Below are 144,179 nucleotides of genomic sequence, written 5' to 3' on the forward strand. Positions count from 1 at the left end.
ACTGATAAAAGGGCACCACTCACTTGAGAACTCCTCCAACCTACTGCACTGTAGGTATGAACTCAAATGCTTCAGATGGAGGGCCACCACGCACTATGAGCACCATCTATGAGGTCAAGATCTTCCAGCACTCACACAGTGCTGCTACGTGAGATTAGCGCATTGACATTCACTCAGAGGGTTCTACTCACTCTGAAAGAGAGATTTTCTTTCCTCAGTCACGGGGAATAAAAGTGGCAGGTGTGGATTGTGTTTCCTTCAAATTAACAATACCGAAAACAGTACAGTATAAACTAAACAAACATCAGACACACATTTTGACTGGGGTGTGGCTTGTCTAGGGTCCCTGAGAATGACATCAAGATGTCAGCGTCCCCACCCCATCCTACAAAATGAATTGAAAGAAGCTAATTGTTAGATGTGGTTACCCCCATACTGAACACAACCCTCCACGGCTTTGTCCTCGGTAACAGAGCACACTGTAGTCCTATAAAAGTGTTTCATTTGACAGTCGATGAAATATCACAGCAATTGAGGTAAAGGAAGCACAGGCACATAAACAAACAGATTTATTGAAAATGTAAATATCTGGCGGCTGTTGTTTTCTTAGTTCTGAAATATTAATTCGGGTGGTCTGAAGATAACATGGCCTTGAAATAAGTCTCTGACACTACTATAATACAATGTAGAACATTGTTTACAAAGTAAACTGCTCTGTAAGTGGGCGGGAGATGCATTGGCAGAATTCAAATGGGTGTGTCCTCTCAGCTTATGCCATGGAGGTCCATAAAAACAGAAACAGATTTTAATAACCTACATCCTCTGACATGGAGTCAATAGCTGAAGAAATGTAACAAGTATGTGTGACCAGCAATCCACTTATCTGTCTGTAAATCGCATAGTCATTTAATTGTTCCAACCATCTAGCGTCCCTTTGAACTGTCAGCAGACCACTGAACCCTCCACACATCGGCCAGCCTTCCTTTGCTGCTCTGACGTTGTTCTCCAGAGGGTCTGCTCGGTTTTCCCTCAACAATTATTGTTGCTCTGTTGAATGATTTGGAAACTAAGACGAGTTCTATTATCATTGTAAGCATATTCATACAAAACAGTACAACTGTAGAAATGGTATAGTTCATTTCTATTTGATTACCAAACATTAATGCCATGTGATTTGTGATATTTCACCTTTTGCTATTTAACATTACATAACTTAATGGCCACTGTTTGAAATGCACCTAATTTTTAATGCTTTTAATGCTTGAGTGTGTCTGGTCATTCTCCCTCATGAGACTAATAGGATTTCAGGCATAATATGACAGCAGCTTTCATTTCAGTCAGGACTCAGACCTCAAACCAAAGAGCAGCCATTATTGTGTTTATTATACGATCCTAGCAATGCCTCTCCAGCTGGCACCACATTCTCTTCAATAAAGACCACCTACATGATGCTAACACAAAGCTGAGCTTCATTCTTATTGTACAATTGTATTAAAATGACTAGCACTGAGATTAAATCACATGAGCAATAACAATCCCTGGAAAAAAAACATTATTCAATAAATGATTCTGTGGCAGGGCCCATCTTTTTGAGTGGCTGCAGAGTGCGGGTCTATGAGTGTTGCAATTACCTCAAGTGCCTGAGTCAGGCAGACTGTGGCCTTTTTTCCAAGGTATTGTTCCCATCATGGATAGCGTTGGCATGCTATGAGGATTCAATAGTCATGAGGCTAGGGCAATTTGGGTGGCCAGGGACCCCAAACCCCAATCATTCTACAAGCAGTGGAAAGGAGGGGCGATGATTAATCGAGTTTCAAAACGAGACTGGGCGAAAAGCATCCTCATGTAACAAGTTACTTCTGTAACTCAATTGGTGGAGGAAAGTGCTAACCACACACATGTGCTTGATTGAGTTCTGAAACCAGGTGGAGAGGTTTAACCCGCTCACTCAGTTGTCTCTCTTTAAATGTAATGTGATTCTAAACGATTTCTAACCTTTTTGTCACATTCAGTGGATATCTCCTCACAATCCGCTAGCCATCCATTCTCTGAGTACACTGTGACTGTGCCCAGACTCTGTGAACTGAAACAAACAAGGTGAAGTAAGCCTGTCCCCCAAACCATAGCAAAACACTGCATGGGGTTTCTCAGGGAGCACTGAAGGGACGAAAAAGCGTCTGCTAAGAAACATCCATATATGCAAATATCCATCAACAAAGGCAATGTCTTCCAGCATCGCTTGCAGCTGAAGCATTGTTTGAATAAGCAGCTGAGGACAAGTCATGTCCTACTGTCTTATTCCTGTAACTTTCTACATTCTGTTTTTCAATTAGATAACCAATTAAGAGCTGCTACCATTGGAAATTCCACTTTCAAAAAAAGAAAAAAGTTAAATGGCCTTGTTTTTAGATGGACCACATTTTGATAATTGACTTAGGTAATGCTTCAAGTGGGATAATCTCTTCTCAGAAAACAAAAGCACATTACTGCAGTGTGTTGGCCACAATTCACAGAGGAAATCGAGGTTAACGGACAGTGCAAAGTAGGCAGCACTGATCACGTGGATGTAAACTATTGATCCATTAGTGGCCTTTGGATTGGGGAAGGAGACTTTTCTTGTCTAGTAAGATGGCAGTGAGATATGCAGTCAACACACTGATTGTACACAATTTGTTCTGCCCATAATTCACAGGACCATAACATATATAATTTCACATAACCAAATAAAAGAAATTAATATATAACGAAGTAAGAAATTATAAAAATGTCATCAGTATATGATATCACCACTAATGTGACAGTTTATCTAATGAGCGTTGCATGTACACAATAGGTGCTGTCCATGGTCCTGAAGCAGGAGGCGTCTGCTGCTGCTGAGCTCATAAACAGGATTCAGGAAAGTGCTCTTTACCACATTAAACATCAGCGCCTCCGGAACAATTCGCCAACCTCTGACAATTTCTCTTCTCGATCAGCCGCTGCTCTCCCGAGGCGTTCACAGCATTCTCCTCCCCACCTGGTCGGCGGGGCTCCCGGCACTGGCAGCTTTGACAGAGCAGAACGACACTCCGGCGTGCACTGAATTAAAATGTGATCTTGGACACTTTGAAATGAAAAAGCTGGCAGGGCATCCGCTTCACATCGCCATTCTCCAGGTGCCACTATTTAGAATGACCTGCCAAATAAGGGGGAGAAGCTCTATCCATGTCTCCTTGCGTGTCCACCTCCACCTCCACCCAGCTGGGTTTGCTCTCTGGAACTTTTGAAACCACAGCTGCCAGAGCCAGACCTGGAAGGAGCTCGACAGTGAATGTGGTCAGAAGCCCATGCAATAAAAATGGTGTCACAGAGCTTTTCAAGAATGTATCATGAGTGTATTTTTAACAGGTTTTAAAAGATGTAACATTATTGGCACTACCTAGTTTCTCACATGAATACTGGCATGTATAATTAGCCCAACACAGGGAGGGACACTAATATCTGCTCAGCCTCTTATGTGCTGCTGTCTGCTCAGTAGAAGGTGTGTGTAGTTGCACAACAGTTGACAATTCTGTTGTGAGTTGTAAGTAGGCTAGCTGTGGTTGCCTGGCCTATTATGTGAGTCTTGTGGCTGCAGTTGTGTTGCAGTCTGAATTAGCGGTAGCTGTTTAGGTGAGCTTTCTCAGCTGTGCTGTGGGTGGCTTGTGTTTTCAGCAGCTGACTCCCACTCAGTGTGGGGGTGGCCGACTGTGTCTCTTCAGCTGTAGCATCAGAGGGGTTTTGAGGTGGTGGGTGGATGGATGCACGTCTTGAGAACCCAAGGGCATGGGCTCAGATTCACAATGTCTCAGCGTGTGCTACATTGGAGATGGAGTTGGCTTTCATCAGCATCCTCCCATAAGACACCAGCATTTCATGTACTACTGATTCCCATATCCCCATCGATTCAATTTGCTGCCACATTCTTTCTCCTGTTTTTGTTCTTCAAAGGCATTGCTCAACAAAGAGAATTCTGTACCCTTTAGTCCATTCAAAATGAAGTGTGTGTAAATCAAATGGCATGCTGAATTAATGCAGTCATTAGATGGAATTGATTTTTGGAGTATGACATTTTGCAAGTTACAGAGCAGTTTTGGTAGATAAACCAAGCCAGAATATCCCAAAAAAGAACAGAACAATGTCCCATGTCATACTAAACCTTAGCTAATGACCAGAGCATCTTGACCGTCCACTCTATGCGTGGGTTCTATCAAGAGTGAATGAATTTTCGTCTCTGGTCTGTATGTTCTGCTCTGGAGACCCCACTTTACGCTGAGAGAAGTCAGCCTGTTCTGGTCAAGCTGTGCTAAGTTTAACATCGGAAATCGTCTGATGAATTACGAATGAATCACAGGAAGTTTTTTTAGGCATTCCAAACAAAACTGCTATCTAGATGTTGCCGAGTCATTTTCCCACTCGTCATTCTCCCACTGCTCAGGGCATACTTATCACATCTGCTGTTTGAGACACACGCTATGACAATTTGGAGATACAGAGAAAACCATGACATCAATCTTGTGGATACGCTATTCTTAATGAAAACATTGAAGTCAGACTGTGGCCGTGTTTGTAGAATGTAACCCTCACATTGTATGTCTTTGGATGTGCCTCTGCTGGCAAGGGATACAAATCGTTCAGCTCAAATGGAAAAAAAGAAGTCATAAAGTGAAACAACAAATAATGATGCACCATGGCTCAGAATTCTTTCCAGGCTGTTTCCATAGCTACTTCCGTGTCATACTGCTGAAACACATCTTGACATTTTCTTATAGCCCACAGACTCTTCCTCAATGGCCACTTTTAGATTTGAGGGGATCTTCCTGGATCAATATCCTCTTGGCCATGTGAAGGTGCTCACATTTGTTTGTCTCAGCCCTAATTTTCCAGTGCCATGGATCTTGACTCCCTTTTGCTCTCCCTCTCTTCACCCCACGGTCCCCAGGAAACGTCCCTCTCAGTCACCACGGAGACACATCATCTGCTCTCCTTCCCCTGGACACAGAACAATTATCTGCTCTGTCCCCCCAACCCTGCGGAGACATTGCAGTTCTAGCATGACATTGAGTCTTTTTTCAGCATGTTGAAGGCAAGCTCTGAAACTTCACTCTGTCTTGTCAGACGGTCAGGATGTGGCCAGCGCCACAGGAAGGATGCTGGACACTGTGGTCAGATGTCATTTGCTCCAGGTTGAGATTGGAAGGCATCTGTCTCAGCAGCAGTAGCACACATCAGAGAACCATTAGTGGACACTATTAGTATAGAACCGTTCACTGAACGCATCTGTCTTTTTGCTCACTGGTCTGGAGGTCGTTTGCGTTTTATTTTGGACAGTAATGGAATGGCATGGTTTATCAACCACCCGTACGGAAACTGTGAAGTGAATCTGAACGTATTCAGAGACTCTGCCTGCCAAAACGGAACCCAGACATTTGTTTTTTTCTGTCTCACGTATTAACTTTTAACTGCCTTTACAACATATCAAATTCCCCCTTCATAATACTGACCTGCTATTTGGATCACTTGAACCAGTATGCGTGGTGATCCAAACACACTCATCCCCCTCATCCCCACTCCTTAGTGGTCATTACAATATCCTCTCCTCTGGCAGGGAGCAGGCGGGTTGTGTGTGTTGTTTGTTTGTGGCCAGATGCTGTTGAGGGCATCCATCAGCACAGCTGCAATGAACACACAGAGAGAGAGAGAGAGAGAGAGAGAGAGAGAGAGAGAGAGAGGGGCTTATTGGACACCCAGGTCCATTCACACCCCTCCCTGCCCCTGGACCCCTCCAGTCAGAGGGGTCAATCACAGGTAACGGGGGACCAGAAGTGTTTACTGATGGAGTGAACATCGCAGAGACAAGGATCAAATTGCCCCCTCAGGATTCATGGATCAAATTGCCCCCTCAGGATTCGGGGCGATTTCAAATGTAAGCCTACCGGCTTTTTTAGCTGGTCAGCAGGCTTTGAGCTAGGTTACATTATGAAGGGTGGTGGGTGAGTTTCTGTAGCTGAGAAACAAACAGAATTTATTTTGCCAAAACAGAGAATCTCTCATGCATGCAGGCGAATGGAATATGACATGTGGGTCAACAACACATAACTTTCTTATAGACTCTTTAATACTCAAGCGCAGATTAATCTCATTTGAAAGTCACTTTTCATTCAGAAGAGCATAATTTCCATAATCCCCACTTTAAAACAAGATTTGGCTCTTTTGGACAATTAAAGAGCACATCGAACACAATCCTCTCTTTTGAAGAGCACATCGCACACATTAAAGAGCACATCGAACAATCCAAAAGTACATTTCCGTTGCCTCTGAACTACGAACACACTAACACAACACCAAGGAAGGACCTAGGGAGGATAACAACCTGCCATTAAGAGAGCCCGCTCTTCAAAAGAAGTGTAATAAACTTCTAATAACGGAAGTGCAAATTGGACACTCATTTGTTAATCAGAGAACACAATTTTTTCTTGTGTTCTGCCTTCATGCTAATCAGGTGCCTGTTTGTTTGGGTCGTTGGTGGGGGGTGGAGAGAGACAGTAACTGCACCCGTGACAGAGGCCTGTTTTATGAGAGCTGTTTATGACTGAGTGTCTATCCTAATGACTTTATTACTGCGAGATCATCAATATGCAGGGTGGGAATGCAAACAGTGGCTGAGACGAGAAGACAGCAATGGCGCAGTACTGAGCAGTGAAAGGGACATTTCTCATCACCTGCTCCTGTCTCCATGAGCCGTCTCCATCTGAAATTCATACAATTTAGATATACATATTTACTAGCAAGACAAGACCACATAATGGTGATAGCCTACATAATATCTTCACAATCTCATACCAGAGAGGGTTAAAGTGGAGTAATCAAGGATCTTTGCTACTGTTTTTTGTCCACAAAACTGTGAGGGGATTTTGAGGTGATGCAGTTTTACAAAAATAGTAATTTCTTAGTGACTCATTGTCATTTCATGTGAAAAGCGATGGCAACAGCATGGGCAGGGTCTGTATGCATGACTGGCATTCTCCTATCTGCCAGACGTTCACATCTCAGCACTGAGGTGCCCAGGGAATGAAGTTCTGGTGCTACTCTAATGGGCTCCAATAAGCGGCTTGCAAGCCTGATGCAATTACGAATCAATCCTCTCTTTTGCATGGAGCTGCACAACTTACATGCAAGCTGTATTGAACTTGTGGAAGAGGGGTTGCTCATACAGTTGACTGCTTGCAAATATTAGCCTGCAGCTTTGGTTGTACCCCTACTTATTGTGTCTCGGATCTGGTGTATAGTGCTCGGGGACATGAAAATGAACAATAACATTTAGCTGAACTCTAATTATGTAGGGCAATCTCATAAAGGATGTAAGAGGAACAATTATGACAAAAAATTTCCCGGGAGGGGACGCTTGGTTCAAACAGCAAGGGCTTGAAGAGTTCGAGGACTTTTTAATAAGACTGGTGACATCAGCACTGTTCTGAGGCAGCGTGCAGTTGATGGATGCTAATGCTACGGTGGCCCCCCTGCTTACAGCATTTGTGCTGCCATTAGAACCACTCAAGCAGTTATAAGTCACTTTGTCACTCACGTCTGGGATGTGGACGGATAAAAATACAAGGGTCAATGTGCTGCCATTCAGCAAAAACGTCCGCTGTGCTACCTTATGTTCAATTTACTGGAACTAGCAGTTTCTCTTATTAGCCATTTTTTCTATATGAGGTGGAGTTGTCTCCTTTTTATGACCGCCGCTAGCGAAGCGGTCATATAGGGATTGTCAAAAAAAAAAATTTCCACCGGGGCACATGAAATTTGGTGGGTATGTAGGCCCACTAGACTTTTACGGAAAAATTTAGTTTCGTCCCCGGGGGCCACTCCCCCCCGTGCTGGGCCCCCCGAACCGCAAAAAAAGCAGTTTTTTCTAAATAACTACCTGAACCGTGGCACTGAGGATGAAGAATCTTTTATGGTATGTTGGTCTCAAGGGCCCACATCCACCTGGCCCATAATCACTCATCTGTGATTTGCACCCCCCCGGTAAAAAATGAAAATGCAATATTATTCTGCTTTAATCGCCCCTATCTTCAGTTAAGATGTTCAGAACTGCACCAAATTTTATGTGTATGATTGACCTGGCATTCTCTGGGGGTATCCATGCGGGGTGGGTCTAAAAAAAATTAGGTTATGTGTACATTTAGTGACTGTACACTCATTGGCCTGTAGATGGCGGTGCACACATATACACATGCACACACACAGGCACCCACATACTATCAGTATTAGAATGGCAGATACATAATTACAAATTCAGTAGGATTAAAAGAAAGCCAAAATAAATATTCATCATCATCATCATGGCTGCATTTCCAGTATTGGCGATAAGTAGTCGTTTGTCCACTAGATGGCGCATCGTTTCAGTGAGACGTAATTTTGTTGGAATTTAAAAGTAGGTTGGAAAACCAATGGACGCTTCCTACAAGGACTGTAGTTTACCGCAGAGAACGTCTAATAAGGATAGGATGATGTTCACATGAAATGTAATTCCCATTTCTTCTTGAAGCCGAAATAAATCTGAGGATCTTTATCGGACATGCTTGGTTTTTACTGCAGGTACGTTAATCTTATAATATCAATAAGGACCTAGGTAATGTTGCCGTTAGCGTTGGTTGAGTGATGGAGGCCAATTTGATTGATTGCATTTGTAGAAAACTATAAATGCGGTTATACCAAGCAAATTGATAGCAGCAATGTCGACTCTTATTTGTTGCACGTGCTACAAAAATCATTCTGTGCAATGGAAGATTTACCAACGTTACACCGGTCTGATACAGTTTTGCCTATACATGCGTGAGACTGAGACGCCTGTTTATTTTGTTTTAAGTGCGTGCAGGGTGTGAGAGGGGAATCGATGTGCTTTGATTCCAGCTTGGTAGTTGTAGTCTGTGAAATTAAAAAGCACGTGTGTGTGAAGTATCCAAATAATGACACCTTCATTTCATTATGGCTGCTTTAGCAACACACTTTAAGCTACTGTGTAGTGGGTCCCATATAGAAGTGGCTACTTCATTCGCGCTTTCCTTGACTCATGGAGCTGCGTGAATTTTATGACAACTTTTCGCCACGATATGGCAGTTTAAGTCCGCTTGATACTGTAAGGCGTGAGTCATTGATTTCCAAAGGAGATTTTATTTTTGTCGCCAGCATAGCCTATTGACAATTTATGTTGTAAATAGGCCTACCTTATAAGCCTACCTGTAGCTTAGGGAAGCTAACAGCTTTCTATTAGGATCTAGTTTGTTAGTTACCGTTTTGTCATAACTCCCTGATGCATTTTTGCATTTAGAATAGCCAGAGCGTGGATATCTCAATCGGAAAACTAGAGAATGTAATTCCTGGGAATTACGAGTGCATGAAAATGGAAAAATGGCTGCTGAATAAAATATTGTTCAATATTGTTTAAAATCTAATTCAAGTAAAAAGATGGAGGTCAGATAGAGAAAAAAGTTTGGTTGGGAGTTGTAGTTGATGACAACTGACAGTTGGAATAGTTGAACATTTAAAAAATTGGATAGTTTAAATGGTTAAATTATTTAATAGGGAATTATTGTATTGAGGACTTATTTTGAAGTTGAGGACAGAGGGAACAGTTGGCGGGAGTTGTAGTTGATGACGACTGACAGTTGGAATGGCTGAACAGTTAAATAGTTGGATAGTGAAAATGGTTAGGTTATTTAATAGGGAATTATTGTAGTGAGTACTTTTATTTTGAAACAGTTGTGGGCAGAGGAAACAGTTGGCGGGAGTCATAGTTGATGACAACTGACAGTTTGAAAGGCTGAACAGTTTTAGTTGGATAGTTAAAATGGTAAAAGATTTTAATATAGAATTATTGTAGTGATGACTTTTATTTTGAAACAGTTGTGGGCAGAGGAAACAGTTGGCAGGAGTCATAGTTGATGACAACTGACAGTTTGAAAGGCTGAACAATAGTTGGATAGTTAAAATGGTTAAATTATTTAAAATGGAATTATTGTAGTGAGGAGTTTTATTTTGAAACAGTTGTGGGCAGAGGAAACAGTTGACGGGAGTCAAAGTGGATGACAACTGACTGTTGCTAGAGTAGTAGAGTAGTATGGTGGTTGCTATGCTGGTTGCTAGGTTTTAACTGTGAATGTGGTTGCTAGGCTGTTGCTAGGGTACTTGAAGTCGTTGCTAGGTTGTTGCTAGGGTGTCCATGGTGGCTACTATCAGAAATAAAGGAGTTACTACAGTGGTTTGCTAGTATAATCATGTTGGTTGCTATGGAAACTGACATAGATGTTTAATTTCAATGGTTGCTAAACTGGTTGCTAGGTAGGTGGTGGTTTAATATAGTACTGTAGGCTAGAGGCATAGTTGATGATAACTGACAGTTGGAATAGTTGAACAGTTAAATAGTTGGATAGTTTAAATGGTTAAATTATTTAATAGGGAATTATTGTAGTGGAGACTTTTATTTTGAAACAGTTTTGGGCAGAGGAAACAGTTGAACAGGATTTGTAGTCTTAAGAGGGCCAGATTGTATGCTTAAAGCCTGAGACAGACAGTTGCTGGAGGTGGCCCGAACCATATGGCTCTGGCCGGAACACTTGGCATAGGATTCCAAGTGCCCTATTGTGATGCCATAATCGGCAATGTTAAGTCTATGGGGAAATTTTCAGTAGTTTGTAATTAATAGTTCAAAAAGTATAAAAGTTATGTTAAAATATGAAAAATACATTCCACACCTGTCCTAAGTAAGACCTACGTAACACAGTTTGAATGAAGTTTCTACGTTAAACGGTTGAAGCCGCATTAGACGCGGAAAAAGCGTTAGAAGAAGAAGAAGAAGAAGAGGAAATCGGATAACAGTAGATTGCATTTTCATGCACTCTAATTAAACAATATCGGGTGCCTATGGACTAGGCTGGGTGAACCCAGCCTGATCTGCCCGCTATTTATTTTTTGATTTCTTAAAAGATTGAGCTTGGTCTGGTGAAAGCCAGACTAGCCATGGACCTCAGTTACACAATGCAAGGGAACATGAATCAGCCTATATTTGCACGAACATTAACGGACAACATGCAGCTCTTCAACTTTGGCCCGTTAAAATGTCTATGAACAGTCTAGCGACGCATTTCATCAAGGCCCATTTGGACATGTCAGTTATTTGCACCACTGGTTAGATGTAAAACAGCATTTCGTTTCAGACTACTGTTACTTAATTTGTGCATTAACAATAACGTTTCAGACTACTGTTACTTAATTTGTGCATTGACAATAAAGTATCACATAAACTAAAGATGACTAAAATCTTATGTAGAAGAAGAAACATTCACAAAAAATCCATCCATCCAAAAATGACCTTTGTTTTTGATAGCTGTTGAAAACAGCATGGAACTGCTGTTTTTGTTCATATATAAATAAATAAATACATAAATAAATAAATAAATAAATAAATAAATAAATAACATTATGCTGATACCTTTTGCTTTTCCCAAATACAATGTAGCCTACAGGTGTAAGTGACCTTTCATCAATCCAGTTGCAATGGATGAACTGTGATGAACTGCCCTACTTGTGATTGTTTAGAGATTTTAAAGGTTTTATAACAATGCTACATCTTCTTTGGCTATTCTACAATCTATTCACCTTTTCAGCACCAGTAGGCTACTTTCTGTGCAGCCGCACACACACACTCAGGCATGCCAAACAAGCATACACAAAAGTTTCAAGAGTGGGGGATGGAGTAAAATATGGAGACAAATTGAAGTGTGATTTCTTTTCGCGGAACGGATGTACAGGACTGAGCGGCGGTCATATTTTGTACCGCTATGCGGTACATCTAGTTGTAATTCTAGTCCCACAAGTGGTTGACAATTCATTCGAGGCCAGTGGAGTTTGATATGGTTGTATGAAAATATAAAAACATCACATAAAGCCATGTTGCCTCTCACAGAAATGCGTCACAGTGAATCAGGTAAGCTTTCAGCCAGGGCAGCAATAAGGCAGCATCACAGACATACAAATGTCAAAGTGTCTGATGCAATAACAGGCATTTCTTAGAGCAGTGCCATCTTCTGTGGTATGATATGGCACATGTCATCTGACCTTATTCATGATCCCTGAAAACAAAACATGATCTCCTCTCACCATAAGTCATTCACTCTCTGGACCCCCACTATGACTATCTGTAGTGGATCACATGGGACACGTTCAAAAGTATGGATTTCCATTTGTAGTCCATTAGCAAAAAATAGTTTTGTTTTTAATATATTTTATTTACACCTTTAATTTAAAGGGTCAGCACAAATAGTCCTGTGAGGATAGGTGGACCGGAAATTGATCAACGATTGATGTGCTGTTCATTGTATTTGTCATCACTCATATTATAATTGCAGACCTTTGACATGACCTATCTACGTTGGGAACATGTACACATCCCTGTAATCTTAATGTTCCACGTCTGCTTCAAGATTTATGAGCTTTGGACCCCAGACCTGCCCCGATAAGGGTGCTTGTGTACAATGTCATTAAGCATTCTGTTAGGAAGCAATTAGTTTTATGATCATGTGGAAGAATGGCCTCACAGGGAGCAATCAATACAACAAATGTCTTTATTACAAGGATCAAGATGAGGCCATTTGTTAAAATATTGGCAGCTTTGATAAGGGGTGTCCATTACACACTGTAGGAGAAAAGCATGATAAGCATGAGGATGTATGTAAAGTGATATCTCAAATGTCAGATATGATTAGCTCGGCATGAAGCCTGTAGCCCTCATTAGCTAAGTCTCTGACTTAGCACATTCTGAATTATGCCTAGATAGATAGCAGATAGACAGAGAGATAGAGAGATAGCAGGATGCATGGTCAGAGCAGAACATATTCTGCATCTTGAGGTCCCTCTACTAACTGCACAGCTGATTACTGTTCTGTTTGCAGCTATGAGACAGAAATGCCCTGGTATTCCAAAATGTTGCATATTTAATATTTGTCATGTAGCAAAAGTGGACTATGTTTGGCTCAGAATGTGTTTGAAGAAGATTTTGAACACTGCTGTCTTTCTTCCTGCACCTGTGACGCTGTGCTGCTGTCTCTCGTTTGTCCCTTTGTCCCTTTCCAGCGTGTCCAGCGGTATCTTCATGTCACTTGTGCACTAGATGGGCTATTCATGGATCTGTGATGTCAGAGAACACGTCAGACAAATATTCACACTTCTGACGACTACCAAGTACATCTTATGTGTGGTACTATCAGACATTCTAGAAAGGTTTTCTTGTGACCAAAGTGATTTCAGAAACCTTTATGTATGAGTGTTCAAGATCCTAGTTAATGGAAAAGTATCAATCATTGCAAGCATATGTTTGTGTGTGTGTGTGTGTGTGTGTGTGTGTGTGTGTGTGCCGGAGTCTGTGTTGCAATCATTCCAAACACAAAGATCATACACACTCAATCAAACAGGGTGATTAACACAGTCGTCTGTCACCCCATTACTTGGGTGGCTAGGAAGTCCAAAGTTTCATTTCAAATCTGCAGTTAGCACTGACTATGGCTCTCTGATTACTGGAGAGTATTGCTGTTCTGTGGCACGTGTAATGATATCTTGTCCTCTGGGTCATCTTCTGTGAAGTGTCCATGCTGAGAGGAGAAATCAGTCACCGCCCGGCTCCTGACTCTCAGTTCTCAGCACCGAGGGCTTTGGTCACTTCCGTCCTCTCAACACTCTCTCAACAATACATAAGGACAAAGTGGATGATTCGAGGAGACGCTCGATGTTGTGTCCTTTGTTACCATACCCTGAGTTCACACAGAGAGCAACAACGGTCTATTGCCTGCATGCTATGAAATATAGCAACACAATATACAGGGTTTAAGGAAATTAAAAGATATTGTAATAGCCACAATGATTTAATGGTATGCACCAGCAAACATATTAAACAAAAGTGAGAGTGAAAAACAGTGACACATGAGAATCTGTTCAAATCCGCTTTTTTTTTTTGGCAAATGACGTGTATGCAAAACAAATATAATTTAAGGCCACTGTATGCGTTCTTCCCCGCATTTAGTTAAGAAGACTTTGTGTTTTTACATGGAGTTTGGCCATTGAACTATCAATTACTGCATTCTGAATTTTTCAGAAGTATTTTTCTAAAGCCTTGCTTTGAATGGATTGGGCAAATTGGTCAGAGATGCATCCGCCTGGCGCTTTACGCTTCATGTGTTTGCTTGCAGGATCTGTGTGTCAGCCTAATTGGACTGCCGATTACAGAGATTTGTCACATCAGCTGCTCACAAGCGACTCACAAATGGCAGTGCTGCATTCAGCTCAACACGTCTGGGTCTCATCTACACCACTGCATGGGTGAGCACAAGGTATGGGAGCTCACTTTCATATCGCAAATATCAACATTTGGGGATTCAGGGGAATTTCAAAGCTCACCACAGTATCTAAATTAAAAAAATGTTGTTAAAGTGGCTTTTCTCTGTTGATTGGATCGTGTTCCCATAATATCACTCATGGCTATTCATGTTCCTCGACAGTTAGAGGGATACACAATTAATATTCTAAAAATAGTTTGATGTAGCACAGTATTTGAACATGACTCAAGTAAAGCGCATCTACACTGATATGTGTGCTACCATATTAATACTCATAACATTTATTTTAATCCCATTTCATTTAGGTTATGAAATAAGGCATATTCATTTGAGAGCCATTTTAATTTTTAGCCTAACTCTGAAACAAGTTATTGAGTGAGGTGACGCATAATGACATTCTCCTGCTGGCCACAATCTCACAAAGACATTAATAGAAACTGATGTTGGATATTGTGGCATATTCGCTTGTCTCCCCTGTCTCCATTCATTCAAACAAATTGGAATGTTCCAGTAAAACACAAACTGAAATGCTAATAGACATATAGCTTTAAGCAACCACTGGGTGATGTTCCAGATCTCTCCAATCAAAACAAATTGTATTTAGCTTTCAGATAATGGCAAAAAGTCAACAATTTTTATTGCTTGGTGTCAGAGAACACTTCTGACATACACACACGCACACACACACACACACACACACACACACACACACACACACACACACACACACATACACACACATACACACACACACACACAGCATTACCTATTCAAATGTGCATGTGTCTGATACAGGCTGGTGTATCATAGCATTTCTGTGCAGGTCAAACCCATCACAAACACATTAATATAGACTGATTCTGGATATTACATTATGAACTTTGCTCTGCAGTTCCTTATTACTATGCTAATTAGAAGGTCTAGGATGATACAATAAGTGAAATATTATCAGAATGGGGGTCTGTCAGCACAACAATGCTGAGGTTCTTGCCACTCAGACACAGGGGCGTCGGACTGGGGATAAAACCACTAATTATACTGATTGATTATACAGACTGATTATAGGGGCCCAAGTGGAGAGAGGGCCCTAGAAAAGTCTGGAATACATTTTATTTTACCTGGGTTGAGGAACATGGGGGCCCATCAGGACTGCCTATGCAGGGGCCCAGGATCTTGTGCTACGCCCCTGCTCAGACAACAAAGCAAAGACTTTAAGAGAGCCACTTTATCAAACTCACAGAGGTCATATTCCAAGATCAGTGTCATTGCATGTCAAATGTTTCAAACAAGTTTGTCTCAAAGTGTAATACACACATGTATGAATTTGCTGTTTTATTTTTTCACTGGTTATAAACTGGTTATTTATTAAAAATCATAACACAAATGTGAAATTTAGACCCTGTAAAAATCTTTAATAAAACATTAAAATATGGGTACATTAATAAGCCATAATCTATTAATAATATCTAGCCTCCTGTCATCATAATATCAGATTTTATGTGTAGTATTTCTTGTTGATGTTCTGCCTAATACTGATCACATGCGCTACAATCTAAGTCTATGGTCTTATGCATGCTCACACTAGTATGAATGATACTAATGATGCTTGAAAAATTGATTCAGCATCTTCAGACTTTTTCTAAAATGCTCAGACACAATTAATGGGAAACCAACCCCAATATCAGACAGGTGATTAAATTATGTGAACAAAACGGCCATTAAATAGACATTGAAGGGATATGTAACTGTCAGTGATAATTTAGCAAAACATCTTTGAAATCAAGCATCTCAAAATAATGTAAGTAATGCACAAACAATGTCATGTCATTTTATTTTTAAGAAATACACCCAAAATCTTCTAATTTACTAGTAGCTATGAGCTTTCAATTGCATGCATTTCCTTTGAATCCACATAATATAATGATATCCCTTCGAGTAGGCTACTGGCAGTGATAGATATTTATTGTAGATTAAATTGCATTTGTGGCCTGTCAGCTCATAACAATCAAGTTTCATATTTAGCCTTAACCTGCCTGTCTGTTTTACCTGGTATTTTTGATGCTTGATGGACTATTCTCTATCACTAAGGAGTATTAACTTCTTTGAAATGATATGTCTCAAATAACATTGTGATGACAATGGCTCCACACTGCTGCTTGGTTGTGCATATACACATTGAGACTAGAGATCATCCGTTACATGGTTACTGGGTGATGTCCAGGTGAATGCTGACCTCACCATGATTCATGGCTAAATCAGAATAAATAAAACTCATTGTCTACGGTACACCACAGTCATGTGACACAGGGTGCAGATAGCGCAACTCATCATCCTTTGAATGTATGTGTCACCACAGGCTCCACTGAGCTCCAGCAAATGTTTGACGTTCAACCACCCACAGTTTCCAGAGCTACGTTGTTTTAACATTTATAAAAGGGACTGACAACTATTGTTAAATACTGTTGATATAAAACATACAGATTCTTCAAGTATATGTGACATTGTGCAGCAACAGCAGAGACAGATTTCAAACACTCTCTGTCAGGTAACACTCTGTTTTTATTGCAGGGAAACAATTTCATGGCAAAATATTTTGGAATCTTTCAGCATTTTGTGAACTTGTGATTCCGCGATATGTCCATTCTGTGCGCACAAAATGAAACAAAGCATGACAACACAAAACCCCTGTCACTGATAGACAAACTCTAACACCCCTCGTGTCTGTATATATTTGGTGGTATGTGTAGGTGCTCGTCCCTGTGCAATGTCAGATATGTACTTTATTTTCAATCAACCAGACGTGTTGCATTGCCAAGAGGAGTGTGAGGGGGAAATGTCTCTGTGGTACTAGTAGCACTCTGCCTGGCCGTGCTCACAAAGCATATACTCTTTAGAAGGCCTTAATTGCCAGGCTGTGGTCACACATTCGCAGAGTCAGATTTTCATTGTAGTTTAGCGTTATATACATATGGCTCAGTTTTAGAGAGCTGTTGGGTATTTACATGCATGATTATTTTTCTAGGTAAAGGTGACTGTGAACAATGTTGGACCAGAAACCTATACTTGGGGCATTTCTTAATATTGTTTTCTAGTTGGCCTGTCTCTTCAAAAGGTTGGATTCTATACAAGGGCTTTGAAAATGCATTTATTTCAGGGAGCAATTATTCTCTTACTGCAGGCAGATAATTACCACCCTTATCAAATCAGCAGATACAAACTAAAATGGAATTGCAGTGCTTAATGACTACAGGTTACTAAGATTGGGTGTGGTTGTGAAATTGCAGAGTTTACTAATTCAATCATGCTTATATTGGGGAGCATCAGATTATAACTTTAACTGTTGTTAAACCAAGAATTAATCATGTATGGATTTAAGCATGATAGGACCTCACTCACTTATCCTGTTTGACTGCTATTCCGTTTTGTTAACAAACAGTAAATGTCAAATACAGACGGAGCATGGGGTGTATCTGACAGAGCTGACGCTGTGCTCGCTGGGAGGGCAACGATAATGAAGACAGCCCAGCCCCCCCCCCCCCCCCCCCCCCCCCCGCCCAACTCTAAAGGCGCCCCCTCCTCCCCAGATGATTGTGGAAACCACAGCCCTCTTCAGGCTACCCACCAGATAAGTGTTCAACCACAGGGCTCTGTAGAGTGCACATTAGACTGGAGTGGAACCAGCACTACTACAACAACAAGATTTTCACAAGGAAATGGCAGCAGTTTCAAAAAATCCTTGTGCATCTCACATATCCATACATCGAGGGGATGATTTCTAGAGAAATTGCGAGTGAAGTTAAAGAGATCTTTTGTGTAGTGTCTTCTGTTTTCATCACTCACAAAACCATTGAATGCACATCTTCAGAAAATTGCAGGCTTCCTCAGAAAGCGGACACAACTAGTGGAAGATGAAAACTGAACGTTCCACCTTTTCCTCATCGGTTTCCCAGTGTCTTGCTGAGACTGTCTGAGTGATATGAGCATGCCAAAACACTCTCCGTGCTCAGGGCAGAGGAAGCCAATCAATAAGGTGGCCAGGGTCAGTGCAGAAACATGCTCTTGCAACACTAATAATTGTGCTATTGATTGAGTGTTTGCCACAAACTGTTACCGCAGCAGATATCACTATACATTAGTACAATATTAATATAATATATATATATTAAAAAAATATTTTTTTTTATTTTTAATGCCAATTGCCAGTTGCCAAATCATAGAATTTCACAAAACCATGTTTCATATACTTTAGAACTTTGTGTTATGGTTTAATCCTAGTTTTGTTATTATACTACTAGACAGTACTAAGTTATAGGAAAATAACTTACACATTCCCAAGCACACAATCTGTGGCTATTTTACAGACACGGTGTTTTTTATCTTAACGTGTGAGTCTTGGAGTCCTCTTATTATCAGCTGCTTATTGTTATCTATCTACCCCCAACACATGCTGTGCGCTTTCATTTTGCGAGATAGGAGACCTGTGCATCCATATGACCACCTCAGTCATCAAGAGCTGTGTCTCTGAGTCGAGACTCATGGAGACATGAGGGAAGCATTTGTGAGAGGAGTGACAAAGAATCAGTGAGCTCATATCCTGAAGTGACAAGCGTTTCAAGAGTCCGTCTGATCCCAGGGGAACATCCACGAGGGGAATAGCTGGATGCAGCATATGATTAAAGGAGATGCTCAGGAGACTTCCTGTGTCTGGGTCACTTATGGCTGTGGAGAGTGCTTCAAGACCCAAATGTACTCACATTCAACCATGTTTTTCAAGAAAGTACAACTCAAGGCTGTAAACCTTTCACTGTGCCTCTGATATTTGTTGTGAAAATTTTGTTGGTGAAACAAGCATACTGACAAAGTTTCTCTGGATGTCTCAAAATATTTTGTTTCTTTTTTCTCTCTTTGCAAGGCAACTGTCTTAACATGTACTCTACAGCAAGTTGCAAAATGTGAGCATTATTATTATTGTCACTCACCTGTAGTGAAGTCTTCGTCTGGGAATGGGAAGGGGAGATATATATTGGCAGCTGGGGAAATTACAGAAATTTCTTTCTTATTTAGCCATTCTGACTCAATGTCTGAAGTGACTTTGCAACAACCTTTGAATTGACAAATGCATTCTGAATGAGAGTGGAAACCAGCTCCCAGACCTCTTACTGCCAGACCGAGCTCTCCTGTGGAATCAAGTGGTGATCGCCTGCTGCTTTAAATGAGCTGGCTACACGGCCCACTGATTCAGGGAACAAGCAGAAAACTAGGTGTGCACAGACTGAGAATAACATTCATACATAACTGGGCATCTACAGTACTTGATTGATATTTAATTCATTGATATCTTTGGCATCTTAGATTAAATTACTTTCTTTTTCTGCAGCTATTGTTGCTAGTAATGTTTTGTTGCAATGCAAACTATGTCTTTGTGTGGAAACAGGTGTTTCTATAACTATATTTTTGTTTCATTTGTAGCAATAATGCTACAATCAATGATTTGACTGTCCTTTTTTAAAGTTGGTATATGACAAACTGCAGTTTTTCTTTCGTTTTAGAGAAACAAGAGGCATTTTGTGCATTTTAGTGAGGATGAGATGGTAATGTATGATAAGTTAAATGCGAAAGACAATCAATAATGCTTTAAAATGCAGGGATGGGGACTGGTTGGGATGAGGAAGTGGTTGAAGAGGAGCCTGCTTTGATGAGTTTCTGAGGCTCCACTAGCAGGTCTCCAGAGGAAACTGTTTCATAAAACAGGGAACTGGAGGCCTGGCCCCAGAATCCCTCAGGACCTCGCCGAGTCAACTCTACTGAGAGCTGCCAGCATCCTGTCTTCCCTCCCCCTCTGCCATCTTGATCCTCCCCTTTTCTAAATCAGTTCATTCCTCTCATCTTTCTCCATTCAGTGGGCCAACTTATGATGGCTGCCATCTCCATGCAGACAAACCTAACACAAACCTTCATAAATGAATTGTGAATTCAATGACTATGCTGTGCAATGACTATGCTGAACCCTCTCAGTCACTGGAAGAGCAGCTAGAAGCAGCATGGAAGGACCCGCCTTACGCAGAATAATACAATCCTCAAGGCATCCCGTTTCAGTTTGAAGCATTTTCAAGTTGTTGACGTTCTACACTGGATTTCGGGTGAATAATAATCAAACATGCAGTCTTTTCTACAGCCTTGTTACTATAGTACTTTCTACAGTATTAGCAATACTTTGACACAAAAAACTCACAGTAATTTATTTTCCTTGTGCATTAACATTGTCCTGATCTCTGTATTGTACAGTAAAAATAAAAGGCGTCAATTTTCTATTTTCTGATTTCTTCTACTCTTCTACTCCTACTATATTTTTTATAGGACTACGAGACACTGAGAGCATTGTTCTTGTCCCTTCAGCCAACTGCAAAGGGAGGAGGTTTTACTTTTGGTTAGGGGGACTGATTTGTATCCTAATTTAGACTAATGAGCAAGAGTATGAGGCCAATAAGGTGTGAGGAGTGACTGAGACCTGCTTTACAGGCACAGCTGGTTTGCTGAATCCGCTGATCAATTCAACCTGAAAAAAAGATAATATATTTAAAACTTGTTCATGGGTAAGTCTTTATGCAAAGCCTGTTGTTGTCAGACCACACAAAGTGTTAAGTTCGTCTAGGGAAAAAAATATATAGTATGCTGATTTGACATCATTGTAAGCTGGCTCATTTTTAAGCATACTGGGGTATGCCTCTAACCTCGCACATCTAATTATAATAATCATTATGTCTGGTAATGTCATCCTGTTTAATGTCAAGTTATCTTAACTAGATGTACCGCATAGCGGAACAAAATATGATCGCCCCTCAGTCCTGTTCATCCTCTCCCGCTTGTCACGCTTGTCAATTTGTCTCCATCTCCTACTCCAACCCCTACTCTTGCAACTTTTGTGTATGCTTGTATGTGCATGCCTGTGTGTGTGTCTAATTGTGTGGATGTGATGTTTGGTGTGTGTATGTCAATTTGATGCATCCCCTCTATTGAAATCCGGGGACTTCTTATTGTTATTTTTCTTTTTACCTTTTTGTGTGCGCTATTCAGCTCAAACCGCTTAACGTACAAATTTGGTTGAAACACCGTTTCGTAGATCTTCCAAGGCTTTACCGTCCTATCCGTTTTTCATTTTTGAGAAGTTTATACTTTTTGAGATATTTGTAATTAAATGTGTATTTTTCCCCCATAGACTTGAATGGGGGCTGTGATGTCAGAGCCAGCTGCGCTCGTTAAGTAGTTCTCAGAGCAGTTCCCAGGCTAATCAGAACACTGGCACAGGTGTCACCTGTGATGACTCCAACTGTCTCAGCTTCTAAGCATACAATCTAGCTCTACCTGAACTACACATCCTGTTAAAGTGTTTCCTGTGTGTCAAAATAAAAGTCCCAGCCATATCTCATGCATTCAGCATTATATCTCCAGAACGGCTTGACGTACATGCTTCAAAATTGGTACGAGGGTTTTTATGGACTTAAAGATGAAGTGAGTTGATATTGGAGGTTGAAGGTCAAATGTCAAGGTCAAAAACACCTTGAGTGTGATATCTCAGGAATGCCATGTCACACAAGATTCAAATTTGGTTACTCCAAAAGCACCTTTGCAGGTATCACAATTACCCTACCAACCAGCTAGCATCAAGCTTAACAGCCCCACCAACACCCTAACCAGCAGATTGCATCCCCTTGTGTAATTCCTCGGAATTGCATTTCTAGTTCAAAAACTGATAACCGATATATTGGCCGATAGTCATTTTTAATAAAAATTTTAAACTTGTAAAAACATGTAAAAATGTTCTCCCATAACATGGTTCTAAAGGGGCAGCCGTGGCCTACTGGTTAGCAGTTTGGACTTGTAACCGGAGGGTTGCCGGTTCGAACCCCGACCAGTAGGCACGGCTGAAGTGCCCTTGAGCAAGGCACCCAACCCCTCACTGCTCCCCGAGCGCCGCTGTTGTTGCAGGCAGCTCACTGCGCCGGGATTAAACGTCCCACATACTCGACGCACCCGACCTGTAGAGCGACAATGTGACGTCACAGAAGCGCCGTAACCATTTAAACGTTCCACATACTCGACGCACCCGACCGGTAGCGCGACAATGTGACGTCACAGAAGCGCCGTAACCATTTATACTCGCGCGTCGTGGTCACGACACTAGTTGCAATATTCTCCTGAACAGAGGTGTCGCTGTTGTGAAAAGATTAACGCTAACTACGTTACACAGCAGAACACTGCATTAAGAAACACTAGTAGCAGATAATGTAAACGGGCTCTGCTATTATCTAGCCTCTGTGATGGTACTTCAGACTTTGGTTGCTACTATTCACAACTACCACCATCATTATCATCTAGTTTCCAAGGTGTGCGCACAGGTAGATAGATAGATGGATATATAGATAGATACTTTAGTCATCCTGAGGGAAATTTTAATAATTTAAACAGTTTAGTTAGCTGGCTAGCTAGCTAACAGCTGGCTGAGTTTGTGTAATTTCCTGAAGTGGAAAGAGATTTTGTTCAGGCCTTAATAGATATCCTTTGTTTGAAAATAAATCGTTTCTATTCTTTCCTCTTAATTCCATGTGTTGCAACTCTCGCTGGTAACTTTGTTAACTTATCCAGCAAACTATTAAAAATTCACGACTGTAACAAAACACTGCAACTCTCGCTTGCCTTCGAACTAGTCCATCTTCCTGTTTCCGCTTTGTCGCGCTCGTCTGAAAAAAAATGAGTGGTGCGCTACCTCGCGCTACCTGGCTAAAATCCTGGCGCGCCAGCAAGATCAACGTCATTTTGACGTCACGGTGTCGCGCTACCGGTCGGGTGCGTCCATAGATATATATACTGACTAGATGTCGCCTTGACTACTGCTGTTCATTGGAATGTATGCGTCAATCGAGACGCCATCTTGCCGCGGTGATCCACTCGTCTATAATGCATTAACGTCAATCTGAGCAAAGATCTAACGTAAATAAAATCACCATAAATCGTCAAAATCTCCAGCAATTATCTAGTTTTTTGGGTTGCTCCAACTGACAGGCATGTATTTATGGTCGAGTCTAGAGAAAACCAAGCTTTTGACGATAACAAAGATACATTTTACCCGTCTAGCCCCATAGACTCCCATTCATTCTGCACTAGCTAGCGGCGGCCCCTAGAGGAACAATGAGTGAAAGTTCGATACAATGAAAGTAAACAGGCTCTCCGTAGACAGGCACTGGTTGAGGCCACATACCTCTCGTCTTGTTTACTCGTACGAGTTGTAATCTTACCAGAAGTTGCTGTAGATCTGTAGAACATTTACTTCCGTGCTTTAACGTAGTCTGCTACTTCATACGCCAGTCGTTACTTTTTTAAATCATGGGCCAGTGCTATGGGCAAACGAGATGTAGCTTAATTCACAAATGACAAAGCCATGAAAAAAGTGATTTTCTTACGTTTCAACAACAACGAAACCGAGTTTGCCATCATTGTGAGAAGTTCACAAATTTGTCGCTAATCGCTAAAAAGGTTTTCTGTCGCTGGGGATGGCCAAACGTCGCTAAATAGGTAACACTGACAATACGGGAGAACTAGTTTGCTTCAGATCCCCGCTACAAGATGGCGGCGGTGTTGACGCATGCTGAGAAGCCGAAGGCGACATCTAGTCAGTATATCTATGGGGTGCGTCGAGTATGTAGAAGCCCTTATACCAGAGAGGGTTAAAGCGGAGCGAGAGGCGCAAACGTTCGACAATTTCCGCGTTCGATTATTGGAAGGGGGGGGGGGGGGGGGGAATCCCCCTTTATGCAGACCAGAGTAAACCCTCGCTGCACTAATGTCAATGAAGACTTGTGGAATTTTACCAATAAATTGGTCATTATGCCTTTCTGGATTTGTTGAGGGTTTTTTGGAAAATTTTGTCATAATCTGTAAGTGTTTGGGATCATTTCAAGCCTAAAAGTGTAATTTTTTAGCGTTCGGATTTGTAATAAAATAACTTAATATCAGACCATGCTGCTGCCAGTTACTGTCCGGTTGTTTGCATGCTAGCTATCCTCTTAGCTAAGGTAACATTTTAAACGGAGAAGTGTAATTTCTTTGAAATGACAACTAGCTCAATAACATTACTTACATTAGTTAAAGTGGACAGTTTATACTCAATTGAATTTGCAACAGTATATTAAATTTAAGCAAAGTCCTTCAACTACTAGTCACTTGTTAGCGCATAGCTGTATTGCCATAGCTACTTCCATCCACTTGTATAGCATTTTAAGCTAGCGTTAGCTAGCTAGCTAGCTCGGTTCACATGACTAATTAAATTATTCAGATCATGTCCTAAAGAATGATTCATTGGTATCATACATGATTATAGACAATAATACTGTGAACACAATTCTGTTCTTATTGCTTATTAAGAGAGAACGTTTATTTAGTGACGTAGGGTGACATCCCACTTATGCAGACCGGAACTGTCCCTGTCCCCCAAAGATCCTTGATTACTAGCAAGATCATAGACAGTAAAAGAAATGGACCAACAGACTCCGTCGTTTTCAATGGGAGGGCACTGAGTCAAATAGAACGATTTTTCAGTTGGTCCCCCCAGTACTGCGCAGACTCACACTTAACTTCGTGACGTTAGCCATCGAACTGAATCTTGTAACTCATATGATAGATACACAGAAATTCTTCTCACACTTCCTTCGCCTTCAAAGTCATCAAAGTTAAACATTTATTTATGTATTATCATTCTCACCAAGTCGTGTTAATGTTGAAGCTACCATACATGATCATCTTCAAAAACAGTCATGCTAAAACAAAACAAAAAAGTTATAGCCTTGAAGCTAATCTTCTTTCCACTTTTCCGACCTACGGTCAATCCATCGAAAACCTCTGAAATGATTAGTGCCGTTTTTAAAAAAAAATTAGGTTTACTTTTTTTATTATTATTAGGTTGCCTCTGTGTAATGCTTTACTTTAACATACGGTCGTGTATGCTAGGTTTTGCTCATAGATATATCTATGGGTTTTGCTTATGAGTTACCGTCATAGACAGTAAGGTGGACTGAGCTTCTTATCCAAACAATACGGTTATCTCCCTACGGCGCGAAAGAGAGATTACGTCAAAGCTAGCTTCCCTCCAACCGAACAAGCTAACTATTCTTCTTACGGATAACCAACGTTACGGACGAGGTAATGGAGTCTGTTTTGCCTTTGTAGTGTTTATGTAGATTACACAGAAGCTACAATATCGGCACAGGATATATGTTATATGAAGTTATGGTATTTCAAAAAAATCCTAGAATGAATGGACTTCTATGGGAGTTAGCAGAGAGGTGGTCCCTCCAGCCTACGTCGATTCTTCTACTTCCGGGAATTCGCCTGCCCCCTTGAGCAAGATAGAGCAACGTAATTCGTTACTATGGGAGCAAAATGGGTCAGTTCCGGTCTGCATAAGTGGGAGTGTCACCTTACGTCACTAAATAAACTTTCTCTCTTAATAAGCAATAATAACGGTACCGATCCACTGCACGACACTTCATTTTGTCGTGCCGCATTTCACTCATAGACAGTAAAAGAAATGGACGAACAGACTCCGTCGTTTTCAATGGGAGGGCACTGAGTCAAATAGAACGATTTTTCAGTTGGTCCCCCCAGTACTGCGCAGACTCACACTTAACTTCGTGACGTTAGCCATCGAACTGAATCTTGTAACCCATATGATAGATACACAGAAATTCGTCTCACACTTCCTTCGCCTTCAAAGTCATCAAAGTTAAACATTTATTTATGTATTATTATTAATATCATTCTCACCAAGTCGTGTTAATGTTGAAGCTACCATACATGATCATCTTCAAAAACAGTCATGCTAAAACAAAACAAAAAAGTTATAGCCTTGAAGCTAATCTTCTTTCCACTTTTCCGACCTACGGTCAATCCATCGAAAACCTCTGAAATGATTAGTGCCGTTTTTAAAAAAAAATAGGTTTACTTTTTTGTATTATTATTAGGTTGCCTCTGTGTAATGCTTTACCTTAACATACGGTCGTGTATGCTAGGTTTTGCTCATAGATATATCTATGGGTTTTGCTTATGAGTTACCGTCATAGACAGTAAGGTGGACTGAGCTTCTTATCCAAACAATACGGTTATCTCCCTACGGCGCGAAAGAGAGATTACGTCAAAGCTAGCTTCCCTCCAACCGAACAAGCTAACTATTCTTCTTACGGGTAACCAACGTTACAGGCGAGGTAATGGAGTCTGTTTTGCCTTTGTAGTGTTTATGTAGATTACACAGAAGCTACAATATCGGCACAGGATATATGTTATATGAAGTTATGGTATTTAAAAAAAATCCTAGAATGAATGGACTTCTATGGGAGTTAGCAGAGAGGTGGTCCCTCCAGCCTACGTCGATTCTTCTACTTCCGGGAATTCGCCTGCCCCCTTGATTTCACTCTAGTCCTATGGGTGACGTCAAGCGACTTTAACGCGCCCGCAAAGCATTCCGGGAAGGCAGCACTGCATTTGAAAATATGTCGCGCGTCAAAAAGCTGGGCGAAGCCCATCTTTATGCAAATGAATCCGTTGAACGCGAGGCGACTCTCCAATGAAAGGACGAGGTTGTAGGTCCTTTGTTCTACCACAACTGTGCCTGTGAAACTTTGGTTCCGCTTACAAGACAAATAATGTTTTAACGATCTCTTCCACGACCACCTAGTAGTCCATAAAACAAACGAAACTAGGATTTGGATGAATATATTGACTGTTGGTGTTTCTGGTGAGGATTTGAGATTGCATTGAGTAGTTTAAATAAAACAAGATTTCCAAATGGCTTGCATAGTTTGTTTAGGCTATTAATGTGTTGTATACTGTTAAGTACATGCCTAAAATTGTGGTCCATTTGTGGAAAAAAAACTGAGTATGAGCTAAACAAAACGCCCACACACGACTGAACGTGGGGAGGCAGCGCGACATCTATGCGATACGACAAAATGAAGTGTCGTGCAAGTCAAGCACTTGCACGACACTTCATTTTGTCTTGTCGCATAGATGTCGCTATTGTCGTGTCGCATAGATGTTATTTCAGTTAGCCTATTAGCTGGTTTGATTTGCATTGAGCTCAATGAGCATCAAACCAGCTAATAGGCTAACTGAAATAACACCCATGCCGATCTCTAGGTATGGTGAAGGGTATGTGATGATGTGGGGCTATTTTAATTCCAAAGGCCAAGGTAACTTTATCAGGATGCACAGTATTCTGGATCCATGAAATAACTGGCCTTTAAAAATAAAAATCTGCCTGTCTCTATGAGAATTTAACATAGGGGTGCCAATACTTATGACCCCTGTATTTTAAGGAAGAACATTTATTTATTTATGATACATTATTCATTCACTAAGAAAATTGGTGTCCTTAAAGGTTAGATATTTCCTCATTTTTCACTTAAGGCATTAAGATCAATTTCCAAAAGATGATTTTATATTCCTCTTTTCAGTCAACTTTAGCATGGGTGCCAATACTTTTGGCCAGCACTGTATATATATATATATCAAGGTGGGGCATTATGTATTTGAATAGGCCTAACTAGATTCCTACTGAAAGGATCTTCATATACAGTAATTTATTTAAGAAATAAAATAGAAAGAATAAGAATAAAATAGGTCTTTGTTCTGTGATAACCACATTGCCATAAACTACATTGTGAGAAGTTTATACTTGCAGTGCCCGTTCAAACATGCTATTCCTGTAGAAAACCCATAGCCTGTAAGCAGGCATGCTTTAAAAATAAGATGATCTATTAATTTATTATCATAAAATGATTTAGGTGTCATCCTAATACACAAACATGCCTACATATAGTTGAGGTATACACAACCCGGCAAAGAAAACATCCAGTCTGCTCCAATAAATGTATGGTCAGCATGCTGTGCTGACTGAATTGTTTAATAATCCAGTAACCAGCTTGTCTGTGTATATGTGGCAACTTGTGTGTGGTGAAGACACGTAAAACGTAATGTAAAACCACGTCTGCACCAATGTGTTTTTTTATTCATATAACGCACACCAAATTATGATGATGTTTACAATCCCAAAGGCAACACATGCATTCAAGCCAAGTCAGATTTAACAAATGTATCACTAACAGTGATAAATAACCACTGATGTGGTCCGATGGTCTGACCACAAGGAAGACCATTATATAAGAAACAAAACATATCTAAAATGTTAAATTGTTTACAATGTGCTGCACAAGTGATGTGGTCTTGAGCTCTCTACACAGAGCATGTTAAGAAAATCTCTTAACATGCTCTGTGTAGAGAGCTCATTGGAAGCTCTAAATGAGCTAATGTAGTCCTGTTTCCTACTGTGGCTGTGTCTCAATGTCTCTATAAAACTGCTAGCTGCGGTGGCTCTCCTTCTCTGAGGGACCAAGCCTGACCATGTGTTTCCAGGCAGCCACTGAACTGGAAATGGACCACTTTATCCTAAAGGCTAGTGTACCGCTCTACCCTCATTTATTTCTGCAAGGCCCAGAAGTGCCTAGTAAAAGTATCTGTGTGTCTGTGTTGTGTGTGTGAGCGAGAGAGATAAAGAGAGAGGGTGTGTGTGTGTGTGTGCGTGTGGATGAGTCAGTAAGTGTATGTGTGCGTGTAAACCCATTAAATCTTTTGCTCCAGATCCAAGACGATTGGTTCATCTATGTCGAATGACTGCAATTTAACCCAATTGCCTGGATTAAAAATGGTAACTGGACTGTTAGTGCACTTAAACAGGGTGAAAAGGGAAGAGATAAGGACATCCTCCACTCCTTACCTGTATTTTGGCATTTATACAAAAATACAGGAAGGTTACAATAATACAAAGATTACAATAGATGTGTGTAGTGGTGTGTGGATTACAAATCAATGTGTTTTACTGTTGCCAACACCCATTAGGAAATGTTTACCTCTTTAATATAAATAATTTTTCATTTTCATTTGTCTATTTTGCTTGGATTCCCAACCAGCTCTGTGTAGACTTGAGGGCACTTAACCGAACATTAAACTAAAACGGACTTCTTGAAAGGCTGATTAAAAATCCATAATTAAAATCATTGAAGCAGGTAATCACTGCAGCCTGGTGGAAGTGAGTTCATAGCTGGAAATGGGATCTGACATCTAAACGTCAAATATCAAGTACTTTGACTTCAAAAACCTGTGACATTGTGACTATAGCAAGGGTTATGATGTAGCCATTGGCTTGATCTTGTTCCTGGATATTTCTTTCTTACCAGGATTGTGCCTGCGTAGCCACCTCTAATTCACTTTCAGCACCTTCTGCTCTATTCAGACTTTGACCAATAGCCTAGACTCCCATTAGTCTCAGTGTAACACGTTATTAAAGCACCCAGAGGGGACATCACCAGACATAAACCGAACTCTCCGTTAACATCAACCAGGGCTTGAGGCAACCAAGAAAGCCTCCCATTCGCAAAATGCATTTCTACGGCATGCCCTCTTTATTTTCTTAGCAGAACTGATCATGCTGTAATTATGAGTCAGACTGCTGGAATGTTTCAATTTCCCCTGAGCCTGAAGAGACATATCAGTCATAGTTACAGATCCTCAGAATAGTCCCGTGTCCAACGGCAATCAATCAGCCATTCTGCCATCTTAAAGTGCGTCTGCTCTCTGTCTCTCTGTCAATTACGGCTCTCTCTTAGTCTCTTTCCCCTCTCACTCCTGCTCACACTTCCAACTCTTGTCTGGTGATTTCAAGGCATTTATGAACTGAATTTTGAAAGAATGACTGAAATTAAGAACCCTGATTGTAATTCTTGTCTGATCATAGGCGCTCCTTATAGTATTGCACACTGAACCTTTGATTTCAGCGAGACAGAAATATCCATGCATTTATGCCTATAGAGACATCTGACCAGAATTGTCTGCAAAAGTATGTCCATTGAATTGTTTAAAATAATTCATTAAAGTAAATAAGTTATCCCACAGCCTCTCAGAACATATTCATGATTTAGTGTTCATATTGGAATCATCTAAAAGTGACTGTAATGCAATGACATAGGCCTACGTACAGACTGACTAATGACATTTGAAAAACAAATCATGTGGCATAAGATCAGTGTTCATCTTGAGCTGCCTTGCATGCCCCATACCATTATCTTGCAATATCGATTCTTTCAAAGAATTCTTATTCCAAACAAGTCATCTGTCTTCTTGAAGGCAGCCCTAAAGCTCAGATGATTAATCCTCAGACTTACCTGGGGAAGACAAGTGTCTACCTAAGGCACATGATTTGCCTGAATAGAGAAATCCACACAGATAGTGGAAGGCATTGGCAGCAGTAACGTCACAGCAGCCGCTAAACCTCAGTAACCCGAGGGCTAGAGAGGCATTCCAGAGCTTGTGTCATTTTCTGAGTGTTAGGGAAGTCTGCGCCTCTTACGTCAGCTTGAATTGAAATGCGCAGATGCTTCACAATGCTTTCATCATTCCTCTCTTCTGAGTTGGCCTCTGACAAATGCCCCCCTCGGTGTGTCGGATCTATATTCTGCACAAAGTATTCTCATTAAGGGAGAGTATTTCCTTGCTGTGATCCTCATGTGCTGAGGTTTTAAGCCTCTGCCTCTGTAAGACATCAGGCAATGTACAGTGTTGATGTTGGAGAAATAAAAGTGAACACTCAACAGAAGAAACTCAACTGAAACTTGAAACTAAACTTTTTTTATTTTTATATCTCACATTCATTTTATAGCTACATGCAACAGAAATGGATTATTTAGTTCATAAAGCTACTCAGAATTCCTGTTTTAATGACCAATAGCAATAGATTACTGACAATTAAATCTCAATCTCAAAGATTATTGCTGTTGGTTGAAAGTTGATTCTATGCTCAATAAGACTCCTTCCTCTGCCTCCTCATTGAACTGAGCACTAACAAGCATTTAACTTAGTCTATAATCTGGCCTCAGAGCTATCCATTAGCAAAGCAGCAATAATGATGTTTGACTTCAGGTAGGCTATTGCTATTAGCTACTGCTTAGCCTACTAAGAAGGATCACCTACTGTCTACATAGTCATGTAAAATACAGTGCCTATAAAAAAAATATTCACCCCCTTGGATATTTCCATTTTTATATTGCCCTTTTTACAATAATTTACAGAAATCTCCTCTTTAATGTTAAAATAAAAACAGATTTTTACAAAGTAATGATGCACCTGTGGCCGCAATTAAAGCATGAAGCCTGCGTGGCATTGCACTTCTTGATACTGCAATTTTACATCATTTTTCTTTGCAAACTCAAGCTCTGTCAGGTTGGAAAGTGATAAGGTACAGTCCTTTTCAAGTCCAGCCACAGAATTTCAATAGGATTAAAGGTACACTATACAAGATTTTCACCTTTATGAAGCCAGTTTGATGGTAAATTAACTTGTAATAGACGAATCGTTCACCTAGCATAGCTATACAGCATAGATGTAACGACTCACTACCGAGAAAACCAGACATGCAATTTCAAGAACAGCTGCCCGACAAATGTCACGATAATCATGAAACATTACCTTGTCTGTAGATATAGCTCTTTGGAGATAGTTTTTGCCTGTTATTAATCCTTCACCTCCATAGAAAAAGCATTTTCATGTACAGGGGGGATAAGTCACAAGATGTTTGCCATTTACAACAGCAGAGTAAAATATAAATATATCGCAACTCTAGAGGGAGCTCTACAGTTGCCAAAAATACCTAAACCTGCATAGTGTACCTTTAAGGTCTGGGATTTGACTCGGCCTCTCCAGAACGTTCACCTTGTTGTCTTTAAACCATTGTGTAGTTTTCGCTGTATGCTTCAGTTCATTGTCGTGCTGGAATATAAATCTTCTCCCAAGTCGTAGTTCTCTTGCAGACTGAATCAGATTGTCCTCCAGGATTTTCATGTATTTTGCTGAATTCATTTCACTTTTAAATTTACAAGCCTTCCAGAGCCTGCTGTCAAAAAGTATCCCCACAGCAACATGTTACCACCACCATGCTTAACATTAGGGATGGTGCATTTTTGGTGATGTAAAGTGGGGATATGTCCACCAAAAAATAGCATCTAGTCTGATGGCCAAAAAACTAATTTTTGGTCTCATCAGACCAACAAACCTTCTTCCATTTGACCTTGGAGTCTCCCACATGTCTTGGATGAACTTTAGTCGAGAATAAGAGCTTTGCCACTGGTGAAGAACTCGGCCAAAAGTTGTTGTATGCATAGTTTCTCACATCTCAGCTGCTGAAGCTTTTAACTTCTTCAGAGTTGTCATAGTGCTTGGTGGCCTCCCCCACCATTATTCTTCTTGAACGGTCCCTCAGTTTGTGGTGACGGCCTGTTCTAGGAAGATTTGCACACTTGTCATATTCCTTACATTCCTTAATGATGGATTTCACTGAACTCCAGGGGATGTTCAGTGACTTGAATTTAATTTTTTTGTATCCATCCCCTCACTTATGCCTTTCAATAACCTTTTCTTTTGAGTTGTTTGGAGTGTTCTTTTGTCTTCCTGGTGGAATTATAGCCAGGAATACTGATTGACCAGTGACTTGACCTTCCAGGCGCAGGTGTCTTATATTAGCCTACTATAGGCTACTATACACATTCACTGCACTTAGGTGATCTCCATTTCACTAATTGTGAGACTATAAGCACCAATTGGCTTGACCGCTGTTGATTTAGGTCAGTCACTTTAAGGGGGTGAATATGCAATTTGCTTATTTTGCATTATATATTTTTAATTAATTCACATTACTTTACAGAAATTTGCTTTCACTTTAAACTTTAATTAGCTTTCACCGACATTAAAGAGGGGATTTTTTTCAATTAAATTGTAAAAAAAGGCAAAATGGGAAATATCCAAGGGGGTGAATACTTTTTATAGGCACTGTATGACCATGTAGCCTATGACTAGCCTACCCTATGCATATACAGCACCTTGAAAAAATCTACCCCGACTGAGCTTCAGTGCCTCTCCGTAGAAAAGATATGCACTTGATCAAGCATCCATTAATCTAAGACCTATTTTAGGATAAACAATAACAACAACAACAAAAGAAATACTCCTTGAACATACTGGAATTTTTGTTACACAACACAGCCCTGATTACTCACCATATGGCTGGAGGCAAGAAGGAGATGACCCATGACTCTTTCTTGTTGTTTACATGACTGTGTGGCACATCCTGAATTGCCTGTATGAAGTGAGTCTGATTTTAATTTTGGGAGTGAGGGACAGGAGATTAAGTTTATGTGAAAATCATGTAGTAGGCTATGTCCCCACATAAGACACCAAAATAGGCTTATGTTCATTCACAACAATTGTTTGATGAATGAAAACTGATGGGACATGAAACACAGAAACTTCAGAGGCACAGGACTTGCTGGATCTCACTGACACCTAGGGGCTTTTGTAGAAATTTCATTTGAATGGTAATCCACATACTCTGTTTAGAAAAAGGATATATACCTAGCCCTAGGACATAAATAAAGACGTATGCATACTAATACATTTGTGGCATCTGTTCTGCATGGTTGATATATCCAAAGATCCTTAATATGCTTTATCAACCGTCTCTGATATATCTATGAAGCTGCCATGACATTTTTTTTTAAAGACCCTTTCAAGAGAGTTCCATTATCAGCATCATAGTTGGCCCCACAAGACTTCCTTTTTAACATTCCATATGTTATCTTAATGCAGAGGAAGTAGATTGGGAACCAAATAGAACGTTCATGCATTGTTTTTATTGTTGAAAGGGCCTAGGCTAGTGGTAGACTACCCTAGGGAGTAAAGGGGATTAAGCTTACTTTACGTTTTGAACAAATTATAATAGATAGATAGATAGATAGATAGATAGATAGATACTTTATTGATCCCCAGGGGAAATTCAAGGTCTCAGTAGCATACAGACAACACATTCACTAACAGCAGAAAAAGTAATTAAAAGTATATAAAAACACAACTAAGCAATAAGGACAGTAGAAGATAAATAATATACTAAAATACAAATTATACTAACTAACACTTAATCTAAATCAATTCTAAAAACAGTATCCACATAGTGGTGATTAATCAATCAAGAGGCGCTTGCAATGACTGAGGCAGGGACTGAGCCTGTGATTCTCTGTGCATAGTAAGGTAGGCCTAAGGTAAGGTCCTCTGCGTGAGTGAGTGTCATGGTGATAGTGCAATGGTGATAGTGCAAATGAGTAAGTCCAACAGTGCAAGAATAAAGTCTATATATCTATAACTATTTTAAGAAAAGGTATAAGTGTGGCCACAGTTCGGCTGTGGCATGGAGGGAGCTCGCATATGTGCTAATGTGCTAATATAGCACGCAAACAGTGAGGCAGAAAGACAGTGGTAAAAAGTGGCTAGTGGACAGACAGTAGATGCTATCCAAACATGGAGGGGGTGAAGATGCAGACAGACTATGCAAAGAAGTCTATCTTTCCTCTTCCCTTAATTATGTCAGCTGAAGACCTGTAATAACATACACATTTTTACAATACATCAGGAGTTAACATGAAAAACCTTGCTCCTCTCAAAGGCTGTCACTTGCATGTTATGTCTAGTTATCTTGCAGTTCCTCTCCATGACAGCAGGCGTTAGCCTACTTCTTCTCTATGCGGACGCCAGCTGTGCTAACGTTAGTGTTTGCAGTCAGTGTCATTCTGGGTAATATTCATGGCGGAACTCTGAGGAAGGCATTAGCCAACCCAACCGTCTGAATTGTAGTGGTGAATGTTTAATACGTAAAGCTAGTTTGTTAATTTAGGTTCTCACCACTATTTTCTGTACTTTGAAGTGTGTGACACCAAATCAAATAGTAGACATGGCAGAAAGCAACGCAGGTGAGTATATAGCTGGCTAACATTTCTGGTTGGCTAACTTAGCTAGCAGCTAGATGGAAACATTGCAGTCTTACATGATTAGCTGGCTAGCAGACGTGTAGCTGGCCACAGTCATTGCTTTAACAGTTTTCTTTATTTTGCCGAGTCTGTGTTGGATTGTGAAGTCAGTTTTAGCGGAATATTTAACCACTAACCACACAGTATTTAGTTATCAGACTGCAGAACTTAACGTTAGCGTTACCTCAATGGCTGACGCATCAACGTTAGCTTGATATCTAAAAGGATTGTGGCCTCAATTCCGCTATTTAACAAGTAATCTACTATAAACATCCTGCTGAATAGATATCTGTGCCTATAACTGCCTTATGCAGCTGGTCGTATAGGGCAGCAACTGGTCTTGTGAGATTTAGATTGTGCCGAGGGAATTGTACCCAGCGTCATGTACCTACTTTTGGGTTAACGTTACTAGCCAGTTCTGATGCGATGCCTAGTAGTAGCTAGCTAGCTAGTAAAGGAACTTTTTTGTGTGATTGACACGCCCACCCACACCCAGTCTCATAGTTTATCTATTCTTATTTATTTATTTATTTATTTATTTATTTATTTTTATTTCAGAGCAGAACACTGACACAAAACATGACAACGTTTCCTCTCCTGGTATTTCAGATCAAGAAAAAGAAATGGCTTCAAATGCTCATGAAGCATTCACGGTACTGAAATAATCCCCAGATGTTGACTGCTAAGTGTAACTTAAAAATGAGAACTACTTTGGCCAGAATGTCACATTTTTACTTTATCATATGTTAGTCTTCCTGACGGTTGTTTTTTTCAGTAAATGTACTAGTGCCTCCTGAAAAACATATTTTGTAATGAAGAGTATACTCGTTAAATTAAATTGAACACATATGTCTCCCATATGTAAATTCCAAATGACTAACTGTAATCCAGGCTGTTTCTGGTTAAATGACTGGTTGTTTGTTTACTAGGCTGGAAAATATGATGAGTGCCTGATGCATCTTGAAAGTCTTCAGGATCTGAACAAGGAAGACTATAAGATCTCGATGAATAAGGCCATTGCAGAGTTCTATAAAAGTGGCCAAACCACAACTGGAACCTTAAAGCAGACTTTGATGACACTGAAAAGCCAGGTATAAAGCATTGTGTTCCATATCTCCAGAACTAGATGGGGGAAAATCATGAAAGGTGTTGCAACAGTTGTTTTTCTATTTTCTTCTGGAAGGTTCACACAGCTGTGGAAGATATTGATGGTTTAGATGATGTGGAGAACAGCATAATGTACTACAATCAAGCTATCATCCACTACCACATGAGGCAGTACTCTGAAGCTATTGCAATTGGAGAAAAACTCTACCAATTTCTGGAACCCTTTGGTATGGTTCAAGTTTATTCACAGGATTACTTGTAAAATGGGATTATTAGTGTCTTTTTAGTGTGTGTTATGTGCCTACCTTGTGTATCTTTAAAACACCATTTGTAATCTGTGTTGTTCCTTCTTGCTGTATTCCAGCATAACACCTCTCCCAGTGTAGTGAAGGAATACAGTAAGCTAGTTTGGCATGTTGGCTTGATGATGCGCTTTGTCCTAGAAGAGAAGTTTGCTCAGGCCGTGTGCTTCCTGTTGGTGGACTTGTACCTGCTCACCTTCCAGCCGGAGAAAGCCCTTCACTTGCTCGCCGTGCTGGAGAAGCTCACAGTCCAGGGCAATAGCAAGAACGGCAAAGGAGAGGTGGGACCTTTTCTATTGCCAGCTCTTGTGATTCTTCTTCTATGTAGCATGTGACTAACAGTGACAAGGTCAAGAGTTTCGGTTCAACACTACAACGCTCCAAAACCACACCACAACATTCAACGCTCTGAGAAATTTTGTGTAGTCCTATTAGCAAAAGTGCTTTGAGTAACCAAATTTTTGTGGCAATGTACTGGTGAGTTATTATAGTTGTCCTGAGGGAACTATCTGAGATGAGTGGGTAGTGCTATAATAAGCTGAAGCATTGCCTATGTGGTTCGCGTTGTGAGTAGGGATACAAAAACTGGAATGTTGAGCCATTCTCTATGCACGCTGTTAAGGCATTCCTCTACCCTTGTAATAAGCTAGTTGGCCATTACTCTACATCGAGAACTTTTCCTGATGGTTTTACATGAATTATTTGCATGAATCAAACGGTCTTCGATAAGTGTGTGCTACAGCTGTGGTTCAGGTATTATTCTGCAATGAAGCTCTCCTGGTAGAAAGGAAAAGGCACCCAAAAGTATGCCCTATACTATCGGAACATGTGTGCTGGTGCATTTGACCAAATATTGCTACTTTTCTGGTGAAAAGGTGAGCAAAGTACTGATCGTTTACACCGTGGCTGCTTTCTGAGAAGAAAAATCGCATAATAAATCACCATGTGTGTTGTTGTAAACTGGGATCAGCTAGCCAGGAGCAGGTGCACACTCTTCAAAAATAATCTTTCGCCGCATTCCCATCCAAAACACTCCATTAGCTGCAGGGGTAGAGAATAGGAGACTTAATTAAAATTCAATGTTTTTGATGGTAAAACAAATAGATGGGCTGGTGCATGCATTCAAAGTGTTCATTTGGCTTTGTTTCTGTAATCAGAATCATTCTCTGTCCTGTGGTAAAAATTGTGAGAAGGTTCCAAGATCCAGTAAGCCATCTTTGCCTATAGTTACCCAACAGCTTTCTGAGCCACCTCCCATGAGATTGTGTTCACCAACCAATACCATAAGATATGTTCCATGTCCTCTACTTTTACTAAAATGTCTGTGTAATGTGTGTAATCTGTGCCCTGTGCATTTCTTGTGTGCCACACTCAGACTCAGGGTGCCTGTTCTGTGCTCACCCACCCTACAGGTGGCATGTCGTCCCACATGCAAGTTCTACATTCACAGGGATGCAGTAACAGAGGCAGCAGACCAGATACAGAATAGGAGCAGAGAGCTTACGGCAGGACAGGTCACTGAGGCAGACTACAGCAGATCACTCACTCACTTACTCACTGCTGTGTTAGTTTTTCAACCATGAACCACGTGGATCCAGTTTATGTAGCAAGAACAGAGTGCAGCACCTACAAGCTCAGTTTGAGTCTGATTGAGTTAACTTCTCTTCACTCTTTTATTTCATGATTAAGAAGTGAATTTGAATGTTCAGTTAACAAGTGGAGTCTGTCCTTTTAATGGTTTGAATTGTAATGGGCTTAATTGGAACAGTTTGAAGTGTGACCTGCTGCTTTCTGCTGCTTCTTGTTTCAGAATGCAAGCACAGGTAAAGACAACGCCACTCAGAAAGCTGAGTTCACCGCCATGATTGAGGCAGCCAAATCAAAGATGCATCAGGTGAGGCCCACTTTATTCAGTACTCAAACTTCTGTCAGTCGCTCAAACATCTGCCGGTCAAACACAGACCTTTAGGTAGATAACAGTAATAAAGCTCCCAGAATGTGCAATGAACAATTTTCTGATGAACACTTGTCTTTCCTCCTGTAGTATAAAGTGCGAGCCTACATTCAAATGAAGTCCCTCAAGGCCTGTAAGAGGGAAATCAAGTCTGTCATGAACACAGCAGGCAATGTGAGTACTTGAAGTGACTTCTCTCTCTGAGCCTCCTAACCTGTGTGAGTTCCTCTCTGACTTAAAGACCCTGTAAGCCACAGAGATTTGTTTAGAAATTGGTTGTGTCTAGGTTAAAAAACTATTCCAGCGCCCCACAGGGATACAGGTTCAAACCCAACCCTTGGTCATCTCTCTCTCCCACTTGATTCCTGTCTCTCTTCATTGTCCCATCTAAATAACTGCAGTCATTGTACCTGCCCACAGCATTTGAGAGCAGAATATACCAGTCATTTGTTTCATGATTTTGAAACCTAATTATATATATATTAAGCAATATTTTCAACCAAACTAACCAAAGTAATTGAAGTGAAATTAACATGGAAAAAGGTTAGCCCTTCCATGTTCATGACCTAACTAGCTTCTGCATTCTCTCTTGACCTACAGTCTGCCCCCTCCCTGTTCTTGAAAAGCAACTTTGAATATCTAAGAGGAAACTACCGGAAAGCCATCAAGCTCCTTAATTCGTCGAATATTGCAGAGCACCCTGGTCCCCTGAAAACAGGTATTCATTCAATTTGGCTCTCAAGAGCTGAATCTGAGTATTTTTCACGCTTGTTGACGCTGAGTGTTTTGCGCTGAGTGACCGGCCTCCTTTGTCCCCAAGGAGAGTGTGTGCGCTGCATGTTCTGGAACAACCTGGGCTGCATCCACTTTGCTATGGGGAAGCACAATCTGGGCATCTTCTACTTCAAGAAAGCCCTGCAGGAGAACGACCACACCTGCGCCCAGCTGGGCGATGGCAGCAATGGACAGAGTGAGTGACCTGCACATCTGTAAAGGGGAACAAACTGCTTACTAAACTATGAGTAATGACTTCTTTTGTAAAGAATATGGGTTTGTGATTGTGTGTAACTGAAATGCCTGTGAGGCTGTATTGGGCTGTTTGCAAGCATCTGCATATCACTTATGTGACGTTCTCGCTTTAACAGGTTTGTTGTAGCGTTATTTCATGATGTGCTGCAAACGGCAATGTTGTGTTTTGGACATTGTCAAGGTTTTGCTGTGATATATCAGTGCTTTAGTAAGCATAACTGCATTGTGCACGTCTTTGCTATGCAATATTTTCTTGGCTCAAGGGCAGGAGATGTAGCCTGACGAGCCAGACCCACATTAAAATGTAGGGTCTGGGCACTCACCGTTCGCAGTGCTCAGTCTGAGGGGCGGGATAATCGGTTGTCTTTCAAATTCCCTCTGCACGCAATAGGACAGTGCTATGAGTCCCATGCGTTTTCCCACCAGCGGAGCTGGCTAGTTCAAACTTTTGCCAACTTAAAAAAAGCTTAACTCATGTCGCACTGTTCGCCAACAGCAACATCCATTTTCTTTGTTTTCAAGTAGCAGGGAATTCAAGCCAAACCGTTGCAACTCTGCCATCAATCATTATGTTAAGCCTGCCTAACGACTCTATACACGATTTGATTGGCCTGATAGAAGTTTAATTTTTCGAGCTCACAAGCCAACGGAGAGTTGCTAGACTAGCCCTGGCAGCAACTGTAATTAGGGTGCGTCTAGATTTCAAGGCTACAGGAGATGTGGAACGGTCTGGAATGTTTTGGTGCAATTATGGAGGTCCTTCAAAGCAGCTGGTGCCTATCTGGCTGTCCTTCAGCTGTGCACTAAGTTTAATGTACCTGTTAGGGATGTGTCTTATTTGAGCTGCAAACTGCTTTGTCCATTTGAAATAAGAGAATAATTGCTTAATGCCAATGTGTAGAGAAGGGATGGTGAATAGTAAAACCCCCAAACGGGAGCTGACTTGCACCCTGTGTTCTCCTCTCTACACCCTGTGTTCTTTTCTCTACACCCTGTGTTCTCCTCTCTCCTCTCTGCACCCTGTGTTCTCCTCTCTGCACTCTGTGTTCTCCTCTCTGCCCTCTGTGTTCTCCTCTCTGCACCCTGTGTTCTTTTCTCTACACCCTGTGTTCTCCTCTCTCCTCTCTGCACCCTGTGTTCTCCTCTCTGCACCCTGTGTTCTTTTCTCTACACCCTGTGTTCTCCTCTCTCCTCTCTGCACCCTGTGTTCTCCTCTCTGCACTCTGTGTTCTCCTCTCTGCCCTCTGTGTTCTTTTCTCTACACCCTGTGTTCTCCTCTCTCCTCTCTGCACCCTGTGTTCTCCTCTCTGCCCTCTGTGTTCTCCTCTCTGCCCTCTGTGTTCTCCTCTCTGCCCTCTGTGTTCTCCTCTCTGCACCCTGTGTTCTCCTCTCTCCTCTCTGCCCTCTGTGTTCTCCTCTCTGCACCCTGTGTTCTCCTCTCTGCACCCTGTGTTCTCCTCTCTGCCCTCTGTGTTCTCCTCTCTGCACCCTGTGTTCTCCTCTCTGCACCCTGTGTTCTCCTCTCTGCACCCTGTGTTCTCCTCTCCTCTCTGCCCTCTGTGTTCTCCTCTCTGCACCCTGTGTTCTCCTCTCTCCTCTCTGCAGGTAAGAAGTTCACAGGCATCCCCATGTGTGCCCTCCTAGCTAACAAGCGCCATGAGCTGCTCTACAACTGTGGCATTCAGCTGCTGCACCTGGGCCGGCCGCTGGCTGCCTTTGAGTGCCTGATGGAGGCGGTGCAAGTGTACCATGCCAACCCACGCCTTTGGCTGCGCCTGGCAGAGTGCTGCATTGCTGCCAACAAAGGGGTACGTAGCGCTGTTACATATGCATCCTCCGCCAAGGACGGCACGTTAGCAGCGTGTTAACTGTATAGTGTCTGTGGTGACTGAAAGTCTTCTTGTCTAAGTCTGGTCTATAAAGACTGAGAGATACATAAAAATGATTGCCCTTGTTGTATAAAAGACAGATATGTGCCCACAGGTCAGGTTGGAATAACGGAAACACGACTGTCTTTGGCCTTTCTAAAACCGCCACAGTGCCTAGCAGTATTCCATTTCAGATTCAAGTTTCATACTCTACCCTGGTTCATAGTCCACCTCTGCAGCCAGAAAGGCTGCATTGTGACTCCACACTGCTGTGGTGGTAATGCTATCCCTCCTGTTTGGTTTTCTCAGAGCTCTGAACAGGAGAACAAGGGCCTGCCCAGCAAGAAGGGGATTGTCCAGTCCATTGTGGGCCAGGGCTACCACCGTAAGATAGTACTGGCCTCCCAGTCCACACAGAACACAGTCTACAGGTTCGTAAAGAGAACCCCTCCACCAGTGGGGTATACTACGAATCTCGATTAGTGGGTTAGCGAGGTATGTTAGGCTCAAAGCCAGGGTATGCTGTGACACGAAAGTGGATGGTATCTTATGCTGTCAACCAAACCTGGTCGGGAGGAGGTTATGTGCTCAAGTTATAGCTCAAATCGTGTAATCTACTGCCCACTGACCAATCAATTGTCTTAAACAAAGTTATCTCACCTGTAGGATTCTGTCATATATCTTACAGGTGGAGGTCCGCCTCTACTAACATTTTGCATCTCGAATGCGCTTTAATAGTGCTGTGCGTGCAAATATCCCACTATGGATGTGCATACCATACAACAATTGATGACAGTTGATTTATTTGATGTTATAGGTTAGACACAAAAAATGACCACAGTGTAGATTAAGCTATCGCTCATGAATGTGGAAGTAATTGTTTTTAAATATAGGCGGTCTTGTGCGTCTCCACGTTTCACGATTGGCCAACGTCATCCCAACACCGAGAACGCGCACAGATCTGAGCTGAAACCCTAGTTTGACAAATATATCACATAACTGCTATCGTAGTATAACTTAATGTATACCCCTGAGTCAAGGCTTTGTCAAGCCTCGATATGTCTACATAGCCTAGATATGTCTAACGTGCTTCGTAGTATACCCCACTGGTCCACCTGACAGTGGCTGTTTTTAAATTGTAGTGGGCTGTTGTCTCAGTGTCTGCTAGTTCCATCATCCATCATTGACATTGACCAGCAGATGGCGTCAGAGTAACTTCTGTGAAACATGAGCTTGTATTATCTATTTGGAATTGGTGCTTTAAACCATCCATTGTGTGTGTGTGTGTGTGCACGCACGCATGTGCGTGTATGTGTGTGTGTGTGTGTGCGTGTGCGTGTGTGTGCATGCTTTTGTCTTATTTTTGTGTGTGCGCGTGTGTACGTGTGTGTATGTATGTGCATTCAGTGAGGGTCAGTCAGCAGCCATCCCTGTGGCCAGTATGGAGTTTGCAGCCATCTGTCTACGCAACGCTCTCCTGCTGCTGCCAGAGACCCAGCTGCCCGAGGCCAGAGAGCAGCCGCCCAGTACAGAGAGCAGCGCCGAGGGCACTGATGCAGCAAGGTAAACACACACACACACACACACACACACACACACACACACACACACACAAAGAGCAGCCGTAAGGGCGCTGATGCAGCAAGGTACATGCACACACAAACAAACACACACAAAGAGCAGCCGTAAGGGCGCTGATGCAGCAAGGTACATGCACACACAAACACACACACACACACACAAAGAGCAGCTGGGGCAGTGAGCCATTGAGATGCCCCACACAGGGCAGATTACAGGAGCCACCCAACGAGATTAAGACACACCCACAGAGTACTAGCAATAGCTGTGACGGCTCTGGTTTGGCAATGTGCAAGTAAACGATTACGATAATAAGTGCTCATCACACATCCTTATACATAGCCCCCCCTCCACACACACACACACACACACACACATACTCACACTCACACTCTCACATACTCACACTCACACAACACTTGTAGTTATGACACTACAAGATACAAATAAATGTAACTTTTATTTGACTCTGTTTGTATGATATTAGACTTGTATGTTAAGAGTTCTCTGTTGCTATTGTGTAATGGAACTGGTGTGTCCCTGGCCCCTGCAGTGGGAAGGGCCAAGACGGAGAGAAGTTCATCCCTGCTGCGCCGTCCTCGCCTCTGAGGAAACAAGAGGTGGAGAACCTGAGGTAGGAGCTCAAGTGTGCCGCCCGCTGCATATTTAACCATGTTGATGCACTACCATTTGTCCATGCTCACACTCTCTAACACCGTGCGTGCGTGCGTGCGTGCGTGTGTGTGTGTGTGTGTGTGTGTGTGTGTGTGTGTGTGTGTGTGTGTGTGTGTGTGCGCGCGAGTGCAAGTTTTAGCTCTCTGTCTTACCTGCCCTCTACACTGCTAGGCAGGTAAACCGACACAGAGTCTTCCAGTTACTCATGTGCTCAGTGTCCGCCTCATCCACTCCGTGTAAATGTTTGACGTGTGCTTGGTGCTAGTGCTACCAGAATAGGCCTAAGCAAATCCACTGAGCTCTAACATTGCATTTACACTACCAGCCAGGTCCCACAGCCTGAATCAGAGTGTATATAATTAAATATGGAGACTCTTGATTTATGTCATGGCATGTGTGTGTGTTGATGTAATCGTTCACTTATACGACACATTTATTAATTCAGGTATTATTTTATCATAGCAACACATAATTGGGTTCAAGCCCAAGTGATCCCCTAGAGCTGTTGTACAACTTCTTTTTCTAATATTCGTATTATAATATGTTTCCACTGTGTAAGCTGTTGGCCACTGGCCTAGTGGAATGTGTCACTTACTGTGCCCACTGGCATTTAGAGAACATTCAGGAGCACAAGTCTGCAGTATTCTGTGTCTTTTACAAGTTGTTGTGTACAGCTTGCTTGTCTTCACTACTTTGCATGTAAGCATGTACCTGCAAGAGTATGTATGTCCAGACTTGAGCTCAGACAATTCCTAACGTGACTATTAAACGGCTTCACCTCCTCCAGAGCCTCTGACCCTCTTCTGGTGGTTGCACACACAGCCTCCGCTCAGCTCTCTGTAGCCCGTCTTGTTCCTGTCACCTACCTCCTTCTGTTTTTCGTCTGCAGCTGATTAGAAAAAGGCCTCTCCCTCTTTTCCTCTCTCTCTCTTACTCCCCCTCCCTCTCCCTCTCTTCCTCTCGCTCCCTTTCTCTCTCCCCTCTTTCATATGTGAACAACAGCAGGCTGACCTTGTGGTGACACCCTCCAGCGCTCCATACCTTGACAAGTTTATGAGCGCGCCAGCCACTTTCTCCAGTTTCTCTTCCCAGAAATCTCTCCCCGCATCACTCCTATTTCAACCAGCCGGCCACTTTAGAAACGCTGCCAGCCAGCATTGAAAATGTCTCCTAGTCTCTCTCTCTCTCTCTCTCTCTCTCTCTCTCTCTCTCTCTCTCTCTCTCTCTCTCTCTCTCTCTCTCTCTCTCTCTCTCTCTCTCTCTCTCTCTCTCTCTCTCTCTCTCTCTCTCTCTCTCTCTCTCTCTCTCTCTCTCTCTCTCTCTCTCTAATGAGTCCTCTCTGGCCACAGCCACACCTGAGAATGCTCTGGTCTGTCGGGGGGGGGGCCCCCTGTGGTGTGAGCGCCAGAGGCCGTACAGGAGCGTTGTCGGGAAATGGAGGCTGTCACTGCCCGGGCTGCTGAGTCACAGAAAAGCCCACATGTTATTAGCCACCCGTTCACACACCCTACGAGCCCAGCAGGACTCGTAAAAGCCGGGGGCCTTGCTGGGCTCTTAACATCCTGCCTGTTTGTGTTCCTTCAGTTTGGACAAGGCTCTCAGTTTTACAGTCTCAGACATCTCTCATGTGTTTAATATGTAAGCTTTGCTCAGTTTTGGAAGAGCTATCTAATAAGATTAATATTGTGTGTGTGTGTGTGTGTGTGTGTGTGTGTGTGTGTAGGTGTTCTATCCTAGCGTGCAGTGCTTATGTGGCACTGGCGTTGGGGGATAACCTGATGGCTCTCAGCCACTCGGAGAAGCTCCTGTATCAGCCCAAGCTGTGTGGCTCCCTAAAGTAAGTCCCCCCCCCCCCCCACCCCTTTCTTCTTTTATCTGACTCTGCTTAGATCTTGTTTCCTTCTCCTTCTCTCTCTCTCTTCTGTCTCTTCACTCTCACTCTTCTCTCTGTCTCTTCTGTCTCTTTTCTCTCTCTCTTCTTTCTCTCTCTTCTCTCTCTCTTCTCTTGTCCTCTGTCACATGGCTCTCTTTCATGGAGCTTTTATGGACACAGACTCTGGCCATGATTCCCGGTCTGCTGTTTTTCTTTCAAACATTCCGGCTCTTTAGCTGTCGATCTTGATTGATAGGTGGGCGGGCCCTAAGCTGACTGCACCTTTAAATGACACCCATGATTGATTGGGTGGCGTCAGTTGCCCAGCCCCCAGCAGTGGTTGTCCTCCACAGATCAACCCCAGGGCCCCTCCCATATGCACTTCCTCCCTATCTTAACAAAGAGCCAGAGTTCCGCTGTGGAGCCTGCATTGTTCCACCTTTACTCTCTAAGCATGTGCTGGGATACCACTGTAACACCCAGTGACTCCTAACACAACGGGCCTAGTTGTGTGCCATTGATGTTCACAGTACTGTATCATAGCGATGTACTTGGGATATACTCATTCATTACTCAGTCATTTTGTCAGGTCACACTGTGTGACTGGTCAATGAATGAGTACTGTGAGGTGATCTTAAGGAGATTCTCTTTCAGAACCTTTTTTATTCTCTGTGGCATTTTCAATTCTGGAATATTCTGTGCCATCAGCATGACCGATCAGTTCTATTTTGTGTGTGCTGTCTGTGGCCGCAGGTTTTTAGGGCACTTGTATGCAGCGGAAGCGCTCATCTCGCTGGACCGCATCTCGGATGCCATCGCCCACCTCAACCCGGAGAATGTGACGGATGTGTCACTAGGAGTGTCACCCAGTGAGCAGGACCAGGGTGCGTCCTCCCTCTCTTGCCTGCGCATGCTCTCAAAGTGTCTACAACCCAAACGCCATCTCATTCACCCAACATGCAGACACCGCTACACACGCATTTACTGTTCACCTCTCCTAACCACGCACACACACGCGCACACACATACACACACATACACCCACACACATGCACACACACACTGTGTGCTAGGGGTGGGCAAGATGGACAAAAAATAATATCTCTATTTTTTTGTGATTTTGACGATAACGATAATTAGTCGATATCCTTTAAAAAAAAAGTCTGAATTACTTTACAGCTCATTATGAATAGCATCAATACAATAATAACCAATAACCTAACCTGTGACTTTTTAACCAAATCAACCAATGCATTGTCACTCTGACACATTTCCAATTTTGCCCCCGCTTGTGTGTGTGGCAATGACATGGTCTAGCCAGCTACATTAGAGAAGATGACTAGGCCTAACAGTTTCCCAAGAGAAAGTCTGAAGCTGAAGTTCCTTTCAAAAACCTTTATTTAGGATTCACTGTAAAACTAAGCAGACCAACAGAGTACATCAGTTATTTCCTTCGATGTTTTGTTTAAGAGAAATTATATAGGCTAGCATTCCAAGTTACAGAATAGAAACTAATGCGTTAGCTTAAGGCTAATGTATATGAGAAATCCCATAGAGATGCTAACGGTTAGCATAATCGATACACGTAGATATTTAGAGCAAACTTCAGTCCATTTACAAAAGGGTTACATGAGAAGAGTTCTTTGTTTACAACTGACTATTAAAATACACAAAGGCAAATGTTTTCTCTCCATATAATACCATGTAGGAAAAAATGTGACCGTCTCATCAATGCTACATGAACAGAAGTAGCTGCACAAAATCCCAAGTAGGCTATGTCTTGATCTCGCTACATTAGGCCTGCATATGACAACGTGGACCCACTAGCGATCATGTGACACTTGCTCTGCTGCAATGGGGCTTCTCTTGCATACACCTCCTGGATTTAGTGAATGTATGGGGTTTCAATGCGTGATTTCGAGAGTTTTTTTCCCCATAAGTAATTTAAATACTTAATAATGTACATTTGCACATCGTTAAAACAACAACCACGATATTATCGCAGACGATATATATCGCCCACCCCTACTGTGTGCTTGCTGAATTTAACCCATTGCTTGGCCATGGGCCAGTTTCCATGTGTCCTGTAGTTTAAATTCAGTCTGATTAGACAGTAAGCACAGGAAGTACACTGTCACCATGTACTTAATGATTACGTAAGAGGAGCCCAGGGCCACCCACCTGTGCTGTAATAGATACAGAGGAATCAGGTGAGCTCAGGTGATCCACTGGCTCTAGCACAGGAAACCGACCCATTCAGCAACTATTCCATTGAGCTGCGTTCTCTTCCAGTGGATGGCCAAGATTAAGGGGAGGGGCCTAGGCACAGCTTTAAGAGTCAGTGTTGCACGTCCTCTCGTTTGGCGCGTCTGTGAGGCGGTTAAGTAAAGCATTAGTGCACATGGACATGGTAATCCCTCAAGGGCTAGAACTCTATCTTACTCATCAGTGTTTCCCACAGAATTGAATTCTATTTGTGGTGGTAGGTTTGCAGAATTAACATGAATGCAACAGTTTTTAACAAATTAACGCAGCGTGGTTATGATGCAGATTTAAGCACGGTTTAGCCAGTCGACTTTTATGACAACAACTGCAGGATTTTTTATGTTTTCTTTAAACGTGCATGTAGGTTTGTTGAGAGACAAGGAGAGGCTGCGCAAAGGTGCACATAGCTCTTCAAAGAACGAATTACATCCAATTTAAACAGTACAACATTGACCACCAAACAATGATTTTCTGTGTTGATATTGTGGTGGGCCGCCACAAATAAGTCAATGTATGGGAAACACTGCTCATGTATGGCTCTGGCTACCACGTGAGCAAGAGTAATGCTCACACACTAGCCTATTTTCACTGCTGCAAGAAAAGGCTACGCTGACGTATAACAAGACAGAAAAACTGCTAAATCAGTAGGATTTATTATGAGGGATGTGTAAGATCTATATGAAGGGCTCAGATGTCATTTGCAGCACTAAATACTAACTCTTTGACACATTGTGCAGAGTAACATGAGAAGCATGATTTTGTGTGTGTGTGTGTGTGTGTGTGTGTGCGCGCGTTCTCCCACAGGCACTGATAAAGGAGACCTGGAGCCAGTGGAGTCTTGTGAGTACAAGTTTTCTGCGCCATCTTCACAACAGCAGCCAAAACATATATTCAAACATGAGAGTGCCATTATTACCATCAGCATTTAGATACATCTTCAACATGTTTTATAGCAGTTTAAAGCAATGTTTTTTTAGTTGCTTTGTATGCGTGTATGTACTGTACAGATACTTGACAGTTTATTGAAATTTGATTATTCTGACATGGCTTCTTAACCATGACTCACACAGCTTTCTCTGTAGTAATGAGAAAATAGAATCGATGGCCTATTAGTCCTATTTGAGCCTATCAGAGCCTTTGTTGCTCCTGTGGAAAGAAATGAATTAGACTACAGGCCCTTAAGTCTGCTGCAATAAAAAAGTGTGTGCACGTGTGTGTGTGTGTGTGTGTGTGTGTGCAGCAGGGAAGCAGACTCCTCTGTGTTACCCCAGCACTGTAACCTCAGCACGCGCCATGATGCTCTTCAACCTGGGCAGTGCCTACTGCCTGAGGAGCGAGTATGAGAAGGCCCGCAAGTGCCTGCACCAGGTACACTCCTGTTCTACTCCACACACTTTTCACATTCTCACTTCAATCTTTGCTCCGCGGAACTTGCAGATGATGTTTGTTGGTTGGATGCTCAGCAGCCAGACAGATGTACCATTCCCTTCTGAATTTGTCTGTGCCCTGCAAACATGGCTTGATGGTCGGGTGCAGTGGGTAGGCTGCAGTGTAAAGTGCGTCTCAGTGGTTAACTTTTGAGTAGAGACATGAAGCTCAGGCTGCTCTGCTTCCCTAGGCTGCATCCATGGTGAACACAAAGGAGATTCCTCCAGAAGCCATTCTCCTGGGTGTCTACTTGGAGCTACAGAATGGTATGTCTGAAGATGACTAATGGAAGCAGTACTTACACACACATCTACATTTCTGTCCTTAATCAAACATTAAGGCAATTCTCTGGCAAACTGTTACAGGCAATACACAGCTAGCCCTCCAGATCATCAAGCGCAATCAGCTCCTGCCATCACTCAAGAGCACGTCATCGCCAGACCTACGCAAGAAGCCGCCACCGTACCAGCCTGCCGCCCCCTTACAGCCCATCCAGCTGCCCTCCAGTTTCACGCAGGTCCAGCGCAAGTGACGCTCCTCCACCCCACCCGACGCACAACTGCTCCAACTGACCTCAAAGCCCCCTCCCCCACCCCCCATGAAGGACCACATCCAACGTCTTGAAGAGAACTACAAGCAGCAGGGCCCGTTGCCCTTGAGCAGAATGGCTGGTGGGGGGCCTTGTATACAGTATCTAGTTTGGGGTATCAAGGATATGGATGGCCATTGTGGGAAGGAAAGAGTGCCCCCTGCCCCACCTCACCCCAACCCAACCTAACCCGGCAGCCTCCATCAGAACTGGACTGCAGAGCTTTCGCTGGCCATGTTAACTGTTCAACCCTTCTGTGGGGGATTTAGATGGGTTGTATAACAATAAAACATTTACCCCACCTAGTGCGTGTAGGGTCTCAGTCCATTCTACTGTGGAGGTTCTCGTTCTGAAACCCAACACATAGTGGGACCTCATTTGATTGATGGGCAAAGTGCAAATTCTTAAGTCTTAACTAAAGCTCATTTAATAACTAGAACAAATCTATTTGTGACTTCAACACCATGGGCAAAACAATGAAGTGTAAACATTGTTACTTTAACACCATGGGCAAGACAATAAAGTGTAAATATTGCATATATATGCCACATTGTATATATACATATGCAATATATACACACATACACATTGTGTATATATACATATATACATGCCATATTATTGGCAACTAGTTTTAATATCTTCAAATTAATTTGATGCAAGGACATCATTATCACTAGTCATCCATGGTTAGCAAAGAAATGATCATTACAGCCAACTATATCCTGAAAAAAAGAAATTGACATGCTTTATCAGCATGGTGGAGTTTAGTGGGTGGGTAGTTATTTCTGGTACAGGTTTCAATACACCCTTCAGATGGCTAGCTTCCAAGTGTTCAAATAATAATCCTTGCTGCTGCTGCTTTAAATGGCTTGGTCTGGACTCTGGAGAAAGACATTTGTGAACCCGTTTCAAACATGCACATTCAAATATCTAGCCAGACTTTTTTTAGAAAAACAAATCGACACACAAATGTGTAAGACATTTGTTTTGTAAACAAAATTAAGTTATTTTTTGACAATCAGTTGTGTGTACACTTCTCCTGTGAAAACACTTCACCATCGCTTTAACAGGAAGATTTTGTAGTGTTCCTCTGTTTATTGTCAGGTTTACATAGAGACTGCAGTGATTCAGATGGTCAGTTTTGCCAAAGTCTCCCAACTCAAACAAACGCAGGAGGCTGTTTTTGGGCTCAGCGCAGTGTGGAATGCCGTGGTGTCGAGCGGCCCTGAACCTTCTCTGCCCCAGCTCGCTCATGTGTGGTCCCTCCTCTCTCCCCCCTGAGGGTGGTCCTAGCACCTTTTCCCAGGCCAGCATCTCTTTTCTCATGCTAAATCCCCCCGTTCCTCCCCCTCCTCCCATTGTTAGTCTTTCAGTGCTCACGTGGGTTGTCACCCATCTCCTCTACAAACTAATTGGTCATCTCCCAGCAAAGACCAGCAGGCAAATGTGTCGTACATGTCCTTAGTACCTAAAAGTAGAATTGGATTGGTTTCTTGTAGAAGCACGTACCGGATACTTTTCTCCTCCTTTTAGTGCTCCAGCAACTATTAAGACGATTTCTCAAGTAAAGGAAATACTAAATGATAGTATTGATGATGGCAGTGCTCTTGAGGCCGAAACAAACAGTGCTTCCCATTGCAACTCTCCATAAAATTCATGGAATATACACAAAATCATAAAATGTATAATATCACAATAATTGAAGCATTTTAACACAGAATTGAAAACTACTACTTCAGTGGTTCCACATCTTAGTGGGCCCAAGTGGGCCAACATGAAAAGCACACAACTAGAAGCGCTCTTCCCCTGTGTCCCTCTCCCCGCTCCTCCAGTCTGTGGTGCTGGCCTGGCCTGGCCTTTGACCTCCACCTTTGATCCTAACCTTTGGTATGCGATACACACTGGTTTCTTAAGGGCATTGTTTTGTCCAGGAATGTTGGAATCAGTGGAATCAGTGAAAATATTCTGACATCTGTAGAAACCCCTTTTTTTCCAGTCCTTAGCACAAACTAATCAATAAATACAAACTACTCAAATGTCAGGATCCAAGAGGTACAACTTTATTCTAAGTGTAAACAACAGTACATAAAATCAAAAACTGCATAGGAAATGTTTAAAGTCCACCAAGACCAGAGACCGAGACTGCAGGCCACATAGTATTTTAGTCTCTCATCAGATTTTTTTTTGAAAACACTGACATTACACCAAACAGTTGAGAAAGCAGAGGTGAGGGGAGAGGAGTGGAGTCAGGAGAGACGGGAGAGAAGAGAGAGGGGCTCTTGGAGTACCTCTACCATAAACCATCCGTCCTTCTCCACACATCTACCCTTTGACCCCGGAGCCTGAAACAGCAGTCAAAACCACAATCACACACAACAGAAAATGGCAGTGGGATTCTTAGTCCAATTGTGATGGCAGGACCAAAGGAGAAAACATTTTAGGGAGTGACATGCTCACTGCATTGCTTGAGGAGGTGGTTCATATAGATGATTCATTTTAAGGATTTTTAAGGCATTTCTGACTTATTTGAAGGCAAACCAAGACTTGAGAACTTTTCTTTCTTTGGTCGGGTTGATTGGCTGCTGATAACAGAAATTGTGCCAATTAGTTTCCTGAGAAATTGAGGGATTCCTTTGAGAGAATGGGGAAAGGAGGGGAAAGAATATCCCACCATCATTTCTCTGTGGCTTTGAGAAGCTGACATAAAGGTGAACTTCTACAAAATGGTCAAATCTTATGTGTCGCTTAATCTTTTCTTTAAACAGTTCAATGGAAATAAAACATGAGGGGATCCTTTGAAATTTCACAAACAGCAAATTTCTTTTTTTTTTTTTTTTTTAAACAGATGGATCAAGACAAATGTACTTCCACACACATACACACACACACAGATCAGATACTAAAAGTACTAACAGCGGATTCACTATAAAATGGCGGGAAACAAACATTGGATTTGGATTTTTAATCTCTAGAAAGCTACCTGAGTTGTTCTTACATGTGTATACATCAGAAGACAATACAATCATTAAAATGGGTCTTGGACCATGCACTTCTGAGAAGATGTGTGCGTGAGTGTGTGTGTTAGTCAGAAACGGGCTAAAATAGTTTGTAATGGGGAAAGAAACCCATAAAGGAAAAACATCAGAGACCCAATTAGTATATCTATGTTGTAATATGCAGGGGGCTGATACTCATCAGCATTGATGGAGATAAATGTTCAAATGAACCTGATGCTATCATAGGCTGAGGCCTCCTCAAATTGTGATCTCAAGAAGATGTTCCATCATCAAGAGGCCCATGGGCAGCTGAGGGAGCACGTGTTCAGTGACTGCACAGAACTGTGGGTCGTTGCGTCTCACACTGCACTGATGTTAACATTTTGGTTTTTCAAAGCTCTTGCACTGACTGGTGAACTAGGTTACAGACACATCTCCGCACACTGCGTTCCTGATGATTGTTCGGTAAAACATGACATGAAGGTACACCGTACATCAGAACAGAGCTCGGGGAAAGAGGTACTTCAAGGGCCAACGTTTCCATTTCCATGCAAACCATGGAAATCCATTTTAGCAAACTATTTGGCAGTTTTAAGTATAATCCAGTTGGGAACAAAGCATGATTTTTGAAGCTGTAGACTACTGCATGTGTGAAGGCATCATGGACAAAAGACCTTTTCACTAGTGTCTTGCACAATGAGGTACCCTTCTTGGGCTCTGTAAAGCTATTCATGAGAGAGAAATACAATCGTATAGGTCAAAGCCATCCACCACAATCTACCATACAAACTTTTTGGTACATCATAAAAGTGTCATCAAATATTAATTTCTTAATTCTTATTTTCAAATCCACTTTTCTACAAGGACTTTTAAAGCATGCAAAAATATAAATATAGGTTTTTTTTTTTTTTTTTGCTCTTAAAGAGTATAGATCTTAGGATCTTTTGGGAGGCGTCTCTGCAGCTCTGCGTTCAACTTTGAGCACAGGTAACACTGGGTGAAAAGCTCGACCTCTCACACGCACGCTACCAGCCACAGGCCAACTGCAGCCGCTTTCTTATCCCACACACTTCACATTCACACTTTTCATCCTTAAGCTCCTTTTGGTTTTTAGTACTTTTCTCAGTGGTCTACTAGATTTCTCCAGCTATGGCTCTACAAAAGCAAGTCTGTTGTCTGTGACGCGGAGCTAAAGGAGAAGGGATTTCTTTACGCGGGCATGAATGGCGTCGAGAAGCTATCCTCAGTTCACCAAGGAACCTTGCAAATATCTGCTGGAGTTAAGCCTGAGGAAACATTAAAATGCAGTAACTAGGGTGTGGTGAACTCCAGTGTCACACACTTGAAGGGACATACAGAATCATCGGAAAAGGCCGTCTTACAGACAAAACCTCACTTCCACTGAGGTAAAACAACACAGACTGCAGGAAGACTGAGGTCAGAGGATAACAGGTCTTCAGTAACACTGAGGCAAACAGATGATCTGTGAGGTCAGACATCAACAGCAGCTGAGTATCATCGCACTAGCACAACTCATTTGACCAGAGGTTTGGCACGGGCTAAAGTATGGTCACTATTTTGGCAAGATGTTTAATTCAGTGCTGATCATCACGCTTGTGTTGTAGAAAGGCACACCATGACACTTCTAGCAGAAACACAATTTGAATAAGTGTTGTGATAAAAATGAGGGAGGAAGCACTGTAGTCTGCATGGATTAAGTTAATGTGAATTGTAGTGATATAAAGATACGTTGGGGTTTGTTTTGTTTTAAACCTATGTGTACCCCCTAAGTGTCTTAACCTTGTCATACTCTGCACTACTGTATATGCAACTAAATACTGAAGATGATCATAGAAGTAATTCCACTCAACAATGACTTGCCAAGCAGTAACATATCATTAGTTGAGCAAACTGAGACAAGGAATGGACAAGGTCCTTTAACTTCATAGAAATGGAAAGCTATTTCTCTTAAATGCTAGTAGGCTGGTAATTTACAATGGGAGATTCCAATGCTGTTCAATTCTGACAAAGCCAGTTCCGATGGCTGATGGACACAAAACAAAGAAAGTCTTCAAGTCTTCACCTTGTCTATGATGACTATCACAATGCAGACTGCCAACTTCAGACCCTCAGATGTTTGTTCCTTTCACATTACACTGAGGGGTGACATTTCTGCTTTCTGAGAAAGTGTGACACTTGCACCGTGCTTCAGGCTACGCTCCAAGCACTTAGTGAACAAGTAGCTCAGTGGATCCAAGTGATTTCCCTTGTGCCCTCACTGAGAATCTGTGGTCCAAACCATGTCACATGTATCCCACAACATGAATGGGAATTAAACGTATCTTCTCCTCAGACAATGTATGTGCTTTTGTTGGAAATACTGATACCATTATGTTTTAGGTGGCAATGAACAACTTGATTTTAGTCAAGACGACATAAGGAGTGAACAAGATGGCTTTGTCTTGCAAGTGGTTCCACTCCAGGCGCCCTAAACTATTACCTCAGGGGCGGAGGCAGTCTGAGGTGCATTCTGCTGACTGCATTCTACTGATGCCTCAACATGACCTGCTGACCCCACACAAGAGAGATCACGGAGGAACTAGCCCATGAAACAAGACAAATGGAACTGTTTCTCTAAGAGCTGAAGCCTCACCACCACCAAGTAGATCCTGCCTGGACTTGGCTATAGCTTTTCAATTGTAGTCTGAAAACTCAATTTTGCCCAGACAATGGCGAACTAAAACTCAACTAAGAAATCCGACAAAGTTTGGATTAAATCCTATATTTCTTTTCCTCCCAGCACCAATGTGCCCATTCCAACAAACATCACCTTATCGTCTTTCACCTCAAGTTGTGCAGTCATAATAATACATTTAAGATACTAATTCTGTAGGACAAAAAAATCAAATAGAGGATAGGTAAATTCATTAGAAATCGGCATCAGTTACAATCTATCTAAATATTATGCCCTCTGACGAAGATTTCTCCCCAAAAAAATCATTTGGAAAACAAATGCAATTTTCACTAAAGCAATTCTCTCTTTTTTTAGAAAACATTAAATAGGGAGTTTGGGCATTTTTTGGTTCCTTGCAGCATTCTTGCAGTAAATCTTGATTAACATTATACTTTTTATATGCCATTTAAGTTGACAGATTTGAGATTAATGGTCTCGACTATATACAGCCAGTCAAGTAAGTGTGACTGAGCCCCTTTACTTTGCATCATAAAATCCTTTTGAAATAGAAAACACTTGGGAGAGGCAGCTGGACCCGTAGAGGTATTGTGTAGTCTTGAGGTAAAATGTTTTGCAGAGGTATGAGGCAGATGACTGACAGAACTACAAACAAAACATGAAAAACACAGTAGATCTCTAAATATGGTTGCATGCTTTGGCTAAAACATGCCACCTTGGTAAATTTGAACATTGTTTTCAGAAACATTCAGGGTATTTCAATTGCTTTATGTGCACAGTTAACAACTGGGAAAATTTGTGCGAGCTGTGCAAATGCAAATCAAACATTGCTTCATTTTTGTAGTTTTCTCTCGCTAAAAAAAAGCACTGAGGTAGATGTTTCTTTATAAAACTTCATGGACTAAGTCTCTGCACACAAAAAACAATGTGAGTACATTCATACATAAGCTAGATGAGGTAGGTATGATGCAGAGAGTCAAATATTTCAAGAATGAAAGAAATTCCCTGAGAAAAAAAATCAGACAGAAAAAAGATTTGAAACACACATCAAGAGCAAAAATGGCATCCCATTTGAGCAGCCAAACCTGATGGAGAGAGGAAGGACTGCTTGTTAGATCTGTTGATCTGTCAGCTACGCTGAGCAAACGGCATCAATAAGCTCTGACAAACTAAAAAGGCATTTATCAACTGAATTGTGGTAGAACATGAGATTCCACTCTACTATTGACATTTGTTTTCCATTCTTGTGAAGTTTGCTCCTGATGGGTGTGTACCAAAAATCTTCTTTTCTATGCTTCTTCACTACACTTCCTTTGCAATGAGCAAAGACAGCATTGCTTAGAACATGAGGATTCGGTTGTTACCAAAGTCCACGGCGACAATCATTCCGTCAGGGGTAACAGCTATACCCGATGGGCGATCCATCTGCCCAAAGCCGTTGCCCTGAGTGCCGAACTTGCATAAGAAATTGCCGTTGGCCTCGAACACCTGAATGCGATGGTTGCGGGAGTCAGCCACGATGATGCGGTCCTCCTGGTCCACAGCGACACCCTGCGGACGAAGGAACTGCCCGTTGCCCGTTCCCTCCGAGCCCAGGAAGCGTGCAGACTGGCAGTCAGGCCGAATGACTAGCAGTCGGTGATTGTTGAAGTCAGTGACCACCAGGTGACCTTCCTGGTTGAAGGCCACACCGCGGGGCGAGTCAAAATGCTTCCAAAGGGCCCCCTCAAAGCCGTACTTGTTAAGGAACGTGCCATCAGGGCCGAAGAGCTGGACACGGTGGTTGCGTGTGTCGGACACCAGGATTTTGCCCTCTGGGTTCACGGCCACATCCCAGGGGTAGTTGAACTGCCCGTTCTTTGTGCCCTTCTCACCGAACTTGAGTAAAAACTGGCCCTCGAAAGTGAAGATCTGGATGCGGTGATTGTCCTTGTCTGCAACGATGATTCTACGCTGGCTGTCGCAGGCCACGCCCGCCGGCCTGTCGAACTGGCCCGGCCGTGAGCCCAGGGTGCCGAACTTGTGGTGGAACGTGCCGCACGGCTTGAAGATCTGCACGCGGTTGTTGCTCCGGTCTGCCACCACCACGAACCCTTCCTTGTCCACGCAGATGCCCCAGGGACGGCACAGCTGCCCGTCCCCGTCGCCCTCGCCCCCAAAGGAGACCATGGGCAGCCCGACACCCCCGTAGCTGCGGCCCGACTTGACCAGCACCTTAAAGGGGCTGCCCTCGATGTGCTGGTTGCAGATAAGCACTGAGAGCAGGTGCTCGCCCTCGCTCTTGGGCAGGTAGCTGACAGTGTAGGTGCCGTCTTGATGGTCAGAGACGTCTGCGCTGGACAGGGCCCCGTCTGGCCCCATGAGCACGGCTGAGACGCCGTCTCCTCCGGACAGCCGGGGCTCGCCGTCGTGGTCATAGCCCACCACGGTGAAGGAGGCCACCTTGCCCTGCAGGCCGCGCTTCAGGCCCTCGCCATGGGCTTTGGAGGCCGAGGCGTACGCGCCGCTGCTGATCAGGCCCAGGGACTTGATGGCGATGAAGAGCGCCTGGTCAGGTGGGGTGAAGACGATGCGGTCGTCTTCCTGCGGCTGCAGCAGGCAGCGGAGGGCCTTCAGCTCATCGATCTGTGCCAGCATGTGCTCCCGCGCCAGCAGCACGTCCAGGCTCCCTCCCTCCTCCAGCACTTGCTGCACGGTGGCGATGGTGGTGTCCAGCTTGGTCAGATTCTGATGGAGCTTCTCCACCTGGAGGTACAGGGACTTGGCCTTCACCTGCCGGATCTTCTCAACCTGTACAAAATACAGACAGCACCCCAAACGTCACCTTTCCTTTTCTGAGAAAATGACTTTCTTTCTGAAATCAAAGAAACAGGTGCCCTCAGAAATAGTCTTAGAAACTCTCCTGGGCTCTATTAGCAAGAACTAAAATGTCTTTGCCTTCCCATTTTTGCTACACAGACAGGACACTAAAAGAAAAGGTTGAGAGAGGGCTGGTCAGTAGACTTTGAAGAACTCTGATGAAAGTGGGCTAGTTAGACAAACATAATTTACTGCAACTTTAAATGCTGGTGAACTACTCTGAAGTTACAAGTTTAGTTTGCATAAAAAGAACTACAGAGGTCACTGTGGATTTGAAGGCCGTGTGGTTTTCAAAGGCTTTTTGTGGGTTCCTAACCCATAGAGGCTACCATTGTGCATATCTGCTTGCCACATAATGTAGAGCCTTCAGCATAAATGTCAGTATAGAGGTTGGTGTTAACGGATAGGTCCTATATTCATTTTACACTGAGAAATAGGATACATGCTCTAAAAATCACACAACACTCTTCCCTCAAAGTTGCCTTTTGTGCTGGGAGCAAACTTTTTTAATGGCTGAAAAGCCTACCAGTTGAGGTTTGATATGGTTGTAAATCTGTGACTCTACAGAAAACTATGCAGTTGCCCTCGGAGATCCTGGCCAAAAGGAAAGGCTTGCTTGTGTGTTTGTGTGTGTAACGTGCTACATATGGGGGGAAAGGGCCATTGTCCACTCACCTTCCACAGGAGCTCACACTCCCGCTCCTCCAGGGCCTTCTTGTGGCGCAGGGTGATGGTCTTCACCTCCGTCTGCACCACCTTGGCCTTCAGCTCCACCTGCTCGGCGATCGCCTTGGCCTTCTCAATGCTCAACTGCAACAACAAACCCACTCATATTATGTAGGGGAAAAAAAGAGATACGCACCTCTACTCAAATATTGTGTTTACACATGGCCACTGCTATATTAACAGGAGATACTGTCTATAATTAAACATTAACCGTAATAAAATATTTGTAGTCAGACATTAAAATGAATCTCACTATGATGTTCTACAATTAATTAGTAATCCATGTCTGAAAAGGACTTTGTCTCTCTCTGCACCCATCATCATATCACTGTGCCTGCTGTCCATCTGACTGTCTTACAGGCTCTAGTAGCCCTTCTACACATTTTTATAACATTATTTCCTGTTATTCTATTGTTCTTAAAGTATATTATTTTTCTTGTTTGTAAATCAATTATATTAATGTTTACATTATTTATAGTCATATTTAATATGTATCGACAATCAAGTTATTGCACTGTTCAAATCCCTGCACTGTTCACTTTTGCACTACCACCATTGCACCTTATCACAGTTTATCTATCTATCTATTATCTATCTATCCATCCATCCATCCATCCATCGGACTTGTACTAACCATAACTATAGCTTTACCATTATGGTCAAAAAGCTCAAGGTTTCATTTTTTTCAATAGTACACTGACCATTTTAGAACACACAGGATCTGCAAAGGATGGCCTAGAAGCTATACAATTTACAACGAAAAACACTGATTGAAAAAGCTGTCTTGCTGTCATTCAGTATCTAAATATAGACGCCACCTAAATGTCATTTTCCTTGTTCATTATCAGAGGAGCTGATGGCTTTCCTGATCTGTGGGGGTGTGTGAATGAACCCACACAAGCATGAGGAGCTCTATTGTGACGCCACAGTGAGCGGTAAAAGAGCCCAAGCTGTGGGGTCGAGACCCCTGACCCCAGTAAAACAGCCTGTGGATCCCACAGAGCCGAGGAAGGATCAACGTGCCCAACAGATGCTCTTTAAAAACTCTCATTCTTACGTTAAACTTCTGGAATTCTCCTTTAGGGGTTTTAAGGACACAACTCGGAAAAGTACAGGTTACTCAATTACACTACACTGTGATCATACCACTACTGCGGTGACAACAAAGGCAAAGGCTGTTTTTATGGCTTTGTGTGATATTAAGTGCTTGGTTTTATACTCTGATGTAGAAATATAGTGTTATGCCTGTCAGTTGATATGTACAATTTCTATGGCTTTACTAGTAAACCTCACAAAGAAGCTCAGGGACACCTTGTTTGCAACTTGAACCGGACTTCAATTGATAGCTTGGTCCAACCATGAACAAGCATATTAGACCAATCCTATCAATTTAACACACATCAGAACTATAATAGCTCCTACTACAAAAATCAAGTAAATAACAACCACCAGGAGTGACTAATTGTCACTCCTCAGCCAACAGAGAGCTGAAGCTATATAAATAAAGGTGACTTGACGAACTAATTCCCTGCAAATAAGATTACTTGGGCCGAACACAGCCTGCATGTGGTCAGCTTCTCCTGTGCTAATGCCGCCTGGGTTCCCTGCAGCAGAGCTCCTGCCTGGCCAGCTGGGGATCTCCAGTCCTACATGCTCTCCCATCATCATCTCAGCATACACCGCCGCGCCAACATGATACGATTAACTCATATCACTGCAACCGGACATCCAGTGACCTTTGCCCTGACCTCACCCAAAGGCAACTTAAAGTGGAGGCCAGAAGACAAGGAAGCTTTTCACAAACCTTGGCCATGCTCTACCAACAAGGGACAAACAAACAAACACACAAACAAACAAAAACAAACCAACAAACAGGTTTTTGGTGCTGCCCTAGCAGAAGAGGTAAAAAAGGGCATCAGTGGACTTGATGGAGGAGAAGCCCATGTATGGCCACCATGTGAGAGCTTGCTCCCCAACATGGTGCCATGAGGACTCCCACGAGAGAATGGCATCAAAACGACAACTGAAAAGGGTAATTTTGTTTGGGACGTTTGCAAGGCGGGGGAGGAGGGATTGCATAATTTATTGACATTCAGGCATCAGGGGGCAGGCTCTCCCTCTCTCCCAGGAATTCATCCTCAATAGTGGGACCCCCACACCCCCACCTTCATCTGCCTCTGCAGCCCTTTCACTCTCCAGCACAGCTGGGGCAGAGGGATTAAACAGCAGCCGCCCCCACCCATCCTCCACCCATCCCACCATTCCCCTGCAGACCCCTGCGGAGGCAGAAGCCTGATGGAAACATTTCCTCTGTGTTGTGCTAATGACTCGTGAGCCAGCTGAATGCGAGCCACAAGGCCACAAAGTAGAGGTTGGGGATGGTGTGTGTGTGTGTGTGTGTGTGTGTGTGTGTGTGTGGGGGTGTATGTGTGTGTGTGTGTGTGTGTGTGTGTGTGTGTGTGTGTGTGTGTGTGTGTTGGGAGTGAATGTCACAAAGTAAAAAGGACAAATGGAAGGATATTCATACATCACTGTATGGCAAACCTTCCAATCTCTGCAGTGGGCTCAGTCAGGCACGGGTGTACCTGTTCTGATGTTTAGATACATGGATAGTAGATAATGTAGGAAATGGCCATGTCTTTTGTTTACGATGCAGACACAGACACAGGGGGCTTCCCGAGTCACTAGCTACCGGCCTAAAAGCCTATAAAGTCAACTCATTTCACTGGGGCGAGGGCAGTGGACATTAAGCTGTAACGGATATGTTTTTGTCCCATTGTTTCAGATTCACCTCTGCCCTGACAAAGGCCATGCCATTATGACTGAACAGTAGTGAGGCATAAAGCTAAATAAGGATAAAATCAAAGCATGTTAGCTATTCATAAACAATAATTGACCAATGATGACCAGACGTACCTGCACAGCCTGGCGTCCCTGTTGGGCGTCAGCAAGCAGCTGGATGGTGAGGGAACGGCAGTCCTGCACAGCGTCCTGCAGGTAGGTGAAGCTGTGTCCGGCGTGCCGCCCGGCACTACACTCCCGGCAGATGGGCACCGAGCAGCTGTCACAGAAGAAGCGCAGCACCTAGAGACAGAGACAGAGACAGAGACAGAGAGACAGAGAGAGAGAGAGAGAGAGAGAGAGAGAGAGAGAGAGAGAGAGAAAGAAAGAGAGAGAGAGAGCAGGAGAGGGTTAGCATAGGGGCTGGAGATAAAGCTACTGGGACTTCTCCATCATTAAGGTGCAGACAGCAGAGATGTCTGATCATCATCACATGGGCCTAATCCTCTCTTCACGAGTATTCTGGGAATGATGAGTGGAGGCAGTGTCACTGTGGCTCTCACATGGCAGAGGGGCTCAAGGCCCATAGAGACATCCTGGTCACTAAATGGTGTCAAGCTGTGTGCGAGCTCATAAATAATTACATTGGTCAGTTGCCAAGAATCTAAATGTTTACAATAATGATCCATGCGGACATGTGTTTATTCATCACTGCTTTTGTGTGCTATGCTGCAGCTCGTGTGCTGGGGCACCTATCTGGAGCCCTATAGACTGCACTATATGTCGGTAGCCATGGTAACAGGCAAGGCACAGCTAAAAGTGGTGGGAGAGTGCTTAGCAGAATCTACCCTGCAGACTATTTCCTGGTACATTCGCATCTTATGTGCCAACTGAATGCCATTCTGTCCACACCTGTTACATCATGAACAATTGAACAGTCATGAACTGTCCATACTTCAAAAACTCACAACCCTCCTAAATGTAACCCAATTAATAGACTTTAACTTAAGGCTTAATTAGGACACCCACAGATTAGCATCCTGTACAGTGCTTCAGCTAATTCAGCCATGAATTGCACGGACAGCACTGTGTCCATCCATCAGAGTTCCCTCAAAAGAAAGACGGACATTGTTTAGAGAGCCCTTTTCTATTGGAGAAACACAAACAAGGCCCAATTTCTGCTTCCTGGACTGACACATTGATGAATGATTATACTAACAATCTAAAATACTGTCATTTCCTACTCAAAAAAATAAAAAAATAATAATAAATATAGCTGCAAGCAGCAATGAGGGGGCCAAGCAGTCCACATTTGTCATGTAACTCAATGCGGTTGCATCAGGTATATAGCATTAAGCAGTCACAGCAAGTTCCATGCCAAACAACCCAAGATTGGCTGAGTTGCATGGTAATTTCCTGTTTGACGGCTTCGCCACCAATTTCGATTGGCTATTATGGCCAAATGGTTTTAGTTCGAAAGACAAATAGCAATGCATTTGTGAGACATGCTCTGATGATGTGAAGATGAAGATGATGTGCATCAAGTTTGGAGTCAATCGGACAAAATTTGTGACCTATGAAAACTTTTAAGTGTTTTTGATAAAATTCAATATAGCGGAAAATCCATCATGGCGGAAATTGACATCATAGGGTGCATTGAACTCAGCTTAGTCCAGGGACACCAACAACACCTGGTTTTTGAAAACTCAGAGCGACAGGTCAAAGGTTAGGTGCGTGAACGCACATCCAACTTTGACCTGTTGGTGGTGCTAGAGTGTATGAGGTGCCAACTTAAAACTTGAGGAAATTTATCACAGGACTGTCTCTAATCAGTGTGCCAAACTTCACAACTTTTTACCAGACGGTTCTATGGGCTGCCATAGACTTCCATGGCAGAATAATACACTTCAGCAGCTACGGGCAAAAAAAGGTTTTGCCAATTACAGCGCCCCCTAGCGGTCAAAGGTTACCAGATTGGTTGTGTGTTCTCCCAATTAGGTCAGGAGTCAATGTACTTAGTTTGCTCACCAATTGGTTTTGATAGATGCTACGGATGCTGAGATATGAGCTCACTTCCTGTTTGGCGGCTTCGCCACCAATTTCGATTGGCTGCTACGGGCAAACGCTTCCGTCAATTGTTATGGAAATCTAAGCACTGATAAGGCATGGTCTGAAGATGGTCTGTGCCAATTTTGGTGAGGATCCGATGAAATTTGTGACCTAGGGAAATTTGATAGTGGTTTTGATTAAATCCAATATGGCGGCCAAATCAATTATGTTGATGTCATGAATTGCCATCTGTCGACATAAGGATCTTCCACAGTATTACCAGACACCACTAGTACATTGTAATTCTAGGCACAACAGCAGCTACAGTCCAAAAGGCATGTTACTGATTTACAGCGCCCCCTAGAGGTCAAAGGTCACCAAATTTCTAGAGCGTCCTCCTGATGGGGTCATGAGTCCATATACCAAGTTTGGATTTGATGACTGCAAGGGTTGCTGAGATATGAGCTCACTTCCTGTTTGGCGGCTTCGCCGCAAATTTTGATTGGCTGTTACGGGCGAATGGTAATACTTCCGAAGACGAAAAGTGATAACTTTTGTGAGGCTTGGTCTGAAGATGATCTGTGTAAAATTTGGTGGGAATCAGAGAAAGTATGTGACCCCTGATACATTTTAAGTGTTTTTGATGAAATCCAAAATGGCGGACAATCCATCATGGCGGAAAATGACGTCATAGGGTCATTGTTGAACTCGGCTTGGTCCAAGGGTTCCAACGATACCTGACTTTTGAAAATCGGACCTACGGGTCAAAAGTTACGTGAGTGAACACACTTCCAACTTTGGCCTGTTGGTGGCGCTAGAGGGTTCGAGTTGCCGACATGAAACTTGGGGACATGAATCATGGGACCGTCCCCAATCAGTGTGCCAAATTTCCCAACTTTTTACCAGACGGTTCTATGGGCTGCCATTGACTTCCATTGCATATAATAATAGGAAAACGTAGAAACACAATGAGGTCCTCGCAGCTTCGCTGCTTGGCCCCCAATAACAGGTTTCACCTAAATGTTACTAACCTACAACAAATCACCTCTGGACCAGTGATCCACACACCCCCATGCTATAGGGCCAGCCTACCTCATGAGCTTTACCAAACACCAGATCAAACACCAACTCTATCTATGCCGTCTCCAAGCGCCGCGAGCAGCTGCGTGTAAACTTAGAAAGGCGACTGCACTCGGGTTACCTGCTCATAAAGCTGCCAGGCGCTCTCTGTGTAGGCCACATCCTAGAACTGGGATAGTACAGTACAAGCTCAACAAGGAAGTCTTTTGCAAAACATGCAGCGTGATCGCTCAGACATTCATATCAAGCAGTTATGCAGTTACGACCGCTTAAAAACTGATCAAATAAACATCATCGGCAGATCAAGATTTATACAACACGCCTTTTGTCAGCTGTGTATGAGTACTTCAAATCCTATGATGTAGAAGACAGCTCTGTATTTAAACTTTAATAACCATGTTCAAAAAGCTTCCCTAAGGTCTAAACACAACAGGAAGTTGGGACTGTGCAATGAATCCAATGAATCATCAACTATGACATCCAACGGTTATGAAAACAACACGATAGACATATAACGATTATTTTGCTGTGTTCCAATTTGCAATGATGCTCTCATTTTGTCTTGAGTTATAAATGCTGCGCACCCCTTTGCTTCACATTGGTAACTGTAACATCATCTTTTTACATGTATTATTTATGTTTTTCAGTTGAAAATGTCAATTTAATTCACTGTTTTTTAGTTTAGAAAATAGATAATTAAGAAATAATAATCGTGATCTCATCATAATTATTTTGGTAAATATTATTTGCCATACCGAGCAGACCACCAAACTGAAAATACTTGTCTCACATTAGCTATGCGAGCACAGTCTATAGCTATTATTCCACAAAAGCTATGGGTGAAGGTTTCACTGTCCAACTGTGAACTCCCAGTTGCATTTCTTGACCAATCAACGCCAGCTAGCCTAGGTATGCTTTCCTGGAACTGGGATAACAGTTGGCACATGAGCCGCAATGACATAACTCGAGGGTTCCTTATGCATTCAAGGATACAGTTTGTGGAAAGGCTTTCCTGACAAACAACACTAATGATAGCAAACAATGCTGTAAAAATGTCAGTCTTGGGAAATGCTCTGCAAAACAGGAGAGATGGCACGAAGGGAGTGTGCACTTCAAGGCTAGGCGTCCCGTGCATATGAAGAGCGACCCTCTTTACTCGGTAAATCTACAGCGGGACATTTGGCCATACAAGCTCCTTTTACTTTCTAGCTGACTGGCTCCGTCCAGTAAAGGCATCTCTCTGATGGTGTGCATAAATCTTTAATGAGACGTGTCTTGTTTCCTGGCGGAGCACTCGGTCTCTTCTTCAGGAAGGGGGCAGTTGTGGTTCTCGTGGACACTAGTCGTTCCTTAAATGCCAGAACAGGTGTGGAAGGATAAGATTTCCTTCTCCTGAAATGTTGGGGTTATATACACCTCGGCCTGCATAAGCTACAGATCTACTCTCCAGCAAGAAAAGATATTGGGAGACACTCTTTCAAATATGAAACCTAGTAATGTATTAGGTAAAGACAACATAGGAGAGATATATGGTTAGGGTTATGGTGTTTAGCAGATAAACTGATAAATACTGATAAATATCACACTTGCTAACTTGGAAATGAGGTCCTATGTCCAAAATCCTGAACCACCCCTTTGACTCTGCTAGCTAACTTAATAGCTAGATACTTAATTTGAGGTTATTTTAGAAAAATAATTGTTAATTGTATTTAGCAATTTAGTCTGTGATACTATAGCTCATATACTTCATGCAAGAATAATGTAGTCATGGATTTGTTATTTTGGCTTATATTCAGCTAGCAACTTATCAGTGCTAACGTTATTTGACAATACTGTACAAGATATGTAGTTTAAGATAACACTAACTTCTATCTTCGTACGAAGAGTCAGAGATCATCAGGTGATTCAAAGCTAGGGGTTTCCCGGCTGCCGTGAGCACAACTCTGTCTTTCGTTAACTAACCGACAAATGCATAGGCAGAGTTTCTGGTATGTCCCTCCTTGGCTAATGTATTAAAAGATGGAGGCTAAAAAAATGGCTGCTGCTATACGGACGACTCTCCCGCCTGTATTTTAAATGGCAAATCCTACACTTATGAGAATACTACAATTTGTTAGCGGAAGTAATTGAACATGAATGAGCACATATTTTTGAAGGAAAAAATAGATTTTTGCTAAGAATCAACTGAAGAAATTACAATGTAGCTTTAATATAAACTTGTACAGACTCTCCTCACAAGATGGCGGCGACCTGAAGAGCAAAGTAATGCACTGACTGCACCAAGTCATTTTTTATACACTTTCATCAAGATTCGTCTGGTCTTCAAGCTATCATTTTGCTCTTATTCCCACACATCATACATACATACATACGAGTAGGCCTACATTGCCAATGAATAACTGGGTTTCAGTGTGAGTGGGAATTTGAGAAAGGTAGAGGACAAAGGACACTAGCAGCAGGAGAGTGTGAGATTTGTCCTTTAACCTTCTCCAGGAAATCACATTGTCTGAAAAAACCTTTAACCACATTAGACTGAGGAAGAAGAAGCTACCCATGTCAGTGGAAGAGTTCAGGTAATTTTAATTTTAAATATTACAAAATTGTGCCTTTATAAAGTGTGCATTTATTAAGGGATGCTTTGTTGGCAGTATTTTCCACCTATATGACAAAATCCACATTCTCAAGCACAATTTGCATAATCAGTATGGATGCACAGATTAGACAATGAACTGCATCTGATCTGGAACATTAGACCGTAACAATGTCATGTCATATTTCATGAGGGAAATGTGAACAACTGTGAACACAATTATATTCTAAAAATATAGCTGCAAGCAGCAATGAGGGGGCCAAGCAGTTGAGCAAGAGTTGGGAATGGACTGGACTGGACTTGACTGTGTTGTGTTAGATTGGATTGGACTTGATTGGATTGGACTGGATTCGAAGGTCACCGAATTTATTGTGTGTCCTCAAGACCACATACCAAGTTTGGTTTAAATTGGTGAAAGTGTTGATAATTATAGCACCCCTAGTGGTCAAAGCACACCAAATTAATTGTGGGTCCTTAGGATGTGTTCACGAATCAACGTACGAAGTTTGGTGTCGATATGAAAAAGTTTTCCTAATTATAGCGCCCCTAGTGGTTAAAGTACACCAAATGTATTGTGTGTCCTCAGGATCGGGTCCTGAGGCCATATACCAAGTTTGGTTTCGATACGTAAAGGCGTTGCTGAGATATGACCCTACTTCCTGTGATTATAGCGCCACACAGTGGTCAAAATGTACCAAATTTCTTGAGCCTCCTCCTTATTGGGTCCTGAGCACATGTGGTAAGTTTAGTCTTGATACGAGAAAACCTTGCTGAGATATCACTTCACTTCCTGTGTGGCGGCTTTGCCGACCATTTTAATTGGCTGTTACGGGCGAATGGTTTTAGATTTGAAGACAAAAAGGGATAACTTTTTTGAGGCTTGGTCTGACGATCATCTGCACCAAGTTTGGTGAAAATCTGACAAACTTTGTGACCTGTGAAAACTTTTAGGTGTTTTTGATTAAATCCAATATGGTGGCCGAATCAATTACGATGACATCACAATTTGGCTTGGGTCAGCCTATAGACCTCCAACACTATTAACAGACCCCACTAGTACATTTTAAAGGGACACCAGGCAACGTTTTCGTGTTAATTAATCATCTTCATAAGTTGGTATATAGTTAAATGACTCATTACAGGGCGAATGAAGACTCTCTCGCCCGCCCCTACTGCCTGTAAGAAGAATATCTCTTTAAAACTCATACAATGTCCTAATAGGATCCGAGCGAGCTACTGTCTTGTATGTCTGGTTACACTGATTGCATTAAATATGCCCTTCTATTGCGACATCTCATTCAAAATAGCAGAGCAACGCAAGCGACAGAAAGAAAATAGAAACGGGGCGTCTGATAAAAGTTTGTCCGACAAAATGCTTGCATTTCTTGCAGTCAGGACACCCCAATTGAAAACAATGTAATTAAATGGATTTTATCACTAATGTCCGATCGTATCGCATCCTGTGAGGACAAGCCCTTAGCCTCACACATTTTGAGATTTCCTTAGTACATGGTTTTCGGTTTCCCTGAGAGAAAAGAGAGATGTTTTGGCTCTTGGGAATAGGAATAAGTGCTTTTCCAAACTATAGTGCCTACATAACTGATTGTTTATGAATGGAAAGTAAAGACTAATTTAAAAAACATAATATATTACACATTAAGGCTATAGCTTATATATCTAAGCAACAATACAAGCTTTAAACAAACCAATATAGAAATACAGGACAACTGGTTGTGTCTGCTTTTGATTTGTGCTATTTCATTATTGTCTTTTAGGTCAACTCCACCAGGTATGTGAACGAGTGCCAGACATTCCCTCAGCTTTCACAAATGTCCAGATCAACCACACTGAAAATCTGTCAGACGTGTGTAAGAATTCCCACGTCAACTGATGCAACTGCCATAAAGAGTTGACTGGGGAAATCAACACAACCTAAGAATGCCCTTAGCACACTGATCCTGTTTCTGAGAAGTCACACACGCCCATGAGCTTTCCTCTTTGGAGTAGAAAACATTAACTCCCACCCACCCCACACCCACCCACAACACACATCACTTGAGTACCCTAGCAGCCACTGTGGGAGGTGTCTGCCTCTCAGGTGACCTCATTGGCTGCTGTGGAAAAGCCAAACCAAATCAGCTGGGGCCCTGGTGCTCTCAGCACGCCTCAGTGTCTGTGTGTGTGTGTGTGTGTGTATGTGTGCTAATGCAGTGTGAATGAGACAGTGCAGGCGCACACATCTAGTGGTGGCTGGCTCGCTCATGCAACATGGACAAACACGTACCTAGCCCAAGCACTTTAGAGGGAGAATGTGGGCACTTTAGTGAGAGAATGTGTGCCAAATGCATCACAGGTTTCACAGCTCAACCACCACCACAGCATTACGTGCAAAGGGGCAGGGCCTGAAAACAAAGACGCTTCCTCTCTGTTTAAAACCTTACAGGTGATGATGGCAATCGCACAAAAACTCAAGTTGGCCTCCAAACGCACAGGCAGAGGCCAGGGGAGACGCATTGCTTTGAAGGAGTGCAGGAGAACGTATGTAAAATCATGTCCATGTGTGTTCTCAGGAGGGACGAGAGTGAGCATGTGTGTGTTTGGTGGGGGGTTCAGAGGCGCACTGGTCTCCATTTGTTTGAACCTCTTCAGCTCTGACCCACACGCCACACCCTGCACTCATCCATAAGCAGCCAGTGACAGGAAGGAAACGCGGGACAGACAGGAGGCCCTCATCATAACACCCCTCTAACCTTGACCAACACTGACATCAGCACAACAGTGATAAATAATGGGGTTTAAAACTCTGATGAATAAAGAGGTGAAGCAGACAGTAGCTTTTTGGTGTAAACCATGTTATACGTAGAAATCCAGTACGTTCTCCTCCACCTTTCCAAACGACATAACCCCATTCATCTTTGGCAATCTGCTTATGTGCCGTGTTTGCAGACGAGCAGTGGAGGTAAAACGCTCAGACCCCGGCTTGCCAATGACCATATGGTAAAACTATGTCTGGGACTGCAGACACAGAGGCCAAGTAGAGTGCTGCAGTGAGAGTGTTTTAGCCAGCTAAGTAACTGTTAGTTTCCACAGTACATCTGTGAGCCAGAAAGATCTCTGTGGCTGCTCCACCTTCCCGACTTCATTTAACAACATTAAATGTTCAGACATATGTTCCACTAGCAGTGTGTCCTGCTTTATGAAGTGGCCCAGAACTTTTGGCAGGACACTTTTTAATGCACACTGTGAAGCCCGCACTGATTCACTTATATAATCTTAAATGGGGGAAATACACCATCTACCCTGGTCCTAATAAAACTGTTAAAAAGAAGAGAGAGAAGGGGGGGGGGGGGTTAACTGAAAATATTCTATCAGACTTGAAAAGCTTGAAATAAGAGAGGGCTATCCCTTTTCAGCCACATGTGGACAAGAAGCCTTTTATAGTTCATTATTCAACGTCAAAACCCTCAGAGAGGGAGAGACAGAGAAAGAATCGCAATGTCTGTGCTTCTAATAATATTGCACGAAAACGGGCAAATAATCTGTTTTTAGTCAGTCCTTCAATCTGCTGACCATTCCACATTCCACCATGAAGCAATCCCTGCAAAGAAGGAAACCCTTTCCAGAGGAAAAACCCTCGGCCTGTCTCAACTGCTCCAGATGGCTCTTGTCTCAGTGCTGTGTGTTGGGTTTGTTTTAAGTGTGCCCCACCAGATTCTATATCAAAGCTCTAAGAGGACGGCACATGAAAATGGTTAAAAACATAGAGAGGCACCGGGGGAAACAGAAAGGGCTGAAAGATGGCCACAAAACGTACACTGGAAAACAGCTTCATTCTTTTCTTGCATCACAGCAGAAACTGGAAAGGAAGTCAGCATCAAGAACAGAGCTGAACGATTTGGGGAAAATATCTAATTGCAATTTTTCTGATTGTGATTTTTTTTATTGCGATATAATTTTTGAGTAAAACTTCAGTTCAGTATTTACTGCACTACAGATAATACATTCAAAACATGTGATGAAGCATCACTCAGTGTTTCCCCTACAATGTATTCATCAGCGGCGCAGCGCCGCTGCTGGAATTCAAGCGCCACTGCAAAGAGTTGCCTAATTAAAAAAAAATAGACGCAAGTGAACTTCAGGAACAGCTGCCATTCGTTCAGGTTTCATGTCAACAAATAATAGTAGGCTAACGTTGAAGGCGCAGTCAGGGATTCCACAGGAGATCACGCTTGTTTGTGTTTATGTTTAAGTTTATTAGCAGACACAATTGTGTGCAAAAAAACGTAGCCTACATTATGTTAACCAAGGAACCAAATTAAACACGCCAGCGAGATAGCTCGCCCCTACCTTCAGTAGCCTATTCCCAGATAAATCCACGCATTGTTTCGTTTTTGTTCGTGATACAGGCAATGCTTTCAAGCCCTGTGTTGCTAACATACCTAGGCTGTGAAACTAAGGTCTAGCTAGCTAGCCTATTGGCGGGTTTAATTGAATTTGAGTAATAGGATAAGCAAGCATTTACATCTGAGATAGTTTGTAATTCCTGTAGAGCTCATCAAAATTATAGATATAATACAAGACACTTATCTGCTATAATCCAAGTGAGTTTTCTTCGAATTTTTGACCATTTATTTTACCAAATGACATGGGAAACATAATTAATTTCATCCACATATTCTTATGCACCATGCACAACAACGCTACTAAGTTAGCTTAAAACCATGAGAATCAAGCCAGCGTCACGGGCCGTCACGGCATTAAAGTGACAGGCACTCAATTCGACTTGCACAGCACCAATACAGTGTAATGGCATGAAAGAGAAGTCTATATAGTTTATAGTGCTGTGCAAAAGTTAAGACACCCATGCTGAAATTGACTAAAGGGAGGAATAAAAACATATTTTGCCTTTTGTCTTAATGCCTTAATAAAAAAAAATAGGACATCAATTATTTTTAATGCATCATGTATCGTAAATAAATACATTATATATAAATGTCTTAACTTATGCACAGCACTGTATATTCTAAATAGTAATAGTTTGTACAGTGGCCTACAGTGTACAGTTGTACAGTGGCTAATACTAATAATGTAAATGAAAAAGGTGAAAGAAAAACATGAATAATCCTGTTCAAGTACTGCAATAATCATGCTTGTGTTGATGGTTATGTCATAATTTGTAACTCAATCTGTCCATTTCTTTCACAAAATCCACCAGAAGTCACAATTTAAGGAGTCATTTTTTATAATGTTTCTCTTTTTTTTGGGGGGGGGGGGGGGGGGGCTTCCTACGATCAACAGCACCGCTGCTGGAAAAAATTCTAGGGGAAACACTGATCACTATTTAAGAACATTAAAATAATGTTACGTTCAATGATAATTATAATGTTTGTGACACTGATACCGCCATTGTTGTTGTGCTGACTTCACAGAGTCTGGCCTAGATCCATAGGCAAACTTTTATTTCCGGGTGGGAGGGCACAGTTTGAGGTTTAAAACCATTGGAGTTCCTGTGAACCACTTTGGTCCAATATGGCGTTTCGTCATACAGAGAAGTTTCTCTGCATCACACCCATAACAAGCAAGGGTGCATCTTATCAGCAAACAATCACACGTTTCATCTGCGTAACTCTTGCCAAAATGCATCATATAGTGTTTTGTGAATGTACCCAAGTCAAACTTTCATATAAATGCATAAGTATGTCCAAAGCGCCACTTTTAAGCTTGTATGCGTTGTCGGGTGAAATGACCTTTTGAATGGGAATCCTATAGGGATATTACTTTTTTGATACAATCGCGTCAAAATCGCTAATTTTCAAACACTAAGAAGGCTCGACACAACATGAAACTTTGATCGAAGTATCATCAGTGTCTCTACACATGAACTCGAGCATTGAGAACATTGTTGGTGTACACAGAGTTTACTAAAAAGAAAATGTTTTTTTCTGCTCGCTGCCATCTTGCAAGGAGTGAGTTGTCCAAAATCTTTCTTTTTAGTAAACTATGTGTACACGAACAATGTTCTCAATGCTTGAGTTCATGTTCACGCTTCGGGGGGCGGGGATGTAGTAATTGAAACACCATGCCTATGTAACGTAATCACTCTCAGGAACGGCCTCTGTTCGCTGGTTGGGTCGGCTGCCCAACTACCGAAGTAAACGAGGGCGAATTAACCTATTCCAGACGGAGTACTGTAGGGAAAAGAAATCGAGCAGAAGTATGTTGCCAGGCAGAGGCCAGGCTAAATGTTGCTGGGAAAACAGAGATGAATGCAGTAAACTAATGAAGTAACTCTGTAATGCCTCTCTTGCCCATGGAAAAGCAAGGTTTTTCTAAGAATTTCCACAAACTCCAAAACAAGAAAGAGGAAAGAGGGAATCAATTGTCAATGGGTCATTCTATGAAACGGGTGCCATTTGCGTCCACTAGGGCTGGTAACCGCATTACCACAATACCGCGGTCACGTCTGAGCTCGTCATCGTCATCACCGCAAAAAAAAGAAAAAAAACAAACATTGACCTGCACATGTGTGTATAATATAGTGTGTAATGTCGTGACGTGATGTGTAATGTGATGAACCATCTTATGACATTGATTCAAGGTTTTCGAAACGAAACTTAGGCCAAAACTTATCATCAAAAGATGAAGCCGTTTCTATAAGTTCTGCACATTTTCTCTTTTCTCATTATTAGGGTGAACAGACTCAGTAAAAGCAGAGATTTTCTAACGAGAGACTTTCTAACAGCATTCAAAGAATCCTCCATAGAAATGTATAGGGTTAGTTTGTAATGCCAATTGGCAGTTGTCTATACCCCTCCCCGCCCCAACCGCATTGTTATCCTTTTTAGCCTTTTTTAAGCAATTTGGGGAGGGGTTATATAATTCAATTCAGATTTTGTATGATGTACTTTTTATGTCAATGTGGCCTCTCTTACGTATCCCTCCCCCTTCACTTGAATAGGAAAATAGCTGCCCAAAGAGCCTTACCAAGATGGCCGCCGAGAGGGGGGACCCACCTATAAGGACTTTGGTAATCTGTAGCTTAGACAGAATTTAACTGATTACTGCATCTGTATGGGACACGGGCTTTGAATATAGCATTATGCAACATCAAATCTTTTGTCTTCTGTTACATTTCTTCTTCAAGCAGTACTAATTCATATGCACATGCAGAATAATTTTGAAAAAGCAAGTTTTACATGGCATTGAAACAAGATAATTGCCTCGTACTTGCATGTACAGCAATTCCTGTTTAAGGCCAATCAGTGGGCCAAACAAGGTCAGTCTTTTAATAGTATTTCTTGAGGCCAGCACCAGCACATGGCAGTCATTCACATGGCCCTTCCCTTACAGCCTGAGGGCAGACCAGTCACAGTGAGTGCTCAGATTCTCATGCAGTTCTGTTGGTCAATTGAGACCTACATGGTAGCTCAATTGTGCCGTTACAACAGTGGGTAAATAACGCTGAATTACTTACTTAAACCCCCATCTTCAAAGTTGAAACGCCACTATTGCTGTGGAATTTGATCAGATACAATTCCTCCACAAAATTGGAAAATAAACACAAAAGGCCAGAATCAACTGACCTTAAAAACACCTACAGTAGGTCTGCTGTTGTTACCTCATCTCATCATTGATCACTTGCTGCTATGTTTTGGCAATTACAAAAAAAACAAAAAAAAACACACATCTTGATACTGGGAAGAAATCGAAGAAGATGGCGAGATGGCTAGAAGGAATTTAAATAAGGAAACTGACAGGAATTGCCACAGTGCTCCATCAAATGTAACACATATGGCTGTCCAGCCATTTTCAATTAAATTAAAACAAATATAAGCCACTGCATTCCAACCTGTACAAAAGCATCTTAACAGGAAAATAAATGGAAGATCTAGGTTAGCTGACATTAAAAATTAAAAAGGTTTTACTTTACAGGGCTAATCTATGCACTACTTGATGAAAAGAATGAAAATCAAATTGAAACTCTAATCTGTTGGTCATAAGTTTACAAAAAACTGCTCCTAGTAATCACTACGAAACAAAACCCCTTAATTTCACCCCTTTTAAATGCGCTATTTTTTACCTCAAAACCCTTCTATAATTAAGGAGTTTTTAAGTAGAGATGTGCATAGATTAAGGTCAATTAAGGAGAAAAGTCTACTGAATTTACCTCTTACTTTTTCGATTTCCCCTTAATTCAAGGATTCCTTAAAGGGAACCCCTGACTTGACAACTTAAATGTAGGGGGGTCACACCTTAAATTTAAGGGCAACTTCATATAAATTAAGTGGTTTTGGTATGTTTTCATGGGTAAAATAAGGTACGTTTGAGTACATTACGTTTCGTAGTGAATAGTGTAAGATATTGGATTTTTTTTTTTTTTTCGCCTTCTCTCAAGTCTTATTCTCCATGTAAATCATTTATAAACTAAATCTGCGTGGAAAATAATGCTGTACCACTGCTAGCCACCTTGCAGGTTTTTTTTTTTTTGCTCTACAAAATGGTATTGATGATTTATTATTATTATTATGGAATTATTTGTTTTCTATCTCCGCGTCAACCTGTTATGTCCCATGGGCTTCTAAAGAGAAGTGGTCATACAATGGAAACACTTGGCATCACCTTGACTCACAATAGGCATTTAAACTTTAGTCAATTCTCCCCCATCTGCCATTTTGTGAACTCAAGATTACCAAAAAGGAGGACAAGAAGAGACTGAAAGAACAACAGACAAGCTTTGCTTCAACTCTCTCTTAGCCCTGTATGTTTACATAAACTTCTGCTTGGAGAAATGGCTCATTTCAACACAAGACTTTTTGCTGGGAATATAACCTCTATTGTTTGACCTCTCACATTAAGGATTTCCTCTCCCCCTTTTACAACCCCCCCCCCCATCCTCCCTGCCCTAAGCCAATCAGGGTGGAGGCCATGGTGCTACCACTCGCTACAGCAACACAAACAAGGCCGCAAACCTCCAAACCCAGTGGCATTCCTGTGTTTACACAACACAACACAACACCCATGGCAAGTTGCTGGTCTTCTACAGCCATTTGCTTGTAGCAACTAAACCATTGCAAGCAAGTACACAGGGACAATGAAAGGACACACAGAGAATGCCCAGGTCCATCAGTTGAGGTCACTTATGCAACAGCTACAAAGTGCAGTGCACACTAGACTTTTACAGCTTCTGAAGGCATACAAGAAGACAAACAGACTATAAAGGTGAAATCGTTGAGTCCTGGTAGAGAATGGAAACAACCCTGAACGACAGAAAGATTCCTCTGCTTCCAGCTCTCCTCCTAGAGGACTGCTGAGAGCTGATGTCATAGCATTCCGTCGGAACGGGAGGCTTCCTGTGTTGGCTATACTGGGGCCCCTCTCTACCCCCCCCCCCCCCTTCCCCCTCCATGCTTGGGTGTGAGTGAAAGAGTGAGACAGCAAGAGGGAAAGGAGGGGGGGGGGGGGGGGGGCTATTCTGCATCACCCCAGTAAGGTCCAGAGGACACACCCACCAATGCCCTGACAATATTAAACAAATAAACACTGTTTAAAACACTGTTAAAAACATGCTGACCTATGGTCATCCTCAACCTATTCTATGCATAAAAGCAAACCTTTTCTCATGAGCTTCATATTTACCCCCTCTAAAAGCGCACCTCCACTGAGCCCCTACACCACTGAGCAGGCTAGTGGATAGGATTTGGAAGAAATGCAACGACTCTGTGAGTGTGACCACTGTGTCACAGACCACTGTGTAAGCTTACTTTAGAATGCATGGAAACTCAAAGGATCATAGAATATTAAAAGCAGTGGAAAGAATGGGGAAGTGAGCAGAGGGTCTGAAACAGACTCTTGTATCATAACTGACGAATGACCAAAGGCTGGTGTATTTCTGTCACGGCCAGTTGTTGCTCTAGTGGAATCTCTCAGCGCCTGCCCCCACATGGATGGGGGGCTGTGGAGGGGGCGTGAAATGAGGGCTTGTCAACATTGAAAGCGATTCTCCAGCGTCACCGTCACTACGATGACATGCTCTGCATTCCTCACAAAGAATCATATGACCTACTGTTGAACACACACATTCCAACACACAAATAGAAGCACGTCTAACAGGATGTAAACACCACATAATGAGTGTGCAACAGCAAGAGAGGAGAGAAGTGCACAATCGCATACACACTGGCTCATCGAGCCATCTATAAAACCATACAACTAAGGCAGTGAAACAAACTGAACCCATTAGGGAACACAGAATACATTGTTGGCATCATATTTCAGTCAGTATTCCCATACCAATACATCTGGTAGCAATATTTAATGTAAAAGTACCACAGTACACAAGGAGTTTCAAACTTGCTTTGAATCCTTCCCCCTTTGAAACCCTTCAACACTTCGACCCTCCACTCTCTCCAACATGCCATAACAGTAGGCTAGTGGATGTGGCAATTGATGTGGGATCTCAAACAAGGAACATAAATTCACATTTCTTGGCCATATTATTGTATGACTGCCTGAAACTAATTTTCAGTCAAAAACATCAGCTCCTATGATGGACAAACATTGGTGAGAGACTCTACACGGTCCTCCCATCCCTCCAGCTAATGAGGATGGGGGCTTGGCCAATCAGAGCCTGAGGAAGTCAAGCACGTGTGGTAAAACGGACACGCTCCTCAGGATCGGGGGTTGCAGCGCTCAAAAACATTAATGGAGTCATTTGAACAATCACTCCATGGCTTAGATGCCTGTACAATTTTATACAGCTTTTGATAACAGCCGATCATGATATGTGGACTATAGGCCTACCACTCAGTATGACTGCTCTTACTCGCAAACTATACTCACAGTGGCTTCAAAGTTCTATATTACAGCAATGAGTAATTCACAAAGTAATTTGACCTGCAATAACAGGGAAATCTGCAAAACATTCAAAGAATGAAAGCTTTCCCAAGACTCCATACCATAGCTGCTGCAAAAGGCCATTAAAATGACAGCTCTGTAAAATGAATGACGACAAGTATAACGCTTGTCATTCACATCAACTGAGATAAAAAGGCAAAGCGATCTTGCACACAAACACAAGAAATGCACAGGCTAACTAAATGTAGTAATATATTTTTACATCATTCTAGCATTTAATAGGCCTACTTTTGCAAAGCTTTGTGCGCAATTTAGGGTGGCTCATGTTGTTTGAAACATAGCCTACCAGATGCTGGTATTAGCTGCAAGATGTAAAATGCAACTGAACAAACTAAACATTAATTGCCTTCGCAGAGGCAATTAGGACAACTCACCGCGTTATCGTGCTGTTGACAGAAATCCATTCGCTCCTGAAAGACGGGCAGAAACGAGTAGGTCGAATGGAACGACTGGGAGAGGCTCACCGGAGTGTTGGAGTTGTTGGTCCGGCCTCCAATGTGCAAGCTCTCCAGTAACCTTTCAATAAAATGGTCTTTGGTTAAACGGACCCGCTGGTGCGCCCGGACACAGTTGTCGCAGAGGTACTCTTGGCAGTCCAAGCAGTGTGAGGTAGCGGGGTTGCCCTCATCGCAGGAACTGCACTGAGGTTCGGTGAACTGATGTGGTCGAAGAAGGCTACTGTGTGGGTTGATTCTGCAGTTAGTCTTGTTTTGCTCCTCGGACGCAACTACAACATCAAGCAAGTTGTTGAAGAGAAAATTTGAGGATGGCAAGGCGTCTACCCCGGATTCGGACATGGAAACCTTTTGGTCACAAGTTGGGCACCTAAGTTTCAGTGGGTCGCCGGGGTTCCGCTGGCCCTCTAAGCACTGCCTACAGAATGCATGTAGACAGGGGAGTACGTGGAGCCTTCTGGAAGATGAGGTAGATGAACTTGAGGTCTGAGATGAGGACGATGAGGTAGAGGAGTTGGAGGAGATCGGAGCAGAAGACCCGCACAGCTCCTTGCACAGGGGGCATGTTTGCAGGTCGGTGTCTGGGAATGAAGCCATTTACAAGTGGGCAAAAATAATACTTTGAAAAACGTAAAATGTGTGGCAGATTGGCATAGAATGCGTTTGCTTTAAGATATGTAGATTTTCTGGGGATTAATTGGACCAACTGCACGCACTGACGTTGCGCTTGCTCCACAAATTCTCTGGACCGAAAAAATATATCTAGCTGCTCAATAAAACGTGTAGCCTTCTTGGGAATTAGGCAGCTAAATGGATATGAATTCGGAAGTATAAATTAAATCGTATTCAGATTAAGTCAATACAGCTGTGTTCACAAATGTAAGAATTAGGCAAACCTCTTAAATGCCATGGTGTCTTATAATCGATGACAGCATGGAATTTCCCTCATAGCTCATTTCAATGCTCCGATCTACACAGTGCAGTTTAACCATTTACAAACAAGCGGTCCTCATTTTTCGAGCCTTAGCCTATAATCCTGAGATGAGGAGCATTAACATTGTTGCGAAACATGAAATCCGCTGCGAGGTCCCTGCTCCGATCCTCCCCCACCGCCGCATGACGAAAGGGGCCACACGTTCGATGCGTTGTCAATTACTTGCTTTTCCTTCAACACAAAGGTGTGTTTTCTCTCCACGTGCCAGTCTCTTGCCTTCTAGTCTACCATCTGGGCATTTCTGGGCGTATGCATGTTAAGGGAACTGATGAAGTCGTCCCAGTTGGAATGGAATATTTCAGCAAAGTACGTCCCATGTAGCTAGTTAGCTTGTTGGTTAGCGCTCATGAGATCCAGTTACAGATTTGGATGTGTCGCCTACTGAATCGAATAGTCTATGTCCACTGTTCCTTCTCTTAACTCCGTTTCTCTACTCAGTTGAATTGTAGCAGCAATTATGCGTCCAACATACGAATGGTTACAATTACTAACCCAGGAGTTTCCGTTCGAAAATGCAGTGATAAAACACTGGCTTCCCTCAAAAATCCAACGACGTGTGCAGACTATCCGCCTTGCAGCTCCGGGCTATCCGACGGGAACATGTCGGTTGTGCCCTAAACGCACACGCACATTGTGTTTGCGTTCAAATCGGTGAACAGTGCGCACTACACTGGCCGCAGAGACGCGAGTTGTCGAATCTGATCTGAAAATGCCTTCAATTCCGAAAGGCTCACGAGCACTTCCGCTTGATCACACGGTGGGGCAAGGCTTAAGTGGGGAGGGGGTTGGGCATCGACCGATTGGTTATAGGACTCTACAATGAACATACAGCTAGTAGGCCTAGGCTAGGAATGTTGTACTATTTCACTGACCTTATGTGATTTGGTATCATTGATGTGTGGTTATAAGATATTTTTAGTCATTTTATAAATGTAATTAATTTATTTAAATGTATTATTTATTTATTTATTTTTATAATGTATATTATAAAGATTATTTATCATATCCAAGTTAATTTATTTAATCAAATACTTCAAGGTAATAGGCATGACATAGAATGCCTTGGCCTAATATAATAAGAGTGATCAAACCACTTTTTAAACATTTTGAATTTACTTCTTATGGTTGACTCACTCGCCCATGTGTCATTGTTTTTGCCAGAGCCTAAAATTGCAGGGTAGTCATTTAGCCTAGGCCTATACCAAGGCAATCACTGATACTGAGCCTTCTTTTTAACAACAGCCAGACCCACTGGGCGTGTTGGTGACTGACGAAGGTGCATACACTAAAGTGTTGCTCTGTAAATAACCTGCAGTTCCACACAGACTTTTACTGGCTCTCAGGATGGGGCCCTATCAAGGCTCAGAGGGGCAGGATGGAGCCCCCACTGTGGGCTGGGGCTCCAGATGTGAGCGGCCCAATAAAGCGGTGCGACGCCAGGACCAGTGATGGAGCTGGGGGAGACACCTTTTGACCCCCATTATCCAGCCAGGCTTTAGGAGCAGCAGGGCCCGGCCACTCCTGCCCACAGCCACTGACCACTCCAAGGACATTCCATTGATCTCTTTGAGAAGTACACACACACACACACACACACACAAGCACAACAGAGGGAGGGGGTTGTGTCCAGCATAGGCTACAGAAGAAAAAAAAAGGAAGGGTCAGGTCACATGCTTGAAATGACCGTAGGTTACGTGGACAAAATGGCAGAGGGTATTGCAGCGTGGTGTGTGTGGTGGGGCAGGGCAGTGATTCAGTATGGTCCCTGAGAGAGCATCGTGTCCAGTGGCCATCTGCTTGCTGAATATTCCTCAAAGGTCCAGCCCACATTCATTTTAACACAGCTTTGCCTTTGTAATTTGCCAAACATATGGCAAATAATGACTAAATGCACATGAAAACATATAAAGGAAATATAAATAAATGAGGGGTGTAAAGGTACACTTATTTGTACCAAACTGTTTAGGTACAGGACGTTAGGTTCAATACAGATGTGTACCGAATGTAGTCCGAGTTCCCACGCTAGACCGAGGTACACACCAAACTGTGATTTTTGTGTACTGTGTTATACCCCTAAAATAACAAGACAAAAAAGATATCCACTGATTGGTTCATCACAGTTCAGGCAATACAAAAATAATCCCTGGTCCCTTTTATATTATTTTTTATGTGTCAGTCAAACAGTCAGATACTTTGGCTAATCAACTTTTTTGATCATTTCTTTACAAGGATTTGGAATCCCACATGTAGTTAAGCCATTACAAGGTAACTTAATGTTAGTATGCATAATGAAAGGACTTCTGGTAAAGATGGTTTAATAGGTAACCATGGTTCAGTGGTGCATGATTGTAGAACAATCCCTGAAAGAAGGAAGATGGTGCTCTTGTGACTAGTTGAACAGCATCTGACCATATACCCAGATGCACTGCTCATTGGAACATGTATGAGTATGAATACTGATTTGAGAGTAACCTGCCATGGTCACACAGAGGAACAGACCCCATTTGAACTAAACAAATCAAATTGAGTTAAAAGATTATCTGAGACCTGAAGATCTATAACATGGAAACACTGAAGTCACTGAGTCATGGACATGGTCTTGTGAATGTTTCTTTTTATAAGGTCTGACAAGTTGCCTCTGGAGGTTTATAAAGATGTTCAAACAAATGGATGTATGTACTGATTTCCTTATGCAACTGATTACCGTGGCTAATGCTGCCTTGCACTGCACAGTGTGCTTCTGTGTTCATAGGATTTGTGAGGCAGTATTATGCAAAGCAAATGAATGTCCTCAAGACTCATTGGGATTAACTAACATGTTTTGGTGTCCTGCCTCTGCTGTAAACCCCAGCACATACCATACACTGGAGCACAAGGAAAAGACAGGTGAACTAATTAAAAGACCTGAGGACTGATGTGTGGTTCAGAAATGGGCTATCATTACAGGCCATAATGGCATTTACAACAATTATTTCACGAAAGAGTCAGTACCAGTGGATTGAAAACTAATGTGAATCTAGCTAAATAGAAGCTGTTACATTCTGCAAATGTAAAGGTGCCATGGAATGCTACAGGAATCAAGTTGTCTTGAACACAGCACTCTTCCATTCACTTGTTTTAATGTGGAAATGTATTTTTGATGTAAATGCAGTTGTAAAAAGGGCTCCAATTATTATCAGTGAGTAACTATTTTTAAGAAAGACCAGATGTGTGGCTTACTCTGGTGTCATAAATACATTCATGTGGATTCAACATGAGAAATATCCTTATGTAGATACATTTGTAGTTGTCCCTCTGATTTATCTCTATTTGAGCAATCTAATGACAGTGTGTGTGGCGGGGGATAATCCTTGCTTTTGTTCTTGTGTGTGTGTGTGTGTGTGTGTGAGGGGGCGGTGAGCCTCCAGTGGCTCCCAATAAAAAGAGCATGAACACAGTGAGTCACAAACTGAGCCATTGTGAATGCTCCAGTAGACCAGGCACAACTCTCTGGAGTAGGGGGGACACCTACTGTAACCATGCTATAGAATTACAGAGTAGGAATTGTACTGGCCACTTGCAAATGGACTCCTCTTCCTTAGCAACTCTATAGGTTGACAACACGGTTTTCCTGCATAGTTGGGTGGATCTTATTTCAACAGCAAACCTATTCAGGAGCAGACCTGAAGAAAGAAGTGCTTACACTAACCATTCGTTACACCCGCCTGCAAATGGACAGATTGTTCACACTAGGTATTAGAACTTAATTTTTTATGTTAAATAAAGAGCTTTATTTTTCTGTCAACGTCTGTTTTTGCTGTGACTTTAATGTGTTGGCATTTCTGGGGCATTCAACTCTCAAGGCATCATTCTATTTCCATCATACAGACAAAATAGACTACGGAACATTTCTGAGTGTTTTCACAACAACAAAGTAGCAGTTGGTATGCAGGTCTAACTAAAATAGACCCAGACATACAGTATTGTCACTTGTCAGTTCATCAGAAGATCATTATAATATTCAAACAACAGTTCAGTCAGTGAATTATGATATTAATGTAAGTTAGCTACATGTTAAGGCGTGTAATTGTAAATTTAACAGCAGTAGTCATTGCTGCTGTGCTGAACTTGGGAAAGGTAGGTGTTGCTGGTGGTGGGGAGGCTGGGAGCTGGATGGACGCCAGGAGGGGTTACTGAGAGGGTAGCGTGTCCCTCAGGGCTGCCCAGCCACTGAACACCGCTCAGTGCAGTTCAGACAGCCACAGCCCTCTCACTCTCTCAACCCTCTCACTCTCTCAGCCCTCTCACTCTCTCAGCCCTCTCACTCTCTCAGTGCAGTTCAGACAGCCACAGCCCTCTCACTCTCTCAACCCTCTCACTCTCTCAACCCTCTCACTCTCTCAGTGCAGTTCAGACAGCCACAGCCCTCTCACTCTTTCAGCCCTCTTACTCTCTCAGTGGCAAGCAGCTGCAATCTCAAGCTTCCTTGAGTAAATCAGTCAGAAACCAGACTGCCACGAGGTGAGAGGGCCAAAGCCCCGCAGCAAACCACAGCCTTTTTTCCAAGGGTTTGCACACTGTCAGCTACAGTGCACCACTGTCCCTTAAGCTCTCTGCTAGGACTCCAATTAGGTACAAATTAAAAGCAATATTTCCTTGTGAAAATAACATCATCCTACTTTAGCAGAAGGCACTCCTTGTAATTGCCATCAGGTTACCTCACAGGGCCTGCTGACATTATTACAGATCAATTCTGATTTGGGGTTTGTGCTGGCAAATGTTTTACATCTCTAGACCAGAGTGACATAAATGGATTCGGACCAAGGCTTGGTTTAGAAGTTAAATGATCATTCAACGAGTCCCAGTCGGATCACGGTGCCTGGTGGCTCCACTGTGCAGTGCACTGCTGTTGTGAGGGGGGGCCATTGAAGTGCGCTGCTAGCGGCACGCTCAGGTGTAAATCAGAGCGGGACGGCAGCGCACGTGCAGATTTAGTGCCCCTGCCTGTGGCGGTGCACTCCGCTGAGGGCCGCACTAATGATGGGTAGGGGGGCAGAGTGCTGCCAGCCACTACTCTTAGTGGTCACCCCCACGGTGCGGGGCAGGAAAGATTAACTCAGCTCAAAGGGAACCTCACAGCCAGACCATTAATCCTTCTTTAAAAGGCCCTGAATTACCTTAATGCTGGGGTCTCAGCCCACTCCTGCAAAAGAACAGTCACGTCCTTACTTTGCACGCTGCTGGCACCACACTCCCCACTGGCACTCTTGTATGGGGGAAGAGCCCTCACACTTTCTCCTTCCAACACAGGACAGAAGCACCCAGGGCTAGATTTGAAGAGGGCAGTGGACGAGACTGGGATTAAGTGGTGCAGGACAGAACATATCTTTTAGGTCTGCAATGAATTAGACAGCGAGATTTAGTGAGCTGTGGCGAAGGGGGAAAAACTATTTCAGCTGGCCAGTTCCCCACACAGCTCCAGTCTACATGAAAGCATGAATTCCAGGAAATCAAAATCATGTTCTTTTTCATAATTTTATGTGAGTCATAAATTATACTTTAATGCTTCAACATTTGAGAAGGCAAACCCAGAACAAAGGATATCAGGAATTTAGGACACAATGATGGCGAGAAGGATACATTAAATTATTATAGGGATTGTCAAAGTTTTTTTTTCCCCCCGTCATCTACTTCCTGAATTTTTGGTCAACGATACCCGGGACACCAAACCACCGGGGCACATGAAATTTGAAGGAAAAATCCCCGGGGGCCACTCACCCCCCCCCCCCCCCGCGCGCTGGGCCCCCCGAAACCCCAAAAATGCAGTTTTTCCTAAATAACTACCTGAACCGTGGCACCAAGGATGAAGACATTTTTATGGTATGTTGGTCTCAAGGGCCCACATCAACCTTCTAGCCCATAATCACTCATTTGTGATTTGCACCCCCCGGTAAAAAATGAAAATGCAATATCATTCTGCTTTAATCGCCCCTCTCTTCAGTTAAGATGTTCAGAACTGCACCAAATGTTATGTGTATGATTAACCTGACATTCTCTGGGGGTATGCCAAGTTTCGTAGAATTTCATCCATGGGGGGGTCTAAAAAAATTAAGTTATGTGTACATTTAGTGACTGTACACTCATTGGCTTGTAGATGGTGGTGCACACATATACACAAGCACACACACACACAGGCACGCACATACCATCAGTATCGGCAATTACAACGGCCGATACATAATTACAAATTCAGTAGGATTAAAGGAAAACCAAATATTCATCATAATAATTTGGCTGCATTTCGAGTATTGGCGTCACGTAGTCGTTTGTCCACCAGATGGCGCATCGTTGCAGTGAGACGTAATTTTGTTGGAAGTTAATCTAAAGTGGGTTGGAAAGACACTACGCTTCCTACAAGGACAAGACTGTAGTTTACCGCAGAGAACGTCTAATAAGGGTAGGATGATTTCTGCATGACATGTAATTCCCATTTCTTCTTGAAGCCGAAATAAATCTGAGAATGTTTATCGGACATGCTTGGTTTTTACTGCAGGTAGGCTACGTTAATCTTAAGTTATATCAATAGCCTAGAGTAGGTAAAATAATGTTACCGTTAGCATTGGTTGAGTGATGGAGGCCAATTTGATTATTGATGTATTTGTAGAAAAACATAAATGCGGTTATAGGCTACCAAGAAAATTGATAACTGGTAGCCTAGGCGCCTAGTAGCCTATTAACGCACCAGTGATCTACATCTCCATTTAAACCAAATGTTTTAGAGCGCACCAGAGCCCGTCTACGGAGAGCCTGGCCACTCCGTATTAAGTCCCATTGTACCGAATTTTGGTTGCAGTTCTACCAGAGTTCCACTGGGGGCGATCGGCATGAGTGCAGAATGAATGGGAGTCAATGGAGCTAGACGGCTAAATGTGTCTCTTTCACCTGATTGTCGTTGACAAATCTCAGATTTGATTGTAGTTTGTATAACTTCAACATGGGTTATAGGTCAAAAGTTAAATGAACGAGTACTTATGTCCTTTTGATTTCTTACAGGTTGGGTCGTTGTTGCCCATAACACGCTAGCATTGTGCTAATGAATGACGTCCTTGACACGTTTGAAAGGCTGTTTAGAACAATTAAGTGACTTTTAAAAATATAATACTTAACCAAGTGTATTTTCTTTGCCTCCCCTTTCGAATACAATATTCAAATTACTTGAAAAAAAATTATAACCCGAGAAAAGTGGATTTTGAGGGGTACAGCTCCATAGACCTCCATGCATTCTGCACTCGTGGACGAGCGCCCTCATGTGGAACCACAGAATGAACTGCAACCAGTTCAGAAACCGGAAGTTTTCCGAGAGTGGCAGTTCTCCCCTTATTAGACATTCTCTGAGCGCACGTTGAGAGATGTATCCAGGGCAGGGCTGTACCTACACATATTTGTTGCACGTGCTACAAAAATTATTCTTTGCGATAGATGATTTAGTACCAACGTTACACCGGTCCAATACAGTTTTGCCTATGGCTATACCTAGAGCCATATAAATATAAGATACCCCTTGCCAAACCCTATTTCAATTAGGCAGCACTACACCACCACGAACAAGCTGTCATTAAGTTTGTGCGTTTAGTAGGAGGCCTACAACTTTTATGACGTGACGTTTCTTGGGCATTTAGCTTCACCATCACGTCAAGTTGTAGGCCATGCTCATCTAGGCTATGGATTTAAGTGGCTTAAAGGCAGCAAAAGTGGGATATAGTGCAACTGCTTCCCCAAAACAATTCCTCCATAACTGTGTATTTAATCGTTTGATATGTGGATAACTTTCAGTGGACTAAACAAAAGGTAAATATTTTGTTATCACAAGGCTGGTTCGTTATATGGCGAAGCATATAGCCAACTTTGTTTGCAGCAGTGAAGCTGAGTTTGTTGTTAACATTGTTGGTAACTGTCAGGGAATTTAACCCCAACATATAGATACAAGAACCACAACACGTAGTATGGCTTTGCCCACAAACTCTGGTACCAAGAGGAGAGCCTGCTAATGTAAGGAAGAATTCCTCACACCATCAGTCTCTGACTCAAAAGCTGTGTCTTTTATTGTACAGATGAGATGCACACAGATAATAGGAAGCAAGACATAGCGACTTCATTGTGACATACTCTTATCTCTCCCACACACACACACCGACAGGGTGCAGTTCCTGTCTGTCTGGGTGCACACTTAACTTGTACTCTCTGTTCTTAGAACTCAGGACAACAACATTTAACTTGAACTCTCTGTTCTTAGAACTCAGCACAACAATGTTTCTGCTTACACAAATGCTTATACAATGATAATAATAATTTCCTTACAGTAACGTAAACGTTTCTTCAGTTAGGAGCAGTAGCCTATACTGTTTTTTTTTTATTTTTTATGTTGCATTCATTTTCATTGGCAAAAGCTAGCCTAATATGCATGAGAACCTAATTTGAGGGAGCTGCAGCTGTTAGCATCAGCACGGTCATATTAACACAGCAGACACTAGCTCAGTGAAGGATCGTGTAAACCCCATCCCTAGAAACCAGTTTCAAACCAATTTGCGCTGATATGCATGATCACTGATCAAATTGCTATTTTCTGACAGGATGAGCACAACCATGCAGGTTCTCTGAATCTCAAGCTCATAGCCTAGGACGGCACGGTGAATGACAAACGGTGACAAAATGCTGTTGTTTATAAGTTCATAGCCTGGTTATTTATCAAGGACTATATCACGTTTTATATGTTATTATGATCACTCGCATCGCATTACCATGGGGTTACTGTGTAGGTAATGCTACGGTTAACTTAACATGCCCACCATTACACTGGAGAGATGTTAGAGAGATGTTAAAACACTGTTTACAGCTCTTGAGTCACGTAGGTCATTTTTTTTTATAACGATAATTAGATAGGCCTAGGCTACACTTGGGGTGGGTGCTATTGCGTTTTCTAAAGAATCTCCCGTCTTGGTTTTGTACAGAAATTAATATTAAGTGACACATAGGCTAAAAGGGAGAGAAAAAGGTCACCTTCCGATATTTAGCAGGCTACGGTCTGGAATTTAATTTAATATTGTTGTAATGGTAGGATAACTACACAGTTTACACAATAATTACACTGTGTTATAAATATTGTATATCAATGCATTTATTGTCTGTTAATTACCCAAAATTGTGTCTCTGTCTCTCATTGAACAGTAGTTTATTTAATGCATTCTAATCCATTGTCAATTTTAGTTTACATGAACCACGTGACCTTAATGAATTTTGAACACCCATTGTCGCAACTCTACCTTTATATGGCTCTGGCTCTGGCTATACCTTGAGACTGAGACGTTTTTTGTTTGTTCGAAGTGCGTGTTTAGGGTATGAGAGGGGAGTCGATGTGCTTTGATTCCAGCTTGGTAGTCTGTGCGATTAAAGTATCCAAACAATAATACCGCTTTCATTATGGCTGCTTTAGCCACAGACCTTGAGCTACTGTACAGTGGGTTGGGTTCCATTTAGAAGTGTCGCTTTCCATGATTCACGCAGCTGCGTGAAATGTAGGCTATTAGGCTACTACTGATATGCAAAATTATTAACTTTTCGCCAAGAGGTGGCAGCTTAAGTCCGCTTGATACTGTAAGCCATTGGTTCCCAAAGGAGATTTTATTTGGGTCGCCAGCATAGCCTAGTGACAATTTGTAATAGGCCTAGCATAGGGCCTACCTTATATAGCTTATAGTTTGTTAACAGTCACGGTTTTGTCATAACTCCCTCTATGCATTTTTGCATTTAGAATAGCTCTGAAACCGGGGGCGAACACGTCGCAGGAGGGGGGCGCCAGTGCGTGGATATCTCAATCGCAAAATGAAACAATATTTCTATCGGGCGCCTACCATGGACTAGGCTAGGTGAACTCAGCCTGATCTGCCGGCGATTCCTTTTCGATTTCTTAAAAGATTGAGCTTGGTCTGGCGAAAGCCAGACTAACCATGGACCTCATAGTTGCAAGATGCAAGGGAACATGAATCAGCATATTATTTGCACAAACAATAACGGACAGTAGCTCTTCAGGCCCGTTAAAATGTGTATGAACAGTCTAGCAACGCATTTCATGAAGGCCCTTTTGGACATGTCAGTTATTTGCACCACTGGGTAAAACGGCATTTTGTTTTAGACTACTGGTATTTAATCTGTGCATTGACAATAAAGCTGAATATCATATGAACTAGATGACTAAACTTATGCATATGTAGAAGAAGAAACATTCACAAAAATCCATGACATGACCTTGATAGCTGTTGAAAACGGCATGAAACTGACAGGGATTGTTTTGTTTAATAATAATAAATAAATAAATACATTATGCTGCTACCTTCTGCTTTTCCCAAATACAATGTAGCCTACAGGTGTACCTTTCATCAGTGCAGTTGCAATGGATGGACTGTGATGAACTGCCCCTACTTGTGATTGTTTAGATATTTCAAAGGTTTTATAACAATGATACAACATTTTTGGCAAGTGCTACAAATCTATTCACCTTTGCAGCACTTGCAAAACAAAAAAAGTGTCGTAACGTTATAAGCAATGCATTGAACTGAATAGGCACATTATGTAGCCTCATAACGAGACTTCTCAAATTCAGAAAATTGCATTAAACTAAAATCGGAAGACATTGTTATCTTTGTTAGACATATAGGGTAGTTGTCATATAAATGCTGTAACGTGAAGTGTAAAGTGTAAATATACAAACTTTATGTTAAATTGAATTTCCTGAATTTCCCCTCGGGGATCAATAAAGTATCTATCTATCTAAAACATACCCTCCAAAACGAGACCTCCCGAAATTCAGAAAAAAATACTAAATTGATATCAGGCAACGTTATTACCATTGGTAGATCATAGGGTAGCTGTGATATAAATGCTGTGACGAAATTTGAAGAGTAAATATACAAACTTTATGTTGAAAGTGTAACCGCGATGTCCATTGGAATGCATTGAAATGAATGAAGTGCAGATCATGTAGCCCCCAACGTGACGTCATCACCGTATTGCGAAAAAAAACCCACTAATACTAAAAACGACATAAACTGGCATTTAACACCATTTGGAGACATTTTAAAAAATGAGATACATATATTGAGCGCTTTACGTACCCATTAATCAACAGTGGTGGTTAACCTGCAACACAGGCTTTAAGTGTTCATTCAAGTCCCAGTCCCAGTCTGATCACGCACTGTGCAGCAGGCTGCTGTTCTGAGCCGGGCCAATTTAAGAGTGCAGCATGTCCAGGTGTAAATCAGAGCAGAGTCCTGCACGGGTCCATTTTTTTAGACCCGCCCCCGCCCCCATCCGAGAAGTTCAGCACCAGATCCGACCTGTCACCTGTGGTGATATTAAAATTAAATCCGCACCCGCCCGGACCCGTTAATATTTTGCCAGTTACCCGACCCGTGCCCGCGATAAATCACACACAAGCTAAAATCATTCAAATGAATGTGCTTTATTTTTTCTCTCGCACAATTGAAGCACGTAAACGGCGACCTTTTTTTTTTGTTTTGTTTTACATTTTGCGTCAGGGATAAACCTTACAACAACGACACATAGCCCAAACCTTGCTGCATCAGAACATTATTCTACATAAAATGGACCAGTTAATGAAACAAAGAGAACAAGAAAAAAACAACCTGAGCCTGCCACTAGCCAACTTTACCTTGACTTCATCCATTGTAGCCTACTCTCTTGCGCTCCAACTACGAGACGGTTATATTGTTTAATGTTTTCACACATGGATGCATCAAACAAATAATTCAAAAGTCGCAGTACTGATGTGATCGGTCAAGTGTCGTTTCGTTGACTAAAACACATATTTGCGATATGGTAATGGTAAATTAGATATACAAATATTTCACATATTTTTCAATGATGTTTTATTTCTATAGACCCTTTCAAGAGAGTTCCATTATCAGCATCATAGTTGGCCCCACAAGACTTCCTTTTTAACATTCCATATGTTATCTTAATGCAGAGGAAGTAGATTGGGGCCCAAATAGAACGTTCAAGCATTGTTTTTGTTTTTATTGTTGAAGGTTCTCATCGTATCCGCCAGCAAGTTCTTTTCCCGCCCGCATATTTTAGGGACGTCATAATTTACCCGTTTTAGCAACTTTTTTCAGAACGCATCATATTTACTAGGAAAGGGTTCTCAAGAACATTCGTTTGTCCTTTCCCCATCGTCATGGTTTCCATCACAATTGACTTTACATGTATGACATGTATACACGTCACATAGATTATGGTGTTATGTCTACTGTATGGTAGTTGTGAACAAGATATCCTTCAGGACATCACAGTAAGTCAATGGGCACATTCAAAAATGCAGATGGAAACTCCTTTTACTGTCTATGGGAAACTCCCTGAAAAAAATCCTAGCAAACAATCTCAAAGGCACATGACTTGAGAAAAACAGATGAGCAAGACCTTGGAAGCTGATCAAATCTTGATGCCCTGGAATTAGAGCTCCCCCTACTGGACCAAATGCCATGACTGACTTCGGAATACTTTCGAGACTTCAAAACAGAGGTTAAATTCAACTAAGGTCATTTATAAAAGGTGAAACGTGGGAGGACATCTCTAAAATAAATTTAACACGGTCACGGCAGGAAACACCCATCTCTCCCACAGAGCTAAGAGCTGCTAGTTAAGACACAACATTGACCTAGTTTCACTTGCAGCAGCTTTGCACAAATTATTGTTGTCACAGCACATTATTATTTTTTACAGATTGTACACTCACAATAATCTTTTACAGCATCATTCTACAGTTCCCATAATGTGTACAGTATATACATCAGTCACTTATAGCACTGCAGCATATACTAGCCTTCAATCTGTGTTTTACTGAAGGCTTTCAAAACAAAAACTAATCTCCCCATTGGGGATTGACCTACAGACGCCAACATATCATTAAAAAGTTGAGCGCGCACACATACAATTCACTCAACAAATTCAATTTGATGCTAAAAAAATGTTAAGTGAATATCTGTATGTAAGCGCTAACTTTCTCTGTAGATATTTTAACTGTACAACTGAACCCAGCTGGTGTAGATGTGCATATCTCCAGCCATGTCTCAGACAGTATAAAGTGCTTCCATTTGAAGTGTGTGTGTGCAAGTGTGTATGAGTGTCTCTCTGTGTGTGTGAAATGTTCTAGTATGTGTCCCTTGAGCATAGTGTTCAGCCCTTCCAGTCCCAGGGTATGCAGAGGTCCCCGTCCTGCATGACGGAGTAGAAGTGGGAGATGCGCAGCTGCAGGCCCTGCATGAGAGGGGAGCGGTCCTCCAGCAGCCGCCGGCAACAGGGGATCATCTGCCTGGACGACACACTGGGCTCTTTAGAGAGGCCCGCCAGAGACAGGTCCTTCACACAGGTGTCCACCACGTCCTCCTCTTCAGCCTCCAGCCTGAACAGAGGACAATACAATACAAGACAAGACACAGACACACAGACAAATGCCCAGAGTATGACATACTAATTCACAGTTAATAGAGACTGTAAATGTAACAAATAAAATATAACTCCAAGTGTTACCAGGGTTCAAGAAAAATGGAAGATATGCCCTTAGGTGGGAATAGGTTGAAGCTCACTGAGGAAATAGGACGCACACCAAATTCCACATTTCCACATGAAGCAGTTTTTGCTTTTTTGACATGGTGTGTAGATAATGTATACCAATTTTCATGACCGTTGTATGTAAAACTCTAATGAGATCGTTTAGTTTTACTTTTGAGTTTTTTGAAAATGGCGGGAACATTTTGGGGTGGAAAAGGACAAACGAATGGGCAGGGAGATGTTTACAAGGAATGAAGCAGGAAAATACTGTGTGCAATCCCCTGCAGTTCCTGAAATATGAGCTAGCAGCTAATGGCAGGTATTGTCAGCTGAATAGGCGCAAAGATAATAATGAGGAAGAATCCACACAAAACCAAAAGGGATCCAGTGACTTTTCTGTGATATTTTTTTTCTCTCAAAACATGTAACATTGCTATTGGTGGAACTAGTCTGATCCTCATTGCCCCATAAATCTCACCTATCGGATGAGAAAAGCAAAGTGTGGCCCAGTGCTGAAGGAGGTGTGTACTGTGAGGAGTGAAATAGGAGAAGAGTGTGGCCCAGTGCTGAAGGAGGTGTGTACTGTGAGGAGTGTGGCCCAGTGCTGAAGGAGGTGTATAGTGCGGAGAGGAGTGTGGCCCAGTTCTGAAGGAGGTGTGTAGTGTGGAGAGGAGTGTGGCCCAGTTCTGAAGGAGGTGTGTAGTGTGGAGAGGAGTGTGGCCCAGTTCTGAAGGAGGTGTGTAGTGTGGAGAGGAGTGTGGCCCAGTTCTGAAGGAGGTGTGTACTGTGAGGAGGAGTGTGGCCCAGTGCTGAAGGAGGTGTGCACTGTGAGGAGGAGTGTGGCCCAGTGCTGAAGGAGGTGTGTACTGTGAGGAGGAGTGTGGCCCAGTGCTGAAGGAAGTGTGTACTGTGAGGAGGAGTGTGGCCCAGTGCTGAAGGAGGTGTGTAGTGCGGAGAGGAGTGTGGCCCAGTTCTGAAGGAGGTGTGTACTGTGAGGAGGAGTGTGGCCCAGTGCTGAAGGAGGTGTGCACTGTAGAGAGGAGTGTGCTGCTGTAAAGTTTAGTGTCCACTCACTGGTCCCGGCGTCTGTGGCGCTGTCGAGCCTCATTGGCCTGCGCCTGGAAGAAGTTACGTAGCTGGACTGGGTCACAGATTGCTGGGATCATGAAGTGACCCATCTCATGCAGGCCAATGCTGGAGCGTCCACTAAACAGAAAGGAGAAAACATGGAAATAATATAAAGAGAGAAGACTGGAGAGGTAAATAATACAAGATTTTTCCACACATGAACCAACATCCCTCATTTAGGCACGTTTACATGGACACTTCTATTCCGATTAGAAACGGAATAACGGCTCAATCGGAATAAAAATGGTCATATAAACACCTCAATCGGAATGAAAATTCCTAATCCGTTCCTGTTCCGATTGAACAGCATGTGTACGGTCATTCGGATTGACCGCTGCATCTTCTCAATGAAAAGTAGGCAACAACGGCTATTCCGATCAAAGATTGTAAAGGGGTCATTCCACGTCAGTTCAACCAGGGCCCACGCACTTAGGTCTCAAAAAATTCTGAAAAAATTACCAGGTGTACCTATGTTACCCAGGAGACACACTGTAAAATTACTGTTATGTAAGATCAATACTTTCCAAGATACAGACAGTTTTACAGGGGGAGGGGGGTGTCGATTTTGTTCGGCCTCTTTTTTTTGTCAAAGTTCACAAGCCCACAGCGCAAGAACTAAACCATATAGGAGGCTCAAATTTTCCATGCATGTCTTCTGAAGGCTTAAACAGAGCCCATCCAAAAACTCCAATAAAATTTGTATCAACTTTGAGGGACAGCTATGACCATGCAGGATTATCCAGACCAAACGTGACGATTTTGCTACATACTATTCCTATTTATGTACCAGCATGCAAAATTTGAGCCTTCTACATGGTTTAGTTCTTGCGCTGTGGGCTTGTGAACTTTGACAAAAAAAAGAGGCCGAACAAAATCGACACCCCCCTCCCCCTGTAAAACTGGCTGTATCTTGGAAAGTATTGATCTTACATAAGAGTAATTTTACAGTGTGTCTCCTGGGTAACATAGGTACACCTGGTAATTTTTTCAGAATTTTTTGAGACCTAAGTGCGTGGGCCCTGGTTGAATTGACGTGGAATGACCCAAAGTGCTTGAGAGCACTTCATTGGAATCCCATTTAAACACACGGCACGTTTTTTTTTAATCGGAATAGCTTAATCGGAATGACAAAAAAACTGTCCATGTAAACGTGGCTATTGCCACGGTGCCACAAAAAACCTCTTTGAGGTGGTTGGAGTGCGTTCAGACATGTTTTCACATGGATGTGGTCAGTATTAGCACTATCACTGAAGTAGTAGCGCACACAGTGCAGTTGTCACCTCTCCAGAGTCATGGTGAGCCCCTGCAGACTGCGCGGGTGCAGAGCCAGCCTCTGGGGCAGCAGCCTCTTGTGGAAGTGGCTGAGGGTGCTGTAGTGGTCCTCCAGGGGCAGCACCGGGCCCAGATGCTCCACGTGGATCACCTGCACACCCCCCAGCAGCAGGCTGATGCGCTCCTTCAGCCACTCCGTCTGCTGGAACAGGCTGCGATAACTCGGCAGCCGCTCAAAGAGCTGCACAGGCGCACAGACACAAACAAACATGCACATGCACACACACACACAGACACACACACAGACATACACACACACACACACACAGACACAAACACAAACACAGACACACACACACACACAAACAGTCGGTGAGTATAAGTACAGTAAAAGCATGACACAGGTCTTTTATGATAGCACACACAATATTATCATGAAACAGTTTTGTGTCCAATCACTCTACAGTGTCTGTCACAGAATAAGCTGGAGCCTCATTATGACAAAAGCCTTACTTTGGTCCAGTGGTGGTGGACATCCATGGTTCCCAGCATGACGTACCCTGAGGCATTCATCCCTGACTGGTCGCTGTACAGTATTGTGTGCCCTGGTAAGTAAACAATGAGAACAATACTCATGTGCTGCCCTGCATATTGGTACCACTGCTTCTGAATCTGAAATCGACACAAACATTTTCCAGCCTAGGTCACACCTTCATTTGAATTCATTTCTGGAAGTCTGTCAATAAGTTTTGGACACTGTTTCATTATTTGAATGAGCATAATATACAGAGCTCATTGACGTTGCATGGGAGCGGACTCTTTGCCCATGACTGGGCCTTACCCCTGAGCTGGCGCAAGGCCTCGGGGCTCTGCAGGGCGAGGCGGCTCAGGCTCTGGAGCTGACAGCAGCGGTGGGCCATACCCCAGCTCCGCTGCCACCTACACAACAGCACACCAGCACAGACACTCACTTCTCCATTGGGTCCAAAGGACATGTACACAGGAGGACACCTAGTTCCGAATGGTAAACCTAGCACACAGCCCTAGTCACCATATAAGTTGATTAAGAGACAGAGAAAGAGAAAGATACAAATGAGGCACCAATGCCGAGCCCTAATGGAAGCGAGAGATAGAGTACTCAAGAATACACAACACGTAGGTTGGAAATAAACATCAACCACGAGGGAAGGAAGGTGGCTGTGCTGACTTTAGTCATATAATGTCATGTTATTACAGTATAATTACATGGCATTATATGTAGTGTTGTGTAACATTATTATTAGTGTTGGAAGTAGAAACGCAGCTTTGTAATATGTAACTAGAGCACAGGAGCCACAGCCATTTATAAGTTACTGGTGGGAGGTTCTCACCTGATGTCTGTGAGGCCCAGGTTTTGACAGAGCTCTGTCTTGAGCCTGTGCAGCTCATCTCTGCGTGGCTGACTGGCCTTCTGCTTGCGACTAGCTTCAGCCTCGTTGTTCCTCAGCCACAAACTGGGGTGGGTACACAAAGAGAGCTACATGCACATGAAGATTGTCTCGCAGTGCTTAAAAGAATAAAAAATCTTCTGATACAAGCAACAGAATGTAGTTAAAGGTGCAGTTCATGATTTGATTTTACAAAAGGTTGTTGAAATCTGAGCTCAATAACCAATCATATTAAACCCCTCTCTTCTGTGCATTTCTGTTGGTTGACTGCATATGGCTCAGCCCAAATCATTACAACCAAACCCCCTTATATTTGTTTCCCATTTACAGAGCCACGAGATGTACGAAAGAACGAAAGTGAAAGTGTTGAGCCTAAAGCCCAAGGTGTGTTCAAATTCAGCAAACGGAGGCAAAAGTTTGTAACTATTAGAACATTAGGAACATTCATCTCTGTTTGTAAAATTTGAACCCACTTCAGACTTTATGTAGCCTGACGAGCCAGACCCACATCAAGATGTAGGGTCTGGGAAGATACCATTGGCAGTGCTCAATCCGAGGGGCGGGATAAACGGTTGTCTTTCAAATGTCCTGCACGCAATAGGATAGCGATACAACTCATGATACAACTCGAGTCCCATGCATTTTCCCACCAGCGAAGCCGCAGAACCATCGCCAACTCTATACACGATGTGATTGGTCCGATAGAAGTTTCATTTTTCCAGCTCGCAAGCCAACAGAGTTGCTAGACTACCCTGGCTGCAAATTACATTTGCTGCCACTAGTGTGCGTCTAGATTTCTAGGCTAGACTTTATGCTCAACATACCACTAATCTCGCTTCTTAGTCCCCCCTGGACTGTGTACGAACACCTTCTTTTAGAGCAAACACTGAAGACAAACCAAGGGGACTTTAAGAAGCAATTTGCAGAATTTGACAAAAAGTGTATAGGAATAGAATTGCACACTGCAACTTTGGACAGAAGTAAGCAACAGAAATAACTGATGGACTTCCCTTTGGGACAACCCAGATCAGGCATGCTTGATGCCAACCATATGGCAGTAAGACGCATGACTGACAGCTACATACCTTAGACTGGGCTCTACTTTCTTGGCATGCTGCAGTTCCTCCTCTGGGTCTCTGAAGCCAGTGAAGGTATAGTAGCTTTTGTCCCATTTGATGGGCCTGTAGAAGGGTGTGGCTCCGCTGGGCACAGCACTGGGACTGTGCTGACCACTGGCTTTGAGGCCCTGCATGTGCTCCACGGACAGGCTGCAGGACTGCAGCACGTTCAACACAGTGCTCAAAACATCCTTAGTCTGCAGAGTGAAGCTCACAGAACGAAACCCTGGAAAGTACACACATGCACACACCATGTACTTGAATGTCACCAACTGTTATACTTAAAAGACAATATCTAATAGTAATCATATCACCTTACTTATTTCCCATAAACTGAGAGTGCTATTCATTACTAAGCTGACTATTCATTACTAAGTTTGAAAAAAAAAAAAAAAAAAAAACACCTGGTAAAAAGCTCAGGTAATAGTCTACCTTTTTTTGGTACCTTTTTGTGTCCGTATCCCTCTAAATCAAACAACATTAAAGTTGTCGGACAACAGTAGTCTACATGAAATTAAATAAGGAGTGCAGTACCTGAGGGAAGGAGCTCTTGCTCTATGTCCGCTTTCGCCCTGGTGTCGCGAACATAAAAAGTTAGTTTTGTTGGTTTGACAGACCGTGCTCCTGGTTTTGTGAGATTTTCTAAGTATCCATTTAGTCTCTTCAATGAGTTTTCATTTACCTCCTGAAATACAAACAAAAGCAAACAATGCATCATGATGTTTCACAGCAATGGCATGCTTACATGTGAATGATACTAGGCTGCCCCATTTTCCCAGTATTCAAACTCACCCTCTCCTTGGGATGCTGGCCAAAGAAGTCTGGGTGCACTGCAAAGTAGAAGGGCCGCAGAGCATTAATAGCCTCTGCCCCAGAGAGACCTCGCTTCTGGATAATATGTGTTGCAGCATATTTATTATCCACCCTTTAACAGAATTCACAGTTTAAATTACATGGAAAAATGAAATCCAAAATAGTAATTCCTAGAGAGGTAAGTCAGCTCCACTGCAAAACATTATAAGTAATCTAAAAAAAAAGGGCAAGTGCTAAGATATATTTAAGACAGTTAAATAACCCTTTAATCTTGGACCCAATTTATCAAAACACTAGCATTATTATGAATTGTTGCGATGTCAAAGAGCAAACAAATACATGAGATTGATATGGCTTAAACAATCTAGACTATCTAAACAAATCTAGTAGTTCTAACGTTAACTCGAGAAAAAAATTTTTTTTTGCTTGTTTGTTTGTTTAACCTAACTAGTCGCCTACCTTATAGCGCAACGTAGCATGGAGGTCATCGACATTACATTCGCCAGTTTTGATCAGCACAAGTGTCATCCACAGGTGCAAATAAACCGCTATGTTAATACGGTGTAAACCCAATTCAGATTGTAGCGACCCCCAGAAGTTGTTTCACTGAGGTTTCAAGGGAAACACACCAAGCAAACTCGCAGAATATTCAAGTCAGAACCAGTCTGAAAATAGGTCACCGTTATATGCCCATGTCACGCACGCATTTTCAAGAACACTAGACCTAGCTTACACTTTGCTAGCAACGTAAACAACACTGACACTGACACTACTGTCCTCTAACACCTCCTTTAACGCCAGAGACGTTTTATGTTGAGGAATGCATCCCGTACAAAAGGAAAATCATACAGTTCAATAACTTTGGGTTTAGACCCGAATAACAAGATTATCATCCCACATTACATTCATTGCGAGCCAAAAATGCAGTCACTTAGTTGACTAGCTAGCTACCACAGTTCTTTCAAATCTGAGTTGTTGGTGGAGGGCTGAAGGTAAACACAACATTAGAAAGGCTATTAACCTCACACCAAAATTCAGATTGTTATTTGACAAGTACAAAAACGGTTACAATATGTACATGTACAGATACTAGTATTAGCTTGATGCAGTAAATACTTTCAATGCAACCAATATTTAAAACGCCTGCTTCTTGATTACGTCTCCACGATATATCGATATGAAGCCAGGCAAGAGCAATCAATAGACTACCCGAGAGACCGGAAGGGATTTTTTTAATTTTAAAAGTTAGCGTTCGAGTGGAGATCTATCGCCATCTGCTGGCTAGTTAAGAAACAAGTAAGTTTCCAACATTTCAAATTACAGTCTGTTCATTTTCAAAATAATTGTTTCATATTTAAGTACATTGATAACACATAAGTCTCCTCTTCTAAAAGTCCAGGCATAATATTTTGCTTTTTCAGTAGCTGGGCCCAAGTTGTGGAACAACCTCCCATTTCACATTAGATCTACATCAACTATTGGTGCTTTTAAAGCCAAGTTAAAAGAACATATGCTATTAATGGCTTTTAAATTAATTGTGGAATGTAATTATAGGCTATATATATATGAACATATTATTTTAGTTTTATTTTCCTGTTGTGCTTTTTTGTGTGTCTTTTAAATTGTGCTATTTAAATAAACTTGACCATGACTATGACACTAGGCCTAATGTATTTTAAATGGGCAATTGTTTTCAGACCCTTGGGGATCGGGAGTCCTTCATTCAGGAAGTATGAAGACATCCCTGAAAGATGTTGAAATGTTATCAGGTGAGTTATCTCTCATATATAGCCTATATTTTTCTCAATAAATCAAGTATTCTCAGCGCTCCCACATCACCCTTTTTCGTTGTTCTTTAGTGTGATGCCTTTTACATAAAAATGCCCAAAATAAATGACTTTTTGTCAATATTACCTTTGGTCTATGTTACCATGTTGCAGTGAGTACCGGTATGTTATTAGAGTGCTAGTATAGAACCATAGATATAAAAACTGACAGAACCACATGGCTCATTGTTGTGCTTAGTACATGAAACCTCATGGTGTGACACCAAAATCATATTTGTATGACAGGGTTTTCTCATCACACCATATATGATTTATTTGTCACACTATAGAAACTCCTACATAAATGTTTTTTCCATAACTAATAGTTAAGTTTAATGTATATTTTATCATATTTAATTTTTTTTTTAAAAATGTCTCTTTCTCCATGTGATTCGTTGGATTTTGTTGATTTGAAGATCACATGTACTTCTTTGACACATGTAGATTTGTGTTATCAGGGGAGAACGGAATCTGATGAGGCATTTATGAAATGAGAAAGTTAGCCTTGGATTGTGTCATCTTCAGTGCAAAACTAATTCAATAGGCCTAGCCATTTTGCGCATTCACATAACACTGTCTCATCAAATACACTGACTTATCTATCACTTAGGCTATGAATGGGAGGACACTTTGTAACGCGTTATGCCATGAAAAATATGGATTCCTGCGCCGACAACGCCGTGCGCTTCGAAACCTATTTTGCGCCATTGTGAACATGCTCCTACTACACAGAATGCATCCAGCCCTCATGGTCAGCCCAGGGGCGGAGCCAGAGGGGTGGCTCGGTGTGGCACAGGCTACCCTTAAAATTCGATTGGCCACCCAAGGTGCCACCCCATAATCCTAGTCTATGGTTGGCCATTATGACGGTCTAAGACGGGACCTTTCTTGATGCACCTGCAGCCTAGTTTGAAGTGTCAGACAGACGTCTGAAAGTGGCAAACACGCTTGCCATTATACATGACTTATTGTTTTTAGCATGTGAGTTTAGGCCTACAGGCTACTGCTTGTGCTAACACGCAAAGATATCTATTTACCTATCGCATCTGCCAGTGCCTATTTATCTAATCACACACACAAGTTGCGTCTGTTGAATCACGTCATCTTAGACTAATTTTCCTACCTGTTTATTTTACCTAGCCTACCCTGCCAACATTTACTAGGTCATTAAGTGTTAACTGTGGGCCTAAAAGCATTTAATTATAATACCGTCCTAATCAAGGTTTGAAAATCGGAGGCTCACAGGCTACTGTGACCTTGGTGCCCCCTTCTTTCAATATTCTTTGCATCCAACTAATAGCGATGTTAAATTAAACGATGTTAGCCACTAGTTGCTGTGGTAAATGGTTCGCGAGAAAAGTAACTTTAATTTAATCATATGATTATACAGTTCTGCGCCCTTCTCCCTAACCATTCATCTCGGTGGAATGCTTTGCGAACTCTTCCCATATAGCCTACAAACAATACATACAAACCATATATCAGAATAAACAGCGGACCTTACCGAACACAAAGGTGTAAAGCATCCCCCTGTACAGATAGCCATTCCAGAGTAATCCGGTTTTGAATTTGCAGCAAATTTCTACATGTCTCCAACTTTGGGCTTTACATTTCATAGCAGGCCAAATAAAATAGATTAAATATAGCCTAGATATTTGTAAATATTAAGATCAGATGATTTACAGTTCTATGTAATAGGTCATAATTCATGTTTTTGGTCATGTTTCGTACAGTGATGCAGGTCTACTGTAGCCTACTGTTCATCAAGCTCACGCATTATAAACACTCGTCGCATAGGCTAGGCTAAGCGATTTGAATTCTGGTGACCATTCAACCAGTCAAGGATTTGTTGTGAAATATTTAAATTTTGGGAAGTTTTTGTAGCTTAGGCTAAACTGTATGTTTCTTTCGTCCCCCATGACTGTTTTATTCGTCCCGACCAGGAGGGATAAATGAAACATTGCGCACGTTCAACTTTTGCTTAAATATATTCTGAACGGTTTTGTTCAGAGCTGAAAGTGCAACTGTATTTGACAAAAGACAGATGTAAGTTATTGCTAGTGACAAAATATTAACTTTCGGTGTGGTCTCTTTGCAAATAATGTTTAATTAAAAAGTATTTTGATCGTCCCAGCTGTCCCCTATAGTCCTATATCCAAGGGGAATATTCTCACCCCTATGTATTGCCACTCTGTTTCGAGGGACAAGGGGTAGGCTAGGGGAAGGGGAAGGGGAAGATGGAGAATGACAAATGGGATTGAGCCTTAGGGTCTGTAGCATTATGAATGTAACATTATGTTTAGATTAAGGTTAGTCTTTAATTGGTGTTTATTTCATTCATGTTTCATACAAAAGTATTTTAAGCATTTAGTTGAGAGGTGTTTGTTGATTTTGGATGACTTTGTTATAGCTCTTTGCCAGCTCAGACAAAAAAAGCAGGTCAAATTATTTTAACAGCTACAGAAAAAGATGGCCATAGATAACCATATAATAGAATAGAATATATTTTAATGTCCCCATGATGGAATTTGTTTTAGCACAGCATAACCCATTAATAGACAACTTAGATTTAATATGTTTGTTTATTTGTATTTGCATTTTATTCAAATACAAAGACATTGTATGTGAGAGTATGGTCTTTGCCCTTCAATTGATGAGTATGGTGTTTGGTGCATGGTTTTCCTAATGTATTTGTGCTAATTTAACATCTTGAGCCTGTTTCTGTTTATCTGGATGTTTTGCCTCATGCCACCCTTGAATTAATCAGTGCCCCACTATGGCCACCCTTGTTAAAAATGTCTAGAATCGCCACTGGAAATCTCCCTTAGGCTATTTTCCATGTTCAATGTTGACAGCTATGGAACGAAAGAAAACGTTATATGGCGACAGAAATCAACAATTAAACAAGCCACTTTGATTTTTTGCTGTTTTCATGAATACAAAAGTTGGGTGACCCCCCTCCTAGACAAAAAAAAGTTGGGTGACCCTCCCCTCAACAAAGAATAAAAAGACATGACCCTCCCCTATTTTCCTCCGGTGGCCCCTTCAATAAATAACGAACAGTCCCTTACTCTGAGTTCAACACCCCTTGGGTCTAGTTCTCCTAACGAACAGTCCCTTACTCTGAGTTCAACACCCCTTGGTTCTAGTTCTCCTAGAGTTAAACGTACATCCTTTTTCCTTATGTTTAATACATTCATTCTCCTTGCATTTTGTGTACATCCACCTATATCCGTGGAGTTGGCCAGATGTTTGTAACTGTTACCGGCTATCCCATGTGCCAGACCAAATTACAAGACTTCAAAATTAATTTTAAATGTCGTATGGAAACAATATAATGGTGACGACTTGCAAGCAAAGCAGCCTTATAATGAAGACCTAGATTAAAATATAGTACAACTGACTCCTGTACTGTAGTCATTTCTCTAGCTGTCACTGTCTTCAGTATGCCCCAGGCTACATCAATATACTACAGGCTTGTTGTGAGTTATAGCTTGTTGTGTGTTGTGAGCAAGAGTTGTGCATGCTCACACGAAAAGGTTTGCATGAGCACCGAAAACTTTCATGTGAAAGTTTTGCGTGCACACATGAAAGTTTCGTGTGAGCACTTGAAACTAAACTTTATATATATTTTTTTGCTCATGTCCTACTACTTCTACTACTACTACTAATAATAATAAGTCTTCTCTTCTTCCGTAGGCCTATTTGATGTTCTATTAAATGCAATTTAAGTGTAGTGCACAGGATCAGAGTCTGTGCCAGAGATCTCAGATATTGTTCTTGTTCGTATGCTCTTGTGGCTCCTATACTCAAATCCTCCTATACACATTCACTCTTTCTCATTTCTGTCTGTCTAAAATGCTGCTTCTTGGATAGTGCAAACTGCTGTTGGATTTTCTGTACACATATATCAACTACTTAATCTAGTCATACACTTTCAATCATTTTTACCATGCACATGTTCTGCTTTGTGCTAGAATACTGCAGCTTCTTTTGTCTATATTACTTGGCCTTAATTTAAATTCATCTGTTAGATGATAATTGTGCATCACATCTGCCTTCACATGATGAAAAGTGACCATAACAAATGGCACATATAATCTAACAAAATCTACTTTCATGTGACAATGTTGACAAATTAGAATAATTATTAAAACAATTATTTTCACTTAACAAATAAATCTATTTTCATAAGAATAAAGTTATCTAAACAATTCAAATACTTTCCTCAGAAGAAATCCCTCAATTCCACTGACACATTGACATGTCATGATTATGACACAGGGGGAATTAACATTAAGATTTTAAACATTACAAATATATAAAGCTAATCAGAGACTGTCTGGAGATGAAATGTGGTGAGTGATCTCTTCATATTGCCTAATTTGATTATATTTGAATATATGTTTGACAGTGTGGACAAAAATGCACAGCTGTGAAATCCAAGCATATGCATATGTCATGTGGAAAACAATCTTGCTGATCATGAGATATTTTAAAATGTTGCTTTTGATTAAAAAAAAGTCTCTTTTTAATCATGTTTAAAGCATTTGAATGCATTTTTATTATTTATATGATTTGGTCCCAAATTTGATCAAATAATTGAAATGGAGAATTATTTTATTGTTAATCTGACATTTACAATGAAGAATATGCTGGACATGTTTAGTCTAATTTCGGAAGAATCATGCACAACTCCCACACCCACATATACTCTAAAGAGAATAAAACATTCCAATAGAAAGACATTCCTCGTTGTATTTGTGTTGAGCTGTTCAGAGGGAGACATGTAAGAGTTTTTAGCAGCCTTAAAAAGATACACATTTATTTTAATCACCAGACACGTGTTCACAGTAAATAGACTTTTTTTTTAAAATTGGTTAGCAGTTTATTTACATGTCCCTTTATATGTCATGTCTCTGGCTGTGTGCTGGTAATGTCTCTCTCTAGCTGAGAGAGTCTATTCAATGTATTTTGCAGGGAGACTCATTTGCAGCAGATGTGAGCCTGTAGTGCTGTGCTTGCGTTGCGTGTGCTCACAGCAATCACTGTCAGCTCGTTGAGGAAGGCCAGCAGCGGTGTCAGTGCGTGTGGTGAGGTGTGACCCTGGTGTTGTGAAGAAGCCGTGCCTGACACCATCTCGGCCTGATTCACAACACCAGCTGCCCCACGCCACCCTGGAGAAGGGAGAAGGGAGTGAGTGCCTCTTCTAACAGCTCCCACATCCTCCACAACTCTGGATCTGGACGCTTCACCAGCTGCAAAAGAAACAAGCAGAAGACATTAGTTTGCTAGAGGATATTTTTACCCTTACCCCCATATGGAAATGTGTGTATACATGTCTCTCTGTACATGTTTGTGTGTGTGTGTGTCCAGTCACATAACTTATTTTCAGTTATACAGAGGAAAATATATTAAATTCCTTCTACCATTGGCTGGAGTCTTCCAACAGTGGCAAATCCACAACCAAGTCTAATTAACACAATACAACATGACTGGATACAACAGCACTGCACAATTGGCTTAAAAAGTATGAGTTTACAGATTTACTTCAAATTGTTGTATATCCCCTTTCATTATCAGTTCTCCGCTGATGGCACTTCATTGCAGAAAGTAAACTCAAATCTAAAGCACACATTTGTCAAATCAGGCCAATATAGTCAAATCAGGCCAATATACGCTTTGATCTCTGGCAACCCTTAATCTTGTGAATAAACTTCCACCTTTAATTACTATATGGGTAAAGCTAATTTTCCTCATCGTAAATCTGAATTACTTATGGCTCGTCTTGCTCCACCCATTTCCCTCACTGTCTCTCTCTCTCTCTCTCTCTGCTAATCCCTTCTGTGATGAAAAAGTCACACAAGCACATAATGTCCGGGCAAAACATTTCTCTTAATCCTCTTTTATCAGCTCTGTTGCCCTTTCTGCTCAATCTAATTGCAACAAAGCCCACATCAGGACTTTTGTGCCAAGAACTTCTTTTAGGGTTTCAATTAAAGCAGCTGGGCAGCGGGTGAGGTGCTTGGACATCTGCCAGTGTCCTTCAGATGAAGAATGTCACTGCACTTAATTGGCAGGAGCACAGTCTGCCATGCCAGAAGAGACACAGAGAGAGAGAAGAAAAACACTGAAGACATGCGTAGCAGGAACTATGGCTATGTCTGCCCCCTATTAAACCTCCTGTCAGGGACAACAATAGAAGGCCGCACATCAGCACTGCCCCCTGGTGTTGGGTGGAGGGCGCCCACTAGTAAAACAGATGGCCTGTGAAAGGTTAAGTTACTGCTACCTTGGCTATGGCTCTATAGTATGTTTCAATGGCTTCCACTGACAACGTTCTGGGTTTAAAAATCATTATATCTCCCCTAAGGCATTACAAGAGCCACATAATCTTACCGTGCAAAGTTCATACAATCATCTGCATCTTTTTTATTTGAAACAGATATCTGCTTCTCATTGTTTTTTAGCTTTTTTGTCTCAATACTTCTGTAAGACTGTATATGTACTGTATACTGTACCCTTACACATAGGATGACATCTTCATATCTTAGCCATAATCTTCTTGTGATGTGTTGTATAATTTCACCACAAATCACCACAGCCATTTTGTGCTGTTTCACAGCGTGACATGTGCCATGTATATATTTGGTTCCGTGGGAATAAATAAAAAATACAGTTAATACCTTCTCTGTCCTGTTGCCACCCTATTCTGTTTTCTTCTCACTACACTACTGCCTTAACAGAAATACTTACTTCCATGAATGTCACACAGAGTGAATAGAGTGAGACTTACACGACCTACACAACCTACAAGACCTACACGAGCCCTGCCTGTATGGATGCCACTGTGGAGTTTGGCCTCTTTCTCCACATCACACCGTCTGACAGAGACACAGTCAATAGTGTCTGGAAGTTATCAGCAGCTTATTTGCAGTTCACACACAACCACATACATCCTGACAGAAGAGTTGAGGGCAGAGAGAAGAGAACTATGGGCCCTCTGACAGGTGACAGGCTCTGTTTATTGTGGGTGAGTGGTTCGCTAAATGCTGGCCTGCACATTAATGGCTGCGCTGTGTAATTAAAGCTTTCAGTGAAATTACCCTTCGAGCCTGAGCTCCACTCCCTTGGCATGGAGGTGACTGCACCCTCCAGCCAGAGTCTCAGGCCATGGGCAGAAATTTTGTGCTGATGGACGCGCCCATCCCTTTTCTCGGCGTCCAGACAGCTGTGCTTAGCCAGCAGAATGCCTGCAGGGGCCAGGGGGTTCTTTGCTTACCATGGAGAAGGAAGCAATGGGCTCCCAATAACACCCATCCTCTCAGATCAATCATGCTCCCCTCAGTGAGCAAGCCACCGGCAGCACCAGGATCCACAGCGTAACCAGCAGCGCGTGACTGCAGACTAAGGGTGCAGAAGACACTAGGAATGGTTGATGTACAGCGTCTGGCTGATCTAGCTTTGTCTGGATGATAGGAAGAGGTGGCTCTTTGAATGGTGGCCCAGCGTTAAAGCGGCAGGAGCAGCCAGATGAACCATGTAAAGTGACTTCAACTGGTTGGTATATATATATTGTGTGTGTGTGATCATCACTGTCTTGTGCTGTGAACATCTGTCTGAAAGATTATCAGATTAGAATATCATAGTGATCTGATAGTTGGCATAAACAATTAAAAAAATAAAAAGAATCACTGTTTTATTAAAAGAATACATTTAAATACTTATTCTGTATTATTTAAAGACTCAATCCACAATTTCCATCCAACACAAATTTTGTGAGATCCAGTGAATTGCTCCTCATACTCACTGTAGCTGTCCATTGTGGTTGTGGTCAGCAAACTCAGTCCTGGCTATGTAAAAAGGAAACAAATATAAGGGCTAAATTATTAACAATTTTTAATGAAACCAAACGGTGGAGTGCATCTTTAACAGAAGCTGGTTGGGCAGTGCTGTGTTACTGAGTCATTTAAAAGAGAGGTAAGGCGCTTATCAGCAGCACGGCAGCCGCTGTGGAGGAAGTGCTCGGGCCACAGAAACGCTCCTCTCCATCACTGCTGCTCACTCCCACTCCTGCAAGGCCTGCATTTCTCTCAGCCTCCATTTACACATAGACACTTCCCCCTAACTACCTGCAAAGCATATCCCCAAGGCATCTCCTGCTGACCTCATACTGTATGTGGGCTACCCATCCACATGCACTGTGGTTCATTCCTATCTATATATATATGAAGTCATTAGAAGCAAACAGCTTTCGTCTCTTATGTGTGTGGACTTGCATTCACAAAATGTAAAGTTTACAGTATGTGCAGGGTTAGTCTGCATCTTAGTATGGTACCTTCAAATCCCATCATATCCTCCAGTGAGGAGAGTGTGTACTGTGTGGTGGTGCAGTGAAACAGAAAGATGGCCTGAACTGTAATTAGCTATCTATAAGAGGAGCCGAGGTAAACGACAGCAGGCAGCTCACGCTCATTAAAGATGGAAACTGAGCTGTGATGCACCAATGCTCTGGATCGCTCAGCATGCATTAGACTTGGGAAAAACAAGCACACACACACACACACACACACACACACACACACACACACACACACACACATACACACATACTGGAGTCACCAACTGTCTTGAAACACCTGGCTGACAGTGACTGTCCCCTCCGGGAGGTGTTTTCTTATCCTCCTGAGAATATCTCAACTTGGTAGCGCTGTTTCCCCTCCTCCTCATGCCATCTTTGAGGAGAGCAGGACTGAGAAAAAGACCACGCTGCCCACATAGCGCACTTTCCCCCATTCAGCTTTTCTATCTCCACAGAACCCAAAATCACAAAATGGCCGCCGAGGCATCCACTGGCCGAGTGGTGTTTCAGCCTCAGGTTCTGCAGAGACGTTCACAAATGGAAACATCCTCAGGCATCGCCGAGGAGGGGGGTACACCGCACATGAAATCTAGATAAGATGCTGTATCAGTGAGAGGCGTGTCCACCTCTGTGAAATAAATGGTGGCTAGAGAGAGGTGGTGTGTGGCTTGAGGAGTGCACCCAGTGCTGCTGCTTTTCCTACTGACCAGGCGTGGCACTGCAGCACTGACCACAGCAGTGGCTGGAGGGGCTCACACACAGCCCTCTGACCAGCAGGCACACATAAAGGCTCCTGCTCAATAACGCTTAGCATCTTTACACTGGACAGATGATCTGCTGAACCAGACAGAGTGGAAGGCCAAATAAGAAAACTGCAGAAGAGATGAGAATTGTTCAGGCAGGATTTCTTATGGCTGTAACAGAGCATTTAGAGCAGGCCAGAGATAAGGAAAGCAAGCAGGAAAAGATGGCTGAGAGATAGAATGACAAACACAAGGTCAGAAAAGAATGAAGAACTGAAAAGAGCAATCAGCCCATTTTATCAATATAGCTCTGTGTGGTTCAGTCTAGTTCATGTGAATGCACACACACACAGGCACGCACGCACACACATGCACACACACACACACACACACACACACACACACACACACACACACACACTCTCTCTCTCTCTCTTCCCTGAAGTCCACACAGCTTCCTTCTAGGTAACAGCTAACAGGAGAGGGGGCACAAAGGTTTCCCAAGCCTTTTAAAGAAGAAACTCTGAATGTGCCACAAGCATGCTTGTACTGTAATCTTGTGGGATACAAGTCACTGTGTCACAGTGCTCAACACCGAAAACTACTTCTCATGGTTTCTATTTCAAGATGTGGCCAAAACTAGTACATTACATTTTATCAGTTATAATCAAAATGATATCTTATAAATATATTATTATTATTATGTAAATATACATACCAATTTGTCCCGATTCATGAACCTGTCTATACTTTTGTTTCATTTTAAGAAGTAACATAATAAAATTATAAAATGATAATAAAATTGATAATACAAAACATAAGTGCTTTAACTGGCAGGATAACCTTACTCCCTTAATCAATAAAATAAAATGTATTTTGAATACTGCACAATTATGGCAATTATGGATACAGTTTATGTTAAGGTCTTAAAATAATTGCATTTATCGATATAAAAGTTCCAAACAACAAATTTATCTGTATAATGATAAAAGCCAACAGAAAAGTCAAGTTAACGATAAACAAGTCAACATTGTGTTTTTAGATTTACAAAGTTATACACAATAGCTAACTTTTTAAAGGTGCCATGTGTAAGAATTGAGGTAAAAATATCCAAAAAATGAGCTACATGCATCAAAAGAATGAGAAGAAATAAGGGCGATGGTGTCATTGAAAAAATGACAAGGTATAGTGCTGCAGAGATATCACCCTGAATTAGCATGCTAAATTACTAGCCACAGCCCGACAGGTGTCATAATACCAGTTTCGGCCATGGGAGGCGGTATGCGGGCAACATAACTGCCAGCCAAACTGCAATACACGTGTGTTGGTTATTACTCTAGGGTAGACCAACACACTTTCTGGAGGTATACTGCCCCATCTTTTATGAAATGTGGAATATGAATTGATTTTTTGGCGGACATTACACATGGCACCTTTAATGCTTAAATGATTGCATTCTTGTCTTTTACAGAGCTATATTAGCAACATTGAACATATAAAACACAACTTTCTGTCTGATCTATATGAAATAATGAAATAATGTGCACTTTTACAATTCCATTTGTTTCTACAAAACTCTACAAAAATAGGCTTATGGGTTTTCCACGAGAGTGGGGAGAGGGAAGCGGTCTGGCGGAAATGGAACAGAGAGAAACATCACAATGACCTCGGCACAGTGAAGGGGGACTGCTGGCATTGAAAGCTCACACAGAAACACAGAGACAGCATGGCTAGGCACTAATCTGCCACGCTGCATCAGGGAACGAGCCACTCTGGCAGGCTAATCATGTCAAGCACAATTACAGGCAGAGAAACACTGAGAATTAATGTTGAGAACATGAGGATGAAACAGGATGAACTCCATTTTCTAGTTCTGTTTTAAGACCTGTTACATGTGGGCATGACACCTGAATGATTTCAGACAGGTTTAAATTCCCCTGTGATATGGAAACATGAAAGACATTATGTTAGACTATTTGCATTTACAGCCTAAATGCTATGCCAGCCATTAGCCATACAGAATATAGGCCTACCTCAAAAAAAGGAGCAAGAGAGTCAATGCGGCAGTTTTTGAGGAATTCCATGCTGTTCAAATACAAACATGCCATCTGCAACTATACTGCACTTTACAGCAGAAATGCAGAATTTTGAACATGAAACTGCATTGTAGGGCCTCCATTATTGTTTACTTTAGAAAAAAACTGCATGGCTATAGCTGATGTTTTCCTCCCATAACTGCAGTTTTTTTTTTTGTGGTGAATCTAGGATGGACTATATCACAATAAGTCGTATGTTAGAAAAAAAATCATTACTGTTCATCACGTTATAGCCTATCATTGCATATGTTATATCTGCCTCAGTCTGCCAGTAAAAACTACATGGAGCTTACAGTATGTTAGCTCTGACAACCGGATGAGAGCCTAACGTGTGACAACAGACATCACACAATGTCCATCATTTTTGCATTGCCGGTGGTTTGAATCTGCAACCGCTGCCGGCTGGTCGGCGACTATCGGCTCCACTGAGATAATGCGGCCATTCATCATACGGCGGTCGCCGGAGCTCAATATCTGATGTAAGGCTTATGATTATGCCTATTGACTGAGCTAAAATATTGTTCAGGTCCCTTGGACTCGGTGCGTTCGGCATTGTTCCAGTGAGATTGTTTATGAATTGAATAGGCAAATTGATTTACATACAGCTGCAGATAGCCTATCTAACCCCTTTGAAACAGAGAACATTCCAGGCAAACACACTCAAATCTCTCTGGTCAACAGAATCCAGAATTGGTTATTAATTTTGCATTTATGAAGGATATTCTCCACAAAAGACTTTATGATAAAATATTCTACCTGAATACATGACAGCAGATTTCTGGGCAATGCTGCTGATTCAGTCGGACTAATGGGCTGATTCACTCACACAGGCTGTCTAGACCAGTAACCCAAATCAGTGTGGGTGGCACCCAGGTAGCCTAAAGTTTGATGATTCATGTCTGACTTGATGAAGTCATGTTTAAGGGAAGTTTTGAACTTACTCTGAAATGTCATGCGCTTCCAATGAAATAAATAGAGTGTAATATTGGTTTTGTATTGAAAATATTGTGTCTCTCCAAATATGTGCTTATTGGCTGTTTCTATCAGCCAATCAAAACCGGTGAATATTATTGGTTAGTTATATATTACTGGTGAAACTATAAATGAACCAGTTGAATGAGTAAAGTAGATTTTCAAAAAAAGTTGAGTAAATTGAGACTCTAAATGCCATGTAGGCTATGCGTGCACAAATTTCCCTTGTGATTACTTGAGAAGGAACGCTTATTGCATTTGCATGAAAGATTCTTTGCACATTCCTATAGCCTCAGAAATGAGGATATGAAATTGGGGCGTTCCAAAAAGAAACCATAATTTTACAGAATTAAAGTAACTCCCCAGGGTGCTGTTCAGCCTGCTCCTGCTCTACAATCTCAAGGATACATCAGTATTTTTCCTAATGTAGACCTGCAAGGACAGGTGCACTTGTCATAAAAGTGGATTTGACTTCCTGCATCATTACTCAGGTGCAATCCTTGTACCACAAGGATTAGTGCAAACTTTGGTGTTACTGTGATCAGGGTCTCATTAGAAGCAGAAGGCCACATTTCTTTAATTAATTAGTCTGATGTTAAAAGTTTGAAAATAAATTTGCCTTTTATGAAAGGCTCTTCCTGGCAGAATTCATGTAACACCTGTTAAAATGGTGTCCTAGCATATTGGATAGTTCTAATTTTCTGATTGGTGTGCCCTTGAAATAGCTGATTAGTTATATGAGTTGAGAGCCAGTGAACGGTGTGACACAGAAAATCCTGGCATCAGAATTTCAGAGTGCAAATGACTGCCAACCCCATCACAGGCCTATGGCTAAAATGCCTGATGAACATTGACTATTTTTAAACATGAGATGCACATACAAACTCTGTCCCCATATGTAAATGGTCTTGTATATTACCTTCTAGAGCTTGCTGCAGAAATAACCTGCATTTTTTCAACCGTTTTTCTGAGCTTAGTCTCGCCCTCCCTTCTCTCCCTGCATCCCTCGTTTCTCACTCTGTCTTCCCCGAGACGATGGCGAGAGAAAGCCTACCACCAGCCCGCCTGTCACTCACGCTGCCTCTTTTTTTATCTGCAGTTAGCATACCTGCAATCCGCACCCAGGAATTAAGTTCTAATCTTTTCCATGGAGCGAGGGAATTAGGAGAGATGCTGAGCATCAAATTTAGCAGCCATAACTTCTGCATGACATCAGGAATAAAATGGGTCATGATGAAGAGCTTTTTAGGCCCATACACCTCCATTTCCCCACAGCCACAGACACAGCAACACATTCTCTGGCGTTGTTCTTGCACAGAGCGGCAATATATATAATGCGCTTGTAGTGGCTACAGCTGACCCAGTGAATGTGACCATATTAGGGAGACAATAGTCTGGCTCAGAAAACATAAGCCAGTTCAGAAATGGCAGAAAATTACAGTTTATGGTTGACTTTGCCCCAATCAGAATCCTTTGTTTAGGTGGCCTGTGAAATTGAGGGTTTTTGGCACAGAGTGGTCATTGACGTTGAAAGATCCTGCCAGAAAGGTGCAACTCGCTTGGATGTTGATTTTAAGTGTTTTGTATGATGTGCCAGCCCCTTAGATCAGTGAACTTTCTTTGTCTACTACCACTAGGAGTCAAAAAGATAGCAATTGCTGTAGCTGAAAAACTGGGAGAGATGTGATGGATGTGAAGTGATGATGGAGTCCATGCTGTGCTTGATGACAGGCACACGTCAAAAACGATGGTATGCATTTCTCTTTCACAGCTGCTATAAAATTGCTATTTAAAGTCAGTGAATTTTATTGTGAAAAAGTTGCAGTAGTTCTGAACCTTTATTCATAACATATCTTAAGGATAATACAAAAACATTGTCTGTCTTCTGTGCATGTTGCTGTGCTATGCATTTAGTGTTTTGTGTGTGTTGCACATATCCTGACCATGTAGGTGGCCTGTAGGTGGCCTAATTATACAAGTCATTGTAAATCCAGAATCACTTCCATTTCACTCATTCACTTCACTTTCATTCATCTCAATCAATAAAGGTGCCATTTCTAACTTTTTGTTAATAAAAAGAATTGTCAGTATTTTGCAATCTCTTTCAATGCAACTACAAAGTGTAGCTACAACCAGCTTCACCTGAAAAGTTTGTACACTATTCATTATGTGTGCTTAAGAACAAGATGAAAATTGACTAACCTAGCCATTGGAATCTTTTGTTGATGCAGTAGATTTCACATAAAATAAAAAAGCTGATTTAAATCAATATGACAAAAATGTTGACTAATGTGCTGTGCCAGGTACCAAAGCTATAGAACTGATGTTAATAAAATGTAAATTCTTTAAATTTGCATAACATGGTATAAAAACGATTTGAGATATTTTATAAATCACATTTTATAATTTTATCACATTATAATTGATCAAATTTGTATAACCACATGAATACACATGTAATGGATGGATATCGCACAAAGTGGGATAATAGGTCTCAACATTATTCTGACACCAGAGCTGAATCTGGTGCTGGTGCTACCTACAGCGATGGCCCTTGAAAAGAAGTGAAGTGTTTTTTTTTATGTGTGTGTGTGTGTGTGTGTGTGTGTGTGTGTGTGTGTGTGTTGGTGGTCATGGAGGGTAGTCAGATAATGGCAATGTGTGTAAAAATAGCCCAGGTTGGCTCTGACAAACCATTTCCTGAGTCCCTCAGATGTCACTGAGACACCACCGGCAGCTAAGAATAGCCTCCTCTAAAATAATTAGGGAGCATTTACAGTCTGGAACAGGTCCTCTGTAAAACTGCACATTTGATATGGAAATGGTGGGCACTGGTACGCGTGGATCTCATGTGCAGAAGGACAATAGAAAGTGAACAAGCAGAGAGGCCTGAGGACTAACAGCCAATCTGTGAGAATCCACCAATGGTAATACATTGATGTATGGAACAATAGAAAATGTTACTCTGAGGAAAGCATATTGATCATCACAGAGAACACAAGGTTCCTAGGACAATGCGAGAGAATGTCAATGAACATAGTTTAAACGGCAAATATGCTTTTTCCCCTTTGTAGAACATATTCACGCATATTGCATTTTTTGGCATGAGCTCCAACTGTAAAACCTGTTCATTTTGGTCAGTAACCACATCAAAGAATGGCTAGAAATATTGCATGCCAGCATCACAGCCTTTTAACAAATGCAATCAACTAATCTAGCTTCAGTAATCTAATGTACACATTCCTGAATAGACTACAGAATTAAATTAGACAGCCTGGATAAAAGAGCAGATATGAAACAAAGGTTAATACAAAAAAATGGGTTGAGGCGCTTTTGTGGTAGACTACATACAGTATGTCCACCCAAACAATACCACAATGCCCTGTAGCGCATAAGGAGAGTGGACAAGACGGCTTACCTTTCTTCACCCTGAGTCTGATGGAGAGTGCAAGCATGTGCACACACACTCCACTCTCACACACATCACACACACGCGCACACGCATGCATCATCAGACGGACGAGAGAACCCCGTCATTGTTCTGCTGACTCCTCCCAGATACGCACACACACACACATACAGATGTACATATGAACGTGCACACACACGTACACACACACACACACACACACACACACACACACACACACACACACACACACACACACACACCATTCAGAATTCGAAATGTATGAAAGCCTTACCTAGCCATCAGCTTTTCCTCATCAAATGGCTGTCTGATTAGGATTTACACAGCTACATCACACACATGCACACGCACACACACATGCACACAATGCATACAGGTATACAGAGAGACACAACGCCAAATTCCTTCACACACACTCTAACGCACACACTGGTATTAGCGTACACACAGGCACACACAAACGCACATGACAGCATGCGCGGGCTCCACACAAAGACTCCCGCTGAGACGGCATGAGATCATGTGATGGGGTGTCTGTGAGGGAATGTGCATGTGTGTGTGTGTGTGTGGGGGGGGGGGGGGGGGGGGGGTGCAGGGGTGACTGTGTGTGTGTGTGTGTGACTGTGTGAATGTGTAAATGACCACAGGGGTAGTTGTGCGAGAGAGAGAGGGGGAGATGGAGGAAAAAAAGACAAACTAGGGGAAGTAATGGCGACCCTGCAGCCCCCAACCCTCAGAGGTCTGACAATCCAGCACACATCTGTTAAAGCAGCCCTCCAGGGGAAGCTCATGCAGACACACACACACACACACACACACACACACACACACACACACACACACACACACACACACACACACACACACACACACACACACACACACACATATACACACACACACACACACACACACACACACACACACACACACACGAACATACACACGCTCACACACTTCTCTCCTCCTGAATTATTAATAGATGTTAATAGTGCCATTATATGGAAAGGAGGAGGAGGGGCGGCTTGCTGTTTTAACATGGATAAGAGTCAGGATTCATGAGATGGTTTGTGCTGACGGAGGGGGCTTTCCTCTCCCTCCTCTCTTCTCTTTCCATCCTTTCTTTCAAACACTCTTGCCTTACCCAAGACCATTTCACAAAGGGATTCTGTCTTACAGTCACCTGCATTCGGAAAATCAGAATGATATTTTATAGTCCATCGCCTCTCCTTTTGTTTTATCTACATTGCTTTAATCTCCATCTCTGGTTTTATCACGGTGCTTACTACCTATTATTTGTGGCGATAAGCGTGTGATGGCTGCTGTTTGCATTGTCCAGCTATAGAATAAGCTGGCTCACCAATGAATTGACACTGGAGTAGCATATGGATGGAGCCTATGTGTGCACCAGGCCAAATAAGAGGCAGTAGTCTGAGCTTTTAGTCTCAGGAAGTGTACGCTGCTGTTGAAGCAGGAGTTTAGAAATATGTGGTTGACTCTGCTTGACGGCATTAATCAATGAGAAGAAGCAATCTGGAGGGGAGAAGAGCGCGCTGTCTTATCTGTGTCAATGGCTAATTATTCACTCTAGTCACTGCATGCCTGTCAAATGAGGATGCTTTTGTCTGTCTTATAGGCTCCTTTGTATTGTGTAGAATTCTCCACAATTGAACATCTTGTTCTTTTTAGCCTATGCTAATGGAAATGTTCCTTCTACAGCAATATGCATAATGCTATTGATTGTAAATTACAGATTGTTAAAAATAGTTACATAATGAATTCATTTAGTGAATTTTATATATTTATTAAAATATGGATGTAAATAAGTGTCATGCATGAGATTAGAGTATAACAATAACTAAATATTAGGTGCTAATGGTTTTCTATGTAAGTGCTAATGATCATTTTATGTAAGGCCAGACTAATATTTGGGGTTATTTCTAAATATAACTGTATGTCAGGTAGCCTATGACATACAGTTAAATTCTGAAAGAAAAGTTTAACACAATACTCATATCGACTAACAAATATATTTATTTTTGATATTCTTGTCCCTACTGTGTCATTTATTTCTGTACATTTTTTTACCCCATGTATTTGATTTTATACCATCCATTATGATTAATGTATATAGATAATGGGGTCTTCTGCATCAGCCTTACATATTTGTGACTGCAATGCTCGTCTATGGTAATTCACTGGATAATTCCTGTTTGCCCAGACATTTCAGTTATATACTGTCAAATAGAACATTTTCCAACAAATGCCTTGCTGTATAGAGCGTTTTGCCATTAATGTCATTGCAAGAGGAGACACAGACAAACACACTCATTAATTTGTCCCTAATTGCCTTTGTTATCGACTCCTGCACAGAGAACAAAGGAACTGAATGTCTGTGAACGCATGGCATTGACACAGCAAGCCCCTCCTGCTAGACACAACGTATGGAGAGCATCCTCAGCCTCCCTCCCCAGCACACACATGCCCTGCTCTGCAAATCTCTGTGTGCATGTGCAGCTATGTGTCTCTGAGAAGGAGGGGGCTTGTGTACATGTCTGTGGGTGTATAAGAGGAGGGACACGGCATATATGTAATGCAGGCATAGTGAAGGATCTTGGATCCTGGCATATGAGGAGTAATGCTGCCACAAAATGGCTACAATCATACAGCAGTTGTGAGTAATGTGGCCATGTTGTTTGTGCTATGTGTTATTAGAGCCTCTGCAGTATTGCACCAGCGCAGTATAAAAGGCACGTACTCCTGTCAGCCAGGTGGTTCCCTCTCAGCATCCCATAGTGGAATGTAAGGTGTGCATTAGGTACACACACCAGAGAACTAGGTCACATGTGAAGATGTATTGCTTGCTAAATTCCTACCATTTGGTGGTAGCTATGTACCATGATAATGCATAGCATGACATGAGCAATGGGGCGGTGAACCAACACGTAAATCAGGCATTAGTGCTGTGAAAGGCTACTGCTCCTTACTGAGAGGACAATGAGTCCACATTCTAATGCCGGCATTTGCTGAAGCTTATACGTTGCCACACCCCAAGCTTCCCAGACGTGCGCATAATTTCGTATGTAACGGTACAGATGACGAGTGTGTCAGCGAAGGCAGCCGAGAGCATTCTCTCTCCTGGTGGTGCAGTAGAACATATGGACGCCTGTCATTTCAGGAACTGATGATGTGGTATTTGGGTTATGCTCTGTTACACATTTAGTCCCTCTTTACTATGGAGTTGTCAAGCTACACTATGTACCTCATTTTGCGTTTGGTCAACTAAGGTCATAGATGAACATGCTTAGTGCTTACATAAAGGCTTACATATCAGTCTAATGATATAGCTTTCTGGAACCTTCTTATGAGGTATGAGGTGTGTGTGTGTGTGTGTGTGTGTGTGTGTGTGTGTGTGTGTGTGTGTGTGTGTGTGTGTGTGTGTCTGAGTGTAAACTATCCAGCAGATCTCATTTGATAAAAATATGCAATAATTATGTGTCCTTGTCCATTATAATAGCAGAATTGCTGTTAAAATGTTGATTGGTTTCCTATTAACATATTTGATTTGATTCTTTCCCATGGGGACAACTAAAATGTGCAAATGTTTTATGTTTACAGTTAAATGTAAAAATAGACATAATTGTTTTTAGTAGGTAATTTTCAGACAGTGTCTTTAAAGGACACAACATTTTAAAACATATCCTTTCTCATTATTTGAACTCATATGGAACACGTATGCATCATACATGTACATTTTACTGTCGCTATTCAGATTTTGTTTTAATCATATTACTTTGTGCGCTGTTTCTATATAGTAATAAAAACAGGCCGTGTGGTTTGAGTATTCATTCATATATTTTCTAAATAAGATTAATTAAATCAATAATTCCTCAATTGCTTTTAATTTACTATAATCAATCAATTAAAGAGGACCCTCCAACCTATGTTATGCTATTTTGATATTTCACACAATTTGATGAAAAATGATGCATTCTTAAACATGGTAAAATTGTATTAATGGTAAATAAGCCAAAAGATGGGGATTCTAATAAAATTAGGAGTCCAGAACACAAATGTTGAAACCGTAACACAAACTGGTGGGTGAGATACATTTAGACTTCCAGCATATCCTGCATTACGCAAGGCAATAGGATCTTCCTTATTCACACACACACACACACACACACACACACACACACACACACACACACACACACACACACACACATACACACCTTGGGGTGTCTAAGAGCATATACACGCCATGATTTTTGTGGAATCGTTGTGCGCATATCATATTTGTATAACATATATGTTCCTTTACCATATAAATTCCTAATTTTTCAGCATTTAGGTACTTTCACAGACAGAAACACACACAGAGACGTCAACACCTGAACATATGTACACGCCGGTGGCCACACACGCGCACGCACACACGCACGCACACACGCACGCACGCACGCACGCACGCACGCACACACGCACACACACACACACACACACGCACACACTCTGACCAAGAGATTGTGGCCTTACTGCATCTGGCCTCCTGCAGCTCGCTCATGGCATCTCCTGACAGTGTTCAGCTGTCTGCTGCTCCTGATACTGCAGGGGTCAGATGACCGCTTGACTCCCCCTCCCTGCCGACGCTGTTTTCCTGGAGGCTGTGTAATGCCCTCAACCCAGCAGATTCTCTGCGCTTAAGTGTTTGTCATGCCTCGGCGGCCTGAGAGAGAAGAGTCTGTGCTGCTGATGAGAGAGGCCGTTTGTGTGTCTGTGACCCTGTTTGTGCATCGATCCACTTTTTAGTAGTGTGAATGGGACACACACACACACACACACACACACACACACACACACACACACACACACACACACACACACACATGCATTCAAACACACATTCCACCAATCCAGTGCCTCTCAGACCACTCTTTGTCTGACTCTTTGGGTGTGATGACATTCATGTTGGTATGTCCAGCATTATATGAAATGAATCGCATGCCGCACAAGGGCTGGTCTGACTGCCATTTGCCATTTGTCTGGTACTCCACGGGAGACAGCTCTATCTTGTCTCATTTCTGAGAGAGACAAGCCTCCCTCTATCCTGAAACATGCAGTAAAAAACGAAAGCAGTGGGAGAGAAGAGCATGCCGCTGTAAGAGTTGTTACCCTCCCAACTTTGCAGGCTTGGCTGCGGTAGCAGTGGGTGCCAGGCGGGAGGGGGCTCGAGCAGCACTGCGCTCTGGTGGCACACGGGGACAGCCAGCAGGGGTGGGGTGCCCATGGAGACCTCATACCGGGTGGCGGCAGGTCTCATGCCCCGGTCGGTCGGTCGGTTGGCGACACCGTGGAACCACAGCAGAGTGACCGATATCCAAGAGGCACAGTGGCAGGAGGACACAGACTGGAGGTGTGTGTGTGTGCGTGTGGAAACGGGTGTCTGGCTGTGAGTGTGTGTGTGTGTGTGTGTGTGTTTGTGTGTGAGTAAGATCTCCCATTAGACTTACCCTCTGGCTGCCCCCATGGACCCATGCTGCAGACTGTGTCGAGGATGATCGTGAGATCCAGCGTCTGTCAGTCTTCTAGCAACTACTGACTTGCACAAGAAAGCCTTCTTTCTCTCTCCTCTATGCTGTCTCTCCTTCCCAGCTGCTCTCGCTCTCTCTCTCTCTCTCTTTTTCTCTCTCTCTCACGCTCACACATGCACACACTCCAGGAGAATCATATCACTCTCTCTTGCACTGGCACAGAGAACAGTAAGACACATGGGAGGGGTGTTTTGTAATCTGTGAGGCTGTACCACCCGCGCGAGAGAAGCCGCAGACGGGGGAGGGGGAGAGGAGGATGGAGATGATGCCTACTGCTTTCCAGCCATACCTTCTACACCTCCCTCTGTCTGTTACACATTGGTCTCTCCCTTTCCCTCATGCTGCCTGCTCATTGGAGCCCATTGCCTGCTTTCAGAGCAGTTCAAGGAACCTGAGAGAGAGAGAGAAAGAGAGAGAGAGAGAGAGAGAGAGAGAGAGAAGTAATGGGAAAGACAGGAGATAGGAATTACCATAAAACTCAAGGCTGACTAAACTTATTCTTTATGCTTTTCAAGATTTGCTATAAACACTAAGCATGATTGTCTGTGTGTATGTATTAAGTGTGAACGTGTTGCAAGTTGCAAGTGCTTGAGTGAGCCCAAAGTGACTTTTAGATGGTAGTCACTTCCCTTTTTGACCTACAGTATATCATCAATATGTTGGTGGACATCTATCTCACTGATAAAAACCACAATACAAAGCTGTAAAATGTCAAAAATGTCACTTATGCATGTCATGGATATAAACCAGAAATATCAAGAGAGGATAGATAGTCCTCTGTGTGTAAGCATGTGAGCATGGACTTGAACCAGTTGAAGAGGCTTTTCAGATGTCGGATTTCTCTCTCTCTCTCGCTCAATAAATTGGACCATGTTAACACATTCGGGATTTTCATATTTCAAAGCCAACTACATATGTTGAATTGCCTCCATTTTACATCGCAAACAATTATTTTCAAACTTAACAGACAACCTGTCTACTTTTTATTGTATTTCATGTCATATCGTATTGACTAATAAAATGAATGTATTGTTAATGCGGGGTATTAGACAGAAACATAATGTACAATCAGTCAGCTCTCTTTCTTTAAGAATATTAATGAACAGAAACTAACTAACCTGTCAGTGCATATGACTGAGCCTGTCATTTGGAACATACACAAATGTATATAGTAAAACTATGTATAGTACATCTGTATGTGTATGTGTGTACGTGCATGCACACACTCACATCTCCCAACTCTTGCTGATGTCTGCTGTGCATTGATTTTGCTGTGCAGTCTGGATGTCTATCTGAAATAAAACACACTCATTCCTCTAAAAGCCCCCGCCGTGATTCAAATGCTGCATTAATAGACTGGCTGGCAGTGGGCACAGCAATAGGGATGCCTGTCAGGGCACGGACTTGATTAGCTAGCAGTATCCCAGTTTGACGGAGAATTGCAGGGAGTATAAAAATGGAGACACTAGTCACGAGAGAGAGAGAGAGAGAGAGAGAGAGAGAGAGAGAGAGAGAGAGAGAGAGAGAGAGCACAAAGAGCTAGCGCAAGAGAGCGAACACGAGGGAAAAAGAGCCATTGGAAGAGGAAACGAGACAACAGGAAATGCAGAGCTGAAAGTGATCCTGTATGTCTTCCTATTATTGATGGTGCCTCATCATGTGACAGCAGCAGGGTTTAAATAAAGCAGGCTTAGTGCATGCTCATCAAATAGTCCATAGCACCACCAGTATTCACCAGCTCCCAATGCAAAGTACACTGATGTAAGATCTTACTATGAGATTGTAGGTGATAATTTTTGAAGTCAAGTCACTTTGATTTATATAGCCCCTTTATATGCACAGAGAGCAACCCAAAGCGCTCACACACAAGACACTGACACAAAAGACAAAAGATGCCGGACGGAGTGGCGTAGTTGCCAGCATAACCGTACGTGACATCAAGACATAAACAATTTCACAAACAATAAAAATAAACAAAAAACAATTAAAGATGTGATAAATTTGAAAATATTATCATGTTCTGATTAATCTTGCAGTATGAAGGCCAATGATTATCTGGTGCTCACATTTTCAATAGGAATTATGTTGTTTGGAGATGAGGGACATCACAATGTTTTAAGGACATAATAATAATTACCACTCCACGCAACTAGGTTTCATTTTGGTTTGGGGGAGAGGCTGCCCCCACTTTGTTTCCATTTTTTGGAGCCTGGGCTGCCTGTGTTTATTTTTGCAGTGTAGTCACTGAATGGGCAGTGGTGATGGAGGAGATGATTTCTGAATCTAGCAAAAAAATGTTATGGGCTTGAAATCGCATACGATCGCTGACTGCACCTTTAATTAGTGCACCCAATTAGTTGCACCACTTGCCTCAAGGAGATGTGGAGTCTAAAGTGTTACAGAGTGACTTCTTGGTGAATGAACCCAGTGGTGGTGCAGACTCATAGACTTTGCAACTAAAAGCTACCCCCATGCCGCAGTGCAAAGAAATAAAGAAAGAAATAAACCTGAATTGAATACTCAAGTGAACAGTGTATAGCACCCTAATCAAATATCTCACATCTCACTCATAGGCACAGAACACAATTTACAGACCAAAGATGCATTTGTGTGTGTGTGTGTGTGTGTGTGTGTGTGTGTGTGTGTGTGTGTGTGTGTGTGTGTAAAAGCTTCTGGCAGGAACTCAGGCACTTGCAATGCATCACTGCCCACTCACTGTTGCTGGATCCACACAGCTGTTCCAGACATGCTCTGAACTCACTGTGTGTGTGTGTGTGTGTGTGTGTGTGTGTGTGTGTGTGTGTGTGTGTGTGTGTGTGTGTGTGTGTGTGTGTGAGTTGGTGGATCCACACAGCTGTCGTTGGCTCCCTGTGAACTGATGCTTCTGTGTAGGAAGTAGACAGCCTATTGTCAAGGCACTGGCACGTCTATTTATAAAGCCTAACTCCACTTCAGTGCTGCATGAAGATAGAAGGAGAGATCGAGAAAGAGAGAGAGAGAGAGAGAGAGAGAGGGAAGTAGAGAGAGTGATAATAAATAATAATAAATAACACCCGCATGAGGCTTTAAATTGTGCATGATGACTTTGATTTTACATGTTTATGTTGTCATAATTTAAAGGAATAATGTGCCTCTCAAAGAATAAAAAGAACAACATAAATGATGCCAACCTTAAGACGCATTGAAAGCAGACTTTGTTTACTATTCCAGTTCATTCTACACATCTCACCCTTTGTGACAGGCAATTTTGTTCCATATGACAAAAATGAAACAAAAGCATTATATGCATAATTGGTGGCAAACAATATCTTATCATCAGACCCTTAGAAAACAACATGAAGACTTACGGTCTTAAAACTGTATATTTCGCCTTACATTTGTGGAAGGGGGGGAGGGGGTTTAATGGAGAATACTGGTTGAAGCCTGGAAGGCTAGAGGATGTTTTCCATGTTTTTTTTGTCTTTCATTATTCCACCCAGTCATCAATATGGATGGCGTTCTGTGAAAGAACACCCTTACATTAGTACATTAGTCACAACAAATGGATAAAGGAATTCAACACATCTAAGGCTTTCAGCAGGAATGCTGGTATGTCTGAAAATGACTAGAGAACAGCTGGGCGCATAGATTTGGCCTCAAGGCTAATGAGGGACGAGCGAGTGAGGCTTTTGATATTACCTGCTGTACAGAAGCAGGGTGCAGCTAGAGCTCTATGTGTTCTATCCAGAGCAGGAGACATAAGCGACCCTGCACAAGGACAGGAAGCATCTGGCTGCTCCTTTGAGCAGGTTGGGAAGGGGTTCATGTTTGGGGACCGTTGGAGGCAGCGGACTCAGTAGGCACATCCAGTCATGCAGCAGGCTCCTGTGTGTGGTGTGCCAGCCATCTAAACGACCCTGCTGAACTCCTTTCAAGTGTTTGTCAGCCAATGAAGGAGACTGCAGCTGTGCCCCCCCCCCCCCCCCACTCTCCTCTCAAAGTGTGCCAAGCTCTCATGTGCCAGGATGAGTCAGTGCTTTTGGCTGCAGCCACAGACGCCGCTTCACCCTTTCCCCAAGATACTGTCAGTTTCCCAGAAACAGCCTTCGCTCACCCTGACACAGCCTCACTGTGCAGTCAGTCCCCGGGGCTGGACACACCTAACACACCACTGCCCGGGGCTTCTCCCATTGGACAGGACCAACGGGCAGAGAGATGTTTTCATCTCCGTTCACAAGAGACGGCCCAATTACACTTGGGGAGCATCTCTCCAGCCACTAGCATGAGTCAGCTACAGATGTCAGTCAGTGGGCCACAGGGCCAATGGGTTGTCAGGGCTGGTGTGTGTGTGTGTATGTATGTGTGTGTGTGTGTGTGTGTGTGTGTGTGTGTGTGTTGATTGTAATTTTGATACCATAGATTTAATAGAGACCCAGTCAGACCAATAGTATGAAAAATCAGGAACAGAGTTTATTTACAATGATGCGCATCAAGGGAGAGACAGCATGACTTCACCTAAAGATCCATCAGCTGCTCTAACTAGGCAAGGAAATAGTTAGGGTTTAAGTATCCTTCCAGGCTGACGGGAGATGGCGTTGGTCATCCCATCTCACGTGGACTACACTGAATCAGACTCTGATTAGGGGCAACCTGGCAATCCGGAGCAGATAGCTACTGACGCAAAGTCATAATATTCCTGCTTATCTCTAAACACAGTAACACAGAGATATACACAGGGACAGTACAGATATCATACAGTCATTACATAGAATCATACTTTTAGTATCAAAGTGACCTACTAATGAGAAATGCAGAACATTAAACCACATATTGGAATATTGGACATAATGCAGAACAATAAACCATATATTGGAATATTGGAAATAATGTTCTATTCCACTTTCTCTCAGTGTGCAACAGCTCCCATTAGACTTGCCCTTTAGTTATTTAGTTTCCCCCTTGGCCCATGCCCCCCCTCTCTCTCTGTGAACATTAGTATCAAAGCATGTTCAATATATTATGTATGATATGTATACATCAGTGAGAGATTGGCTTGGTTGATGGCTCTACGAGGCAAAAATCCTCGGTCATACTTCATCGTAGTTCGAAATTGTGTGTTCATGCTAAATTGTTGGACACTGGCCTTCTACCCTGGCATAGACTGGGTGGCCAGAGTTGTGGAATCATTAACCAAAAGCATGTCCATGTACATTACAATATAAGACTGACGGTCGACGTAAGACGGTTCATTGTGAAGCTTGTTTCAGAGTGCTATTAATGTCATTATATGACATAATGAATAAACTATATGACGGTTGCAAATTATATTTATTTACTCAGTTCTATCTCCAGTACCAGTAAGGAATCTCTGAATGTGATGCTTAATGAGAGAAATGAGAGAGAGATGCCATTGTGATGGGTGGTTTACTAAAGTAAACCACCTGAAACAGCAAGCATTATCTGGTGAAATGTAGGATTTGTGATGAAATTATTTCCCACTCATTCAGAACTATTCTACTTGTGAGGGTACACTGAATATAATCAACATCATATGCATTATATTTACTCTACTCAATATATTAATATCTTTAGACAGTTCAGGTAATGTTACAGACACAAGGAATTACTAGTGGCTGAATTATCTGTAGAAGGATGAATAAGCCCAAGTTCAAGTATGACTGAATTCATTAGGCATTTAAATCACATTCTTAAGGATTCAACCAATACAGACACAGTTCAATACGCACTCATAGTGGAAACTAGCATTTTGAAATGGCTGTTTGGGTAATTAAGGCGTACTTGCCCTTTGCTCTCCCCACAGTGGACCTTTTCATCTGATCTAATCATAAGCACAATCATTTTGGGTGTGTATAGGGAGGGATGACGCATCATATGTGTGAGGTTACTTCTGGTAAAAATACAAAGTGAGAAGAGAAGGACAGGTCTTGGGCTTCTGCTACACCCAGCCTGCTAGGAAGCGAAACCTCATCACTGCTGCAGTCAGATTAGAGAAAAATGCTGAGTAACCGGCTGCCTCCATGCCAGCATGTCTCTGTGCCAGTCCCCCCTCTCTCGGTTTGGCACAGAAAGGGGAAGTCTCTTGCTGGTTGGCAGAGTGGTGTGGTTGTATGCTGTGAGGCATCACAAGAACCCATAACAAAGGCAGATTAATAAAGGACCATTACAATGACAAAAGTTAAGACACTAGATTAAACAATTGTATGTGGAAAATTTAGCAAGAACAGAGTAGCCTTACCTTGGATATCTTGGATCTCAAATAATGATGATAGAGCACACATCTCACAATTCTCTTTTGAATACAGAGTGACTACTTATAGACGCTTCCATGACAGTTGGTGAAACAGAGACAACTCAAGACAATCATGGCATGCAGCACTGCAACATAATCCAAAGTGTAAGAGGATCAGTAAGAAGAAAAACCTATACGACAATGATTTCAACACAATGTCCCTATGCCCACTTAACTGCATTCCTGATAGTTTTGTACACACAGCTACAAACAACTCACAATTGGACTGGTAAAGTCCAATATCACATTGTTTTAATTGAAGTGTTAACTTGCGCTGAAATACCAAATAGCAATATAGGCTAGGCATTTTTCAGTCAACTCATTGATCTCAAAAAGTATTTTGTCCTCTTGGCAGAATTTCCTGTACGGGAACTGGAGACTGAAGCAGCCCACAGCTCAGCCCACAGCTACTGTACAGACAGGGTCAGCCAATTCTTCTGGTAAGCATGAAACCATGAAAATATTCCCTGTCTGGGTCTGGAGTTACATATCTGGGCAATCTTTTTAAAGGTGCAACTAACACTAAAAGAGATCTTTTAGAAAACCTGGTCTTTCTGGTCTTTCCATAAACCATAACTTTACAATCTGCACACTTGCTGATGTGACGTGTTCACTTTACAGTTCCAAAATATTCAATGTACTATGCAATGCTTAGAAGAAAATATTTGTGATATTGTAATATTGGGATATAGAAATATATTATGATTTAATTATGTCTTTACCATCATAGGGAGTGTGTGAATAGTCTTTAGGTTACTGTACAATTGCATGCTAATGGTAACAACCCACATAACAGTAAAGCTAAGGGATAAAGAAAAAGATATATTGGACACATTTGCCTCAATTGTTGTCCCAATTCAAACACACACATTTCATGTTGTACATTAATGGATCAGACTAAATTGAATATTTTAACGATGTTCCATGTAAGATTGCAGTCCATACCAATTCAATTATTATGTTTTTCAGTAACTTAGCACAGACCCTGACATCAGCAGCACAATAATTGAACTGCAGCAGCTTTTTTTTTGGTGCTTTCACATTCATCTGCATCATTATTTGTGCTTAAAAAAGGGCCATCTGTGGTTTGGGCTATTCCAATATCACCAGTGGAACTGCCAGTGTATTAGCCACACCATGCATAAACCGTACAACAGTGTTGTATGCAAATGAACAACAAAACAAAACTGTTTTTTTATCTGCATCCAGGTATGAACCGCATTATTCAGCCCAACAAATTAGAATCACATTGTGCTTTAATCAAAAAGAAGAAAAGAAATTTATGAGGTTAGAAGAAAAGAAATTTATGAGGTTAATACATGGAGATGGACTGCACATTCCCATGTGCAGTCCATCTCCATGTATTAACCTCATAGCTGAAATATCAAAAAATCAAATCAATGTATAAAACTCAATGTAGGCCTATAAAACTCAGTTAATAGGCAGGTAATTACGGTAAAGTGACATCTAGGGATATCCTTCTCATATGTCTCAATTATAGTTATTTCCGCTGACACCTTGAAATCAATAGACCAGATGCACAAAACTGGTCATGAGTGTGGAATGTGGAATCAATTTGAACTGGACAGATCACAACTTGGTGTAATTCATAAAGACTCATAAATATAATAGGAAGGAAAACATGGAAGTGTCATCTAGGAGTCAGTTAGAGTAGATTTGTAATATTATGTGGTAGTGCAAGTATTCGTTGCTTTCAGTAGAGATAGTGTGAATATCACAATATTTAGCATGCTTACAAAGCCTTGGGACAAAGGCTCAAGAAACAGCAGCAGATGTGCACACAAACTAGAGTACAATGGAAATGTGCTATCAATAGAGCTGCCTTTTCTGAGCACACAGCCCTCTCCTCCGGTGTCTGTTTTCTGTTGACGGCTTCAGATTTGATTTTTAGCTATTTTTAATCCAGCTAGAGTGTGCTATATTAAGAAGGGAGCCCGAGGCATGGCCTTTTGTGTTTCAAAATACATTTGTTATTGTCTTTGGATTAAACGATAATTATTAGGAAGAAATGAGGTTTGTTGCTTTAATTTTCACCACATTTTCTCCTTCAGAATTTTTAATAATAAGTAAATAATTACTGTGGTTGCTTTTGTTAAATACAGGCTTAGTTTTAGTTGACTGGTTGCAATTTTTCCATAACACATCCAGAATTAAAAAATATGGCATATTTTATGTCATAATAAAGCATACATATATAATACATAAATATGTGTCATTCGTGGGGTGTGTGTGTGTGTGTGTGTGTGAGAGAGAGAGAGAAAGAGATAGAGACAGTGCATGTGTGAGTGAATGCATTAGGTTCTGGTCGTGCGTGTGGAATCGAGTTTGGGAAAAGGTGAGAGGGGGTGGAGGGATTCAATTGCTGTAAAAGAGTCTGGGAGTGGCTCTTCCACATCCTCTCTGCCTCCTTTACATGCAGTCAGCCTCCCATTGCCAGCACACGCATTAACCAGCAGACACACACACACACACACACACACACGCACACACAAACATGCACACACAAACACGTACGTACGCACGCATGCACGCACACACACACACACACACACACACATAAAGAGACATGCACATGCGAAAGTTTAGTGAGGTTTTATTGTCTGCATATTGTGAATAGCATTTGAGTACCTTTCAGAAATGGATGTATTTGAGAGTATGTTTGCATATGCACACAGGTCAGATGAGTGCATGTGTGGACAAATGTCTGTACAGTGCACGCATGGATTGTCATCCTCCATTGTGCTGCTTTATGCCATTACAGATGAATATGTGCTTTTCTGTTCTCCTCTCTCTCTCTAAATATACTGTACACATATGTATTTCCCCAAATATGTTCAGAACAGTATCAGAAACAGTTCTTTTCAAAATTGAGCAGTAGATTCATTATCAAAGCCACCTCATCTCAAAAGCCCAATTTGGTGACCCAGCAAAGGCACAAAGGTAAAGGAGCCAGCGTGGACAAGCAGGAGGCATACTGTACAGATGGAACTGGAGACGCAGCTAGACACACTGAGGGAGGAATGGAAGCTGTTTCTATGATGCTCAGTTGATTTTCTGACACTTCATCATTCTGCAGGATAAACCCAAACACTGTTTGTTCTCATTATCCCGTGGTCTCTCTCAGCCCTGCCTAGCCCCAATCAGAGAGTGCTCATCCCTGGCAGAGAAAGCTTTCCTCAATGTTGCCATTTCACATGTAAATTCAGCCTTTGGTTTAATGCTTCCCGCGGGGAGGTGGAGTCCCGTTGCAAAACAAACTGTCTGCCTGTCTCCGGTGCTGTGTAGGTGTAAATGTGCATGCAAAACTCGCTGGAATACATGAATATTTCAAAGTGGAAAATCAGCGCGCCTGTTCCTCACCCTGGAGTGCACAAAGTCAAGGCGGTGTGCCTCGTCTTAAATGGAGGCAATAGATTAGCCTGGATTGACGAGAGGGAAAAGATGCCCTTCCACAAAGAGCAGCTTAATTTAAAGGAAAATACGCTGTGATGTGAAGGCACTTGAGAAATGACTGGTGGATGATGCATGTCACAATTCCTTACTGGTTAAGTGTGGGTATTTTTACATGGCAGACATAACAATGTATCTTACTCTTTTAAACCCCCTAGTCATTCCCCTTGATGTCTATCACTGATGACAGTTTGTATGTACTTTAGCAATTATCCTTGCTTCTGCAAAGTACACTAACAACCCTGACATCCCAATCCTGCCTGATTCTCACTCTAGTGGTCTTGCGTGGGCTGCTCTGAGTGCAGCTGTGCGTGTTTGGGTGTGTCAGTCACAGCCAGCCTGTGTTTCCATTTGCTGTGGGCCTCTAAAACAGAGGCCATTAGTGGCGCCCCATCATGCCTTGCACTCTGCAGGATGGCTGAATCTTTCTCTTTGACATTTCTACAAATCTGATTTGGGCCTGATGTCATTAGCACAGAGAGACAGAGAGAGAGAGAGAGAGAGGAGAGAGAGAGAGAGAGAGAGAGAGCAGCGCTCGCCCTGTGCTTGCCCAGACATGCTGCTTGTTCCCACGCGCTAATAGCCACCCTAATGACCCTCTGTTCCCACCTCCCAGCGCCAGATCAATGCTGAAGTATGCACACCACTGTCATACACTAATCAGTCACAGTCTTTTTAGCATCCAAGTTGAAACGGGTTGATTCTAACACTGCAATACAGTACAGGGCTATGTCCTTTCCAGAAATATTCTTTACATTAATTAATAATGATCAAATATGATTTAGTGGAGTAAATGCCTCTGTGTTAAGTCTTACTTGGACCCCTTGCTGTTGGCTTGGCTCTGCTACTTCACTAAGCTGAGCTGGCCTTGCAAGCTTTGTGATTTATCGCCATTTCACAACACAAACTGCAATTATTTGAGTGAAATTATGGGACTATTGATTGTGGAGCTGCTGTAGTTTTACTAGCGGCAGCAGAGTGCTGCTCTAAAACTCCCAGAAGCCTCCCGAGCTAACCCCCCCTGCTCCCCTTTAGTTTGGATTTTCTCCTACTTGATAAGGCCTCCATCCTCTGCCTCTGCCTCCCGCAATACAGATACGTAAAGGGCGGCCACCATGAATGCGAAGAGCTACTTAGGATTTCAGCAAAAGGCAGCCGCCTCTCTTGCATCGTTAAATAAGTGCAGTCAGTCAGCCAAAAGACCACACCTGCATAACCAAAATGAAGGCAGACTGTGCTATTTATTGTTCAGATTTAGTAGAACAGGACACACTCTTTTTCTTTTAAGCTGAGATGTGATATCCAACAGATCTACTCTCTCCATGATCACATTTGTAAAGAACTACTACCAGAGAGACATAATTCACAATGAGTCCCTGTCCATTAAGCTTGGGGAGGGCCATTCCCTGCGATGCTATTAAATAATCTGTGAGCAAGGTCTCCTACCAGCTGGACGTCTGACTGGGCTTCTCCTGCCTCCACTGGTCCTCTCGCCCCACCCCACCTCCTCTTGCAGGCAGCCTTCAGATCGAGTGTCCACTTAGGCACTTCCTCGGTGCGGTAATGCACCCATTTCCATGCAGCTGGGGCGTGGCACACAGGGGGGTGGGGTGCGGGTGCTCGCGTCCGGCGTGGGGTGGGGGAGAAAGCAGGACGAGCCCCTGATTACTTGCCGCCTCTTCCTGAAAATGCACTTTTAAAGCGGCGTAATTGCATTGGGGAGATAACCCTGAGGGCTAGCGGCAGGAAGCAAGGGCCGCTAGCAGCGCCGCGCCGGCCGGCCTCTCTCTTTAAATCAATGGGCCGTCCAGCACTAATGCAGCTACGGGCAGATCCTCAGGAAGCATTAGATCTATTAGTGCTAGGCTGGCAGGAACACACTGACAGATACACATGCATACGCACACTCACACACACTTACATACACACCAACACACACACACAGACTTTTATGGGTTTAACTGTGTAGTGCCAGCCTAAGCATGGGGGCACTCTTGCAAGCACATTTGGTTGTTCACAGATGCACTATGTGTGTGCATGTGTGTGGGTGTGTGTACAGTACGTATCAGTGTTTAGTGGGAGGGTGATGGAGGAAAGGCCTCCTCAGCAGTCTGAAGCTGCGTTTAGTCTGAGCGGACCATGTGGCTCTGCTCGTCTCCAGTCAGCAGAGGAGCCTGGGGACGTACTAAGGCATACACAACACAACTCATAGGATTTACAGCAGCCATTACGCTGGAGTCACCACCACGGGCTAGGTGCTATAGAACGATTAGAAATATGACATTACATGTCAGCAGTTCAAGTTTGACTACAATATTTTACAAATTTGTGTCCAGCCAAGGACTGTGATTATGGGTATTTGTTTAAAACGATTCCACAGACAACAATGAGATGGCCCACAGAGAGGAGGTGAAGTTATTCAGTTGGTGCCTGGACAGTAACCTCTCTCTCAATGTGATCATGGACGACAGGAGACAAGGGAGATGGACACCTCCCTATTCACATTGGAGATATTGAGTATTGAGATATTTCTCAGCATGTACGTATATGACAGATGACCTCTCTTGGTCACTTCACAAAGACACAGTGGTGAAAAATAGCTAGCTTGTCAGTGGCTGCAGGGGAGACTGAGAAATTTTGGCATGAATATCCACATAAACTTCTCCAGGTGCACCTTGAGAGCTTGCCGACAGGCTGCACCACGGCCTGGTATGGTAGCTACTGTAGCTCGACGGCACAGCACATCATTGGATATAGACTCCTATCTACCAGCAACGGTGCCTGCCAAAGGTACACAGCATCGCTAAAGATTAGGATTGCTAAGAGTGTCTGCTTTTTTGGCAGATGATTCAGGAGTATGTCTGCACATACCAGCAGACTCAGATATAGTTTTTATCACCAGGCTCCAGAACTCAAACATCTCATATGAACTGCTGTCATCGTACCAGACTGATAAGACAATTAATGTGCAATAATGCTCTATACACTGTTTACTTTCTACTACAATGTTATATCATTCCTAGTACTAGTACTTTACTAGTGTTTAACTATATCCTATTTATCATTTACCCTATACTTTCCTGTTATTGGTGAGCTGGCCTGCTGCTTTTTCTTGTCAAGCACATCTCATTGTCTAACGCTGACCTTGTGTTAACGTACATATACAAGGATACAAGGAAGTTTATTGTCACATGCATATAGTTACTGGAAGTAAGAAATGCAGTGAAATTATGTCTGGTGTCAGCATAAGAAAGGTGGGGGAGGATTGGGATTGGGGGGGGGGGGGGACCAACAAGGAGCATATGACTAATAAACTGAAATCTGAATTTGAACTTGACATTATAGCAGCTAATACGATGGCCAAAGCTGTGAGATGGCCCACAAATGTTCTTACAATTCGTTGTCATTTACTGTTAAAGTTCTCATTCAGCCTGTGTCTGTCAAGGGAGGGAGCTGATTTGAGGCGGCTGTCAGATTACAAAGCATCATCAAGCTCAGATCTGATGTTTCCTATCACCATGGATACGGTTGGGCTGGTGTTTCACCTGAACAGTGCCACAGCGGTCCCAGATCAATTTCATTTGTGTGTATGTTTGTGTGTGTGTTTGTGTGTGAGTGTGTGTGTGTGTGGCATTTCTATAGCAACTTCTCACTCATGCGAAAAAATGCTCCTTCAGATTGAGGCAATCACAGACCATTGTAGGGACAATTCACACACACACATTCAATAGGTCTTGTGTGATTAGGAAAATGCATTAACATACCTTACACGATGATATCTCTGTTGTACACAGATACCTTTTCTATGCCATACGTCTATATATTTATTTATATTCTTGAGTATATTTTTAGTTCTGCACTCCCCCCTATTTTGAGCGGACTGACACAGAGTGCCTGGCGTGTCGATTGATTTCCCATTCGCCTGTCAGTCCAGCTGAGGCTTTCTGCGAGTCGTGAGCTTTGCGGGAAGAGTGAGACACACACAGAGACACACACACACACACACACACACAGACACATAGGGAGGGGAAAGCTGGGGTAGTGAGTGTAATGGTTCTGATGTAGCTTCACACCCTTAATCCTCAGACACTACGCTGAGGTACAGTATGACGATGTGCAGGAATGACTGACCATTTTTCTAGATGAAAGGATTCTTGTTCAGAGCTCTCAGTGCTGTAACCATTGAGGACCTTTTTCATTATTATTACGGCACAGTGTTTATGATGTGCAGGCAGATGTGTCTGGTGTTTGCTTATTGTAATGAGTGGCGGAGGGGAATGGATAGCCACCAACTAGAACATGAAGTTACTGAATAGCTGCTCTCGTCTGGTATCGGCCCCTTTGGCATCTCCTATTCTGCTCTATTAGAGACTCTAATCCTGGACTGGTAAAAGATACTTTTAGACTACCGTAGTGACATTCCTATTTGTCTTTACAAGACTATGATGAATCACTTGAGATATGATCCTTTTGCTTAATGCATTTTATTTGGATTTTATGTATTTGGCTTTTACAGTGCTGTTACAGTGCCTTTTAATGTAAATAGAATGTGTCTGTTGTCTATCCACTGGATTATATACAAGATATATATGCACATACTTCACAGGCATATCGTTATAATGGTATGTTTCAGTAAAATAAAATTGTCATCCAAAGCTGCAATATCAGCTACTGAAAATGGTCGCATAAAGTATTAATATGTGTTAATTGCCACAGTACCCAGGAGAATTCCCAGCATGTGATATGTTAGGAAGGAAAGAGTATGTGTACAGGGTCGCCATCCAGTACAGCATAAAAGAAAAGGACAGAGCATATGTGTATATGAGCGAGGGAGAGAGAGGGAGAGAGAGAGAGAGAGAGATGGAGAGAGGTGGGCGAGGGGATGAATAAAAAAAATGTAATATAGGCACCAGGCTGGTAACCTAGCAACTTGGTTCAACTCGTCTGCCCATGGCTCTGTAAAGACCTCCTCTGGTCTTATGTTGAGACAACCCATGGTGCACTGCACTAAATGCATTAGCCAACATTATCCAATGGGTTGAACCCTCGCATGAAATACAGACTTTCCAAATCATTCTTGTGTTAAGCAAGAAAGGCTTTTATTTTATTTTATATGACCCCTTGAAAAGGTGCCAAATGCCATCCTCATGGAGCCAAGAAATGAGCCCTCTCCTTATTGCTGTGTAAAGCAGGATGATATAATGTCCTCATTGGCACACAGCAGAGAAAAGCAATGAGGCGAGAGGAAAGAGAGGTTAGCTTAAGTGCTTCTTTAAGCACTCATTTAAACATAGCTATTCACAGGGTATCTAGTACTAAAGATCTGTATGTTTGCTTATGTCTCAGGCTTTTGCGAAAAAAGAAACGCTGATCTATACTGAGGTTGGGAGAAGGAAAAAAAACATACCATTTGTTGGCCACTTATTTCTATACACTTTGTTTTTTTCACATAGATAAGAAATGCTGAAGTGTACTCTATTAATATACAGTAGAAAGGTTAAATACTAAGTGCAACAATGACTCAACAGTGACATTACGCTCAAAGACTGGCTGTTCCATGTGTGTTTGCGCCCTCTGGTGGACTGGGATGGAACTGATTGATAACTGGTCAACTCTCCTCTATTTCATGTCCCACAAGCCTCCTCATTGGCATTACATTACTCCAACGGCTCTGGGTAAAAGGGCCATGAACTTTCACTCACATTTCTAAGACACTAGGGTCACAAAGGATAAAAAACATCAAGTGTACAGGGTTAACAGAGTTGTGTACAGGGCCATCATTTCAATTCACTCTTCAAAACATTTGGGCATTACAATCCACATTTGTTTGATTATTCAAATGCAAGAAAGGTTTATTTGTTTAACACTTTCACATTCATAACATTTGACACAGAACACACTCTCTCAAAAAGGGAGCCCTTGTTAGACACAAAATATAGTTCAAGCCTATTTCTGCACCACAGCAGTCATCATTAGTCATGAAACACACAAGTTCACCACAGTCCTGTTACAATGTTGAGTCTGAGGCTCTGAGTTTTACAACAGGTTTGAGCCCAGCCCCATGGTATCTAAGGCAACAGAGTATAGAAATTAGCCACACTTTTGTTATTTACAGAAATGTGTGTGTGAGTGTGTATGTTAATAAGTGGCGTTATTTAAATAAATGGCCACATTTCACAGTAGTCACTACCGAGTCCTGCATGAGGTAGACAGATGAGTTTTCCATGATGAACATTATATTGTTATGTAGCTTTTGGCTGATTTTGGTTACAATGTTCTTTGGGAGGTCTCATATCTAGTAGTCTTGGAAAGTATATATATATATATATGGTATGATGAAACAGGTGATATGGTGATCCCAGGGAGAATCCTCTGGGATCCATCCCATAATCTGTGCTCTCAATATGAGCTGTAATCGTCAAGCAGATGAGATGCAAACTGAATCGGTTTAAGAATTAATTTGAGCCTATATAGATTGATAATTATTACCTTGTTACATATCTGCTAAAGGCTTATTATTCTTTCTTAGACTCATAGTGAAACAAGGGAGCGGTCCAAGGGTTAGTCCAAAGGGCAGCAGACAGACCTAGCAGTTGTTTGACAGCAATCATCTGACAGATTAAAATACCAGGACTTTATAGCTATTAGTAAGAATTACAGCTTTTCTGTGCAATTTCACCTCTTCCATTGAGTAATTAATAATGTACAGGTGACATGTTTCATGGTTGAGCCATATTCTGATACCTCATCTAGACCATGCATTACCACAATGACAACCTGAAAGATATACAGAAGGATAATCATACTTTCATAATTTGACAAGTGAAATGTGCAAATTATACATTCCACTTACTGTATCTACAGTAAATGTCAAATGATTTCTCTGGCGATACTCTGAATTACACATAGTGGTCCATATAGAGCTAAATATTACATATTTACTGTTTTAGTGAGTCTTATATCTTACTCAACTCTGTGCTCTGAATCTATCAGGCATTATGTCTGTGTCAGACAGGCACTGTTCACATATTATGTCAATTGTTTCGTGCAAATAAAATACTTAATTTACATAATGTATATTCAAAAACAAATTAACCTCTGTAGGCATGCTTTCCAACAAAGTCAGCGACAAGCCTTTTTAAACACAAAATTGAAATCCCAGTCGCAACAATCAAAACACTGTTCATGTTCATTCTTCTCCCTAAAACAGACCTCTTATGCAAAGGCCTCACAGGGGAACTACCAATTCAAAGGCAATGTGATTCTCTGAAGGCACTTGGAGGAAGGCTTGTGTCCTTATTAGGGGCACACAGTCCTTTTACAAAGCCAAAGAGCGAGCACCTCTAGCTGGGGCTGCTCTGGGAGATGATCCCCTAACCTGCTCCTTTTCAGCCCAGCGTCTCACAGACCTGCAGCACACTCTGGTTGAAGTCATCCGGCTGATCTGCAAACACGTAGTGGCCAGCCCCACGGATAGCCTTTTGGAAACCAGCAGAGGGACAGAGTGAGAGGAAGCTGGGAGAACTACTAATAAATAATATAAAATAATAAAGCGTGTCACAACTTGGACAGGTTACATGTTCTTGAACACTCTGTGGTGTCTTTGGAACATTCTGTTCTTCAAAAAGTTATAGTACAGTTGATTTCTGCTCCACCTAACCCGACACATGCAAACGGCACAGCCTCAGTATTCCTGAAAAACGCAACTGAATGACAATCATCTGTACATATCTAAGACTGTAAAGGTTTTACGGTCATGTACTTCACTAAACTAGAAGCACTGACCTGTCTGAGCCTCATTAAGTTGCACAACAGATGACAACATAGGAAGAACATCTTATCTACTATCTACCACAGACTCATAAGATGGTTGACTTACAATAATCTCCACATGGGAATCTGGTCGCAGCTCCTTGATAGAGTTGCCAGAGTAGCCATCTATGCTGGAGCGAGAGCCATAGATGATAGTCATGGGGATGTCCGCATGGATCAGGCCAATTCGCTGCAGCATTGGCCGCTTGGCCCAGCCATAGGGTATTGTCATGTTTTTGAAGGCTGTTTCACCACTAATGGAGACAAACAAAGCATTAACACTGTACAGCATCAACCACACCAAGATAGGGTTCATTAAAAATCACTGTGTTGTCGACAGAAAAACAAACCAACTACTGTAACTAGACTGCTCTAAGGCAGTTAAGGCGAAGGGCCCTATCTCACAGCGTTATCAAAAGTGAGAAATCATTTTTAGACCTGATCATGAGTCAGGGCTGATCCAAGTTTTATGAAAACCAGGCAATTATTGCATAATGGATAGATGAATATGTTTCCATTATTGTTCCTATTAGTACTGTTTGAGAGGAAGAGCATGAGGAAGTATGGCTTGAGCAAAGAAAGATGGACGAACTGCAGGTGACTGACCTTGGAGTTTGCACATTGAGATGGTATATGTAGTCTGTCACAGTGTTATCATTAAACACAGATACGTATTTCTTCTGAAAGTCTGGCCTCAGTGTCTGTACAAGAGCTGGACCTGAGGACACACAGGAATGTCACATGAATTGGACACAACACACACACACACACACACACACACACACACACACACAAACCTTTATGATGACTGATACTCACACAGTATGCAATACTGCCTTTATATATGTATCTACCTTATTTCTCTGAAGTGATTCCAGTCTGTGGTCTAATCACAGTCCACAAGTTAAAGCACAGAAAGTGAAACAATAATTTAAGCCCTCAGACAGTAAACAATTGTATAGGCACTGAAAACAGGCCATCTCCCAAAGGAAGAAAATCACAGGCATAAGGCATGAAATGACAAAAACATGAAATCTACTGGGGTGAGCTGCAGCTAGTAGAGCAATGTTGAAACACAGTGTTTCTTACCAGATTTATAAAACTACTAAAACATATGTCCATGACTTATATATATACACTATCTTCAGTGAGTCAGTGACCTCATTAATCCATTTGTCTTTCACCAGTGCAAATGGTATGTCATTCCAAATGCATTCCTAAAATCTGAAATGGGATTAGTGGCGAGCAGCTCCTACTACAGATAACCTTTCATTAGTTCTGTACTGTCTAACTTGTTACTGGGATCCTTTACATCCGTCTTCTCAGGTCGTAAAGCTCTGCATGTTAAAAACAGAAGCAGTGTCTATATAGTCTAAATCTGAATGGAATGATAAAATATGCATCCCTACCTAGTGGCCCAGCAACCCTGAGCCCTGCCAGAGGGTTAAAGGGGCTCAGCATGGCTCCCAAGGCCTTGATCCAGATGGGGATGGGTCGGTCCTCGTCTCCGGGGTCAGGCCTCTGAGGGAAACCCCACGGTTCCACGAAGATCAGATGCTTGACTCTGTTGCGTAAGCAGCCGTGTAGCACAGCTCAGCAGAAGAACCAAACACACACTAGCACGCACTGAAACCCTGCTCAGCTCTGCACCTGCATGCTATTGCTCTCAGCTTTGTTAAGTATCAGCCTTAAGCTACAACACATCTTATAATGATAATGAAGATCAATTGGGAGCAATGAACTCTTTCCTATGCTACTGTGGCTTCAATAACACCATCCATATAAATAAAAGTTTTACTGTAGCAGAGAATATTAACTCTGATGAGCAAATCATTAAGTGAGTTTATATGCAGTGCCTCATGTTCAGATGATTCCAATGTAAACCAGAGTACTATAGACTTGGCTGTTCCGGCCCCTAAATCAAACCTTTCAAATCTCAGCTATGGATAAGACCCAAAATTCGACATGGATTTGTTGGGGTTATTATGCAGAGCAGATAAAAACGGAAGCAGTAATGGACACAATCCTAATGCACCGTGCACATTAGTTCTGACCCATCTCAGCCCTCCAGACAAATATGTCCACTCAGAGCTTGGCTATTTCGGAGAAGGAAGGATTGTCTTAGCACGAAACGTCTTTTAAATGAATTCTCTGAATGGATCTCTTTCTGTGGGCTCCATTACAACCCTTAAGGGCATTCAGTTGTTTATTAGTGCAACACGAAAAACACTAAAAGATCTTCTGCCACATACAGAGTATGAGCTTTTAGCTCACTAACCTGGCTGGGTAATTGAGGGCATATGCTGCTGCCAGGTATCCGCCCAGGTTGTGGCCGAGCAGGACCATGCTCTCCAGCCCCACAGCGGTCCTCCACTGCTCAATGGACTCCACAAACTGCAGCTCGGCCTCCTGTGCGTCGCTACTGAAATCTGGCCGGCTGCTCTGGCCAAAGCCCAGCAGGTCGAAGGCATAAACTGGCCTCTGCTGGGACAGGGCGTCCAGGTTGAGCACCCACAGCCCAACACCTCCCCCAAAGCCATGCAGCAGAACCAAGGGGGTGGACTCGTTGCCTGCTTTCTCACAAAAGGCCAGCGTTGACAGCACATTCTGATTTGAGATAGGCACATACTGCCTGGAGAATTTACTTTTTACGGCTAGAGAAAGACAAGAGAGAGAGGGTAAAACAAAGGATGAGCTCAGACCGATTTGTACACTGTGTCACAAAAACTCACATGCTTCATGCAGTCTAGGAAAAGATTAATTTAAAGGGGAACTTGGCAACTATTTTAACGTAATAAACCCGTTTAGAAATCATTTGGATGGTTAAATGACCTGTTCCGGTGAAAATGGTGACTTTTCCCGCTGCCCCTAGCGTCCCCAGGCGGAAAACCAACCTTGCAACATTGCGACTACCGTCCCGGAAAGAGAAGTGAGAAACAAGAAACTCGTTTTAAATCGTGTTTCTTACCTTGTAACATCCACATTGTCTGCCAAACTTATGCTAACCGTTTTGCTAGCTTGTAAACAAATCCATGTGCTTTATCGTTACCTTTTTCCACAGTTTGAAATAGCATAATGCACAATTTCTCCAGCAGAGGCGGAAATCCTGCCAAGTTTCCCTTTAAGGTTGTGGAATATTATGGTTTTCAATATATTACAGATAATGTAAAATCTTGTATGAATTAGGCACAATTCAAGTGGAATGGCAGAGAAAATAGGAAAGCAGACACTGGCACTCACGGAGTAGTATCTTCTCTTCAGCATCTTTCAAATGGCTAGTGGAAGTTGGACACCAGGAAGGTAGCCAGCTGCTAATCCACCAGGACCTGTCAGAAATGTCCGTCAGAAGAAATGTACATCAAATGTAAGGTACTTGTTCATGATAGCAGTGATCTATTCTAAGCTGTTATAGCTGTAACAGTACAAAAATAAATAAAACAAATAAGTCAAAATTACATTTTGCTGAAAAAAGCAGAAGAGTGCAGTAGTAACACAACAAATAGAGGTTCAAGCTCCCTGTGTAACACCCAGAGTTGTGCTTTCTGAATATATGCAGTAATCTTCTTGACTATTCCCAACAGACTTGAGTCCATCACCAATATTTCACAAGAGCCACTCGTTCCTTGCCCACTATAACAAAGGCAACAATTTCCACCAGAGAGGTTCACAAATCACACTTCATATCTTCAGAAGAAGACTTGTGACTTCACTGTAAGATCAAATATCCTTAAACGAGAAAACAGACCTCATTTCACACATTGGTAGCCATATAACCTACAGTAGTAGAAGGTTAGACAGCTACAAGTAAGCCTACACTAAAGATCCTCTATTAATATATATCTTGTTTTATCCCCTATCATATGACTAAAAATTATAAACTATAAAACACTAATGATATCTAACAGATTAACTATAACTGGATATTATTTTAAACCCAATTACAACAATAATAGGGTATAACGTATTGTTATAGAGTTTGCTAAATATAGCCTAACTGTGTGTTGATGTAATGAGTAGGCTAGCCTATCATAGGCTAGACATGTTGTGTTGACATCTAG

General features: G+C 42.2%; 4 protein-coding genes and 1 long non-coding RNA gene across 11 annotated transcripts in view; 2 read left to right on the forward strand and 3 right to left on the reverse strand.

Moving 5' to 3' along the window:
• The first annotated feature begins 35,089 nt into the window (after window positions 1–35,089).
• Window positions 35,090–50,332, forward strand: cnot10 (CCR4-NOT transcription complex, subunit 10). 5 transcript variants are annotated; one of them, XM_042107365.1, is made up of 20 exons: window positions 35,091–35,302; window positions 35,918–36,012; window positions 36,289–36,450; window positions 36,543–36,693; window positions 36,913–37,049; window positions 38,181–38,282; window positions 38,579–38,662; window positions 38,813–38,896; window positions 39,323–39,440; window positions 39,543–39,692; window positions 41,357–41,559; window positions 41,929–42,050; window positions 43,027–43,182; window positions 43,751–43,831; window positions 45,596–45,709; window positions 46,499–46,629; window positions 48,815–48,850; window positions 49,251–49,378; window positions 49,629–49,704; window positions 49,804–50,332. In XM_042107365.1, the coding sequence occupies exons 1-20, from the start codon at window positions 35,284–35,286 to the stop codon at window positions 49,968–49,970; spliced, it is 2,316 nt and encodes a 771-aa protein (XP_041963299.1). In that variant the 5' UTR covers window positions 35,091–35,283; the 3' UTR covers window positions 49,971–50,332. The 5 variants fall into 5 exon arrangements, with proteins under 5 accessions (XP_041963303.1, XP_041963299.1, XP_041963301.1 ...); XM_042107367.1 differs by having other exon boundaries at window positions 35,923–36,012; XM_042107366.1 differs by having other exon boundaries at window positions 35,969–36,012.
• A 1,736-nt stretch (window positions 50,333–52,068) lies between these two features.
• Window positions 52,069–80,925, reverse strand: trim71 (tripartite motif containing 71, E3 ubiquitin protein ligase). Of its 2 annotated transcripts, XM_042107176.1 has the most exons (5): window positions 80,169–80,925; window positions 79,092–80,068; window positions 62,220–62,387; window positions 59,253–59,387; window positions 52,069–58,508 (listed from the first exon to the last, which is right to left on the reverse strand). In XM_042107176.1, exons 2-5 carry the CDS (start codon window positions 79,767–79,769, stop codon window positions 57,057–57,059), a joined length of 2,433 nt encoding a protein of 810 aa, XP_041963110.1. In that variant the 5' UTR covers window positions 79,770–80,068; window positions 80,169–80,925; the 3' UTR covers window positions 52,069–57,056. The 2 variants fall into 2 exon arrangements, with proteins under 2 accessions (XP_041963110.1, XP_041963109.1); XM_042107175.1 differs by having other exon boundaries at window positions 79,092–80,925.
• An 11,320-nt stretch (window positions 80,926–92,245) lies between these two features.
• Window positions 92,246–100,693, reverse strand: tcaim (T cell activation inhibitor, mitochondrial). The gene is made up of 10 exons (XM_042107731.1): window positions 99,986–100,693; window positions 99,506–99,638; window positions 99,248–99,398; window positions 98,681–98,939; window positions 97,539–97,661; window positions 97,010–97,107; window positions 96,682–96,773; window positions 96,177–96,409; window positions 94,843–94,974; window positions 92,246–93,619 (listed from the first exon to the last, which is right to left on the reverse strand). Exons 1-10 carry the CDS (start codon window positions 100,018–100,020, stop codon window positions 93,394–93,396), a joined length of 1,482 nt encoding a protein of 493 aa, XP_041963665.1. The 5' UTR covers window positions 100,021–100,693; the 3' UTR covers window positions 92,246–93,393.
• Window positions 97,077–108,005, forward strand: LOC121721107. Its single transcript, XR_006034743.1, has 3 exons — window positions 97,077–97,192; window positions 101,224–101,295; window positions 106,333–108,005. It is a non-coding gene; the product is annotated as an uncharacterized LOC121721107 (long non-coding RNA).
• Window positions 108,006–138,140: 30,135 nt separating this feature from the next.
• abhd5a (abhydrolase domain containing 5a) overlaps window positions 138,141–144,179 on the reverse strand; it is a 6,781-nt gene continuing 742 nt past the window's right edge. The window contains exons 1-7 of one of the 2 annotated variants that reach the window (XM_042105729.1): window positions 143,578–143,950; window positions 143,362–143,447; window positions 142,400–142,775; window positions 141,531–141,685; window positions 140,728–140,839; window positions 140,189–140,375; window positions 138,141–139,787 (exon numbers count right to left, since the gene is read on the reverse strand). In XM_042105729.1, coding sequence (XP_041961663.1) covers window positions 139,698–139,787; window positions 140,189–140,375; window positions 140,728–140,839; window positions 141,531–141,685; window positions 142,400–142,775; window positions 143,362–143,447; window positions 143,578–143,714 — 1,143 coding nt within the window. In that variant the 5' untranslated portion in view covers window positions 143,715–143,950 and the 3' untranslated portion in view covers window positions 138,141–139,697. Of the gene's footprint in view, window positions 139,788–140,188; window positions 140,376–140,727; window positions 140,840–141,530; window positions 141,686–142,399; window positions 142,776–143,361; window positions 143,448–143,577; window positions 143,951–144,179 lie in introns of those variants that run through there. The other variant, XM_042105730.1, reaches the window with a different exon arrangement.

Source organism: Alosa sapidissima, chromosome 10, assembly GCF_018492685.1.
Source record: "Alosa sapidissima isolate fAloSap1 chromosome 10, fAloSap1.pri, whole genome shotgun sequence".
NCBI classification, from domain to species: domain Eukaryota; kingdom Metazoa; phylum Chordata; class Actinopteri; order Clupeiformes; family Clupeidae; genus Alosa; species Alosa sapidissima.

What these genes read in the sequence shown, in the direction of transcription:
- cnot10 (XM_042107365.1), top strand. An exon ending in ACCCAGTGAGCAGGACCAGG is followed by an intron (nt 46,630 to 48,814) that starts GTGCGTCCTCCC and finishes GTTCTCCCACAG; the next exon opens with GCACTGATAAAGGAGACCTG. An exon ending in CCTGGAGCCAGTGGAGTCTT is followed by an intron (nt 48,851 to 49,250) that starts GTGAGTACAAGT and finishes GTGTGTGTGCAG; the next exon opens with CAGGGAAGCAGACTCCTCTG.
- trim71 (XM_042107176.1), bottom strand. Translation starts at nt 79,769, where the DNA reads ATGGCTTCATTCCCAGACACCGACCTGCAAACATGCCCCCTGTGCAAG. An exon ending in GTCAACAGCACGATAACGCG is followed by an intron (nt 62,388 to 79,091) that starts GTGAGTTGTCCT and finishes CTCTGTCTCTAG; the next exon opens with GTGCTGCGCTTCTTCTGTGA. An exon ending in AGGGACGCCAGGCTGTGCAG is followed by an intron (nt 59,388 to 62,219) that starts GTACGTCTGGTC and finishes TTGTTGTTGCAG; the next exon opens with TTGAGCATTGAGAAGGCCAA.
- tcaim (XM_042107731.1), bottom strand. Translation starts at nt 100,020, where the DNA reads ATGTCGATGACCTCCATGCTACGTTGCGCTATAAG. An exon ending in ATGCTACGTTGCGCTATAAG is followed by an intron (nt 99,639 to 99,985) that starts GTAGGCGACTAG and finishes ATTCTGTTAAAG; the next exon opens with GGTGGATAATAAATATGCTG. An exon ending in GCCAGCATCCCAAGGAGAGG is followed by an intron (nt 99,399 to 99,505) that starts GTGAGTTTGAAT and finishes TTTGTATTTCAG; the next exon opens with GAGGTAAATGAAAACTCATT.